This window comes from Acomys minous, assembly GCF_964271855.1.
Source record: "Acomys minous genome assembly, chromosome: 13".
Lineage (NCBI taxonomy): Eukaryota > Metazoa > Chordata > Mammalia > Rodentia > Muridae > Acomys > Acomys minous.
The window spans coordinates 106,076,489-106,219,409 of NC_140495.1; the positions used below are offsets into that span (position 1 = coordinate 106,076,489).

General features: G+C 50.3%; 2 protein-coding genes across 3 annotated transcripts; both read right to left on the minus strand.

Moving 5' to 3' along the window:
• Positions 1-13,893: 13,893 nt before the first annotated feature.
• UMODL1 (uromodulin like 1) lies at positions 13,894-66,356 on the minus strand. The gene is made up of 22 exons (XM_084754450.1): positions 66,236-66,356; positions 62,473-62,715; positions 54,950-55,111; positions 53,238-53,356; positions 50,145-50,334; positions 48,614-48,754; positions 44,063-44,317; positions 42,373-42,485; positions 40,592-40,811; positions 39,938-40,075; positions 38,120-38,686; positions 37,072-37,329; positions 35,633-35,745; positions 32,403-32,616; positions 29,791-29,925; positions 28,252-28,571; positions 26,756-26,901; positions 26,037-26,273; positions 25,652-25,811; positions 22,156-22,234; positions 15,681-15,887; positions 13,894-14,821 (listed from the first exon to the last, which is right to left on the minus strand). The coding sequence occupies exons 1-21, from the start codon at positions 66,312-66,314 to the stop codon at positions 15,706-15,708; spliced, it is 4,071 nt and encodes a 1,356-aa protein (XP_084610576.1). The 5' UTR covers positions 66,315-66,356; the 3' UTR covers positions 13,894-14,821; positions 15,681-15,705.
• A 14,304-nt stretch (positions 66,357-80,660) lies between these two features.
• GLP1R (glucagon like peptide 1 receptor) lies at positions 80,661-121,151 on the minus strand. 2 transcript variants are annotated; one of them, XR_014773816.1, is made up of 14 exons: positions 120,867-121,151; positions 113,713-113,809; positions 112,347-112,454; positions 104,246-104,364; positions 103,778-103,884; positions 97,441-97,594; positions 96,516-96,675; positions 91,738-91,798; positions 91,172-91,241; positions 90,962-91,050; positions 90,490-90,628; positions 89,200-89,241; positions 85,156-85,377; positions 80,661-85,066 (listed from the first exon to the last, which is right to left on the minus strand). XR_014773816.1 is itself a non-coding variant. In XM_084754006.1 (13 exons), the coding sequence occupies exons 1-13, from the start codon at positions 120,942-120,944 to the stop codon at positions 85,210-85,212; spliced, it is 1,392 nt and encodes a 463-aa protein (XP_084610132.1). In that variant the 5' UTR covers positions 120,945-121,151; the 3' UTR covers positions 80,661-85,209. The 2 variants fall into 2 exon arrangements, 1 of the variants encoding a protein (XP_084610132.1); XM_084754006.1 differs by having other exon boundaries at positions 80,661-85,377.
• Between the last annotated feature and the right edge of the window lie 21,770 nt (positions 121,152-142,921).

Genomic DNA, 142,921 nt, shown 5'->3' on the forward strand with positions numbered 1-142,921 from the left:
TCTCCCACGCAGCAGCAGCCCTGTGTTTAAATGAAGACTCTATGATGCAGAAGTTGATAGCGGAACTGTGTGAACATGGGAAGGAAGAAAGATCTAGAACAAAATGGGTGGCCATGCTGTGTATACTGCCTTCTTGTTTGGGGCATGGAGCTACATGGGTCTTCTACCACAGCAATGGGAGACAAACCCCACCTCGTCCCAAATCACACACTTAGTAGACAAACGGGGTGGGGGGCGTGGGGGAGAGGAATGTACTTCATTTAATTTTACACATGAAAGTGCATCCCCTTTAAACAAGACTGTATACACACCTACACACCCCACTTTCAAATGGGTCCTCTTCTATAATAGATTGGAGAAGTGAAAAAATATTAGTTCTGGTTTTTAATTTATTTATGTAGAAATGTCCAATAAAGCACATTGTGAACATTTTTTTTTCAAGCTATCTCAACATTTCAAGGCTTAGAAAATGACAGAAAGGTCAGCCAAGCATGGCAAAAAAACAGCCATAATGCTGGAATTGTTCTGGATTCAGAATGCTAGAAGAGAAATATTTCCACATCCTTGTGTTTCAGAGGAGCTGAGAACACTGTTGCCTATTGTAAGCAGTCCTGTCCTTGTCCAGCCCAGAGCCTCCCAGTCACTTCACAGGGCCACCAGCACAGACCAGCTAAGCACCGACGCACGTCCTAAGGCGTGAATCCTAACCATCTCATTAAGCAGGGGGCATATCAGTTGAGTTCCAGAAAATTCTTTGTGCTGGATAAAGATGCTAAGCTGCCTCGATTTCCCCAACGAGATCAAGAGCAAGCACGAGGTTCTGAGTCACTTTCCAGGGCAGCTAGAAACGTGGGCCCTAAGCCCCGCCCACAGTCAAATCCATTCTAATGCAAACACACTCAAGGGCTCTGGACTCATTACCCACTGAAGTGTCTGGAAGGAGGCCAAGGTCAGGACTGCTGGAGGCCTCATTGCAGGTGAGGGACATTTTATAGTCAGCTTACTGGAGCCTACTGTGATGGCACCTGCTGGCCTCCCCCTTGCTGCATCTTGTTGAAAGGTTTGATGGTAAAGGGACAAGGGAGAAGACTTACCTAAGTATCATTATCTGGTCTGCCTGCTGGGACATGTCCAAACCTGCGCTCAGTGTTTGTGTTTCTGTGGTCTCATCCTTCTGGCACCCTGTACGCCAGTTGGCAGGCAGGAAATGAGCGATGGCCCAACATTTGCTGAACTCCTGCCCAATACCAGGCATTGTGCTGAGTTCCAGGACGAATAGACGCTGCTTTGTCCCTAAAGGACCTTATTGTCCAAGGCAGAAGAATGACAAACAAATAAAAACAACACTAAAACAATGTCACAATCAAAGTACAAATAGTGCGTCCCAGAAGCAAGAGAAGAAGCCGTTTATCCACTATGGCACTTCACTGCATGGCGACCATGACAGGGGCACTTACAAATAGTTGTCAATTCAGTTGTGATTTCAAAAGACCCGATCAAAACTGCACGTTGTGTAATTCCTAACGTGTGAAAGTGAAACAAACACAAACAATTACGTAAAAGAAGGACGAGGCCCACGGAGCAACAGGTGAGGGCGTTGTAAGCCTCTGAGCCTGTTCAGGTGTGGAGGTGGAAAGTCACCTGCAGGTGGCTGGTCACAAACTACCGATGCCATAGGGCATGGCACTGACAGTCAGCAGGGTAATGGCTGAGGAACAAAACAGAACCACCTGAGATCCTAGAGCAGAGGCTTTGTTTAAATTGTGTTCCTTATGTTTCACCTTAGTGAGAGAATTATTCACTTCTCAAACTGACGAAGATAAAGAGGGAAATAATAAGATTAAGAAAACAAATCATGAGACAGGCATGTCAATCTAGTCACACCCAAATTGATCTCTGGGTCACAGAAAATTCAAGTGCTGGATTTTTAAAGGTAGAGCATTAAAAGGACTAAAAAGGAGGGTCCACATTTACTGGGTCTACCTCAAAGGCCATGACAGGAAGAGGACACTGCAGAATGACCGGGGCAGAGTCACCACAATGCCATGTCAATCCCAAATACCCCCAAACAGAGCTTCAAACTGTGCATAAAGGAGTGGGTGAATATCTATCGACTCAGCACTCAGAAGGCAGAGGCAGATGGATCTCTGTGAGTTCAAGGCCAGCCTGCTCCACATAGCTGGTTCAAGGCTGGCGGTATCTGTATAGTGAGAGTCTGCCTTCCTTCCCCAACGCCAACAAGAAATGCACAAAGGATAAAGCTGGCAGATGTAAAAGGAGGTGCCAACGAGTGGGAAGCCAGAGGTAGAGACCTCAGTGTTGGAGAGGACGCAGTTGTGTGGTGTGATCTAGGCACGCACCGGGAACTGGTATTGAAGTATCTGTGACTTACATTGGACATTTTCGATCCATGACAGACTTGACTGCTAACAACTATATCCCAAGCTGGTGATATTATTTTGCAAGATTCTAGGAATTCCAGGAGGCGGGGTCCAGCTGGGAGGAGGTCACTAGCCGTGAGTCCTTCAGGCACCTGGTCCCTTCTCACTCCTCTCTCTGTTTCCTGTCTTCCCACAAGGCGAGCAGCAACTCCCTCCGAACTGTTGGAATATTTTTTAAAAACTTATGATTGATTATTTATTTATTTATATGTGTGTGTTTGCATCTCACAGTACATGTACTATGGTCAGAGGACAATTTGTGGGAGTTAGTTATCGCTTTCCAACCTGCAGATCCAAAAGTTTAAACTTGCTTGCCAAGCTTGGTGACCAGAAGAAAAATTTACACCCTGCGTTCTTGTCCCTGTGATGTCCTGCCCAAGTGTATTGATCCAAGAAATGACAGGATGAGCCATTTAAAACAGGGACCCAGATTAAACTCCTCCTCCCCCGACCCTGTTCTCTCAAGTATTTTGGTCATAGCTACACAGAAGTAACTGATACAGAACACAGATGCTCAGGAAATGACACTGGTGCTCTGGTCTGGGTGAGCTCAGCAGAGCACAGCAAACATGGCCACGGGTGTGAAAGGATCTTGGAAGCTAGGACATGCAGGGTCAAGAGGTCCCAGGGCATGAGCAAGGCAAAAGAGAACCTAGCAGGAACTCAGAAGCGCAGCCTGGATAGCCATGCTCTTAAGGTTTCAGGTAGAAACAGAGGCATCTGGGAGTAAAACTACTGACCATTTGTAGTCCAGTCTAGCAAAGACTTTGTCTCCATGTTGTCCATGTACTGAGACTTGGGGTAAGACCCCAAGTTTTAAAGTGATGGCCTGGGGTTCGAGAGATGGCCCAATGGCTGAGAGCACTACTAGCTGCTCTTCCAGAGGTCCTGAGTTCAATTCCCAACAACCACAGAATGGCTCACAACATCTATAATGAGATCTGAATTCTCCCCTTCTGGTCTGCAAGCAGAACAGAGCACTCATATACATAAAATAAACAAATTAATTAAAGTGATGGACTAACGAGTGGTGTCAGAAATGCCATGGGCCTTAGTGGCTGCTTTTAGCCAGGTTCACGGTGAGAACTGGCAAGGGCAGTTTAGTCAGAAAGATGCATGCCCTAAGTATACACAAAGAAGGGGTGTGCTGGTTAATCTCAATTATCAGTGTAATGAGATTAGGGATCACATGGAAACATATCTCTGGTTAGGTCTATGAGGCATTATCTAGATGAGGCTAATTGAGATGGAAAAATCCACCCTAGATGTGGGGAGTGCCGTTCCACGGGCAGTGGGGGTGAGCCTCAAAGGGAGAAGCCCACTGATCATAAGACTTAACATTCTGATTCCTGGCTGTGACTACAACATGACCTATTGTCTCAAGCCATCCCCTGCCATTAGGACTTTTCCCATCACGATGGACTATACCTTCAAACTCAAGAGGCCAAAGTGAACCCTTCCTTCCTTCCTTCCTTTTTTCCTTCCTTCCTTCCTTTTCATCACCTTTCCTGTCCCCACAGCAGCAAGACAAGCAATTAGTGCAGAAGATGTGACTGTTACAGATACTACTAGGTCTACTAAAAAGAAACCAGTATGGGCTGCTCTTCCAGAGGACCCAGGTTCAATTCCCAGCAACCACATGTCAGCTCACAACTGCCTGTAGCTCCAGTTCCAGAGGAACCACATGCATGTATGTCAAACAGCAAATGTACCTAAAAATAATTCTTAAAATGTTTAGAACGAAACCAGATGTTTTGTATCTGGACAAAGAGAAAGACGCCTTGACAGCTGGCCAGACCCCACTCCTGGTACCATTTTTCTATGCTAGTTCTATCACTGATATGACCAAGCATCTGACAGAAGCAGGTTCACGGAGGAAAGATTTATTTTGGCTCAAGATTTCAGAGGCTTCAGCCCACAGTACTTGCTTCTGTTGTTCTTAGCAAACGGTGAGGCAGAATGTCACAGGGGATTGAGTGTGGAGAAGGAGGCTGCTCAGCATATATTGTGTAGGAAGCATAAAGAGTGGAGAAAGGACTGAGGACCAGGGGACTCATTTCCCCCAGCTAGGTCCTACCTCCTATGGTTTATTGACTGTCCTAAAACAGCGCCAGTACCTGGAAGACAAAACATTCAACACCTAAGACTGTGAGGGACGTTTCCTATTCAAATGATACTGGTACAATTTTCAAAGTAAAAAAAAAAAATTAGAGGTGGGAATTTAAATATTCCTGTCTCAGTGATTGATAAACTAAGTAGAGAGAGAAGTTACTAAGAATTTCCTTTGTACTCAAGAGAAAAGTATTAGGCACTGTTGGCCAACCAGCTCACAATGGCTATTCCTCCTCACTATGCCGTTTCATCTACAGTGTTACAAACAATGGTCAAATCATAGTTGAATTGAAAATGCAAGAGTATGGCATACAAAAAATCCTTGCAATGGTGGAGTTTAATTGGCAACAGAACATTATGATAGAAGTGTCTATTTATTATTTATGAGCTCCACACATTCTGCTTAGCAGTAGATTGCGGGGTGGGGAGGCAGAAGAAATGGCTCAGAGGTCAAGATCACTTGCCGCTCTTCCAGAGGATCAGAGTTTAGATCCCAGCATCCATGATGGGCAAAAAACAACTACCTGTAACTCCTGCTCAGGTGATCTGATGCCCTCTTCTGGCCTCTACAGATCTTGCACTCATGTCAGACAGACAGACAGACAGACATGAAATAAGAAATAAACCTTTATGGGAGGTAGACCAGAATATTACACACACACACACACACACACACACACAGAGAGAGAGAGAGAGAGAGAGAGAGAGACAGACAGACAGACAGACAGACAGACAGACAGACAGACACAGACAGACAGACAGAGAGACAGAGACAGAGACAGAGAGACAGACAGAGAAAGAATTGGCAGGCAGGCAGGCAGGGTGTTTCTGTAGGGATCTAGTTGTTGACGTTTTCACACACCTCTGGCTTCCCAACCATCCCACCTTAGCTCTGCCTTCTGTGGCATTCGGTTGTCCCAGCACCCCATGCTTGTCCAGAGCAGCAGCAGTTGCAAGTGGAGTTGGAATGTTGCAGAGTGAAAGTTGTGGAGAAATACCAGGCAGCAGACCCTCGGCCTCCAGGAAGTACAGCCCTCTTTCCCTTGACCATGGCCCAGTGAGCCCCATGGAGTGCTCATCTTGGCAAGTTGAAGACAACTGTGTTTTACTTCCAGCCGCTGCCCTGAACTTGTGATCCTCGGCTGCAGCAACCCCCCCCTCCCCCACCATCCCATGCGGTTCCATTGCATGACAGGGCTCTGGGCTAACTTGAAGGCCTGGGCCAGCCCTGCTAACACTGACCTAGCAAGGCTCTGGGAGTAGGGACAGCAAAATGACCTCATCAGATGGTTGTAAAGATTAAATGGCACTGCAGGGAAACGGCTGCCATGGTCCTGATGTGGAGTCACAGAAGGCACAGGCACAAGGAGCCGAGTCCTCAGAACCAGTGTCTGGGAGGCTGAGGGCCACTTCCCAATGTAGTATCAGCAGACGAGTGTCCCCAGGATCTGTCACTGTGCATTGTTCCCAGAGGCAGCAGCCTGCCCCCTGCCTTCTCTAGCTCATGGCCCAGGGCCAGAAGGGCTGGTGTTTCTGTGTTCCCCTTTGTCCTCTAGTAATGAGCTGAAAGCCATCTTAGGGTGTGGCTGCCTCACAGAGTGGTCTCCAGGACCCCTTCCCTCCGCTGTGATGGGACTGTGGGTGCTGAGAACTCAGCAAAGCGGGCAGGATCGCATGAGCACCGCGCTCACTGCCTTTTATCCCTGACTTTGGCCTCACTGGCACCTGTACCTAAGAGTGGGTATGGATGGTGGAGAAGCCTCCACTGTCACCAGGGCCCAGAGGCTGGACACAGGTGGGGGCAGTTTGTCTTCGCAAAACAGCTGTGAGAGCAGGGAGGCTGAAAAACAGGGCCAGTGCAGCACCAGCGCACCCGCGCATCCACACACCCACACCCTGTCCCCTCCCATCTGGGCAGACTTCCTCCTTCCTCTTCTAGTTCCTGCCAAGGCAGTGACCCACAATCCTCTCTGGGTTAAAGGTATGAACTTCAATGTCCAGAAAAATCTATAGATTAAGCCTGTGGCTGGCAGGTGGACTAGGGAGAAAAGTTGGTTATGGGGAGATCGCGCCACAGGCGGCTCAGATTTCCCTTTTGTCCTTTCTCAAGGCAAATCTGGGGGCTGGGAGGGTGAATGCAGAGTCCTCTGGAGTGAGGGGCGGGGGCTGCCTCTGAGTGGAAATAGGTCAGGAGGCTAAGGCCCTGGGAAAGGGGGAAGATTTACCAGGAGTTTCTATCTGGACAGCGCATAACCGGGCTCATGCAAAGTTTCAGGATTCCTGTCATCTAGTTGAGGGCACAGAGGTTGGCTGCAAAGAGAAAGGTACCTCTTCCTCTGTGGGCACAGTGCTCTGGGGTCCTCGCAAGCAGCTTCTGAGAGAAACCTTAAGTCATCGTTGCACACACTGCAGGGGTGCCTGTAGGATATTATGGGTGTGCAGGCTCGGGGATCCACAGTGTCTGGGTCAGTGTGGACAACGGAAGGTCTGACCAACAGAGCTGCTACCGGCAGGACCTAGCCAGACCCCCAGATATGTCCACCCCAACTAGCCAACCCTGGATAAGCTCTGAGACCACAATGTAGACTTCTTTGCCACCCTCCGCCCCCAGAAATGCCTTCCCTCCCTGCCTCTCACAGCCCAGTTCCTACCGCTTCCGGCGGTTAGATCCAGACCCATGGGAAGGCTTCCTGTGCCCGGTGCTTCCTACACTGTACCAAATTCTTTGGGGGACAGGAATATGTGTTTTGTTCTTTATTTCCCCTATGATGACTATCTTTACAGTCTGGAAAAATTGTAGGAAGTACACAGATAGTGTTGGGGACAGTGGTGCCTTTCCACGGGGACTCATGTCTCACGGAGAACGATGGACATGGCCAAGCTGGCAAATATCCTTGTGTGAGGCTATGGTGGCCTCTGCACGGGCGTATGGAAGTGGCCTTCTCCTGTACTAGTTACTGTCAGGCGGCCCGGCAAAAAAGCCCTTTCTAGGAGTCTTCATAGGGTTGATACAAGTGACTCCACCTTGATTTTCACACCTTGACTTTCTTGCTCAACCTCCCACTAAGCTTTAGGCTCGGCCCACAGTGCCCTCTAGAGGCAAGTCCCTAAGAGCCGGCCGGCAGCATCCAGCTCTTGTCATTTGCAGCCCATACTGCAAAGATCCATTTTGCGTTTTGAAAACTGCAAAGAGGATTTAAGAGTCTTGCTCAGAATACCACAGAAGAGAAGTGACGGTCTTAACAAGTTCCTCCAGTACTTTAAGAATGTGGTTCCAGAGCCGGGCGTGGTGGCACATGCCTTTCATCCCAGCACTTGGGAGGCAGAGGCAGGCGGATCGCTGTGAGTTCAAAGCCAGCCTGGTCTACAAAGTGAGTTCAGGACAGCCAAGGCTAACACAGAGAAACATTGTCTCGAAAAAATTGAAAAAAACTAAAACTTAAAAAAAAAAAAAAAAAAGAACATGGGTCCATGCCCAAGCTATCTCTGGTTTATCAAACTAGAAACTCCCCCCCCTTCCATCTACACACACACACACACACACACACACACACACATACTGCATACCCCCCCCAAACACACACTTTTGATGGAGCATCATGGATTTCAGGTGTTTGGATTAGGGATGCTTGGGCTGCACCAACTCCAGCCCATAGGACCACAGAGATGGAAGCTCTAACTGTTGGCCATGCTCTGGAGGCTCAGGGTCTCTCACCACCAGCCTCTCTGAGGTTATCTGTGTCATGTAGCTTCTCTGTACCACTTAAGGCTCTTGCCAGAATCTCCCATCACAGGGCTAGGAAGGCCCTGACTCAGCTTTCCACCTGGATAAGATGTAGCTTGCAACCCAGCCGGCTTTTCTGAGCATCCCCTCATACCTGTTCTGCGGAAGACAAGGGCTCTGGGCACAGCCGATAAGTAGCTGCATGGATGCTGTTTAACTGTACCACGCAGATGCTGATTCTGATCTTGTGTGTATGTGTGTGTGTGTGTGTGTGTGTGTGTGTGTGTGTGTGTGTGTGTGTGTGTGCAGGACTGGAAACATTCTGCATAGGATTTTATCTCTTCCCCTCTGGACTCTACTGCCATTTGTGCCTGTTTCTGTCTCTCACATTGCAAGATCCAGGGAGAAGTCCTGGGTTCACCAGGCTCCACAATCCTTGGGATTAGCTTTGGCACGGGCCTGAAAATGCAGACACCCAAGCGCGGCATGGGCAAACTGGAAGGAGGAAACCTGGACGGCCCCATTCTCAGGAATCCTGGTCCATGCTAACTAAAAGCCCCTACCTGGAGCCCAGCCTGGACACTGGACACTACAATTTATTGTCATTGCGAGGGATCCAGGGCTTGTGAAATGGGGACAGACACCTCCCTAGAAGGGGACCAGGGATTCCAGTCCCAAAGACTGTAAAGGTTTACAGGCCTATCCAGTCACTGCAGCTCTGGCTTCCAGGTAGCACGCGGACTCCCCTGTTGTCCACCTGAGGCCTCAGCCCGGTGCTGAGTTACCATGGTTACCAACATGCTTGCTTTAGCTGGTGGGATGGCAATTTCTGCTACTCTATAAAGAATATTTATAAATGCTTTTTAGAGAAGTACAAAGTATAAGATGGATGGAATATGATCAAAAAAGGTCTCCTGCCACACAGCCCTGTCCTCTCTCACAGCCACTTATGGCTGGGAGACCCCGAGCTAAGATTGCCAGACATTTAGTTCAGTTCTGTATAGTCTAGGGTTGGGACAATGTTCTCACCCAGAGGGGAAAAGAGAGCTGGAGACAGGAAGAGTCTGGACCCCACAGTTAGGTCCTGTCCCCCTGGGAAGTTAGCCACATCCCTGAGTGCTGGGGTGGGGAGGATGGAGAGCCTTTGCTCCCTGCCCATCCTGAGCACTCTTGATGTAGCAAAAGTGACAGAAGAGTGGGGAGCACTCAGACCCTATTCACTTCAGACTGGTTCTCAGGGGTCCTGGGCACAAGGCATAAGCTCTTATTGTAGCTGTTCTAGCAAAACAGGAGAGAGAGCCATGCTGTCAAATTGTTTGAAACACTGGGTCTCAAAGAACCAAACTTTCCTGTCTTGCAGGGAAGAGATTTCACAGAGTCCCGACAACTTGCAGGAGAGACCAGGGGCCAAACAATGCTGCAACCATGGTGGGTGGGATTACTATTTAAACCTGAACCTCATGTGAGCACCCCTAAAGACAGACCTGGGCGGGGGGGGGGGTCACTGGTATGTGGTAAAAGATCAATAGATTCCAGAATGAAAATTTCTGCCTGTAGGGCCGAGAGCTCAGGGCTCAGTCGGGAAAGAGCCTGCCACACAACCTTGAGGATGTGCGTCTAATCCTGGTACTAATATAAAACAGCCGGGTGCAGAGTGCAGGGGAATGGCTGGCAACCACTGGACTTGGAGTTGGGACCAGGACATATAGTCCTACACAGGAGCCGCCAAGCTGGCAGCCCACACACAGACGTTCCCCCATAGGAACCATGGTGGGAGGAGCTTGGAGAGAATTCAGAGAGGCGGTACGGTCAGAAGCGAAATGGGCTTGTCTCTAAGAGAGGCCGGACTAAGAAGAAGAAAGGTGGACTGATCTGTAGGAGTCTGGACAGGGCCTGGGAGTTCGGCTCCTCTGTGGGATGTGCAGGCCCCAGACATGACAGCTCCTGGCTGGCTTGTTGGGAACATGGCTGTGTACCCTGAAAGATCACCGGCACCTCGGAAGGGAAGCCAGCCCTTGCTTGGGTGTGGCTATGGAGATAGAGATGCTCTTTGAACTTGAGAAACATCTGTTGGGGAGCCCAGGGACCCCAAGCCACATAACGGACTCTGTGTTTAAAGTGTCTGTGATGTCGGTGAGAGCCATGTGCAGCAGGGACCCCTCACGGCACCTCAGGCCCCTGCGTACCATGCATGGTGCATTCTGGTTTCTACTGTCCTCCTCACCGTGGCTTGGTTGTGCTGAGCCAAAAGCTACCAAGAGGAGCAAAGTAAACACTTAAACAGAATTTGGATGTGTCCTAGGGCTGGGGGGAGGGGAGGGCAACCTGTGCACAGAGAAATCATGGTCTTGGGCACTTGCCTGTCATTCAGAGGGCCCACAGGTTCCATCCCTAGACCTCACATTCACACTAACAAAACCAACACAAAACAGTACACTCATTAGCTTTCCACAGTCCTTCTGGACCCGGCTAGGGCAGCTGAGGCACTTCGCAAAACAAATGGAATAAATTAAATTTGTAAACTCAGTTTAGAGCGCCTGAGGGGGACTTAACAAGCAGAATTGTTGATGAGGTTTTCACGGACAGAGTTGGTCAAATATGAATCAAGGGCCTCTTCGAACATGATTTGAAAATTCCCACATGTGTACTAAATAAACAAATAAATAAATAAGAATTCTAAGTTGAATTTACTTAAGGAAAAGGAATCACCTTTGAAAATTAATCTCACCTGAATCTGTATTATATTTTGTCAGAGGAAGTTGGTTATCTTGTGTGTGTACGCACGTGTTCAAATGTGTGTGCTCAACAGCTTCCTGGGAGAAAATCTGTTTAATGGTGTAACAGTCAACACCAGGCAGGAGACCAGAGCCAGGAAACCAGGGAACCAAAGGCCAGGTAGAGCTGGGAGGGTGGCTTTGATCTTGCAAGCCCCTTCTTCCCAGGTCTCATCTCCTACACTCTGTACCAGCAAGGGTTAATTTAGCTACAGGCGTGAAGTGGGCTGGCACCTGGCAGCAAGGACCTGCAGGCTCGGAGGTATCACTGACCTTTGTTCCCTGCCCACACCTGCCTGAGAACCTTTCATAGAGGAACTAAAATCTCTGAGACAGCCACAGTACCCTGGTCCTGCTGCTCCAAGGAGGACCCATGTCATGTGGGTTGGCTTAACTCATCTGGGACACCCATCTGGTAAGTGAACATGTGTGACGGTGGGAAGGGACAGAGCAGGTGCAATGTACCTGCACAGAGGCGAGCTCAGGGCTGCTCTTGTAAAACTAAATTGGCTCCTTCCACTCTGGAGGAAGACAAATATGAGCCATTCCCCGGATTGGCTTCTACAATAGCCTAAACCAGCTCCTTTGGAAGCCTGGATGCCATTAGGCATAAGAGTCATCGACAAGAAATGCCATGGGCAGGCTGGAGAGATGGCTCAGAGGTTAAGAGAACTGACTGCTCTTCCAGAGGTCCTGAGTTCAATTCCCAGCAACTACATGGTGGCTCACAACCATTTATGATAAGATTTGGTGCCCTCTTGTGATGTACAGGCATACACGCAGGCAGAGTACTATATAAATAATAAATTAAATTAAAATTTTAAAAATGCCATGGGCAGCTGGGGGCGGAGAGGAGTGGCAAGGAATCACATGGTAGTTCAACACACACAAAGGGTGCAGAAAAGAAGAGAAGCCAGCAGGCACCTGTAAGGCTAACTCATATATGGGTACCCCGCGAAAGGCAAGCGGCCACTTCCTTCCCAGACTCAGCTCCAGAACTCAGCATGGGGACATCGCTAGCCAGAGGCCACTCCAGCCACTTGTGGTGGCGCCCTCACTCCGGTCTCCAGCACTGCCTCCTGCCCTGGCTGCCCTCCTGCCTGCCCAGGGTTCCCAGGGCAGCACCTGCAAGCCCGGGAGGTGGACCCCCGGCAGGGGTAGGCTCTAACCACCTGCTGATTTGCTGGGTGGGAGAGTCCAATGACCTGTCCCAGCCCCTGATTCAATGCCAGGTAGTTTCCATATCTTCTTTCCCTCCAGGCTTCTGGAAGGAAAGGGGGATGGGGAGAAAGGAAGGTTCCAGGGTAGCTGTGGGGGTCTTACCAGTACAGCCACTGTACTGAGCAGTCGTGATTTCACTTTGCAGATTAAGTGCATGGTGCCCAAGAGCCATTGTGGCCAGGGCTCAATTGGAGTCCCTTGGGTACACTTGACTAAAAGATGAGGAAATCCTAGCCATCTTTCCCAACCACATTTTTCTTCCTAGAAATGGACAGGGAAGGAAGAGAGGGACTGTTTTCCCTAAGAAATCTACTGAGTACTGAGTACACATGCTACCCTACACTTCCCATGCCCCTAACTCAGCGCGCTGGGAGAGAACCGCTGGGTCCTATTCTCAAAGACTAACATTACCAAACTTCAGATTCATCTTTGCTTACAGGCAGGCAGTTTAAACCCCTCAAATAAACAGACAGGAGACACTAGAGCCATCTTTACAGCAGAAACGCAGGGGTTTGCACAGCCCTGGGTGTGAACTTGGCTCAGGGCTCCATCTAGTGGTGGTAATGAAGAGCTGCAGCTTGGGCCAGGCCGTGAGTGGGCCAAAGCTCAGAGGTTCTCTACCTCCATTACACCCTCTTCCATCAATCCCACCACCTCCCATCAGAATTTACCCGCACCAGACCCCCCCCTTTGATCAGACCTTCATCTCCATCAGACCCTCCTCCATCAGACCCTCCTCCATCAGACCCTCCCTTCCTTCAGAACTTCACTTCCACCTGGCCTCCTCCATCAGACCCTCCTCCATCGGATCTTCTTCCTCCCACAGACGTCCTCCTGCAGCCCTTTCTCCACCACACCTTCTACTACAAACAGACCCTCTTCCATCAGACCTTGACCGCGGTCACATCTCTTTTGTGTGTTGTTTCCCATCTGGAATACTCTGTCAGGAAGATCAGGGTCAAGGTGAGGATTCCCGGGGACCCAGACAAAACTATAGAGGCGAAGGATGACCGCTCTGGGGGAGGCTCCATGACCATCTGGACTTTTCAGGTATATTCAGAAACCCACAAGGCCTTCCTTCCCTGTCCCCCAGGAGGCAAAGGGAGATGCAGACTTGACAGCAGATCAGTCAGCTCCAACAGATAGTGGCTGGTTTTGGTTCCAATTCTGTGTCCTCAGCACACTCTATAAAACTCAACTGATAGGTACATGTCCTCACCCCCCCACACCCCCGCCCCAGAGAGGCCCTGGTGAGCACTGAGTGAGCAAATGCCTGCCACCTCTTCCACCTAGAGTAGACCTGACTGCTCATCTGAGGACTGGAGTCTCCAGAACCCTGAAGTTTGGCCTCACAGCTGGCATGGCCTGTCCACTGAGACTGCGAGAAAAGCAAAAATGAAGTGTGACGGAAAATTTCAGACTCCAAAGAGCTGCCTCGTCCTGGGCTCAGCATCAGGTTTTTATGAGATTCTAACTCCTCCCCCCCCACCCCCCAAGAACAGTCAAGGAAGGTGCTGAGCTGATGTCAGAACTGATGGAGGAGACAGGGGAGTCCCAGCCACGTGAGCTGAGCCACACGGGGAAGCAACACAGCGAGACACGCTTCAGTGCCAGCAGAAATTTATTGCTCAAAGTCGGCTAGCCACAGATTCCTGGTTGGCATCCTCACCCCAAGAATATGCAATACATCAAGGCTCGTGCCCCCTCAAGTGTTCTGTGTAGGTGACAGTCACACTTAACAGAATTGAGCCTATTAAGGAAAAGCTAAGACCCTGTTGCAATTCTAAATTCATTAGGGGAAACACTATCGCTTTAGGCGGTAACTATGTAACTATGTAACCAACTCTGGCCTTTCAAAGTGAGGACCTGTTAGCATGGCACATGCCTCCCCTACCCCTTCCCTGCTTTCTTGTGGTGTGGTGGGTAAATCACACATTCCTCTTCATGGGATTACATGAAAAATGGCCATGGATGTGCTTGGAAACATGGAAGAACAGTGCATACACATCACATGACTGACACTTATTAGAAAGCGCCCCCCCCATTGGTCATGTAGGCTGTCTTGAGTCACTGCTGCCTAAGTGAAAGCGCGTGCTGATAAGCAGAGCAGGGTTAGTGCGTTTGTGTATGGACAACGACACAGCGCAGAGTTTATCAGACGGATTCATCCATCACAGGCACAGTCAAATGTCTGTGAAGGTGTAATGTGTTACATAATTGTCAGTGAGCAAGGGTCACGTGGGCAGTTTGAATGTCAAAGCTTGGGGAGGCTGTGCCAGTAGCTTGGGCAATGGAGGGGCCGTGTTTGTGCTGGGTCTGAGGGTGGGAGGCCACTCTGCCACTCTGCTCACATCTTCAGCAGGCCTGTCACTGGCCTGGTGGGCGGTGCTCTGCATCTTCAGCCTCTGGGGGGAGGGGGGACAGATAGAGGTTGGTGTCATTGTTGGAGGGGGAAGCTCATCACCAAGTGCTGATACAGCGCTGTCCAGAGTGGACTCCTGTCAATCAATGCTGGACGATTAACTACTGGACCTCACTTACAGTGTGACCTGTGTGAGGAAGGGGGTCACAGGGTCAGTCTACTGGAAGGAGAGGAGCAAATTCACAAGGGGCCCTCCATGTCCTCAGGCTCCACAGCCAAAGATCCACCAAACATGGGTCAAAGCCTTCTTTAAAAAAAAAAATGTGTTCCTGGTTCCAGTGAGGTAGTTCAGCAGGGAAAGGGACTTGGCACCAAGCCTGATGACCAGCTTCAATCCCTGGAACCCACATGGTAGAAGAAAACCAACTAGTACACACTACTCAAATAAATAAATTGATTTAAAAAAAATATTTAAATTGTCTGTTTCAAACAGGGACTGGCATTTCTGGCCGCTATTACTTAAACAACACAGTGTGATGACTCTGTAGCATTTCTACTGTGAGCTAGCTTAGTTCATCAAGAGGTGGTTAGAAGCATATAGGAGGGTGTGTGTGGACCACATGCAGATACTGCCCTCTGTGGGAACAAACTACCCTCCCCTCAAAACTAATGAGACTGACACCCTCACACCAGAAGGCCTTCAAGTTTAGCGTACCGGTGCTGGTGACGCAGTAGACCCAAGGGTACTTCTAGGATATGAACGCTGGCCTTGATGGATGAGGCTGGGAAGCATCTCTGGCTAAGATTTAGGGTGGGCACGGCGGGAGTGGGGTGGGGTCATGACACCATCTCTGACCGTGGTGTAAATGGCAGAACTCTTTGCTAATCTACAAACGGTCCGTGCTCCCTCCCCACCTGCTCTCACAGCTGCTTCTGGGAGTGAGAACTTTGCCAGTTACAGATCTATCTACCTCTGGGCACGCCCACTCGGGCATCTCCTGTAGGTGATAGAGGCAGGGTGTGGCGTCAGACATGCTCCCTCTTACCCATCTCCTGGTCAGGCTGGGTCTCCTACTGAGAGAACACCTGGTAGCCGAAGTCATCAGACTGGATTCTGAGATTGTACTTTCCCCTTATTCTCTGGTAACGCAAGATCAGAAGGCTTGCGGCCACTGCCACCACAGTAAGTGCAGCCACAGCAATGGCAATGATGTAGCCAGTCCCCAGGCCTGGCTTTGTACATTCAGGTATGCCTGTGGATGAGATAGGTGTAGGGTAAGAGAGGTGCCAATGTCAGGGGAAGCATGCTCCTGTAGCTGGACCCTGGCCCAGAAGCTATGAAACTGGCGAGAGGCAAAGGGTACCATTAGATTGCGGTGGAGGGTCGGGGGGTGGATCTGAGCCATGTGCTCTGAATTTGATTTGAGGCCCCTCAAGGCAAAGCCCCGTGTGCACCTGTGGAACAGCAAGAGAGGCAGGGGCCCTCATCCAATGGGAGCAACTCAGCCTGCAAGTGTGCAAAAAAGCTTCTGCCCGGAAGTAGGGCTGTGCAGAACCTCTGCCCCCCTGCCCCCCCCCCCCCCCCCGTCACAGCTGGAGAACCAGCCAGCTCCTCATAGGGAGACACAGGGCCCCTGTGTACCACCCGCATCAGAGGCCAGGGTCTGCCCCATGCCAGAGTAACAGCCAAAAGTCCAGGAGACTATTGACCCCAAAGAGTAGAGAGAAAGGGTCCTCTAATGGCTGCTTGTACACTATGTCCATAGCAGCGCTGTTCATAATGGGTGAAACGTGGACATAGCCCCAACATTCACCAGCATGTGAATGAATGGGCCAACTGTGACCAGTACTCACAATAAAGTTTCTTGTTTGTTTGATTTTGTTTTTTGTTTTTTCATTTTGTTTTGTTTTGTTTGTTTGTTTGTTTGCTTTTTTTTTTTTTTGCCTGTTTAGTTGGTTTTTTTTTTTTTTTTTTTTTTTTTTTGAGACATAGTCTTATACTATAGCACGAGCTGGCCTGGAATTCACTGTGTAACTCCAGTCTCAGAAATCCTCCTGCCTCAGTCTTCCATGTGGTAGGACGATGGGCAAGAGCCCCACTATGTCCAGTTTATAGAATGGATTTATTATCAAGCCACAAAAAGGAACAGAACTCTGATGTCACATGCCACCTAGGAGACAGTGTGTAAGGGAGTCACAAAGGACCATGGTTAGTGAGACCTATTCATAAGAACGCTCTAGAACAGGCAAACCAGAGACAGAAGACTGACAGTTGTGGGGTTTGGGGAAGAGGCTGGTGTGGGGCAGGGAGGATGCTGTTAGGGCCCAGACTTGTTTCGGGGTGTGGATGTTCGTTCACACCACAGAGATGAAGATGCGGGTCTCTCTGATCAAGGTGCCACATACCACTCAATTTTCTTCCATTGGGGCGGCCTGGTACACGGGTGAACTTGATCTCCGTCTTTAAAAATCCATGCTGTCAGGGCTGGGAGAGATGGCTCAAAAGATTTCAGGTTCCCAGAATCTGCGTAAAGGCTGCAGACCTGGAATCCTAGTGCTGTGGGGGTGGAGGCAGGAGAGTGCATGGGGCTGGCTGCCCTCATAGCTCTAGGAGCAGCGAGCGACCTTGCCTCAAGAGACTAAGGTGGAACATGATAGAGCAAGACACCAATGCCTTCCTCTGGAGAAGCGTGTGCGCGCACACACATATGCACATGCACACACACACACACACACACACTCACACTCACACAATCCCCACTGGCATGGGCCCATAGTGCTTTGTGCATGAGTGTGACACATTGTCAAGGGCATCAACAGCAGGGATCTCAGATGTGCCCCGGGCATGCTCATCTCCGATCCCTTCTACTTCTGCTATAATAGAAAGTTCTGGTTAGGGCACAGCCTGTGTAGTCTGAAGGACTCAAATCCCATTTCCCTTCCTCATGTCACTTTTGGGCCCCACAGAGGACATTGAGCTGTCCTCTAGGATGTGGCCCAGGGGGTGTTGCTGTCAGTTGCTGCTGTTGTCCCACAACAGTCCTGGGGTTCCCTCTGGACCACCTAGACAAAGAGCTTCAACCAGACAGCCTTGTTGTCTGAACATGCCAGGGTGGGGTGTCACCCCCTAGCTGCAACTGTGCAACTTAATTTCCCCAGGAGTGTGGGTCCCCATGCCTGGTCAGTCATCTTCCCAGGGACACAGAATAGCTGGTCCCAGAATCCAGTCAGCCTCCAGGAGCCTTCATTCAGAAAGACCCAGCACAGTCGGGGTACCTGAATTGAATTAGGCAGATGCAGGAGACTGGCCCTGTTGGCACTGTGGAACAGACCATGACAACCCAGACTGCCAGCCCCTGAGAACAACACACCCCTGTCCTGATGCTGCCTGTCCATTTGAATCCTTATCACCGCTGACAAGGTCACTAACTCAGCCCGGCTCAGAGTGGGGCCTGCAGGCCAGGTTGACTCCTGCTGCATCCACCTCGGGAGAGTCTGAAATGGAGAGCATGCTCTCAGAATTGCTTGTTCAGTTTGACACAGTGAGTGTGTCCCTTGGCAAGGGACCTCTCTCTGTCCACGTGAGGCTCCAAACATCACAGCGTGACCTGGGTGGGTCCTGCAGGCACACCCTCTCTGTCTATGAAGCAGGCAGAAGTTTTGTAAGGGCAGACATGGAGGATACAGAAAACCTAACTACAGAGTGGGAAGTGAAGACAGACAGACAGCCCCTGGTACACACATGACCAACCCATACTGGCCCTCTCACATGGCGCGTGTATAGTTCTCAAACAATAGAAACAAACCCCTCCCTACCACATGCACAGCCCCTGCACAGCAGAAGCGATCCATCCTGGCACACGCGTTACCCATGCCGGGTGGGTGCAAGCCCTCCTGGTACTGAGAACCCTAGTTCAGACACTCTGGAAGGGCTCAGCAGCCTCAATAACTGCCCTGGACATCTGCACATGCCCCAGCCATTTCATGCTACCCGAGTCTTTGTCCAGCAATGCAAAATCAGCAGGTTGAATAGGTGACTAGTGAAGCAACAGCCACAGGAGACTCCCAAACTGGGTTAAAAGCAGGCAGCACATATTCAAGAGGAAGGCAGTATTTCCCTACAATCATCAACACATGAAACTATAGGTGGAGGTTTGTCCCCTATGAGAAGATATGTTAAAGCCCAAATCCAAGAAATATAGGACCCATCCGAAACAGGGCCACTGTAAGGGGATAGGGAGGATGAAGCCACACTGAAGGAGCTGGACCCTCACATAGTAGGGCTAGCTTTTTGTTTGTTTGTTCGTTTGTTTTTTTGTTTTTTCTTTTTGGCTTTTGGAGACAGGGTTTCTCTATGTAGCCTTGGCTGTCCTGGATTGACTTTGTAGACCAGGTTGGCCTCGAACTCTCAGTGATCCGCCTGCCTCTGCCTCCCGAGGGCTGGGATTAAAGGCGTGCGCCACCACGCCTGGCTTTATTTTTCTTGTGAGTTGGTTGCAGTAAGATGTAGCTATGGGCTGGGGCACGAAAAGATGGGCCACAGCCCGAGGGACCTGGAAGAGGCTGGACAGGTGCTTGCCTGTGGATCTCAGAGGAAACAGGGCCTACCTGCTCCCACCCTCCCCCACCCACCCACTGTGAGAGAACAGAACTTTGTGGTCTATGGCACCCAGTCCATGGTGTTTTGTCATCTGCTCTGACCCTTGGGGACAAAGATAAGCAGAGGGTTATGAGCAGCCAGACTCTACCTCTGAGGCCCAGTTCACTGCAGTTCAGTTCCAGCCATAAGTGAACACACACACACACACACACACACACACACACACACACACGCACACACACTCCCAGATCTCAAGGTGACCCTTGGTGTCCCTGAAGTGGAAGTGATGATGACAGTGGGGACAGAGGCCAGACCCTGAAGGAACATGCCAGGGCCTGTTGACTTCCCCTTGTCCCCACAGACTCCCACAGTGCTTCTGCTAACACCATTCCTGCCACAGAGCAGTCCTCACCAACTGGAGGCGCCATGTGCTGAGAGTGGCTTTCCTGCCACATCTGTTTGAGAATGTTGTCAAAATAAAAGCCCCGAGACAGTAAGAAGGCATGGGGAACAGAAAGGAGGGTGATTGATAGAGCTTTGGGGACACATCGGTCACACCTTTGCTGCAATGCTGTCTGCACTGGCCTAGTGTAGACAGACCTCTGCTTGGTACAAATAGCAACAACCAACTCTTCTCCAGAAGCTCGGTTAGGTTGTCCTCTGTCTGAAGCAGGAAGTGATGTCCCCATTTCACAATTGGAAGATGAGGAACGAGAAGGCAGTGTGCCCAACATCCCAGAAGTATTACCATTAACCTGGTTTTCAATTCAAAGAGCCTCTCACATTAAGGACTTTCAGAGAGAGTGTCTGCCTATCTGACACATGGAGGATGGAGAAAGAGAAGTCTGTCTGTCTTGTCTGTCTGAGGAATAGGTGACTGGTTGGTGGGTGAATAGATGAATGTGTGAAATGAATGGATTAGTGAAGATTAAATCCGTGCACCAATGGCATATGGATGATACACTGATGAATGGCAAATGGATGATGGCTGGATGGGTCATTGGAAGGCAGATGATGAACAGAGAGAGGATACATGGATGGAGAGATGGTGATGGATAGAGCCAATAATATTACATAGACCACACAGCTTATGCCTCAGCCTATGATCAAACTCAGGTCTACCAACTCCAAGCCCAGTGCCTCTCACATTCCTGGCATTCCCGTGACGTCTATGAATGAATGAAAACATTCCATTTCTATTAATGAGAGCACATGATACATGCATACTCTTCCTTATTGGGGCCCAGGTTGACCAGTTCTCTACAGCATTTTTTTTCCTTTTTATCAAGACTGGGTGGTTTCTCTGTGTAGCCTTGGCTGTAGACTAGGCTAGCCTCAAACTCATGGAGATCTGCCTGCCTCTGCCTGAGTGCTAGGATTATAGGTGTGGGCCACAGTGCCCGGCTTCTCTACAGCAAGAGGATAATGACTGAAGAAAAGGCGCATGGTTCTAGAAGGTGGGCCAGCAGTTACCTGAGGACCCTCACCTGGGTCAGCAATCATTTGTGCTCCCCCCCCACCCCCTCCCCATGCCACCCAGGGTCTGGAACACTGTGGGTTAGTGGGCTGGGAATGTGTCCTGGAAAGTGTACCTAAAGCTTTATTTTTCCCACTGCTTGCATAAAAAGCAACAGCTGAGAAACACCAGCCAGGTCCTGCCTTGCTCTTACCTGAAACCCAGCTCCCATCCTGAGCCTGAATCTCAGCTCCCACCCTGAGCCTGAATCCCAAGAGCCATTATGCAAGAAAATACAGAGAGACACAAGATAATCCAGGCTAAGAGGAAAAAAAATAACAGAAAGGAAACAGCCAGGATTGAGCTGAGCAATGGGAAAAGCTTAAATTTCTTTCTGGCATAAAGATGAGAGGTCAGCCAGGCGTCGTGGCACACACTTTTAATCCCAGCACTTGGGAGGCAGAGGCAGGTGGATCGATGTGAGTTCAAGGTCAGTCTGGTCTACAAAGTGAGTCCAGGACAGCCAAGGCTACACAGAGAAACCCTGTCTCGGAAAAACAAAACAAAACAAAACAAAACAAAACAAAAAAAATGAGAAGTCATCAGGGGACAAGGAAGAAGGAAGTGGCCAGGGATGGCACTGGATGACCCTTGAGGAGGGTCCCCTTGACTTGTCAGAACTGACCTCCTCAGCCACACTCAGCTGCCCAGGAAGCTGGGAGCTGAGGCTTTTACACCAGGCAGCCACGTGTCAGCTAAAGTCTGAAAATTCACTTACTATAGAGAGGAGACAGAAACTTGGAGGCATCTAAAAACTTGTCATAGTACCCAAGGCATACAGATCCCTCATTTTTTCCAAATAATTAGATCATGAGGCAGAGGCATGTTTGGAAAATTGATCCTGAAAATACATGAATATATAATCATCTAGTAGGCGTTTACACTCAAGGGGAACTGAGGGCCTTTTTTGTTCATCTTTTGAATTAAACAGCTTTTCCATGTGGATGTGTAAGTACACGTGTGTACACGTGAGCACACTCATGTGCACGCACACACACACATGCACACACACACACACACACACACACACACACACGCTGCAGCTGTCTACTTACAGCTTGGCTCCTTCCTCTTTGTATCCATTTGACATTTTTCCTCAGGGTCAAAGCCCTTCTCAGCTTCCGAGGACTCAGGTCACAGTACCCGGGACCTCAGAAGCTGGTACTTGTCCTACAGCATGGCCACAGAACAAGATCTCGCTTCTCAGGGTGACCAAGAGGAACAAAGCTTGTCCTGCATGAGACGACCTTAGACCCCCTCCGCACAAGCATGTAGAATCTGGACTATTTTAGCCACTGCTGTGAGTCTTTTACGAGAAATCTTTAAAGCTCCAGATTTCAAACAGGCACTTTGCATGCTGGGAAGATGGGGTAGTTTCTTTGCCATTGAAACCCAGAGGACTCACCTTCAGACCGATGGAGGGGTCCCCAGGACATCTGGTGCTCGGCTTCAGTGCTTCTCAGCAACCGGAAGTCGCTGCAGCTCTGTTTCGAAAAGAGAAACCTCAAGTTTAGTCTCAAGGTGCTTACAAGACCTGAGCTCACAGTCTGAGTTTTCCCCATCTGACCGTGACTATTTGGCCTTCTAGAACAGGGCGTTGAACCATTATATGGGTGAGTGTGTGGGAGCTGGGGAGCCTCGCAGTCTGTTAAGAGAAGCCAAGAATGGGGGCAGGATCTGAAGCAGAGGCCACGGAGGAATGCTGCCCACTGGCGTGTTCCCCATGGCTTGCTCAGCCTGCTCTCTTAGACAACCCAGACCACATGCCCAGGGGTGGCACTGGCCCCAGTTGCCTGGGCCCTCCCCCAGCAATTGCTAATCAAGCAAATGCCCCACAGAGTTGCACACAAGCAATCAGATGGGGGCATTTTCTTCTTCTAAGTGACTCTAGCTTGTGTCAAGTTGACAAAAACAAACCAGAGAAGCACCCGAAGCGGTGGGTACACACGGAGGAACGGAGCACGAGAGGGATGCGGTGGGTACACACTGAGGAACGGAGCACGAGAGGGGTGCGGTGGGTACACACGGAGGAACGGAGCACGAGAGGGGTGCGGTGGGTACACACGGAGGAACGGAGCACGAGAGGGGTGCGGTGGGTACACACGGAGGAACGGAGCACGAGAGGGGTGCGGTGGGTACACACGGAGGAACGGAGCACGAGAGGGGTGCGGTGGGTACACACGGAGGAACGGAGCACGAGAGGGGTGCGGTGGGTACACACGGAGGAACGGAGCACGAGAGGGGTGCGGTGGGTACACACGGAGGAACGGAGCACGAGAGGGGTGCGGTGGGTACACACGGAGGAACGATGGAGAAAACACACAAACCTCTAATCCCTCCCCAGGACCATGCCTTAAACACACCGCCCAGATTTCCTTTTTGTGTCCTCCCCGGGCTCAGCCAGGCCTTCACTCCTCCAGATTCCTTTGTCCTTCAAAAATCACTGCCTGGCTCAGTGGTATGGAGCAACCTGCCCTCTGGATACTCATCACCCACCATGGTCTTCCAAGAAAATGTTGGCACCTTAACCCCAGTTTTCTAACTCTGATTGTCCTAGGGTCTCTATTGCTGTGATGAGATGCCATTGACCAAAGGCAGCTTGGGAAGGAAAAGGTTTACTTGGTTTACGTATCCAGAGTCACAGTCCACCGAGGGAAGGCAGAGCAGGAACACAAGCCAAACAGGAACCTGGAGGCAGAGCTGATGCAGAGGCCATGAAGGAGTGCTCGACATGACTTCCTCAGCCTGCTTCCTTACAGAGCCCAGGACCACCAACCTAGGGGTGGCACCACCCACAATGGGCTGGGCCCTCCCACATTGGTCACTAATTAAGAAAATGCCCTACAGGTCTGTCTACAGCCTGATCCCGTGGAGGCATTTTCTCAACTGTGGTTCCCTCCTCTTAAATGACTCTAGCCTGTGTCGAGTTCACACAAAACTGGCCAGATAACCATATTTGGTCAACTTATTTGGTCGAGATGAACTTTAACCCCAGGTGTTTCTTCTCTGGCAGCCTTGGGAACTAATGGAAAGAAAGCTACACTCTAAAGGAAATGGGGGGGGAGGGGCGGATAATCAGGGTCAGGTTGCAAACACCTGAGAGCGGGCCCCTGCAGAGACAACAGGTTACTATACCTGCTGGCCCTGTGCTTTAACTGCTGGCCCTGTACTTTAACTGCTTTCCCTGTGCTGTACCTGCTGGCCCTGTGCTGTACCTGCTGGCCCTGTACTTTAACTGCTTTCCCTGTGCTGTAACTGCTGGCCCTGTGCTGTACCTGCTGGGCCTGTGCTGTAACTGCTGGCCCTGTGCTGTAACTGCTGGCCCTATGCTTCTGAGGATTCTATGGTTCCAGGCACATACTGGAGCACGCCCCACAGTGAGCGTCATGGGAAGTCAACTGTGCCTGCAGGAAGACCTACTGTATGAGAAAGTTGGATGACTGAATTATCTGTCACTGTGTTGCTTAGCCACACACTGCTAAAGGCCAAAGGCTTGTCCCTTGGAAAAGCCCCAGATGTGTGTGGCACATCTGTGTCACCCTTAGAGATGAGTACAGTAGCAAAGGAGGAACACATATAGTCTGGGTAAATGAGAATGCAAGCTATCTGTAAACTCTGTATCTGTAAGCTCTATGTAAATGCCACACACCAGGAGAGAAAAGGCTGCTACGGAGCCTGAGAGCTGCGGATGCACCATTCATATCACTAAAGTGGTATTGGGTTAAGGTAATGTTTTACACCCAAGCTTCAATGTCATTGGAGGGGAATACTCCCTCAGCTGTTTGGGGAAGGGAGGGTTGAGGCGGGGTGGGTTGGGGAGGAGAGGGGTAGGAAGGGGAGGGGTGGAGAGGGGAGGAGTAGAGAGGGGTGGGGCAGAGTGGGGTGGGGTGGGGTGAGGTGGGGAGGGGTGTGGCAGGGTGGGGAGGGGTATGGTGGGGTCGGGAGGGGTGAGGTGACTGATTAGTTTTATTGTCAATCTGACACACCTGGGAAGAGAGACCCTCAACTGAAGACTAGCCTTGATTGGATCAGCCTGTGCGCACATCTGTTGGACAGTTTCCTCATTACTATTTGAAGTAGGAAGGCCTGGTCCACGGTGGGTGGTCGCCATTCCTAGGTCTCAGCAAGCCAGGGGAGCAAGCAGTGAGGAGCAATACTCCACCATTGTTATTTCTCTTAAAAATGGGCTAAAATAAGACATTTCCTCCTCAAGTTGCTGTTGGTCATGAATTTTATCGTAGCAATAGAAAGCAAACTAGGACAGAAAGCTCAGGAGAAGCTGAAGAAGATGAGAAAGGGCAATGTGTGTGTGTGTGCGTGTGTGTGTGTGTGTGTGTGTGTGTGTGTGTACCTTTATATATATGTGTGTGTGTGTATGTAGATATATGTGTGTGGTATGTCTGGGTGTATGTGTGTGCATCTATGTGTGTATGTATATACATATATGTGTGTATATACATATGCATGTATATGACATAGGTATGTGTGTAAGTGTATATGTATATATAGGTGTGTGTATGTATGTATATGTGTATATGGTATGGTATACATGGTATGTATGCATATATATGTGTGTGTGATGGGAGCAGAAACTTGGACCATGGGAGGAGGAAGTGGGAGAGATGGGCGTAAATAAGCAAGGCATGACAATAAATACATATGAAGATGTCACAATGGAATTCATTTCTTTGTATGCTAACCAAAAAATTTAATAAAAACCCAGGAAGAACAGATTTGGCCTGAATCAACATATGTCACATGTGCCACCCTGTCATGCACCCTCCCTCTAAGCTATATGCTTCTGGGCATTGTCCCCGTGTTCTCGTGCATGGGCCAGTACCTCCGCCAAGCAGGATAGCACCCCCCGCCCACAAGAAGCAGCAGAAGGAGCCAGCACTTACTATCCTGCACGTGTTCCTGGGGTCCTCCATGCACACTCTGAGCTTGCAGTGCAGGTAGACGATGGAATTGTTGACGAAGGAGAAGATCCTCAGCTTGAACTGGGCCTTGCTGGAGTTGCCGTTCTGGATCACACTGGTGTAGGTGTTGGGAACAGGGCAGCTGGGGGAAGGAACACGGCGCCTTAAGTCAGCTGCTCTTCCCGGCTGCTTCTCAGGCATGCCTCTTGCGAGCATCTGCCCTTCACAGGCATCCAATAGCCTCCATGGAAGTCTTAGAGGCCGCTACCTCATCTGGCCCCAAACCCAGGCTGCATCAGCTTTTGCCTGGAAATTCCAAGGGGTCCAAAAGTAGGCCCTGGGGGCCGGGCAAGGTGTGGTTTCTAACCTGTTGTTGATGAAGCCAAAGGTGACGGGGTCCCTGGCGTTGCTGGAGGGGGTGGCCCAGCACTCGGTGAGTACCACCTTAAGACTGCTCTTCTGTCTGTGAAGTCCCACTTCAATCTTGATCTCGTCGCTGGCGGACACAGTATAGTTCTGAGGTATGGGAGACTCGCCAATGAACAACTGCATTTCAGTGACAAAATTTCCAGTACCGTGGAGGTCTTCGATGACAGTGTAGACGCTGTTGGGGAGAGGCTCTCAGAAATTTACTCTATGCAGCCTTTTCTTTTACTACCTTCCCATAAAAGGTGATTCTGGGGGTAGCATAGAAGTCAAGAAGACCCCCCCCCCAGGTAAGAAGAGGTGCTGCATGCACAGCTGGCTGCCGCAAGGAGCTGGCTCCTCTCTGTGTGGGTGGGTGTGCCCCAGAAAGAGGGTGGCTGGCCATGGCAGAGGCTGTGACAGCTCTGAGGAGCTCGAGGCTGCTGTTTAGAAGCTTTTCCTTGTAGCTGATCAGCCACAGAGAGAGTATTTGGCCATCTCTAGTTATTCCTACAGAGGACTGGGGACAGAAACGGGGGAAGCTGGCAGTTAGCGCAGGTCTTGTTCACTTGTGTGGTCACTCAAGAAAGCCCTCGAAGGACTGACGCCCCAAAGAGCCTTCAGGCAAAGGCGCTAGAGGGAGCCCAAGCTGGGTGGAGGCAAGGACGGCCTCCCACTCACCCCCACTGTGGGGTGTAGCCCGAGGAAGTCAGAAGGTCATTGCGGAACACACACTGGATGGGACTGAGGATCTGCAGGTGGTGGATGACGCCCTCTGGGGACAGATCGTTCCTCAGTGTGGTCTTCACCACTGTGCTGGTCATGTTCTGAGCACAAAGAGATGGGGTGTAAGTGAGCTCCCTGGCCCCGAGGGTGCCCAGGCCCCAACTGCCGGCATATCCCAGGTACTGGAGAGTTATCCCCAGAAGTGTAACGATCCCAACAAGTGTCCCCTGATGTCACCAAAAGGAGACCAGCCTACCAATCATATGCATGCCATCATATGTGCGCAGCTGTGCCCTTGGGTCAGCCTGTATCTGACCGTGTCATACCCTATCCTATCAATGGTGTTCCCTTTTCTCTCTGCACTCCCCAAAACCAGTTAATCTGCACTGAACTGTCAATTAGATATTTGCCTCAGAGCACAGAGCTGACCCTAGCCCTCTGTCTGCTGGCTCCTGCATCCTGTCCCTGCCAAGAGGTGCTGCCTCACTGGAACAGCCTGGCCTGCAGAGGACACTTGAGCACGTGGTATGGCTACTGTTCTTACTGTGGCCTTCCTAGTGTGTGTTCTTAAGACACGGCAGCTCATGAGGGCCCCCCCCCCACATTTGTGGGCAACTAGGAGGCTTTAGAAAGTGGGGCCTAGATGGAGTAAGTTGGAACATGGGGTGGGGCGTTCAAAAGAGCTCTTGGATCTTAGCATATGCTGGTTCTCTCTCTCTGTCTCTGTCTCTCTCTCTCTGTCTCTCTCTCTGTCCCCCCCTCCCTCCCTCCTTCTTTCCCTTTTTCTCTCTCTACCCAATCTCTTTCTCTCCCCCCAACCCCTTCCCTCTCCCTCCTTTCTCTCCCTCCCTCCTCTTTCTCTCTTCTCTCCCTCTCTCCCCTCCCCCTTCCTTCCTCTCCCATTTCTGGCCACCATGAGGCGAGCAGCTTTGCTCCGTCATACTCTTTTGCCCAAAGCAATAGAGTCAGCCAGCCATGGACCGAAACTTCTGAGTGTGAGCTAAAATAACCCTTCCCCTCCCCTAACTTGACTTATCTCTGGTATTTTGTCACAGCAACAGAAATCTGACCAGCACACAACTATACCCATACAAATACATAAGTATATATACAGGTGGAGCCACACACACACACATGTTCCCATGTGACTCCTTGGCTTTCCTGTTTTTCCTTTCCATCCAGCCTGGGCAGAGAGGATTCCATAAACCCCGACTCTGGCCAACCCCAGGTTCTTTGTACCAGAAGAATTCTGCAACATGGAGCTTGCATTTACCTCAGGGTTCCAATATGGCAACTGTGACAATGTGGGACTGTCTGACATCCTCTTCTTGTGTCTCTCGCTTAGAAGTCAGAGGCCCAGGGGTGAAGAAGAGCCTGCCTGGCCTCCCTACCAGGTGCAAACCCTCCCCACAGGTCCCTCCAGGTGGCTCGCGGTGGCCACGTTCACTCACACTCTGCACGAGGGTCCCGCACTCGCCCCAGCCGGCTGCCAGGAACACATGTGTGCTGTTGCTCTTGCTCACGTTGCAGGAGGGCTCTCCCAGGTACAGGGAGGCCTCGGGTATGGCCTCCTGCTGCAGAAAGCGCTTCTGGATGGTGATGACCACTGTCTCAATCTCACAGGACACTCCAACCGCATCTGTCAAGGTCAGCCGCAGGGGCAGGTCCTGGGGCGTGGAGCTGGCAGCTGGCACACGGGCATCCCTAGTTCCTGTTAGGATAGGGGGCCACTCTCGGCCTGGGGTCCTGACCGGGTTCCCAGAAGAGCCACCTGAAGGTTCCAAGGAGACAAAGACTCAGGGTGAGTCTGTTTGGGGATTAGAGGGACAGGGTAGACTTCTAAGGCCTCACACTTTAAAGCAGACATAACCAGGAGCTTCCTGCTCCAGCCACAGTGTCCCCACACTTGCACTTGAGTGCCATGGATGTGCCAAGTGAGAATAGGCGAGTAACCTGCCCCAGACTCACTGAGGCCTGTCTCCAAGGAGAGTCCTAAGTCGTCCCCTCAAGAGCCTCTACTGTCCTGGCTTCCTTCTTGCCCCAAAGCTCACAACTTTGCAAGATAGGGGACTATAGAAAAGTCACCCACACTCCTGGGCAGCATGTTTCCCTTTTCATCCACTTTTGCAGGCTCCCAAGTTTCAGCCAGTCGCCTTTGCATGCTTGGACCCACACTGCCAGGTGTTGACTTAGCTGGCCCTGCTGGTCAGTTTCAACATAACTTGACCCCCTTTGTATTCCACCTTCCCCAGGCAGAGCAGGTCTCCTGCTCCACTGTCTACTCACACAGGTGGCTGTCTCCCCCCATTGGACATATATGAAAAAAAGAGGGAGGGCCAGGCACACACAGACAACCTACACTTGCACACACATATATCTTCCATATACACATATGCACAGTACACGCACACACACATACACACACATGCTACATGCACACACACATGCTACATGCACACACTTATACCTTCCACACACACATGCACATACCCTACATGCATACACACATAAATACCTTTGTATACACAAATACAAACATAATGCATATCCTACATGTATATGAATATACACCCTACATGCAAGGACATGCAAACACACACACACATACACACATACACACACACACACACACACACACACACACACACACACAACTTGCCCCGGTCATAAAAAACATGCTGATGTCATTTGGACAAAGGCCCTTTTTTCCTAGGAATGAGTGTCCTTAAGAGATGATGATATTAGCTGGGTGGTGGTGGCGCACACCTTTACTCCCAGCACTCGGGAGGCAGAGGCAGGCAGATCACTGTGAGTTCAAGGCCAGCCTGGTCTACAAAGAGAGTCCAGGACAGTCAAGGTTACACCGAGAAACCCTGTCTCAAAAAACCAAACCGAGAGAGAGAGAGAGAGAGAGAGAGAGAGAGAGAGAGAGAGAGAGAGAGAATGATGATGATGATATTGTCTTCCAGGAAAAGGCTTATGAGACTTACCATCACAGGATCTTCCAGAATATTCCACATGCGAGTCAGGTCTTTCCCCGTCACAGCTACATGTGAAAGACCCAAAGGTGTTTCTGCACATCCCAGGTGCACAGTCATCTTCCCTCATTTCACATTCATTGTAATCTGAAAAGCATTGAGGGGAGAACGGGAGCCATGACGGGCATGCAAGCGGCTCTGGTGTGGACAGTGTCATCAGCTGCATGCCCAGTCCTGCTGAGACAGTTCATCTCAGGAGGCAAGGTAAAAACATATGCAGATGGCAGGCTTAGGACAGTCTGTAAGGCTCTTCAGTGTTTGTGTGAGTTGCTGTGGGAATGGGGATCCAGGGAGATTCTGGAAGGATATAGCCCTGAGACAGGGAAGGGGGTTCCCCCAGAGCTGAACCCCCTCCAGCCTGCTGTTTCGACCAGGAGATACACAGAACTGGAGACCCGAGTGACGAGCACTGGGCCCAGCAGACGCTCCTTATGCCTTCCATCTTTCTGCCCATTCAGTCTGTCAGCCCTGCAGAACAGGGCTATGAACCAAAACGCAAAGCTAAGAGCACAGACCATGGCCCCAAAAGGTCATACTGTTTCCTTCTGGTCTTTACAAAGCAGACTGCAGGTTGTAGCTCAGTGGTAGCAAACTTACTGAGCATGTATGTGCATGCTCACATACACACTCTCATCATGTGCCCGCTCAGCACATTCACAAGCAAGTGTGTGTGTGTGTGTGTGTGTGTGTGTGTGTGTGTGTGTGTGTGTGTACACATGACACCTGCTATAACTCAGTGCATGCCCTTCCAGCATCTTCTGTCTCAACAAACCCCGTTCAGTGGTGACAACAGCCCACAGTATGGGAAGAACTCAGCATAGGCCAGTTTTAGCCCAGGCTATAGCTTGTTACAGTTTCTTTGCTTTTTAAGGCACTCTGACGATGGCTATCTTTGCATTAACTCTGGTCTGAGCTGAGATAATTTCTCCCAGGACAGAGTCCCAGAGTGAAATGCCAGGCCACTGGGGAAGATGCTGTGGACTACTGACACCCATCACTGCCTGGATTTTCAAAAAAGGTGAGAAAATCCTACTCCTCCAGCCCACTCTCCCATCTCCACTGCTTTCCATGTCTTATCAGGGTCCGTGCTGTTCTCAGAGAGAATCTGGGAGTCTTTTAAAAAAAATATTTATTTATTTTTATGTATATGAGTATTCTATCTGCATGTACACTTACATGCCAGAAGAGGGCACCAGATCACATTACAAATGTTTGTGAGCCACCATGTGGTTGCTGGGAATTGAACTCAGGACCTCTGGAAGAGCAGACAGTGCTCTTAACCTCTGAGCCATCTCTCCAGCCCCTGGAAGTCAGTTTTTGTTGTTGTTGTTGTTTTGTTTTGTTTTTCGAGACGGGGCTTTTCTGTGTAGCCTTGGCTGTCCTGGACTCATTTTGTAGACCAGGCTGGCCTCGAACTCACAGCGATCCACCTGCCTCTGCCTCCCGAATGCTGGGATTAAAGGTGTGCACCACCACGCTTGGCAAGTCAGTTTGATTTTTAACTTAGTTTTATTCATAGTACTTTTTTCCCTTTCCAATTTTGTGGACAAAAGGAGAGATGTCCTCGGTGATCACATCTCTGTTGGTGACTTGCATTTCTTTTGGGTTTTGTCTGTTAGCATCTTTTGGACACTGACCTATCAGGCTTACTATTTATCAACGCTGTGTGATCTCACTCTGCACATAAGCTGTTAACTCTTCTGGAAGTTTTCTTCTATCATTTCTACAGTGGTGACTTTATACTGCTTGACAAGAAGACTGATATTTTTAGGTAATCATGTACTGCAGTCCTTTCCTCTGAAAACCTGTATTTACTTAAGTAGTTCTTCTCAGTCTTCAAATAAAAAAAAAAAAGATATTCAATTTTAAAGTCTTCATTTAAAAAAAAAACCTATTTGGAGTCAGGCATGATGGCACTCACTTTTAACCCCAGCACAAAGGCAGGCAGATCTCTTTGAATGTGCGGCCAGCCAGATGTACAGAGTGAGTTCCAGGCCAACCAAGGCTACACAGTGAGACCCTGACTCAACAAAATAAAAGATCTATCTATGAGCCAATTGTCATTTTTCTTCAAGTCTGAGGAGGTAGAGTCCAAATTGCCTTCCCCATGCTGCTCTCTTCACTGGTACTTTTGCTAGGCTCTCCTCGGACTCTTTCTGGACAGTGGCTGCCCAGAATGACCCATCTGTTCTCAGCCCATTAAAGCACAGGTAGCAATAAGAAGGACAAAGAAGGGGCTGGAGAGATGGCTCAGAGGTTAAGAGCACGGACTGCTCCTCCAGAGGTCCTGAGTTCAATTCCCAGCAAATACATGGTGACTCACAAACCATCTATAATGTGATCTGATGCCCTCTTCTGGCCTGCAGGTGTACATGCAGACAGAGCACTGTATATATAAATAAATAAATAAATTTTAAGAAAATAAAAAAGAAGGAGGAGGAGGACAAGGAAGCCTCAATTACGCCATGCTTCAGAAAGCTCTTGGGAATGCCCACAAAGAGGTGCAGAGAGCCACAGATGACTTTGTGACTTGGGTAGAAGAGCAAGCCCAGCCCCGTGCATACCTTGTATGAAGGTTTTGTCTCTGACCACCTCCAGCAGCGATGTGTTCTGTAGGGCAGTGAGGAAGGAAGCAGACACCTCCCTGACGTCCACGTCTGCCATTATTAGCAAATTAAACTCCACCACGACGCTGCCGTTGGTGATGCTGATGATGTCCACGCGGATCCTGCCTGTGTCCATGTGCTGACGCAGCGTGGCTGGTAAAGAGTCCCGCACCTTCGAGAAACAGGCTGTGTGAGAAGAGCTGCCCGCTGAGGCTACCGGCCATTTGTCCTAAGCATAGATACTTCTGGTATTCTGCCTGGTGGCAGAACAGGCTGTGGCAAGAGGGTCCAAGCCTGAAATCTGTTACTGGCCCTTTCACCCCACTAAAATGCCAGCAGGTGCTGATGATGCCCAGGGGAGCCCTCCTCCCCTACAAGCAGCCCACAGCTTCAGAGAGATGCCTTTGGGTTGAGCAGGGGACAATGCCAACAGCAGGGACCTACCTATACAGGCCTGTAAAGCAGATGCTTTCAGGGGCAGTTAACAGTCGGCCGGGAGGCTGAGCAAGTGGTCCTGAGGAAGAAGACCACCTACTCCCTTTGTTTTTTTTCTAGAACTTACCTTTGCCTCTAATGCTTCAGGACATTTCCCCTCTCTTCCTCCCCTCCCCCACCTGTTGGCAGGCTACTTTTGAATGAGCGTCTCCCATATCCCTATCAGGACTCATAGCTCCTGCCTCTGAAGGGCTTGCATTTGTCCCCCACCTTTTAGTGCAGAGTCCTGTGTTATAGGCTGCACCATTCTAATCCAGCCCAACATAGTCAAAGGCACACGCTCTTATAATAAGCCTCAACAGTCCATGTGATTCAAATTTCCTTGGAAAGAGCACCTCCAGGGACTGTCAGAGATATGCACGAGGGCCAGTACCCCATGGCATGAGCTCCTGGCCCCTCTTTCCTTTTCTGGGACACCCAAGGTAGAGAACCCCAATTTCCCCCATCAGAGGCTAAGTATCTCCAAGCCCACCCCCCACTGGCTTTGTGTAGCTCAGTCAGACATCCGCTGTGCTTCTTACCCCCTCCCCTGTTTTTTTTTAAAGATTTATTTATTATGTATACAATATTCTGCCCACACGTGTGCCTGCCCACCACAAGAAGACACCAGATCTTATTACGGGTGGTTGTGAGCCACCATGTGCTTGCTGGGAATTGAACTCGGGACCTTTGGAAGAGCAGACGGTGCTCTTAACCTCTGAGCCATCTCTCCAGCCCCCTCCCCTGCTTTTTTTAGACAGATCCGCCAAAGCACCACATCCTCATTGAAATGTCACTATTTCAAAGTGATCTCCAGGCAAGGCTCTAGCCCCTGCTAGGAAATGATGAGCCATTAGCCCACCACTTCCAAAACTGGTCCTATCGGTATACATGGCCATACAACTGTTATAGCCTGAGAAACCAGACAAATAAAACAACGGTGTTCAAGAAAATGGGCCAAGGAAGAAATGGTTTTGAAAGGGAAGATTAATCTGGAAGCTTAGGGTGGAGCTGGGGCTGCTGTAGTTGGCCACCAGAGTGGGCAAGGGGCCCAACATCTGCTGCTTGATGCTATATGCAACCATTGTTTGCTAAAGGCAGGAGGCGATGCACGTCATCAGTTGCCCCACTGAGGACTCTTGGATCCAGGCACTGGGAGAGTTGGGAATTCCAGGATAAGGAAGGCAAGGGCTTCAGATCCTATGGAGCCAGACTGGGTCAGCTCCCAAGGTCCGCTCTGCTAGAGGCTAGCACTCATTGGCTTCTGGACATAACAGCATATTATCACAGCCAACACTAGGTGGCACTGTCCAACACTTCCCTGAAACTCAAACTCCCTGACTACAGAAAACTAAAAAGAAGGTTGACTTTCTATCGGGTAATAAAATCACTAGATTATAAGTGTATTGCCTATACTTTAAAAAGCAGTATAATTTAGGACTAGGGCCATAGCTCTAGAGTGTAGCCTAGCATATATGAAGCCCTGGGTTCCATCCCCAGCATCACTGGAAAACAGGCATGGTTGCGCTCAGCCATAATCCCAGCACTCAGAAGGTAGATGCAAGAGGATCAGGAGTTCACGCTTATCCTTGGCTATATAGAGATTTTTGAAGCCAACCTAGGGCCCATGAAACCCTGTCTGTGTAATAATAATTAATACCATAGCACCAGGACATGCTGAGATTGCTATCTGAGCTACACTGTAAGAATACACTGCCCCAGAGAGAACAGAAGGGACAGCAGAGAAGAAACAGACACAGCATCAGAGCAGCTTTGCTTTCAACAGACAAGGAGCAGCAGGATGCTGACTCTCCAACAACGAGAGCGTGGATAAATGAAAGGCACAGCGGAGCAGTGTCCACCCGTGAAAGGATGGGAGTGCAGAGGCACATGGCGATGTGGATGGACCTGGAACACGTTAAACAAGCGGCCGACGTAACGCATCACTTCTCCTGTCATCCCACGGTCACAAACACCCAGCTGGCAGATCCAAAGAGACCAAAGTAGTGGCCCGAGGGCTGGAGGAGGGGCAGAGGGGGAGTGGCATGGATGGGTAGAGAGCGTCACTGAGGGTGGTTAGACACTCTGGTATCAGGTGGTGGTAGAAGCTGCAGGTCTTTGCAAACAATAGAAATCACTTGATTTTACATTTAAGATTGTCATGCTATCTGTAATGGAGCTCAATTTTTAAATATCCGTTTATGTGTGTGTGTGTGTGTGCACGTGTGCACATGCACACATGTGTGCACATGCATGTCTCCGTGTGTTCAGTGCATAGATATCACAGGGGACTGAACCTAGGGCCTGGTGTACTCTAGGTAAACAGTGTAGCACACTTAGTTTTTTACTCTATAAATTTTGAAACAGGGTCACACTAAGTCATCCAGGCCGGCCTTTGGCTCTCTCTATAGCCCACACAGGCCTTGAATTTGCAATCCTCCTGCCTCAGCTTCCTAAATTGCTGGGATTATGAGCCTGCACCACCAAAGCCTTGCTCAAACACTTTGTTAAAGCAATTCAGGGAGCGTGAAGCAGGGCACACCAGAGTGGGGCAGGGGAGGTGGAGATATGGCTTCCGTCTCCAGGCAGGCCTCAGCCATGCAGTTCAGAATGCTCTGACCTGCCACAGCCGGAAGCATCTAGAAACCCTCCCCACCCCCCACCCCGCCTCCTTCCTTTCTTCCCAGGAAGTAGGCTTGACCGTGCCAACTCACTGTTCTGAAGAACAACTGTACGAAGTCTCGATGCTCCCGGCTGCTGGCATTTCGGAAGGATTCCAAATACCGGATGTTCGCTATCCGGACTTCACCAGTGAGTTTCTGGGCCACTGCAGGATATAGCGTGCACTAGGTCACACACTGTCATTTCAGTGTCCCTGCTCACCGCATGAGACTGACCAGGCTACAGAGAAGGTATAGTGTCTGCTGCCCACAGACATGCCCACCAGGCTCCAAGGGTGTGAGACACATGCAGCCAGCCTCCTTTGAGGCTTCTTTGCAAGTCAGGCAGCTGGCTACCAAACCAGGACAGTTTGAGACAGAGCAGGTTCTGAGAGACAACCAGGGCCACAGTGTAAGCCAGATGTACCCCCCCCCCCCCCCGCTCGGAGCCTATACCTCACTGGGGGCCCTGTTCAAGCAGCTCTTTTCTCACCTGGCAGTTGTACCCATCTGTGGTCTAAGGGCAGTCCCCTTGTCACCTAGGCTGGTCTCTGTGAGTCTTTGCCCTCTGGGGCTTCTAGAAACACATGGGACATGAGCATAGTCTGGAATATTCCCAGTCACATCCTGGCCTCTGACACATCAGTCTCTCATTCAGCCCCTTCCTAGATGTCTGTGGCATGCGTGCTCCATGTAAGGGGCCTGGGGCATCAAAGGAGAATGACAACATCTTCCCCCCTCCTCAGTGACATCAACACCCCTGCCCCCCCCCACTGAGAATCTCACTCAATCCCAAGCCAAACCATAAATCACCTTACTATGCATTCCTGATAAGCGTCAGACTCGGGGTCCTTGGGGACATTGCTATCACTGTACCCAAGGGCCAGAAGCAGGGCCAGTGGCATATGCAACTTGATGTATGAGGCACAGAGGCAGACAGGGGCATAGGCAGCAGCAGACGTGGGGATCGTCTTAAGGTGAAGGGCCACACACCCATGCACAGCCCCTTCCTTCCAGAGTGAGACATTCAGAGGTCTCCTGGCTTGGTTCGGGCTCAAGGGCTTTTCTGCCTCTGACCATCCAGACACCAACAAACTCCTTCTCCTTCATGGCCATGAGCTGTTCTTACTGCACCCCAAAAGGCCATCTTAGGCTCACCCAAGGAATGTACCCCCCCAACCTGAAAGACAGCACCCAGTGTGTGGGAAACTTCTTGAGATGTGAAGACCCCCCACTACCACCCCACTACAGTATCACACACATAGGTAAGTCATGTGCTGGGAGAACAGATGTCATGAAGGAATGAAGGAAAAAAAAAAAAGGATTTTATCTGACTATGTAGCTGTGGGAAGGATCGTCTCCCATGTAATGGGGTCCCTGGGTCAAGTGAGCCCTGCGCTTCTATGTGAGGAGGGAATGGACATCCTGTAGCCCGCATGCCAGCCTTTCTATGTTCAACCTGTCATGCTTGTCTGCCTGTCTAGAGTCCTTACCTGTCCGCACTTTCACCTGTGTTCTGGCACCTTCTTTCCCACACACCTTAGCCACGATCTCTACCAGGTGCAAGGCTCCGGGCTCCAAGCCTGACATTGTCACATTATTGTCCTGGGTCTCCATAGTCGTGGCTGGGCCCCGAGGAGAGACCAAAGTGAGGTAGAAGGTCGGGGAAAGGCTCATGTCTGCTGACCACTCCAGGGAGAAGCTGGTGCTGGTCACGTTGGAGACGGTGACCTTTCCGATGGGTCCAGGAACTGGGAAGTGGGACATACATGATAACACAAAAATCGATCCACGTGCATTGACGGACAGGAAAGAGCTTCCCAAAGCCGAAGGTCCAGTTCTTAACAACTAGAGGGGTGGTGATGCCAGCCAATGATGCAGACTGTCACGACCCCCTCACAGAGACAGTACCCCTGTGCACAGGGCCTTGTGGGGCCCTTAGCTTGGCTTCTTAGAGGAAGCCCTGTGTTGTGACAGCAAGAATTGGTCCCTGGGATATTTTGTTCCAGAGGATGGTTCATACTCATCTCTGGTGTCCTAGGCTGCCTCAAACCACTCTACCCTTTGCAGGTATGTCAGGGGCAGCCATTGGCATTGCAGGCCCAAGACAAGCTAAACAGATGGTTTAGCTTATAGCAGGGAGGGCTCAACAGGGTCAGTGGGAGAGCTGGGGTTCAGGAAGCTGGGAGTTAGGGGGACAGTGATGCTTAGGATTATGGGACTGTTGGGGTATCCAACCCGCAAGGGAATGCTCCACTGCTAGATGGGACACATAGCCTGTAAAGTCCCCTTTCTCTCCCTTGCTTATCTTCTGCCCCAGCTTCTGAAAGCCAAGGGTTCATAAGAAGAGGGTGAGGGATGCAAAGGGAGCCCTTTGTCTCTCTGACTAGGCCAAGCACCTGCCAGCAAGGACCATTGCTCTAAGCCCAGGTCCACATATGTTCAGGATGAAAGAGCACACCCTGCATTTCTGGCACACCTGACATCAGGGCTTACACAGGCTGAGGTTCCTACTGGGCTCCCAGTTCCCTGATGACTCACCACAGGCAGGGGGCTCCTGAGTCTCAGGGTTTGGGGCCGATGGCAGGCCTGGGAAGGAGGAAGGGCCAGGGTCTTCATTCTGTACTCTTGTGGAGTTCAGAGGTATCCCCAAAGCAGGACTGGGGTGCCACACAACATAGCCCGTGGGCGGAGCAGTCAAGAAGGGTTGGTCTGTTGTGAAATATTCTTGTGTCTTTCCAGTGGGGTGCAGTGCGACATCTTTGGTCCCCTGAGGGGAACCATGGGTTGGCCCTGGAGACTCGGGAAAGGGGCTTGTCACCCACTTGGTACTTCCATGGTTCATACCCAGGCTCAGGGCCATGCTGGCCACCTCCACATCTTGCCCTGTGCTAGTCCTATCCTGCCCGACTGTGCTGCCACCATCTCTCCTAGATGGAAGGCCTGTGGTCCAGGTTTGGCCTCTTGCTGGGGTGCTCCTTGGTGGCCTGGGACTTGGTGACAAGGTGAGGGTCTCTGGGCCACTGGCTGCCAATCCCCTGCTGGCAGCTGGGGACGTGGCCTTTGTCGTTACAAGCAGTTCATCTCCTGTGGGGGTCACCATATCACCTGCAAGATACATCCACTGTCAGATGCCTGAGGCAGCTAGCAAGGCCATCAGAGTCTCCCTACAAGCAAAAGCCCTCCCTAGAGAAAGAAGTACATTGCAGAAAGATGGCCCTGTCGTCCCACACCCACACCCACACATACACAGTGAGTGTGCAGAGATGACTTAGTACTTACGAACAGAACACTTGCTCCCCTTCCAGGCAATGCAAGTTCAGTTCTCTGATTCAATAGGCTGCTCACATCAACCTATAACTCATTTCTAGGGCACCTGATGCCCTCTTTTGACCTCTGCAGGCAACTGCACTAGTGCACACCCATCCACACAGACAAGCATGCTGACACATAATTAAATCTTTTTTTTTAAAGTAAATCTTTAAAAAAAAAATGCTGATCACAGTGGTGTGCACTTATAATCCCAGCTCTGAGGAAACAGAGGCAGGAGGATGCCCCGGAGCTTAGTAACCAGCCAGTCTAACGTCATCTGTGAGTTTCAGATCCTAGTGAGAGACCCTGTAGTGGTGTACACCTTTCATCCTAACACAAGGATTAATGTTTCTGAAAAATGACACCCAAGGTTGATACTCCAAATCACATACACTTACATGTGTAAATAATCCACCCCCCACCACATGCACATGAGAGGGGTGGGGTGGGGGTGAGGAAGGAGAAAAAAGACAACACCTCCTCTGCTCCAGCAGGCTCCCAAGGCAGACATGACTAATCACACACAGAGTCAGATATCTGCAAGTGGCTGCCTCCTGGTTCTTAGCTCAGCCCCCTTCCCCACTAGAAGACTTAGGAGTGGTAGAAATGTGGCAGGACTTAGACTCAGGAGGCCCACAGAAGGGCCCTTTTCTAGCAACCTGGTCTCTCCATCTTGAAGCCATCAAGACAGGACTCCCCCCTCCTGGGGATATAGGGCTTCCTTGGGGTTGGGGTACTTAGCTTATATGGACTCTTTTACCTCTTTATTTAAAAGACAAAACAAAAAACAAAAAAACCTACTCCAATTATATTTTACAGCTGTCTTGGGATAAAGAGCCACAGAACCCATGCTATATTTACCATCGCATCGATTCCTTCTGAATAACAAAACAAAACAAAACAAAACAAAAACCAACTAAACAATAACAAAACAAACAAACAACAACAACAAAACCCAGAAAGGCTACTGAGGCCCTTAGCACTATGCCTGGCCAAGCTGGCCCTCGCTTCCCAGATCTCAGAGCACTGCTGGGCACACACACACACCCTCACAGGCCCTGCCAGCCCTGGAGGGGTTAGCATCCCTGGATGTGAGACACTGGCACTTGTAGGAGCCTTCCAGGTTGATGCAGCGGGCGGCTGGGTGGCAGTCATGCTCTGAGCTGTGTGCACACTCGTCCCAATCTGTGAGGAGAGGAGGTAGAGTTGGTGAGAAAGGGGCCAGACTGGTCAGGAAACAAAAGGGCAGCACACGGAAGTCTTCCTGCCCTTCCTACAGAGAACTGTTGGGCACTGATGGGCTTCTCAAGGCCCAAGTTTGTTAAACACTCAATATATCAAGAAATTGAATTCATAACAGGGCTGATGAAACAGATCTATAGGTGAGCAGTTCACTGACAGGTATTGAGGTGCCGAGCCCTGGCCACCAGACCCAGGGATCCCCATTCCCTTCCCCTCCACTGACCCCTAATTCCTCACTCTGTGTTCTGGACCAGTGACTGCAAAAGGCACCATTCATAGAGAATGAGCCTACTTCAGGAGAAGCCTCTGGCCCTGGCCCTTGCTTCTCACAGAAGAGCCCAGGACACAGTTTACACTTTTATTTCATTCGCCATTCAGGTAAGGGGAAGATTGGCTCAAACTATTGCTTCCCTGGCTCTTGTGAACCTGAGGTATGCCCTGATGCCCTAAGAGACATACCTTGCACTAGCGTCCCCTGCTGGTCAACCTGGAACACGGTGCTCGCAGACAGAGCCTGCAGCATGGGCCTAAGTGTGGAGACACCCACTGGAAACTCAGGGTCTTGCAGAGTGAGTCTAAGTGTCACCACCAGGCTCCCTGCCTCCAGGGACACGATCTGCATCCTCAGCTTTCCTTGTTGGTACACATCAGAGATGACTTGGGGGAAGGATTTTTCCACCTACCAGGAAACACACATGGCTGGTAGTAGAGGTATCCTCCCAGCCATGGGGCCCACCCAGCTCTCCCAGGAACAGCTAGGGAAATCCCAAGCACCCTCTATAGCCCAGCCCCCAAGCTACATGCAGACAGCCCACCCAACTGTCCTGGAAGCGGGCGTTGAGGGAATGTGTGCATGTGGGTGAAATACAGAGCCTGGCAGCTTGACTGATGAACTGACTGACAGGGACAGACTACTTAGAAACAGCCCCATGACTTGTAGCTGTGCCCTCGTCACTGGGGAGACACAAGCCTCGCTGCCACTGTCCTGCCAGTCATCCCATGAACACTGCGATTAGCTTTGAGGGAACAAAACCAAAGATGACGACAGCAACAACAACAAAAACCCTAGCTGTGTAAGAGCCTTCGAGAGCTGCTCCTGGGATCTAGGCAGGGGATCACCTCTAATCCAAGGTCAGCCTGAACTACATAGTGAGTTCTAAGGCATCTTAGGATGCAAAATGAGACCCTGTCTTTAAAAAAAAAAAAAAAAAGATAGCTGGTGCCCCTAGAGGCAGCTCTCAGGAGCAGCCCCCAACAGTCTGGCATCTCTGCCCACGCTGCACACAGAATACCCTAGATCCTTTTGTTGTGGGCACTTTCCAGTGAGGTGGGGTACGCAGAGTAGCCTGGGGGCCCCCTTCTACCACCAGCCCAGGGAACATAACCTCCCCTTCTGGAACACGATTTAGGGTCTATAAGATCTGGGATCTCTAGGTCAGGGGTTGCTCAGCTGAGGCACGCCCCTCCATGGACACACAGGTCCCTGGACTGGATCATCCTGCATGCACACTTTCAGGGGGGGCAAGACGGGGAACCAGCCTTACATGACCTGTTGTGCTGTGACAGGCACTCTGCCTCTGACCCAGGGACCTTGTGTCTCCTGCCAACATCTGCGATGCTATTATCAAGCTAGCCTGTGGTTTTCCAAAGGGGTAAAACCCTGGATCCTGGACAGCTGGAGAAGTCAGAAGTCAGCTTCCTCCCCAACCCAGAACCTATGTTAGATAACAAATGGCTGGCTCTGTTCTCCAGGCTCAGTGCCAGTGTCTCCTGCCAACCACAGGGGGCAACAGATGCTAAGACTGGTGGCACAGCCTTGCTCAGGGAGCTACTATGAAGCCACACAAGATAACAGCATCCCAAGGCAGGGACTCACACAGTGAGTCCAGCCATGTGAGCAAGGTATTAATTTGATGGAGGATTATTACCCCATGAGGGGCTGTGGATTGCAGGCGTGACCTCCTCAGGCGGTTATAGAACATAACTTTGCCCAACCACAGGGAGGAGCCACATTGATGATGTGTATGTGTGCATGTGTATGGGCATATGTATATGCACACATGCATGGCTGTTCATGTATGAGCACATGTGAGCATGTGTATCAGGCACATCTACATGTGTACACATGTATGAGTGTGTATGTGAATGCATGCATGTACATGTGCATGTGTGCATATGCCTACATGTGTGTCCTTGTTGCAAGGACTTGAGGGTAGGACAATGGTCTGCTCTCCTGTTACCTCATGAAACAGCTGCCGAGAAAAGTTCCAGAATTCCACACTGCTGCAGTTGAGCATCTGCTCTGTCAGGTTCCGGTTCGTGATCCGTATCGTGACTTGGAAAACCTGGGCATCTGAGACAGAAGTGATACAAATTAGCCATAACCCTGAGAGAGGAAGTCACATGCTAGGGCTAAGGTATACCTAGGTGGCGGAATGCTGGCCTAGCATGCACACAGCTTTTTTAAAAAAAGAAAATAAACTGATACATCAATTTTAGACTGAGGTGGTTAAACTGGAGAGATTGATACAAGGAATGGTAGTTCTGACATTTGCACTGGAGCGAAAGAATGGAGCAGAGTCAGCTGGGACGGGACACTGAGTCACCACACCTGTAGGAGCTGGGTTTCAGGATGTACTTGTGGCATCCCAATGCTCCTACAGCTGTCATTTCCTCGGTTGGGAGAAGGTGCTGAGTACCGGGCCCAGCCAGGTCCTCATGTTCGATCACTCCCCGTGCCTCCCACATTAGAGTGACTGTGGTCACTTTTGCCAGCATTGAAAGTACCATCTCTTTGCACATAGCAAGCTGGTAGAGTTGGTCCCCTGCCACAAGGTTGCCTCTCCTCTAGATGCTGGGAACCTATGTCTCCTTCATGGGAGTACACCCACTGTGCACAGGCACTGGGGTGTCTCCACTACAGCCCCTGATGCTCCCTGACTGTTGACAGTGAGCCACAGACTAACTCCAACCTGGGATGGAGAGCCCTGGGCCCACAGACCACAGGGTCAATCCAACAGATCACAAGTGCACATCACACTGAAACCACAGAAATGTTGCCAAGGCAATAGGGAAGCTCTTGCTCTGGGGGAGGCGTTCCTCCTAGGGGAGACCTGGAACCAGCTCCTCACATGTTCTTTGTCCTGCACACCCTCTGGAATAAGCCTGAGTCACCATCAGAAGAGAAGATTCTGGAGTGACAATGAACCAGACCCCAGCCCTCATCAACCAGCTGTGCTAGAGGAGGGACAGACCTGAGAATTTAGGACTTCAAGGTAGCAGAGCACCCTCCTCTTTACACATCACCAGCCTCAGCACTAGGGGAGCTGTCTCATTGCATTGCTAAGACTGGTGAGGTCTGTATATTACCATGACCAGGCAGAGCCAGGTGGGCAACCTATAAATGACCAGAAGGCCACATCAGCTGCCACCTAGTGGGAGAGGTCCAAGCATATTTATGTGTCCTGTAGGTTTGGAAGAATCTGTCCCTACTGGCACAGGTAGGGTGAATGCTACAAGCCACAGGAAATAGGGTGTGCTCTAATTCCATCACAACAGCACTGAGCTGCCCAGCCCTGATGGCGAGAGGCTATGTAAACAGTCCTGTAGGAGTCTGTGTGGCTGAAGGTCTGTGGCGCACCATCTGTGGGTACCTCCTGTATCTGACAACACCCATGTATGTCAGACTATTAGAAGGTGGGTCTCCGTGGAGCCTGTAGGTCAACAAGCAAGGAGCCCACAGAAGTGCCAGGCAGCTCTCACTGCAGTGTGGGACATTCAGAGGGTAAGAGGACACACACAGTAGGGGCAGTCACCACTTCCCCCTGCTTGCATTCAGGAACAATTGTGAGGCATGTTAAGGTCCCAGAACTCTGGGGCAAAGAAAGCTCACTCAAGGAAGCACTCAAGGCTTTCAGACTAATGCCTTACCTGTCTTGACAACCAGCGAGGCAGAGACATTGGCCCCACACCCCTGGTAGCTGGTTGTCACTCTGTAAAGGACTCCTGCCTCCAACCCAGACACGGCCAGAATCCGGCTCCTTGCCCAGGTGCTTTTGAGTATCTCTCTGCCTTTGTACACTTGAACATTAAAAGTGTGGTTCTGAGTGGAATTCAAGCTCCAGGACACACGGAAACTGCTGCTGGTGACATCAAGCGCCACAAAGTCTTGGATTGGAGGGCAATCTGAGGGAGAAACATACATGGATCTCAGCGACGAGGCATCTCGGCCTCAGTTTCTCCTGTTTACCCAACCAGGTGACCGATGCGCAGAATGCCTCTGCCTCCTGAGTGCTGGGATTAAAGGCATGTACCACCATACCTGGCTCTCCTCTTTTTCTTGACTGCCAATTTTCCTGGAGTTGAGTGCAGTGCCTAGTCACAGTTCTCCAACACTACCCTCTTGTCTCGTCCTTTCAACCAGCATTTGCTGCCTTTTGTCACGCTAGCTCCCTGTGTGCTGGGCTTCCTGGTGGAGCACTCTCTCAGACCCACCTCCAGATAGTGGGCTTAAACTACCAGCAGCCCAAGCTCCCTGCTTGAGCCGGATGGGACTCTCAGATCTGTAGTTTCCTTGGAGTACTTCAGAAGTCTCAGCTATAGCAATAGACACGGGCCTAGTGACTCACTCGGTAGCATCTCTGGTTGGGTTTTGTCAGCTTGTACCAAGATGGAGTTATTTGGGAGGAGAAACGTTGGCTGAGAAAAGGCCTCCATCACATTGGCCTGTGGGCAACTCTATGGGTATTTACTTGATTAATGATTGATGTGGGAGAGCCCAGTTCACTGTGGCCATTGCTACCCTTGGGCTGCCCACCCGAGGTATAAGAAAGCAGGCTGAGCAAGCCACAGAGAGCAAGCCAGTAAGCAGCGCCCTCCATGGTCTCTGCCTCAATTCCTTCCCCATCTTCCTTTCGTTATGGACTGTGAGCTGTGAGCTGAAACAAACCCTTTCCTCCCCGAGTTGTTTTGGTCATGATGTTTATCACAGTAACAGAAACCTAAGACAATGACGTTGTCCTCAGTGGCAGGAAATGCAGAGCATGTGGGCAGCCGCAGTCCCGGCCTAACCATGGTTCCTATCCCCAGCTCTGGTTGGTCAGTCGGTCGATGGAATCCTGAGGTGCAAAGTTCCGCTCCAACCTTCTAGTCACTGCAAAGCTCAAAGTTTGCTGGCCTATGCTGGGAATGGATAACTCACAGAATGGCTGAGGGAGGGAAGGGGGAGGGAGAGAAGGGGGAGGGAGGGAGGAGGAGGAAGAGAAGAGGGAGGGGGAAGGGAGAACAGAGGGCTACACTCACCTTTCAGAAACTACACTGAAAGCTTTGTCTATGCTGTTCCTATAGTCCAGACTCTGCACTTTGACTGCCATGAAACCCTCCAGACAAAAATGTCTTTCTACGGCCTCACTTTATGGAAGGCCTAGAAAGGTCAAAGTGAAATAACACTTAAGGCTAAGCATTGCTGAGTCCAGAGGCACTCCCAGCTGCATGTGGTCTCAGCTGGTCCCAGAGGATGGAAGGCTTACTGCACAGGGCAGGGGAAGGGGGGCTACATCCATGCTGTCCACAGTCCTGTAAAACTCATGCCAGGCTTTGATGGAACCATCTCTTTGGTCTGTTGTTGGAGCCTTTTCTTAGTGGGTAGATATCGGCTCACACAGCAAAGTGCTACAGAAAGAAACCCTGGTTTTCTGAAATCTAGGCCAAAGACCTTGCTCTGTGGCTCTCCCCATCCTTTGGCTGGGGACAGAACCCCAAAACTTTGTGGTCCCTTTGGAGATGTCCATCAGTGTCACCAGAAGCGTAGGTCTGGCCTCTTGCTCCTTCCAGGTGGCCCTGACGCAGAGCTCCCTCAGATCAGGAGGAACACTAGGACACCAGCCTTCACGAGAGCTTCCTGTCACACTCTGGTCCCCTTTTCCTTCACAGCGAGCAGCTTGACCCCCACGCCTTGTGGAACGTGAAGCATTGAAGACAGATACAATCAAACATTCTCATTACTGAAATCAAACTTGAGTCGAAGCCACAAGCATTGCCTCAGGGAGCCAACCTTTCCACTTCACACCAGCCCTGCTCGCCTCTGCAGCTGGCACCCCTACCCACCGGGCCACAAATCTAGGTGACAGCTAAAGAGCTGGCAGGTGCCAGGTGAGCATGAAGATATTATGGGAAAGACTTGGGCCTTCCTCAGAGCAGGGCATGCTCCTAGGATAGCAAGGGCAAATCACACAAGGTTGCGTTTGGATGTTTTCCTGTGCAAAAACCCAGCTGCCCCGTGGACCATCAGCCGGGTGACTAATTTCTCAGGAACTGCATCTGAAATCTGTGCTGGATTATCCAGCGACTTGTATGGCTGAGCTAGCCCAACAGATTGCTCATTGGTATTAGCTTCTAAATTTAAAATGCAGTGGTTCTTATAGCAGTGTGCAGGCAAAACTGGCTCTGTTTCTCCAGTCTGGAAGCAGACACGTGCCTGTTTCACCTAGAGAAGTGTGACTAGGGATGGGCAGCCTTCCCGTGTCATGTCCTGCATCCTTCCGCAGTCTAGGAAGGCCACTAGAAGCTCATTGTACCTAGAGCATAGCCCAGTTTAACCGGCAGCATATCTAACTGCAGGGAGATCCCGGCATCTTATCAGGACCATTGACCGCAAAGTGGCAGTGTCACAGCTGCCTTCCCACTGCATGAACAAGGTTCTCGGCCTGGAGTCGGCAGACCAGGCAATCTCTGGCACATGGGGGCACACAGCAAGCTCCCTGGCCTGATGGCGTGTGAGTTGGCACTGCCATGCTACAGACCCTCAGGGTCACAGGCTCCCCAGGCAGAGGAAGGCTTTGCAAACAGAATGGAGCTGCCAGTTGCCCGCCGTCATTTTCAATACCAGAAAGCCCCGGGAGCAGAACCTTCAGGGTTCTTATATTTTAGAGATGTACAATTTGGCCTCCTATGTCTGGCACTTTCTCAAGAGATCTGTAACCTTTGAACACCGGGGCATGCTCCACTGCCTTTCTGTTATGAGGATTGAGGCACATGACCTGCTGTTGTCAGGGGAAGCATGAGGCAACTTTAGCAGAGCGTGGGCACACACAACCCCACAGGTTTCTTCCACTGAGGAGGGAGATGGTGGCATGCATGGGGTCTCTATCTAGGTCCCTAATCCTTTCCTACCCAGCACCAGGATGCATCCGAGAAAAGGAGTCCATGCCTGGATTTGAAAGATCAGGGAGAAAACACCAGGCGAGAAGATGACCACTCGGGGCCACAGGGGCCAAGAGATAGTGCTACATATCCTACCGGGAAAGGTGAGGGGCTGGGTGTACCCAAGACCCAGCCTGGGTATCTGTAGGAAGTAACACTGAGCCTCCATTATGCAATGAGCAGCAGGGGAACCCTGTGTAAGGGGCACAGCCAGAGGTGCCTTTGCTCTGGCTGTGAGGTCCACTCTGCTGTCTGTGTGTATATACACACCTGGGACCATTTTCTGAAGTGCTTTTAGCCTTACCAGGCACTAATGGGGTCCGGGGCCAACGAGAAGGGGAACCCCACTCCAAAGCTGAGGGCCCATCACAGGATTCCCAGGGAGATAGTCACAAAGTCCAGCCAACAGGGTGGCATGGGTCTCTAGGTCTCTAATCTGTCCCCACCCAGCACCAGGATGCACCTGAGATAACACACCTCCCAGACTGAGGGAGGCCAGGATGCCTATACCTGTGACGACAAGAGGCAGACGCAGAGGCAGAGAGGAAAATGACATAATTTAAAGTGAACAGCTGCAGAACTGTCAGAGATAAGTGGTGAACACAGCTGAAATACAAGTTCAGACTTAAAAGATGATAGTGAAGAGACTATCGCACCTCAGAGACTGGACACTGGATGTTACAATAGCAGGGTGTGTTATTTTGGATATGAGCATCTCTTAGCTCTTAAAGACACTGGCTACACTGAAATGGGTAGAAGGAGAGGGAGGTTTGCCAAGCTGGGACAGGATGGCCCAGGGAGGAGTGGCCCAGTTCTGTTGTGGATTTCTCCCTCTCTCTCTCTCCCTCTCCCGCCCCCTCCCTCTCTTTCTGTTTGTGTGTGTATGGTGTATGTGTTTTCAAAGCCCCCATAGCTTCCCTGCCCCCACCTCCGGCTTTGCCTTTATGTCACCCATACAAAGCCAGAGACAAACCGAGTTCATCCCTCGGGGATTGGTTTAAATATTCCTTGAGTCTCTTTCAGAACCTCAGTGTCCTATTCATGATCCTCCTGCCTCCGCCTCCTAAGGCAAATCCTACCAGTGTGTGCCACCACAACTGGCGAGCGTCCTATTCATGACTCCTTGAATTCTCTTCTACCTCCCAGCCTCCTGCACCCTTCCTTTGCTCCTGGCTTCCCTCAAGGGAAGATAAGGGGACGATCTGTCTGAGGTCTGTGGGCCATCTGCCCTAGACATGGCCTCTTTGCCACTCTCAAGCAATCTGACAACTCCAGAATTACCTTCCTTTGTGTGGTTCAGCTGCTGGGAAGGCGAGGTGGGCAGCTGCTGGGTAGAGACGCATTGGCAGGAGCCCTCCATGTTCAGACACTGCTGTCCCCTGGAGCATACATGGAGTTCACTGTGCAAGCATTCATTCACATCTGTGGAAAGGTGTGTGTATGGGGATGGGAGACAGGTGAGACAGCACCACAGTTGCCTTTTCATTCTCTACAATGCTCTACACGTGACCTCCCATAGATTCAGACAAGGGCCAAGCACACTCCCTGGCAGCTTGCTGACCCCAGGCAGCTGTTAGAGCCTGCGCACATGGCTGGCCCGAGTGTCAGTGGTCACAGCATGACGGGTCCAAGAATAAACCAAGGGAACCAGAAGTTTCCTGAGCTAAAAAGAATCTGGAACATTCCCCCAACATTTCCAGCTGGCCTGGCCCTCACTCTTGGGCCTGTCATCCTCCCTTCTGAGGCCTCACATAAAGCCACTCTTTCTAGGGCAAAGAGAGCAAAGATAGACTACTTCATTACCTAAATATATTTAAGCATTAATAGGAAAGCTCATGGTCATCCATAAAGTTCCAACCCCTTCTCTTGGGAGGAAAATAACTGTGTGATTATTAGTTATTTATCTTAGTTAGTTATTGATGCATTTCTACTTTCTATGAATGTGATTTAGGAAATTAATCAGTTATACCATGGCCTCATGTTATGACAGCCTCCCGTTAGAACCAAACCTAGTCAATGTAGGCTTCCCCGAACCTCACAAGGAAAGCCCACATTTGCGGCAGGTTCTGGCTTAGGATGCTCACTGGCCTCCAGGAACAGGCCTGTGACCAATGGCTGAGGGACATTTTCAGAAGGATAAGATGAATGCTTTGGCCATGGGATCCCCCTAACATGTTTGACACAAGAGACAGGGCTGCCCAGGAGCCTAGCTGTACCTACCCCCAGCTTTACCAGGAGGAGGTTATCAGTCCCAGCCCTTTGCTCATACATACCCCAGTGACTGCTACATGCCAGCAGCAGACCTAAGGAGCTGAAGCGAAAGAGCAAACGTTTTCAAAAGCATTTGCCAATCCCTGACGTAGATTTTTTTTTTTTTAAGCCATAGGTGCTATTATTTCTTTCATCTAGAGTTTGAGTTTTCCATCTGTGGTTTGCAGTTTAGTGTACCATGGACAGTTGATGAGCTTGCTAGGGAGGAAGGAAGAGAGTACAGGAGATGTGTGTGTGTGTGTGTGTGTGTGTGTGTGTGTGTGTGTGTGTGTGTGTGTGCCTGTGTGTGTCTCTGTGTGTGTGTTGCACACTGGGAGTAGGTGCTGATGGAGCAAAAAAAGAATTCCTCAAATTATCACATAGGAACTCGAGTTTATAATTGGTTTGGGTCAGAGTGAACAGAAGGTGAGCCAAACCACGCCCATGCTCTGCAGAGCAGTACACCCAAACCAAGCCATCTCCCACACTTGAGCTTAACCCCACTTTAATACCACATTCAGGACCAGATCGAGCCTCGGAGTCAGCTTGGTAGTGTGCCCACCTTGCACTTGGATGCTGATCACTTCATAGACACGATTCACCATGTCATCCAACATGGCTGAAACGTTGGCCACAGTCATGAGCCTCGGAAGGCCCAGCAGCAGCCACGACACTGTGGTGAATGTGTCCCTGCCACCAGTTGAGTTCAGGTAGTGTACAGCTGGGCTCAGAGGCTGCAAGGCACTGGTGACCTGGGAAGTAGAACCAGAGAGACTATCAATGGTAGAAGGGCACGCTGTGCTGGGGGAAGGAGCCAGATGCATGGGAAGCCGAAACAAGTTGTACACAAGCGTACGCACACACACGTATGCACCAGTCTACCCGACAGTAAAGGACTGTTATGGGGCTGGGGTTGTGATTCATTGGTCATGAAGCCTCAGGTCTGATCCTTGGTACCACGTAAACTGGGCGTAGCAGCATAGGCCTGTAATTCCAGCACTTGGAAGGTGGAGCCAGGAGAATTAATTTCAAGGTCATCTTTGGCTACCTGGTGAGTTCAAGGCTAGCCTGGGCTACACGAAATTGTTAAAAGGAGATGAAGAAGAAGAGGAGGAGGGAGAGGGGGAGGAAGAAGAAGCATAAGGCTGCTACAATATCTTTCACATCTGTGACCTTCACAGAAAACCAGAGTCGCCTCAGCTTCTGCAGGCCTCACCGTTGCTGGTAGATCCCGCCATATCCAAATTCAGGTAGGAAATGCTGACCTTCAGTGCCAGGTGTGGCCTTGGTTGGACACAGCTGTGACTGGCTAAGCTGAGGGCGGACCTTGATGCTGTCTCTACTAAAAGGGGAAATTTGAGCTGGGTGCGGTGGCATGTGCCCATATCCTAGCCATTTGAGGGCCTGAAGCTGAAAGATCACTCCGGGAGTCTGAGGCCGGCCTGAGCCACTTAGTGAGACCCCCATCTTGATTAGTCAGAAGGAGGAAGGCGGGCACACGGCTGGGCATGCTCAGAGTGAGGACAATGTGGATAGGCCTAAGGGACAGATGGCCATGCAAGCCAAAAGGGAGCAGCATCACTGCTGATACTTTGATGACAGATTTTCTAGCCCACGCTTCTGTAAAGAACTTTTTCTGCTAAGCCATCTATTATCAGCAGCTCTTTACTGGGGCAGCCCCAGGTTGCCTGCAAAGCTGTGGCTTGGGGACCTGAGCCCTCACCCCCCTGTAGGAACCTGGCCTCAAGAGCAAGGGACCTAGAGTTAAGGACCGGCTACTAGACGGTGAGGCCTCCTGTTGCCCTGTCTCATTACTTTTTTAGATGGACAGTTCTTTTGCTTTCTCCGTAGGATGCTTCCCAGTTAAACTGTATCTCAGCATCGCAACCCCAGGGAAACCAGGCAAGTTGGCACTGCACACCCGGACTGGTGTCTCCACAGCAGGTTTGTAAACAGACCTGACTCTGTGGGACCAGAGACCCAGAGCCCTTCCCGGGAGACAGAGTGTAACTAACTCAGGAGGTAAGCCAAGATCCACCCACCCCACCCCCACTGGAACCCTTCAGACTGGAGCCCAGGGCCAGCACCTGCCGCAGCTGGGAGCCTGCCTGGGCAAGCTGGCTCCCTCAGGAGGGAGGCAACTGCACGGCTACAGAAATAATGTGAGCAAGGACATAGTGTGCCAGGCGCTGCTGCAAACGCCTCACAGGCTGTGATGGTGAATGCTGTCAATGTGACAGGTTCTTGTCACCGAAGAGTCGAGTCTCTGAGTGTGCCAGGGAGGGCATCTCTCAGTTAACTGAGGTGGGAAGACCCACCCTAAATGTACACGGCACCATTCCATGCACTGTACCCTCAAACTGTGAGCCCAGATAAGCCTTCCTTCCTTGAGCTGCTCAGGCAGGTGTTCAGTCACAGATACTGTTCAAGCCACAGCTGCTATCTCGTGCAGAATTATGACCACCTGTATTTAACGAATGATTATCTGAGCACCAGAGAGGTGAAATAATTTATCTAAGGTCACACAGCAGGTGCCAGGCTGGGGTTTGTACCCTGGTGGCCTGGCGGCAGAGCTGTGCTCCTAGTGGCCAGTTGGGCAGGCCCTCAACAAACCAATAGCAAACAGGGTCCCCTCCAGCTGTGGGCCTCAAGGAGCTTTTTGGCGGAGGTGAGGGTGCAGACAACCCCTAGGGTAGCTGCATCACTTCACAGTGGCTAGGGCAGGGTACGCCTGGCTCCTCTATTCTAAGCTGCTTGTCTGGTAGGTGTAGTGACTGAGGAGGGATCCCATTATCATTCTTGCACCCATGGGGCATTATCTGTGGGGCCTAGAGGCGCAGAATGGAAACCTTCACCCCTTGCTGGATTCATTACATTGTGGTAAGCCAGCAGCGAACGGCAAACTCCTCTGGGCCCTCCATTGTGCACGGGCTCCTATCCACAGTTGGCTACAAGAGCAGGCTGCTGTTTAAAGGCACACTGGGGGAGGCAAAGCCTGCTATCCTAGGATCCCCAAGTCTGGGACAATGCTGGCTTAGAGAGACTGACTGGGAATAGCTGTGACATGTCTACAGTGTGGCTGCACTGCAGGCAGGGGTCTCTACCAAGATGGCTTTGACCCCAGGGGACACCAGGCACTGCCTGGAGATGTGTTTGGTTGTCACACTTAGGGGATGCTCCTAGCCTAAACAGGACAGACCAGAATTCCACAGAGGGAGAATGAGGACTCCAGGGTTTGGGGTCTGAAAGACCAAGGCCATACTGAGAAGTACACTCTTTTATCTGCTCAACTGAGCCTCTCAAGAAGGAGGCTTCTCCATCCCATACAGGTGTGCCTTCAGGTACACATGCCAGAACCCATGAAATCACACTCTGATCACAACCATTCCAGTGTGTCTCTCTGATTTTTTTTTTTTTTTGAGGCAGAGCCTCAAGTAGCCTAGGCTGACCTTGAACTTGCTATGTAGTCATGGATGACCTTGAACTCCTCATCTTCCTGTCTGTGTGCCCCCTGGGTTGGGGTTACAGGTGAGGCTGATTTACTTTTGTCATGAATTCAAGTTTGGCTCAGGGTCATTTACTCGGGGGCACTAGTGGGATGTCACTCCTTTCTATCTGCCCAGAGAGACATGACATTTGTAGCCATCACACTCACCAAAGAGTAGAGCAGGCGCGTGTGGTTCCGGAGCCCAGGGTCCTCTCGCTGCAGGTCCTCGAAGCCCATCTTCACCAGCACAGTCAAGTTGTACCAGCCCACCAGGTTCCTCTCTGCTCCTACAGGTCAGATGCCAACAAGTTACAATCCTGGGGACAGGGCACCGCCACCAGAGGGCATAGGTGGTCAGCAGGCTCTGGAAGGCAGGAGATCACCTTTCTGCATAAACCGCCTGAGGGGAGTTTCCTGCCATTTACCCTCACTCTTCTCTCTCCTGTGTGGCAAAGACCACTGGCTCCCACCTGTGAAGAGTCAGAGGCCTGGCTTGAGGCGCAGCTTGAATAGAGCCCCTTGGGACACGGTTCAGCCCACAGCCTTTGTTACAATGTAACATAAAATCAGTCCACTCCACCAATGTTTCCTTATCCTGACAGCAAACAGTATGCTGTGTGGTACTCTGTGTAACATTGTTTATGTTGGCTATCTCCTGCTGTCTAGGTGAATAGTGTAAGTGGCTGACATTAGAGTGTCATATATGACTACACGCTGGACAACTGCTGTCACTTGCAGCATGTGTATAACACTCATACTGAGTCTATGCAGTTGCCCTCAGCAACAGTAAACATGGCTTCCAAGACTCCAGGGGGTCACCAAAGTCTGCAGATGTTCAAGTTGCCTATGTAAACTGAACAAGTGGGGCTGCTGAGATGGCCCAGTGGTTAAGAGTTCTGGCTGTCCCTCTCGAAGACTTGAGTTCAGTTCCCAGCACCCACGTGATTGCTCCCAACCATCTGTAACTCCAGCCCCCAAGGGATCCAAGTGCAATTCTTCTGGCCTTTGTGGGTACTATACATGCAGGCAAAGCATTCATTCACATATAAATATAATTAAATAAAAATTTAAAAATAGTTAAAGTGGACAAGTGTTTGCATGTAGGAAAATGCCCTCCCAGACAATCTAATCATTTCTCGATTATAGACTTATAGTGCTACATGCTATGTAAATGCCTGTCACTCTCTGCATATGGATTGTTTAGGGAGTGGTAATTTTTAAAAATGTCCTTATAGGTCCAGTACCAACTCAGGTACTATATAGGACACATTGGCAACAAAATTATTTTTCAAATGTTTTTTAAATAATTTGGATACAGAATCCTTGGATATGGAGGGTCAGTTGCTGTTCAGGAGTATAATTGGCAAAGAGTTATAATATATTAATCCTTTTATTATATGTGCTAATTTTATGACTATATGTTAATAGGACAATATAATACATGTAGTATACATACATATTAATTTTTGATATTTCTTAAGTTATAAACATTGATCCAACTCAGAACGCAGTATAGCCCCTAAGCAGAGAGTATGTCCCAGAAGAGTGGGCACATGTGCCAGATTGCCAGCAGCTGCTCTGGGCTGTGAGCTATGAGCCGAACAACCAGGTCTGCGTTTCCTCGGGGGATATACAGCTCCAACAAGCTCACCTGCTGCTTCCAAGCTTTGCCCAGCCTGACAAGTGACCATGGCTCTGCCCAGCACAGCTGTCTTGTCACTGGTTTAACGCTGGAGGCTCTAGGGAGCAGCTGTGAAGTCAGGCAGACCCCCCTGCCCTGCCCCCAGCTCCGAGCTCCTCAGAGACCAGTGGCTGCCATGTCTTCTATGCCTCCCCCAGACCAATGTCTTCTTGAGACCCCCCCTTTAGTGTGGCCCTACCTGTGGGTGTGGGGGCCACACAGCGGCGACCCCCTGGCCAGGAGCAGCACTTTTGAAGTCCAGAACAGTCGATGTCCAAGCTGCACGGTGGGCTAGTTGACTCTGGCTCAGCTGCTGGGCAGACCCCGGGTCTGGATGCAAACTCTCCGGACCGGTTCAGAGCTGGCGGAATGAGACAGGTTAACCATATTTAGCATCAAAATTAGACTCAGCTGGCAGAGTGCTTGCCAACAGGAAGACCTGGGCTCAGTTCCCAGCACCTGTTAAGACAGGGTGTGGTGCCATGTGCCTGGAATCCCAGGGATCAGGGAGATCCGAGTTCAAGGCCATCCTCACCCTGTCTCAAATGCAACGGCAGGGGCTGGGGAGGCAGTTCAGTGGTTCAGAGTGCCTGCTGGTTTTGCAGAGGACCAACATTCAGTTCCTAGCACCCACATGATAACCCACAACCGTGGGCTCAGAGAAAGTAACCCTGTAGAAGGGGGTCACACCTGGGTCAAGGGAAGCTCATAATGGCCCTGCTGTCCTCAGCTGCTAGGTAAGGCCTGCTGGCTAAGGACCACGTAGAGCTGGTGCACCACTGTGAGTGGAGTGCAGACGGGGAGAGTTCCCACAGAGGCCCTTCCTGTGGGATGGGCCAGGAGGCTTGGAATCTTGGTGACGGAGACACTTTTGGTGCCCCCAGGCCTTCAGACACTTTACTGGCTTGTGCTCCCCTCTCTTGTCCTTCCTCCCGGCTACCACAGGCACTGGAGCTACTGGAGTCTCAGAAACTGGCTTCTCAGCTGGCCTCAATGCCATGACCTCAACATCTGCTCCCTTCCCTTTGCTGTCTTGCTTCCTGGGGACAAGGTTCACACATCTACCGACACTCCAGGTCCCTCAAGGGACAGGAATCTCTGACAATGCCGACCAATAGTTCTGTTCTGAAGATACCTGTCGTGATCTGAGTGAGAATGGTTTCCAATGGCTCAGGGACTTACATACGTGGGCCCCAGTTGGTGAAACTGTTTGGGAAGGATTAGGAGGCGTGGCCTTGTTGAGGAAGGTGTATCACTTTTGAGGTTTTCAAAGCCCTCAGCATTCCCAGTTAGCTCTCTCTGTCTCATGCTTGTGGACCAGGTGTGAACTCTCATCTGCCGCTCCAGTGCCATGCCTGTCTACCTGCCTCCTGCCATGCTTCCCACCATGATGTTCATGGTGGGCATGGATGCTAACCATTTGAAACAATAAGCCCAAATAAATTCTCTCTTTCATAAGTCTCCTTGGTCATGGTGTCATGGTGTTTGATCAAAGCAATAAAAAAAAAAAAGTAACTAAGACAACACCCCATGAGGACGGGAGGAAGGTTTGGCAGGGCCTCAGAGGGGTGGAAAGGCAGCCCAGAGATGCTGTAGTCTCAGAGACAATCCTCTTGGGTCTTACAGGGTCTCTGGAACTTTCTGTAGCTAATGAAGAGAACTGTGGCCTCACTTCTATTGGGAACAAGTCCCAAGGACAGGCACTCAGCTGAAGCAAATGTAGGGCTGCAGGCCAAGCAAACAAGAAGATAAGGGGGAGGTGTCCCAAGACAACAGAAAGAAGATGGAGGGGAGGTGAAGGCCGAACACAGCATGAGGTTTGCTATGAGCTTTGCTTCAGGTTCCTGGGCTGTAAAGCCTGTCCTAGGGAGGTAAGATGGTGACAGTGGAGCAGAGCAATCTGCAGGACCTAGGCATATCCTCTGTAGATCTAAGACAATTTTATTTATTTATTATTTATTTTTATTTTTAAATTTAATTTATTCATCTTACAGATCTAAGATAATTTTAAACTGAAAAAAAATAATTTAAAAAACATATACAGGCCACTTCATAAAAACTGGCTTGGGCTGGAGAGAGGGGTAATGTGTTTGCCACACAAGTGCCAGGATCTGAACTCGAGTCCTGGAACCCAGGTAAAAACAGCCTTGCACAGTGGTGCACACTTGTCGTCATCCAGCACTTGGGAGTCACAGACAGCCGGATCCCTAGGGCAAACTGACTAGTCAGCAGAGCTGGACTAGGGAGAGCTCCCAGCAGTGAGACCCTGTCTCAAAAAAAAGGGGGGGGGGATGGTACCCTAGGATGGGACCTGAGGTTGTTCTCTGGACAGACAGACAGACAGACAGACACACACACACACACATACCAAAAAGAAAAAGTTCTAATAATGGTTGCCTAGCAACAGCAGTGTTCTGGAACTCAAGTTCTTCATCTCAAGCTGACTGCTGCTGGGAATTCCCTTTCCCCTTGGGGGCAGTGACTAACCTATGTCTTAAAGGAATAGCCAGTCAACTTAGTACAGAGTCAAAAAAATAAAAATAAAAATAAATAAAAAACTCTCTTTTCTTAACTCAAGGCAAACAAGGAAACAGCACTGCTCAGTGCCCAGCAACCCAGTGAGTCCCAGTTCAGCCAGATGGCCCCAGAGATTCCTACGTGGACTACAACCTCCAAGGCTGCCCAGGGCTGAGTAATCACTAGCTGGTGGGCACAATCCTTCAGTGGTCCTCCTCCATCTGCTTCTTAGCCTGGGCAGCACGAGGGACCCCTGGACATCCGCATGGAGATGGGAGGTTGCAGATTCCTTGATCCAGCAGGTCCTGGGTGTTTACAAGGAGTGAGAGTTTGCCAGGTTGCTGGCAGGTGGAGAGGGGCCATTCCAAAACAGAGGGAGGGGGCTGAGGCACATGGCTCCACCTCCTGACATGTGCCCTGAGGATGGATCCAATGCTGACTCAGTGTGACGGGTTCCGTGTAATGTCCATTGCATGCAGCGTTATGGATAACTAAAAATTAGAAACAACTGAATGCCGAATAGCAAGATTGCTTAATAAGCATTTATACATCCATATGAGATAATTCCCCGAGGCCACTAAATCAAATGCTAGAGTAATATTTATTGATGTGGAAGACATTCTAAGTGATGGAAATATGCAACAGAAAGTTCCATCAGGGTGACCAGCCTCTTGTGCAGTGTTGGCTCTAGGGTATGAGTTAGGGGGAAACATCACCAGAGGTGACTGTTGAGTGGCGGCCCTTGCCGTGATCACCCTCCAATTTTTTTCCCTTTGCTTCTAAAATGTGTGCCTTGTGAGTTCAGGTTTACAACTATTTAAAAATTTTAATAAATGGAGCCGGGCAGTGGTGGCACATGCCTTTAATCCCAGCATTTGGGAGGCAGAGGTAGGCGGATCTCTGAGTTCAAGGCCAGCCTGGTCTACAAAGCAAGTCCAGGACAGCCAGGGCTGTTACACAGAGAAACCCTGTCTCGAAAAACTAAAATAAATAAATAAATAAATAATAAAAATAAAAGCAATTAATAAGTGGATATATAGCTTAGCATTGATTCCAGGTGTGGGATTCTTGGAGCTGGAAAGAGCTGGTGACACTGGAAGTCATGGCAAGTGTGTCTGTGAGTTGTCTTCCTGTATTGAACGGATGCTTACTGTGGGGGGGGAGGGGGAGGAAGAAAGGCAGCGTCTGGGGTTGCCCTGATGGCTGAGGCATGATGCCAATGCTCAGACACCAGGCTGTAGAGATAACTGCTGCCCATGCTTGGGCGAAGGTGAGTTTGTCTTGGGTTCTGTTTGTTCTTTCCAACCTGTGGGTCTAGTCTTGTCCTACACACACCTGGGCCATGGCTGCTGAGACTGTCACCTTGGGCTGGCGCAGGTAAGCCTGTGGTGAGCTGTCTGTGAATGAGCAATTATGAAACTTACGGATTTATGAATTTCATAAACTTGTGAATTTCAATTATGACACTCACCTCAAGTCAACAGCATGGAGAAAGCTATCTGCCCACGGCTGCAGTATCAATGCTACCTTACAGGTAGCTTCAAGCCACCAAGGGGATGTCCCTGAATGCACACAGCTGGGGACACTTAAGTGATCAACTCTCCAAGATGGGGCATGGGGGACACACTGCAGTGGCCCCATGAGGTATATCCAACACCAAGCCTTGACACCAGCAGGGACCTTCCTATGGGGGATCCCAGTGTCAGGACAGAAAGGATAAAAAGACAGAGACATTATGAAAGGAAGGCTGGGCGTGGTGGTGCACGCCTTTAATCCCAGCACTCGGGAGGATTACTGAGAGTTCAAAGCTAGCCTGGTCTACAAAGCAAGTCCAGGACAGCCAAAGCTAACACAGAGAGACTCTGTCTTAAAAAAGAAAAGAAAGAAAGAAAGAAAGAAAGGCAAAGGAAAAAAAAAAAGGAAGGAAGACTTTCCTCATGGGGTCAAGTTTGTCTTTTCCACCGATAAAGACAAAAGACCCCAGGCCCTACAGATGAGGCTCAAACTGCCCAACCCAGACAGCATGTCTTTTCCTACAGACATCTCCAAGGTGACCAAGAAACCATGCTTGCTTTATAACCTGTTGCCAACTCTGCAATACTGGCTCATCCTGGAACCTGCAACGAAGCCACAAATCCCAGTTTCTCCTGAACGGAGGTTTCAGAGCAGGAAGAGAGCCCTCCAAGCTCCTGAGAGTGACAGAGGAGCCTCTGTTTCCGTCATCACTGGTGTCCTCTGTGTCCTGAAATACCTCCTCTGCTTCCCTCTGTGGGACTACTAGCCTCAAATTTCAGATTCCTTTAAAGCGAGCTGTCCTGGGTGAACTGAAAAATGTCCTTGATGGGCAGCAGATAGGAGGCTCGGGCACTATTTTTATTGCATATTGTAGAAGGATTTTGCATACCATATTAACCCAACACAACACACACTTGATGGCTTGCTTGGTGTGAGTTAACTCCTACCCCATCCTGAACCTAGATGTCCTTGGACATATACAAGGTTGATGCGGGCAGCAAACACTAACTTGACTCAGTGTTAGTAATTAGTGGCTGGCGAGCTGGCAAGATGGCTCAGTGAGTTAAGGCGCTCGAGACAAAGCACCACCCTGAGGTTGATCTCTAGGACCAACATGGTGGAAGGAGAGAGAGCTGACTCCTGTAAATTGTCCTCTGACCCCGCCCCCACGCACGCACGCACGCACGCACACACGCATGCGCCCCCGTCATAAACTTTGTTTTTGTTTTTGTTTTTCTGAAGTTGAGGACCGAACCCAGGTAGGCAAGCACTCTAATGTTGAGCTAAATCCCCCAAAACTCTGAAGTCACTTAAAAAAGAAAAGAGTGTCAGCCCAAATGTCCACAGTGAAGGAGGGACGCCAGGGCTGATAAGGAGAGAGGCACCGACACCTGCATCTCAGGGACAAGGCCGACCTCCGGGCCAGAGACCAAGGCCCAGGATGACTGCCCTTCACCCATCCCTACAGAGTTTGCTGGCTGGAGATGAGAGGAAGGCAGCTTCTTAGGGTTGTAACCACCCTCCTTCCAGCCCGCTGGCTCTCTGAATACGGCACAATGTAGAGCTTCTATTCCTGTCTTTTGCCCTTGTGGTGAGGGACACAACTGTCCCAGTTACAATGTCACTGGGGCCGCTCAGCTCATGGCCTAGTCCCAGTCTGACCCCAGTTGCACTGCCTGTCAGGGCCACTCACTGGTCTTCCCTATACTGTGTCCCTGTGGGCAGACCCAGGGACCTCCTGTCCTCCTTAACCCGGGAAAACCTCTGTTAGAACACCATGGTCAATGCCAATGGCCTCCCCTCTTTAATTCTTTCTGGGATGCTCTATAGCGGCCCATCACCCTGCTATTTGCCTGGGTCTTCTAAGATCTAAGGGATTATGCACTGATTGACCCTACAGGACCACTCTTTCACCTCCAGCCATCCCATAACCACTAGCCCACCTGCCCTCCCCCTACCACTCCATCCCCTGCCTCTGCTGTCTTCCAGAGCAGGGCTTTACCCTTCTTCCTGCCCAAGCCTGGGGACCCTAACTAGGGTTCTAACTGGGGGGGGGGGTCAACAGGACCATCATCTCCCTAATTAAAGACAGTAACACTACAAAAGTGGGGCTCAAGCCCCACAACAGACGTTTCCTCAGAAACAGTTTACTGATAGGGAAAGGATAAGAGGGTGGGAGGGAGAAAACCCAGCATCACTTTCTGTTTAATGCAGCAGGTGAGGTGGGTGGGGACTGCTGTGGCTGGCACACCTCGGGGTGGGTGGGAGCAGCTAAGGCTTGGCTTCGCCCTCACAGCCTCCTCCCTGATCTTCAGCCGTGTGATCTTGTATAACTGTGAGACTAGCCAACAGCTAGGAGACGTCATGGCTGACACTGGACCAGGCCACAGCCGGCCTTTCACTGCCAGACTCTGCAGAGCCCACACGCTCTGAACCACAGCACCAGGGCTCCCAAGGCCTTTTCTAGCCCATGTTGATACCTAGTGGGAGCCACTGCCCAGCTTAGGAGCTGAAGGAGGGTCAAGAGATGTGTAGTTGATGCCCAGCAGCCTTGGAGTAGGACCAGGGGATGTGGGAGGGAAGCCTTAGGCTAGCACCTGGCAAGATGGCCTCTCCAGTGTCCCTGCAGGGAGGCGACGGGAATCTGAATGGCTGCCGGCCCTGACTGGTTCCTACTTGAGCCAGAGGCATCCTTTAGCCTCCTGATCAGCAGCAGATCAACTACATCCTGCCACACCTCGCCCAACCCTTGGAATAGGGCAAGGGAAGTGTCAGCCAATCTTCAAGACCTCTTTAGGGCATCACACTGTTGGGGCAAGTTGAGGCAAGATGGTCTCCCATAGGTTTTCAGGACATGAGTCTCTGAAGCCTGTAACCCCTGACTGGGGAAGGAGTCAGCCCTCCCCCGGTTGGGAGAGTCCTTATATAGTCTTACCCTGCTCGTGTCTCAGCCAAGGGCTGTAGGGATAGGTCACGTGACGGTCCCTTTGGGGCACTCAAACTTGTACTTCTTGCACTTTCAGGCAGCAGCCCTCATATCTCAGGGTGACTCCATCTGACACTCCATGACACTGCCCGCTGCTCCCCACATCCCATCTCTTTTGAGGGGGAGACATGACCTTCTGACTATACAGAAGCCCATTCCAATCTGATATTGACTCAGAACAAGCAAGCACTGCCTTTCCCGCCCCCCACTCCCCCTTGCTAGAAGACGTACTTGATGTATACCCTCCAAGTTAGGAGCTAGGTCCTGAACCCCCAAGCCATGCCTGGCTCCAGCTGTGACATGGGCAACCATTTGGATCACCTAGGTAACCAAGCACAACCCTGCACCAAGGAGGTGGAGGATATGGGACCTCTGGGTAGTGAGGCGGGAGGCCCAGCCCCTCCATCACTTTTTAGTGGAGTCCAGATTAGAATCTCAGTTCCACAGCAGCTGTGAAAAGAGAAGGCAGTCTCTACCATTGGAGAGGTTGAGTGCTGGGTGTCAAATGCCACTCCACATTATAAAAGCCACAGGTGCACCGGGCATGGTGGCGCATGCGTTTAATCCCAGCACTGGGGAGGCAGAGGCAGAACTTCAGAGAGCCCTCTCAAGCCTGCACACATAGTCCCAGCAGCCCCTCCCTCTGCGGGGGTGGGGGGAGAAGCTCATCCTCATCCGTATACCGCCCCTCGCCCTGGACTCACGCAGAACACAGTAGAGGCCAAGCTGCTCAAAGCCCGCACAGCAGTCGGTCACGTTCTTGGACTCAGAGACCTCCACAGCCAGGTACTGGGTCCGGTACATGGTCTTGGGGCACTTTCTCCACGGGATCCATCCTCCACAGTACACATAGGCTATATGGGAGGTCTGTACCGCTTGCAGCCTCTGGACATTCCGGGTCACGGGGTAACTGCACAGCTGGTAGCTTAGCAGCGAGAGGCCATTTTCTACAAAGGAGAAAAGACTTTAGCAAACCTGGGGCACCGGGTGAGATCACTGTGAAGTATGAGAGGTTGCTCCCAGCAACAGCAAGTGGACTGAGGTCTCTACTGTTGGATGGACCCTAGGACCAGCCCTCTAGTCCTAGCATGACCTTCACCTTTTCAAATGCCCAAACCACTGCTTTGTTTGCATAGACGCAAAGCCATCAGCATCAACCTGTGTGCTAAGAACGCTCTTGCTTGGTGCCAGGAGCCACCCAGATTGCACTTGAGTGTAATATTAGATTCAAGAGCATAGAGTTGGAGTCCAAGATCTGGGGACTGTGTCTCCATTGTCACTCTGGTTTTGGTCCCACTTGCTGCAGACTCCCCTATACAGCAGTTCCCCTAAATCTGAGTTTGGTCAATGGCCCACACAGACAGGCAAACATCACCCCAAAAAATGCATACTTTTTTTTTTAATGAAATGGCAGATGAACAATGGAACAGTGTGTGTGTGTGTGTGTGTGTGTGTGTGCGCATTTCAGGTTTTTTGTCACCATCATCATCACTGTAAAAGGACACAGTTGCCCTTGCTGAAGGCCAGCCCATCTTAGCTCATCCTCTCTGGCCTGGCCTGGACCTCCCTCTCTGAGCCTGGTCTTGGGGCTGAGATATCATCCTCTTTTATCAAAACCGTCATGGCTCCCCAGACTTTCACCCCCGTGGCACCTTCCAGTCCCTCACTTCTTCATGATAGGCTGTACCCCATGAAACCACTGTCATTTTATGTCACAGAAACACTAGGGGACAAGGCACGTCCTTCCAATCTATGTTAAACTCCCACTCAGTGGCCTTGTTGAGTAGGCCCTGTAGGACTGCTGTCACACACACACACACACACACACACACACACACACACACACACACAGAGAGAGAGAGAGAGAGAGAGAGAGAGAGAGAGAGAGAGAGAGAGAGAGAGAGAGAGAGAGAGAGAGAGCCAGAGCCATGTGAGGGAGAAGGCAAAGATCAGGGTGATTCTCTACAAGTTAAACAGTGCCAATGATTTCTAAAGACCTCCAAACCACAGGCTTGGAAAGGACTCAGCCCCCACCCCACCACCCCACCCCCGTGTCCCCAGAGGAAACCAGGCCAACACTTGGCTGTGGGAGAAGCCACCTGCTGCTTAAACTTCTTTACTCAGCAGTCTTGAAGCTCTCATGCAGGGCTCACAACAGCCCCTCAGCTGCTAGACCAGTCAGCACACCAGCATCTTAGAATACTCAACTTCAGAGCCCCCCCATCCCCCCACCCCACCACCAAGCTTCCTTAAATGGCAAGGTCTACAGACAGAGCCCAATGTCACAGCTCCCTCCCCTTCATGAGGATTAGTGACTGGGGAGGCTTGGAGACAGAAGATATCCTAGGGGTAGCGGGCCGTTTTTCATCTACTGGACCATGACGGCACTTCGGCAGATCCCTCCCTGGGCCCAACAGCAGCTCGTAGGAGTGGGTGGCGTGACGCAGTTCTGCATCATGGGGGTAGCTCTGTGTGTGTGTGTGTGTGTGTGTGTGTGTGTGTGTGTGTGTGTGTGTGCGCGCGCGCGCAGCACTTCAGCCTCATGAAAGGCAGACAGAGCACAGAGTCCCTTGCCCTGCAGCCACCTCAGGGGGCAGGGACAGCTATATCCCAGTCACCCCCATGGGGTCAGCCCAGCCTTCGGAAAACTTACTTCTCCTCTTCACCAAAAGTGGTCACAGAACATTCTATAGAGAAACCGAGGCTCTTAGCACACGAACGTGGCTGAAGGCCAAGATCTCAGAGGTGACACAGGTGAAGGGCGGCAGAGAGTTACAACGTGACTACACCAAACAAGACAAAGCCCAGGGTACCCTGCAAGAATCTCCTGGAGTTGATGGAGAGTCTTCCAACTTAACCTCAGCTGTGAAATGTCAGCCGTGTTAAGGAAGGACGCAGGCTCTAGGGAGCCACCTGCCTCTACCTGATCCCTTTAGGACCAACAGTTCCTCCTTCATCCTCCCTCTGCCCCCTCCATCTCCAGGAAAGCCTGGGAAATGTTTACCTGTTTTAGCTTTTTAATCTTCTGAGGCCACTCCAAGCCCGGGGACATGAAGAGCCGTGGTGGAAAACCCCTTATAAAATCTGTTGTGCAAAAATCTCTTTCAAGAGTCATCAAGACAGGAGGTGGATGAACCTGTTGCTCTAGCCCACTGGTTCCCACCCTTCCTAACGCCGCAGCCCTTTAAAACAGCTCAGTTTCATTACTACCTCATAAATGTAATTTTGCTGTGTTATGAATTATGTAAACATCTGTTTGCCTATGGTCTTAGATGACCCCCTGTCAAAGGACTAGTTGACCCCTCCCAAGAGGTCACAAGCTCAGCCACCTCAACCCTCACATATTGCTCCACAAATGCCCGCTTAGGTCATTAGGGCCCCCCTCCCCCATTGCTCCAGAGATTATACCCTGGCCAACCTCCCTCAGCTGACCTCACAGTCATGCCCGGGTGGAGCAGCCCCCAGGAATATGTTATATGTGTCAGTGTCCCAGCGCTGTCATTCATAAAATAACCTCTCTGCCCTGTAGTTGTGGGGCTACACAGTGATGAACCAGTGCAGGTTCCATGGCTTTACTGGGGAAGAAGGCTGCACTCTGTCCTGTGGCCTCACGTGAACAATGAAGAGTTTGAGAGCCCTATGAACTCCCTAATGACTAACTCCTCCTCTAACTAAGCTTTCAGGTTCATACAAAGAGCGCAAAGCACAGTCCCAAGTAAAGTAAAATCCTCCTCTAGATAGAAAACAACATGGACCTGGCACAAAGATGGAAGTGGCTTTAGAAACAGAATTGGTCTCTGAATTCCCAACCAAGCCAGACTGATTTTAAGAGGAAAAGGACTCACACGGGTTGCAATCACAATTCTACGAAGCCTGGGGTTTCAGGAATACGGAGGCTGGCTATGTTGGTTTGGTTTGAGCAGTTCTGGGGATAGAAGCCGGGGTTCATACATGCTGGGTACCCTGAGCTGCACCCCAATTCCACAATGTGGCTTTTAAACACATGGTTTGCAAACCATGAACTTCCCAATGTTTTGGCCAGCACCCTCACTGCACCCCTCGCTCTGTAATTCTGTACTTGAGAACATATACTTGGGGGCGAGTCTGAACCACCCTTCTGTCCTTCCCTGATCTGTAAGTGAGACCTTTATGCTGGGGACAAAAGAACTCATTGTCCACATCCATTCCTCCCTCAGAAATGTAGTGCTTCAGGCCCAAACCCAACCTCAGAATCTGCTTCTCAGCCCCTGGAATCCTGGGCATCCTTCCCACTGGGGAAGACCTCTTTCTGAAAGGTACCCAGTGCTCCACTGTAGCCTGCTGCTATTGGTGCAGACAGTGTGGCAAGCCAGGACAAGATGCCCCTATCAGAGAAGATGCTTATTAGCCTGCCAGGGTCCCAGCAGGCACTGTGCTCTTAAGATCCACTTGAATCCCCTTCTCCAGACTCACCCCTAGATCCCTCACCTGTGAAGCCACTGGCCCGGATCAGGTCCACAGCACAGGCCAAAGCCAGCAGGGCCAGCCTCAGGGTCCTGGACATCATCCCGTGCTGACGGTGGTGGTGCAGGCAGGGCTCAGGACCTCTCTTTACTGCAATGGCCTGAGTCCTGAGCCGGGCTCAGAGGAGCCTGAGATGTCTCAGTCCAGAGAAAAGGCCTTTCTGTCCCCGGTGCTGCTGCTAGTGGCAGTGACTTCAGAGGAGCGTTCACTGGGAGTGGTCCCTTATGGCTGCTCATTAACGCCAGCCACTGCCACGGCTGTTTCCCTGGGGGGGCCCTGCATGTCAGAGCCTATTCTTGCTCTGAGCAGATGGCATCTTTTAGGAAAGGTGAGCAGTTAGCAGCCTCAGCCACATCACTGAATCTCATCTTGTTTGTACGTAGAGAAAGCATTTCAGACCCAAATCTGACTCCCCACATCGGACACAAAGTATTCCATTACCCTGCTGTTCCCAGCTGGCAGAAGAAGACAGGCCCACATCAAAGTGTCACATCGGCTCCAGAAAAGAGCCTTCATAGCGCTCGACAATAGAGTTCAGAGGCCACAGCCACGTTCGTCAGCTCCATGAAGTTTTAACTGGGGACTGGAGACCCTGTGCTCACACAGACATTCTATGGCCAAAACTGAAGGTTTGAAGTAACCAGCTGGAGGAGAGTGGGCAAGTCAGTGACCTGAGGGCATCTACGTGCCATGTCACTTGGTTAGTAAAATCTTCACCCAAAGTCATTTTAGCACCAGTTAACGAGATTCAGCTGAAGGAGGCCAGGACAAAACCTCCTACAATTCCCCCCGCACAAAGATGCCACTGTGGGGCTATATGGACACAAACACATCCGGGCACGGCAGAAGAGAACCGTGTCGAGGGTTGATAGAAACGCTGATGGTGCAGTTTGTATTTCATTAGTTATCATGCTACGCAGCAAAGGGACTTTTGAGGTTTCTGTCTGGTCTGGAGGACAAGGCTCAGGTGGTAGAATGCTCACCTGGGTTCAACCCCCCAGTAGTGCATAAACCAGGTTGGGAGCGCATTGCTGATACCCCAGGACTTAGGAGGTAGGAGAAGGAGGGTCATAGGCGCCAATCATTCTGTGATAATAGAGAGTTTGAGAGTAGCCTGTGTTACATGAGAAACAATCAGAGGCACACTCACAGAAATATACACATGTACACACACATAAATATACACATGAACATTCAAATGTAAACATAAAGAAACATGCACATGTATATAAAAATATATACATGTACACACTTACACACACATAAATATATACATGAGCATTCACATAAATATACATGTGTACACATGTAAATACACACATACACAATAAATATAAACATACATGCACATAAATATAAACATGTACACACATACATACACATGTTGGGGGGTCTCTGTGATCAGCATGACTAATAGCCAGTATTGGATCAAACTTCAGGAGTCTGACCCCAGGTGGTTTATTTTAGGCATGTCTAAGCACAGCACAACTTGGTGGAAACATTCCTGATGATAATCAACTTAGTGCTTTGTCCACAATAAAACACAAAGTAAGCTAAATAAAGTTCAGACGTGACGACATCGAGACTCTTTGTAAAGTATGTGTGATATATTCCACAAAGGTGGGTTCTGTAGATTGACTGAGAAAAACCAAGTTTATGATAAGAGTCTAAGAGGCTCCAGCGTGGTCTTAGCCATACAGAAAGTTCAAAGGTCACCAGGTTATTGGTCCCATCCACTCCCAGCCTTCTGGGTGGATAACAGGCTATGCATCCCTTCCTTTGAAGGAACAACCCTGTTTGCTTAACATTACAGGTTTGCCCAGTGCTCTCTGGCCAATGTTGTATGCATTGCCTGCAAGGCTAGTCTAACTAACATAGGCAAACATAACATAATTATAAGAATTTCAAACAAAGGACCAAGGAGAGGGGAAAGCCATGCTAACCTTGACGGGCATCCAAAGGTCGATTGGGAGATTTTGTTTATCTTTGTGCGGATCACTGATTTGACCATTGATTGTATGAGAGAAATCTGACACATTAAACCACATATACCAGGAAATTGCTGACCAAGATTATGCTTGAGCCGCAGATAATCTATAGTAGCTCTATTTTTTAAATGGCAGTTCTCAATTTGCCCACCTCTAGGTTGATTTCTGACAGCATTTTTTTGCTACAATATTAGTAGTTTTACTAATCATCTTTGAGACCTGTCTGTAGTCCAGTAATCATTTCTGGGACTTGTAATTTTTTTTCAAAAGCATAAAAACAATCTTAACATGGGAAAGCAGCATCATGCAGTCTCCTAGGAAGGGCGTGCCTTTTATCCCTTCTGACAAAAGGCATTCGGATTCTGCACTGACAAGCTAAGAGTCAACATCTGGTCAGTACACGTAACAGCATCATTCCTGGGTCAGAGTGTTCTTGCTGCCTCCCCAAGTCACTGTCTTATTCTTTCTCTTGGGACGTGTCCTTTCCATGGGCTTGCTGTCTATCTTCAGACGCTTCCTTTGTCCGGTGGCCTCTGGGACGCTGTCCTGGTTGGACTCAACAGGTTGGGAGCCATCCGGGACTTCGCTCATTTTCTGGGAAGACATAAGTATGTCTTCGCCCCAGTGTTAGGGGAACATCTGGCCCTTCCCATCTATCCGTTTCTAGATCTTTCCATTTAACATATACTATAGGTTGGGTCTTCTTTAGGGTAAAACATTTGGGGGCAGCAGTGAAAAAAAATGTAAAGTTAGCATAGCTAAATGTGTCATGGTATGCGGGGATTTAGGTGGATGTATATACACCTAATATATGCACATATGTTCCTATATGTTACATATACTGTACATATAATTTTAAATACTACAACATATTAATAATAAATACTATGTATTATTAAAGACTGTATTTTTAAAGTTGCCATTTAAGTACTTGATGGCATTACTCTACAATAGTTCAACCTTGTGGGTTGTAAAGGATTCCAGTAATATGATTAATATTGGCATAATTTGCTGAAGTCCTTGAAGCGTTTGCTAGTATAAGCGGGGTCACTATCAGTTTGTAGTTGTAGTGGGAGACCTAGAAAGGAGAAGGTATACAGTAAATGATTTATGGCATTTGAGGTTTTCTCACGCCCGTGAGAAGAAGCAAAAATGACATCGGAAAAAGCATCAACCACTACATGAACATATTTTAAACGTCCAAATTCTGAGGTTATGTGTACGAGTGGTATTACATTTTAGCCTGCGAGGATTAATTCTGCCGGTAGAGGGCAGTGCTGTAAAAGAAGAAGGAGGTTGAAATCATTCCTATGATTTTTAATTTTTATTATTCTATCTATCTATCTATCTATCTATCTATTTTTTCTATCTATTTATTTTTTTTTAGCAGCCTGAAAAGGAAGTATTAGGAGTCAGCACACTGGCTTGAGCATTAGTGGAAGTTAAGGGACCTGGCAAATCAGAATCAGCAGGAGATATGGGTTATGAGAAAAGGCTGAGCGCACTGTGCTATAGACTGCTCACGGGAGAGAAATAATTGTGAAGTAACATCAGCTGCGGCCTTGGGTTTCAGTCTTGCAGTTTCTAAAAGAGAAACAGTACTAGCACAATATGCAGAGTCCGTTAAAATGCTCAGCGATTGAGAAACGCCTGAAGAAAGCTAATTGATCACCACAAGTTCAGACTGTTGAGCTGTATACGCAAGGGGTGAGTGCGATCTTTTCTGTGGAGCATGTGGAATCTGTATATAAGACATAAGCTCTTTGTCCTTTTGTGGGGGGGGGTTGTTTTGTTTTGTTTTGTTTTTGTTTTGTTTAGTTTTTGAGACAGGGTCTCTCTGTGTAGCCTTGGCTGTCCCGGACTCACTCTGTAGACCAGGCTGGCCTCGAACTCACAGAGATCCACCTGCCTCTGCCTCCCAAGTGCTGGGATTAACGGCGTGCGCCACCACCACCCAGCCAGCTCCTTGTCCTTTTGAAGGGCCACCTGTGAAAGCATTGAGAGCAATCTCTGTGGGACTTTAAGGTGTAATTTTAGGTCGTACCCGTGGGGGTATCTTTTTAAAAACATCTCGAAAGAGGATCTTTAGGATAATGACTATCTGTAAATGCTGAGTAACATGCTAGTGCTATCTGCCAGTTATGATCAGTGTGGACCAAATAACCAGCCTGCATTTTATTTAGTGGTGCAGTGGTGTCTATAGCCTCTTCACCAGTGAGTGGCTCAAGATGTGCCCCTTCCAGCATTATTAAGTCTGTAATTTCTTGTAAATAAGGAGGTACAGATTGCTGCATGCAGCTCTATAATACCACTGCCTGTTGATATGTAATTCCAGCCGCTGAGGAGGAGGAAGGAAGGATAAACAGCCGGTAAGGAAGTAAGGGTCACTTCCGTGAGCTGCCACTTCAGCAGCAGCCGCACTGTTTAGTTAGTAATAACCCGCCCTGCTTGAAGCGTTGTGATTCTTATAGAGTTTAACCAGGAGCCTCCAGAGAACAACTTTTAAAAGGCTTTTAGAAAAGCCAAGTCCTTAATGGTGATTGGCAGGCAAGGACACACTCAATTGGCATGGCCCCAAAGTTCTTGCAAGGAATGGAAGGCACATGTTTGGGACGTTTTAAATGGAGAGGATGATGGTGAATTTGAAATCTGGTGAAAACTTTCCAGTAATAATTAATTCAATCCCGTGTGGACAACAAAGCTTATATAAATCCCCTTGAGGAACAAAGTAAGCTAAATAAAGACTGGGCATGACTACATCGAAACTGTAAAGTCCATGTGACACGTTCCATAAACATGGGCTCTATAGATTGACGAAGAAAAGCATGGCATAAGGATCTGAGGAGGCTCTATCTGGTAAGGCCGCTCACACAGTCAGCGGAAAGGTCACCAGGCTACAATTCCCCTGCGCACAGCCTTCTGAAAGATGAATAGGAGGTGATGCATCCCTTCCTTTAAAGGAACAACCTTGTGTTTAACATTCCAGGCTGCCTTAGCACTTCTCTGTGAGCACAAGGACCTCCATGCCTCCTACAAATACATACTTGTACATGACATAAATATTTACATGTACACACACATAAATACACACATTACACACATACATAAACATACACATATACATGCACATAAATACAGACATGCACACACATAAATATACACACATACACACATAAATGAACAGATGTTCTCAGACATACACATATACAAACATAAACACACTCATGCACATATTAAATATACACGTGTACATATATAAATACACACATGTATTTACACATAAAACATTATTACTACATGAGCCTGCAGTTGGGTAATGCTGGAAAAAACCTTTAGGAAACACTGGCTCATGTGGTTTTAGTCTCTGAGTGACAGACACTCTCATTTCACCTCAATTGTCTCGGCCAGAGGTCATGGAGACGCCCTGCATTCACAGTTCAAACTTTCCCTTTCTGGCGACATCCTCCCGCCTCCTGGCCAGCCTTCAGCACCTCAGTCCTTCACAGTGCTCTTTACCCCAGTCAGTCTGCTCTCTGCTCTCCTAACCTACTGATCTAGTCAGCTGAGGCTGCATGGCACATCACCTTAGAAAAACCCTTAGCCAATGACCTTATTGTCTTTCATGTCCATTTGGCCAAGCTCGCATGTGCACAGAGCCAGCCAACTTGCTGTTTCCACTTAACCCTGCTGGAGAAAGTCACATGACCACCCGAATGCGTACTTACTACCTAACTAGCCTCTATATTCCCACATTCATCCTACTTCCCGAATGACTATTTCAAATATTTCTCCTTTCTGAATTCTGCCTCGTGCCATGCTGCCCTAGCACGTTAGTACTGTGTCTGAGCTCCCACTCCTATGAGTCGGCTGTGTCTGTCCCCCTCCTCCCCTTCTGTGCCTGGGACCGACGGTGGGGACGTCTCTCCCTAAGGATGGCTTCGCTCAGACTTGGACTCCGCATCCTCCCAGTTTCCCAGGGAGCCTCTTCCTGACTATACCTCTGCTTTCCCATGTGAACACCGTCTTACTCTCTTTGGTGTTTGGTTTTGGAGCCAGAATCTCACTGTGTAGCCTAGACTGGCCAGGCTTGCTTTAAGCACATGATTATTCTGCCTTAGTGTCCCATGGACTGGGATTACAGGCATGTATCATCACATATGTCTAGTTCGCTCTAACTGGTCTCCTCATCGGCCATCGGCACTTTGACATGCTTAGGTCTTCCCATTATAAAAACGGAGGGAAGGAGGGAGGGAGGGAGGGAGGGAGGGAGAGAGGGAGAGAGGGAGGGAGGACTGAAGGAGAGAAGAGGCTCTTCCCTGTCACTTCATAAATTCCACTTCATAAATTCCTTCCTCTTCATAGCCCACATGCCTACTGTCTGCATTTACTAAGCCCCTTCGCACTCCTTTACTTCTTTCTATCTAAGAAGGGGAAAACTCACAGAGATGCAACTTATATATAAAGCACGCTGATCCCAAATGCACAGTTCAGTGAAGGCTGACGCTTTTATGTACCCTAAAGCAGCCACTTACCCTGATCAAGACACGCAGCATTTGCAGGAATATGATGTACTCAGGGCTCTCTAACTCTGTATTTCCACTTGATAACATTCCTGGCAGACAATTCCATAGCAGTGGGTAGTGAGAGTTTTGGTTTCTTTAAAAACTCAGTTATGTGAATATGGTTCTGCTTTGATCCTAGGTGTGGTATATGGGGCTGCATCAGACTGTCCAGAGATGCTAACTATTATTTGACTTGTGCTCTAGCAGGGGCATGATTTTTGCCAACATAATATACATTTGGAATCCTGGTGGCTCTTGAGAGGGTATAAATGCAAGAGCCCTGGGAAGGCCTGTGGCAGCTGCTGTTCCCCTTGCTGCTGCTGGTCCCTCCTGCTGCTTCTGGTTCCTGCTTCTGGTTCCTGCTGCTGCTTTTACTATTGGTGGATTGCTGGTTGCTGTTTTCCTGGCTTGCTGGTATTCTGACAGTGAAGATTAGACTTGCCCCCGAGGAACTTGAAGCCACTAACCAGCAGGAAGTAGTCTACAGAGGTCTATGCCCCCTCTCCCCTCCAACCTTCTTTGTCACCTACCTAGTGTTAGGGGGTTGGAAGGGATTGGGGTGAAGAGGGGTAGTAGATATAGAAACCCAAAATAGTAGCCAAAAGTGCTGCTGCAGCAGTGGGGTTTTTTAAAAAGATTTATTTTATTATTTATTTTAATTAAGTGTGTCTTCTGTGAGTATGTGCCATGTGAGTACAGGAGCCTACAGAATCTAGAATCTAGGAGAATGTGTGTTTGGTACATACTCTCTCATTTTCTTTTGTACTGGGAATGGAACCTAGACCCTCACCCATGCTGGACACGCACACAGTATGTATTGCTGAGCTACAGCCTCAGCTCAGATTCCTAAAAGTGGCCAAAGATTAAACGTATTTGTCATGTGTGTGTGTGCTGTCTGGCTGCTCCTGAGAGACCATGCCTTTCTTAATATTTTTGAAGCTTCATTGGAATGTAATTGACATGCCATGATATATTGTCACAAGTTGAAGAATTTTGCTCTATGCACATAATCCTGAAATTATCATGTACAATCACAGAGATACATCTATCTAGCCCCAAAGTGTCCCGTGCCTCTTTGTAATCTATCCTTCCCTTCACACCCCATCCTCAAGCATGTCAGTTCTCAAAGCCTTTACTTCTTCTGCACCCTTGCCCCAAGGTTTCAGGAAATACCTATTATAATGGAGGAAAAGCAAAGAATAGAAAAGGAAAAAGGCAGGGGGAGGGGATACTCTCAGTGTGACAGTGAGGAGATATCCCAGCCACTGGCCTGCTGCAAGCTAGGCTGATGGCCTCAGCTTGCAGAGCGAGGCTGAAATCAGCTGTGATTAATTCTCAAAAGTTCTGACTGGAGGGCGGGAGATGCGGCTCAGTGACTGAGAGCATAAGCTGCTCTTCCATAGGACCTGGGTTCGATTCCCTGCATCTGCCTCATGCGGCTCACAACTGTCCCAGCTCCAACAGATCCAATATCCATTTCTGGGCCTCTGCTACAGGCACTCACGTGTACACACAAACACACAGCTACCTATATAGTTAAAAATAAATGAAATTGAGAAACGAAAGATAGCGGCAGATATCTCAGAGCTCCAAGGAGTCTGAGAGACTGGCGAAGGGCGATGCGGTGGCAAAAAAGGAGTCTTCAGGGCCCACAATAGCTCCAAAAGGACAGGAGAGAGGGGGAGAGGGAGAGAAAGTGAGTGAGTGAGTGTCTTATGGGAAGGTGCTTTTAAAATGTGGACTCAAGAACCAGGCTGTGGTGGCACACGCCTTTAATCCCAGCACTTAGGAGGCAGAGGCAGGCAGATCGCTGTGAGTTCAAGGCCAGCCTGGTCTACAAAGTGAGTCCAGAACAGCCAATGCTACACAGAGAAACCCTGTCTCAAAAAAAAAAAAAAGTGGACTCACCAAATTGTATGGAAAGATGGCGGAACAGAGCCCCGGTAGAAAAGGATGACTCTATATCCTTTGTTACCATGTCTCAGCCAGCAGGCTGCAAGCAGAAAAATCATTCCTGGTGACTCTTGGGTTGGCCAGCACTGACAACAAGGAGATGGGAGGCTCCCTGGATCTCCGGCAGAAGCAGGTCATAACTGGTAGCTTCCGACTTGAGCCACTGTGGCTGTGGCCTGTGCTGCCTGCCCTGTTGGGAGACGGAAAGCAGAAACTCTGTGGTGGCAGCAGCACTGCCTGCAGCCTACAGCACAGCACTCACGAGGGTGGCTAGCACTGAGGACAGGGTTGTGTGCAGCAGCCTGGAGTTCCCTTGGAAACATGTCATAATTGAAAAGGACTGGTCCTAGGCCCGTCAGGTGGCACAGAGCATGGAGTCCCTGCAGCTGTGGCCTGTGCTGCTTGCCCTGAGAGAGTGTGGGGCAGCTGCCTCCAGCCTCCAAGCACAAAGGTGGAGTCTGGTGAGCCTCCCAGCTGCAAGGCGTGCAATAGTCCGGGGGAGCTCACACAGAACCTGCACCCAGATGCTGTGCCTAGTTGCAACGTCACCCTGACTCGCCAAAACAGTGAGATATTTAAATTGAGTCTCAACAATTGTTCAGTATTTATGGTGCTTCAGAAACCAGAAAACTTGACGCAGACCACGGACTGATTGCAATGAATATTTGCATGTGAAGCTATAGACACACACACACACACACACACACACACACACACACACACACACACTGCAGTTTTCAATGCCACTACGAAGAGCAAATACATGCTGATATCCTGGGCTGGGCTGGGCTACAGCCTGCATCATATTGCTGTTTCCGGGTCATGCTGTTGCTGGGGAGCCATATTGATTTGAGTGGCCTGCACTGCTGCCTGAGGCAGGTCATGGTGATGTCAGGTCTGTACTGCTGCCAAGGGCTGTGTCTGGGTCCAGGTCTTACTGCAGCCAGAGTCTGTGTTGATGTCTGTGGCCATTCGGACATCCGTGGTCTGTGCTGCCACCGAGGGCTGTGATGGTGTTTGGGGCCCGTGCAGTGGCAGAGGGCCGTGTTGATGTCCGTGGTCTGTGCTGCCACTGAAACCACACAGAGGTCTGTGGTGCATGCTGATGCTAGAGACCATGGGGATGCCTGTGGTCCATGCTGTTGCCAGAAACCACGTGAAAGTCCTTGATTTGTGTTCCCGCTGACTATTAAAGGGCAAGGAAGCTATTTCTGTGTGGTACTGATGACTGCAGACTCACAGTTGAGAAAGGGGGCCATATAAGGCTTCTGTGACAACTTCCAACCCTCATCCCCATCCCAAAGTAATAGCCTAGGCCAAAAGCCATTGAAAAGAATTCTTAAAAATTGTGATAAGGATGCTGAAGTGCGGATCTCCACAACTGATGGCTTCTGACACGGGTGCCGTGGGGAAGGAAGGTCTCGGTTTTCTTTAAGGATGGCGGGCAGACCTGGCATGACTGAGTGTGCTCAGGGTTCATGATGTGCAAATCCCAAATAATCAATAAAAGCATTATGAAAAAAATTTAAAAATAAAATAAATCTTTAAACAACAGTGAAGTTTTGACTGGAAATTTAGAAACCTTGGGAGACATCTAATGACTGAAAACCAAGGGAGTAGCCTAAACAGAAAACTAGTAAAGAAAGAAAGCAGAGTCAGACACGGTGGCGCACGCCTGTAATCCCAGCACTCTGGGAGGTAGAGGCAGGCGGATCTCTGTGAGTTCGAGGCCAGCCTGGTCTACAAAGAAAGTTCCAGGACAGCCAAGGCTACACAGAGAAACCCTGTCTTGGAAAAATTAAAAATTAAAAAAAAACTTAAAAAGAATAAATGATGATAATACAACAGATGTTTCAGCTGCAAATCACGTTCATGTTGTTGCTGTAAATATTTAAAGTGGTGCAGACAAAATTTCTCAGAAGAGTGGCAGGGTAGGAGGGCAGCGCATGAGGTAGAGATGAAGGTGGCTAATTTTTGTTTTGGTTTTTATCCTGATATTAGGGAGTAAAACTAGCATCTCCTACATGGGAGGCAAGCCCGTCAAGCGCGTGACCAGCTACAGTATCTCGTCAGCCCTCTCTTACCCTTTCTGTGAGACAAAGTCTTACTAAGTTGCCTGGGGTGGCTCTGAATTTCATTCTCTAGCTCACTTACGCCTTGACCCCACTGTGAGCTGCTTGTCTTGGCCTCCTGAGTAGCTGGGGTCACCAGCCTATACCTCCAGGTTCTTTCTCTTTCTTTCTTTTTCCTGTGTGTGTGTGTGTGTGTGTGTGTGTGTGTGTGTGTGTGTGTGTGTGTGTGTGTGTCTGCCTGTACACCTGCAGGCCAGAAGAGGCCATTAGATCACATTACAGATGGTTGTGAGCCACCATGTGGTTGCTGGGCATTGAACTCAGGACCTCTGGAAGATCAGACAGAGGCTCTTAACCACTGAGCTATCTCTCCAGCCCCCTACCTCCAGATTCTTATCTTCTATAAGGCAAGCTGAAGGACCACATGGCTGGAGCACCAAGGAGGAGCCAAGGAAGCAGATCCTTCCTTGATTCTTCCGTGGCCAGGACATACTGACTTGAACAACAGACCTCTTCCCAGACTGCCTGTGACTGTGCTGGGCTCAGCTTTGAAACCGTGGGACATAGCCCCAAATGAGTCATATAAATGTGAAAAATTTGGAAGCAGTGAGCATCTCAGAACGTGCCCGGTGCTATGAAGGTGCCTCCTAGACCTGCCTTCATTATGTCCCGTAAGTTTGGGTATGTTGTGTTTTTGTTTTCATTCAATTCTAGAAGGTTTTTAAAATTTTATTCTTGATTCCTGTCTTGACCCATTTTTCATTCTGTAGTGAGTTTTTCACTTGTTTTGTTTTCCGAGACAGGGTTTCTCTGTGTAGCCTTGGCTGTCCTGGACTCGTTTTGTAGACCAGGCTGGCCTCGAATTCACAGAGATCTGCTTGCCTTTGCCTCCCAAGTGCTGGGATTAAAGCTGTATGCCAGCACCTCTTTAATAAAAAGCTTGTAAGATTTTTATTGTTTCTGTTTTGATTAATATCCAGCTTTAATCTATGGTGGTCAGATAGGATATAGGGTATTTATTTAAATTTTCTTGTTATCTGTTGGGACTTTTGTTTTATCCAAGTATGTGGTCGATTTGGGGGAAAGTTCCATGAGATACAGAGAAGAAGAATTATTCTTTGGTGTTGGATCAAATGCTCTGTAAATATATGTTAGGTCCATTTGGTTTATGACATCAGTTAGCCACAGTATTTCTCTGTTTAGTTTTTGTCTGGATGACCTGTCTATTGGTGAGAGTCGGGTATTGAGGGCCAACATGTGACTTAAGCTGCAGTAGTGTGTGTGTGTGTGTGTGTGTGTGTGTGTGTGTGTGTGTGTGTGAATTTGAGTGCCCTTGTACTTGGTACATAAATTATAAGAATTGTAATATCCTCTTGGTGGATTTTTTTTTCCCTCTGATGAGTATGAAGTGTTCCTCTTTATCCCTCTGAACTAGTTTTGGTTTGAAGTCTGTTCTGTCAGATATTAAATTGGCTACACTGGCTTGCTTCTTAGGTCCGTTCACTTATAATATCTCTTTCCATCCTTTTGTCCTGAGGGGGATGTCTATCCTGGATGTTGAGATGTATTTCCTAGATGCAGCGGAAGGATGGATCCTATTTTGGTATCCCCTCTGTTAGTCTGTGCCTTTCTATTGGGGGAACTGAGACCATTGATGCTGAGAGACACCAGTGAGCAGTGTCTGTTTATTTTCACTGTGTTGTTGTAGTACGGGTCCCCCCCCTTTGATTTGCTGGTCTGATGTTATTTATTCTTTGTGTTTATTTTTATTTTTTTGTGGTTGACACCTTCAGGTTGAAGTTTTCCTTCTAGCACCTTCTGTAGGGCTGGATTTGTAGATAGATACTGCCTGAATTTGGTTTTATCATGGAGTGTCTTTATCTATCCTGATTATAAGTTTTGCTGAGTAGAGTGATCTGGGCTGGCACCTGTGGTCCCTTTAGACTTTATAGACCATCCATCCAGGCCCTTATGGCTTTTAGAGTCTCCACTGGGAAGTCGGGTGTTCTTCTAATAGGTCTGACTTTATATGTTATTTGTTTGGTCTTTTTCCCTTGCTGCTTTTAATATTTGCTCTTTGTTCTGTACATTTAGGGCTTTGATCACTATGTGCCATGGGGGATTTCTTTTTGTATTCCAGTCTATTTGGTGTTCTGTGTGCTTCTTGTACCTTGCAAGGCACCTCCTTCTTTAGATTAGGGACATTTTCTTCTATGCTTTTGTTGAAAATATTTTCTGTGCCTTTGACCTGGGTCTCTTCACCTTCCTCTCTTCCTATTAGTCATAGATTTGGTCTTTTCACAGTGTCCTAGATTTCCTGGATGTTTTGTGCCTGGATCATTTTTTTTTTTTTAAGATTTAACATTTTCTTTGACCGAGGTATTTCTTCTATCATGTCTTCAATGCCCGAAATTCACTTTTCCATCTCTTGTTTTCTGATGGTGAGGCTTGCCTGTGACATTTCTGTTTGTAAAGACTTATTTTGAAGTCCTTGCCTTATGCTGCAGCTACATTGCATTTCTCAGGGCCCACAGTAGTAGAGTTTCTGGGCTGTAGAGGAGACATATTGCCCTGGCTATTATTGACTCTTTTTATGCTGGCATCTAGGCATCTCAGTTTGGGATTGTAATTCAAGTTGCTGGCATCTGGTCCCGTCTTTGTTGGGCGGGTGCCCCATTCATTGGTGTCTGTTACCCTCTCTGGTTCTTAGGAGATTATGGGGCTGTGGGTTGTCTGGTAAAGAATGCTTCCGAGATCCTGCAAGGTGTGGCCTCCGGGGTTCCAGGCAGAACGTGTTTCTGGGTACTGGGAGCTGACACTTAGGGCTGGGCAAGAAGGGGGGCTAGAGTGGATGGGATCTATGAAAGGATGCACCCCCAGGATCTGACTAGTCATCTGAGACTGGAGGCTGATGGGAAGAGGAGGCGGCCTGTTTCAGAGGCAGGGATGGGACTGGGAATTGGATGTTAAGAAGAAAAGGGGCTGTGAGGATCACCTACCTGCTTCCCTGGGCAGCGTGGCCAGCAGGTTCCCAGGAAACCTCACGGTCTGTCTTCCTGTCTAAAAGAATGGGATCGGCACGCCATCAGGTGTCCGAGGAATTTCGATATCTCTTTCAACCCAGTGGACTTTGGTTTGCTGAGACCAGGTCTCGCCCTAGTCCACACTAGGCAACTCTCTTCCCTTAGCCTCCCAGATGCCTGCTTTACAGATGCCAGTCACATCCCTGCTATCCTGCTTTGTTTCTCTCTGTGTGTCTTTTTTTTTTCTTCTTTAGACTTATTTATTTTACTTTATTAATGTTTTTGCCTGCCTGTATGTGTATGTGCCACATGCAGGCCAGTTGGATCGCCTGGAACTCTCGTTATGGATGGCTGCAAGCCACCACGCCAGTGCCTGGGAATCAGAGCCCGACTCTGCTGGAAGAGCAACAGGTGCTCTTAGCTGCTGAGCCATCTCACCAGCGCAGCCTCTCCTTTTTCTATTTTATGTACTTCTTCCTATTTACATCCAACAGATTTTTTTCAAGTCCTCCCAATTTTACTTTGTAAATACTGTCCTTTCTGTGTTTGTTTGTTTTACCTTCAGACGGGGAAGTTCTAGGCCAGCCTGTACTACATAGTGAGGTCCTTAACGACGAGGCAAAGGCTGAGGCATTTTTGTGGTTTCTAACAAGGCGTCTTATTTACTGTTCTAATTTATGATTAGCCCCATCTGCTTCCTGCCAACCGTCCTGTCAGCAGAGCGGAAATAATCATGGCGACTCTAGACACACCATGGCACCAAGGAAAGCTCTCGAAGTTACAGTGCTTACCCATGCTTCTTTATTAGAGAAAATATTTTCCAAAGCAATGTGTTGGTTGCCATTCTTTAAAAAAAAATTTTTTTAATTACACTTATTTATTTGTTATGTGGGTATGTGTATATGGGGGCAGGGGGGCATGCACATCACTTCATGCATGTGGAGGTCAGAAGATAACTTTGGGAGTCAATTCCCCCCTGCCCCCCCCTGCTATGTGGGACCCAGGATCAAACCCGGTCACCTGGCCTGGAGGCAAGTGACTTTACCTGCTGGTCCCAAACAGTGCTTCTTGATATGGTCCCCCCCAGGGCCAGGGAAAGGGTTCCAGCTGCAGACAACGGCACAGGTGCATGGCAATGTTGGTAGAAGTCTCTCAAAGTGGACTCCTTTCTTCCCCCCACCAAGGAAACACTTGAGCCATGAAAAAAGGTTGAGGTGGGGGACCCACCTCACTGTATTAGAATGGATGCTAATTTACTTTCCGTTGAATATTTAACATGCCATTTACATAGCTGTCTTAGCAGAATCAATCCCTGTGTTTTATTATTTGAGGACTAAAAAAAAAAAAAAAAAAAAAAAATAGTTTGCCTCCTAGGAGTCGGAAGTCGAGTCAGCCCTGTAGATTAGAATCAATTCTGCAGATGGAAAATAAAGCTTTGAAACATATTCTTGCCTTCCCTGAGCACGTTGCAGGCATTAGCGATAATGGGACCAAACCACAGCCAGTCCCACTCTGAGTTGTGCAAGCCCGTGACCTTCCTGGTGGCGGAAAGCTGAATCTGGCCCCCAGCATCTCCTCAGCGTGGGCTGGAAGGCACAGGACAATCACAGGCACACACAATGCTCTTTCCCTTGAGTTGCTGAAACACAGCCAGGGCAGGCATGAAGGGCGGGCTGACTCTCCTCATGTCCTTCAGAACACTGTACCACATCTACTGGTCCAGTTTGTTAGATCGCTCCAAAATTCACAGGGAGCACTAGAGAGGGAGGGATGAAGTCCAGGGTCATCATTTAGTTTCCTTCAGTCACTTCACGTGCCTATCAGCACATCTCAAACAAAGAGATGAATCTGAAGAAATGTAAGACAGTAAGGTTCCTGTGACTGAAGACTATGCGCTCCATTTTATAGTATTATAGGGGTTGTGGGTGGGCAGACTATAACTCTGCTGAGGGTTGAGGAACGTCTGCCCCGGGGATGTGATAGTTGAGCTGGGGATGTTATCTACTAGGGGCCTGGCACTGTTTTGGACCTTGATGTTGTAGTGATAAATAAAACAAAGTTAATAGCAAAAAAAAAAAAAAAAAAAAAAAAAAAATCCCATGACTGCTCGCTCAAATATCACCAGTCTTGTTCCTATGCAAACCTGCACTCAAGTGTATTTCATCTCTTAATTTGTTTTTGTAGATTTTATTTTATGTATATGTGTATGTGTGTGTTTGTGCAAGTTGTATGCATGCCACATGTGTGCAGGTTCCAGTGGAGGCTAATAGACAGTGTCAACTTCACCCTGGAGTGGAAGTTACAGCGGGCTGTGAGCCTTCTGATGTGGGCGCTAGGAACTGAGCATAGGTCCTCTCCAAGAGCAGTTTACATTAACCACTGAACCATCTCTCTAGCGCCCCCTCTTAATTTTAAGAACGGGGGGGGGGGTACTAGAGCAGACTGTAAGACACACCTTGCTTCTTCTCACAACATCTTTACCATGTGATGGGTCCATCCACCTTTGCCTGCTGTTCCATTTCTTCTTCAATATAAATTCTAGGTCACATGAGGACTTGTAGTTGGTGCATCTTGAGTGACCACTTATGCTTTCACCTGGCCTGCCCAGAGGCCCAGCTGCTCTGGACAGGCTAGTGCTGTGGCCCCCAGCAAGCCTCTGCAGATCGAAGTCGGGAGGAATTGTCAGGATCTTTCCTGCTCACAGAGTGCCTCAGAACCCCATTAATGTTGTCTTCAGTGTGAGGCATGCTGGGGCGATTGTAATCGTGTCTGCCATGAACAAAGTCACTTGAAAGAGAAGGCAGTCTCGCAGGGTAAGCAGTCTGTAAAGTTCAGCGTGTTAGCTGTTGAAAGACTGATGTGTAATAGAAGAGCCTTTTGAGGAGACTTCAGTTCAGCCCCTACCCTGTTCCCAGGAGCTGGCCAGAGTGCTGAAGCCAGCAACCATTGACAACCACCAGGTGAGCCTTGCTGGCTGCATAGCTCCAATAAAGCCACCAATTTATACCCTACAGGCCAGGATCGTAGCCCTGGGACAGGGTGGGGCGGCCAGAGAGTTCTCAGCAAGTGCCAGGCTTAGACTTATGGCCTGAGGCATGTAAACAGCCAGTGGAATTTCAGGGTACATAACATCGGACGGTTCCCAGACCTGGGGGAGCTATATTTAGCTTAGGCAAGTTTAGAAAGAGCTCAGAGGGAGTGCGGTGGCATTCAAACAAATGTGAATAGTATGGGGCCTTGGAGGAAGGCAAAAACTTCTTCAGCGTCAGGAATCTGGGAAGGAAAACCTGCATTATAGATCTTGGGACGTGGGCTGTGGCGAGCCTGGGAAGCCAGAGTTCCAGGGGGGGCAAGCACTCCCCACAAAAGCTCCTACTGAGTTGCCCAGGCTCTTTCAACATCTCTCCCCTGGAAAATTTATTTCAGGCAGATTATATCTGTCTGTTCCTTTCACTTGTGTAATTAATTATTCTCAAAACTTCCCAATTTATCCCACACTTATCTTTCCACTGTTCCCTGAGTCAAAACAACAAAGAGGTGCCCACTGGGAAAACTGTTCTTTTCTTAGGGAGCAGAGGACCCTGGGCCCACTTCTCCCACTGAACCCCTTTGTTTCGGTCAAGGAGGCAGCCGGGCTGCACGGCAAGCTTCTCTCGCCTGAGGTTCCTCTTCCCTATTAACATAGACACAACACTCGGTTGAGGCTGAAGGGTAAGACATTTTCTGCTTGGTATGTTTTATGGCCCATTATTATCTGCCATACATGCCTCATGCCTCTCCAAGGGGCACAGGAGAATGTGCCTAGTGTAAGCATTGGAGAGGGTCTCCCACTTTTGACAGGGCGAGGGAGAGATCAGCCTCATGAGAGAACCCATTTGAAGCCACCCACCCCAATTTCAAAGGCGATCCGGACTCCTAGGAGTCTCTCTAACTCTGGACCCTTCCTTGGGTCTGCAAACGCATTGCCTACACCCCCAGGGAGGCAGTCCTTGGGTTTGGGTCTCTGTAATGCTGTCCCCTGTCAGCTTTCTCACAGCAGCCATGGGGCAGGAGTGATATTTCTTCCCCCACCTGTTCTGTCTGCTGCTCATTATGTGTGGGAGGAGCCTGGAGGTGGGACAGACATTACTTACCAACAACAGTATGTGTGTGTGTGTGGGGGGGGTAGGGAATCAAATCAATCACTTCCCCCACTGCCCTCAAACATAACAACAGCCATGATCTAGTTCTTCCACTGGTTGGGAGAAATCAGAATTAGATGTTTGAATACACACAGCAGCCATGGCAATAGAGGAAATATATATATGCTCCAAGTGGGAGGATTGCCAAGGTAGGAGGAGCCAGCCACCGTGGCAATACCAGGAACAGCTGGTTTCAATGGAAGAGTCTCTTCTGAAGCCAGAGGACGTACCCCAATTCTCACCTAAGATATAGAATCTAGTCACAGATGACGTGGGGGTGTGGAGGGGGCAATTGATCCCTTGTCCCTCTAGACTCACGTCATCAGCACCCCAAGGAGGACATTCCTTAATGTCCCTAGAGGAACCCCAGAGGGTATCTGAGCATCTTCACAACAGAACTGAGGGGGTCACCCGCCACATCTGGGCTCCTCACTTGCGGTACTTGCCCTAGTACCGCAGGCGCAGCAGAAGCTGAGAGCAAAGCGGCTTAAAAGGCGGGGTGAGAAGTGGACACCATCAAAGGCGACCCCTGGGCATCTCCTCAATGCTTATCCTCAACGCCACTCACAGCCACTTGTTGCCCCGGCAAAGACAGGATGGTGAGGTGAACGGGCAGACGAAAGAACGCCAGCAGCACAGAGAAAACCTCTCTTTTCATGAGGAAGGCTGGTGCAGGTGGCAACCCCAGCCATGCACGAAGCACAGACTGGCCTCACCTTGCCGCGCTCCGTGCTGGCTGAGGGACGGATGGCAGGGTCTCTTGTGGAACTGCCTCATCTCACAAGCCCCAGTTCCACTAATCAGCAATTGCCCTTGAGTGTGAGCCTGGGGTTGATTTGCTGTTCTGTCTGAGGGAACCTCAAGGGCCTTGTGGCTTTAACAGGAAGAAGTCCTCCTCATTTTCATTTTAGCAGCAATCGTTTGTTCCTCTCTTCCTGCCATGGTGATTAAATTAGCAGGCTGTCCGTGGAGAACATATGCCGATGGTCCCGGGGAGGCGCTGCGCACTTGCCTGTCTGATGGGTTTGGAGAAGGAAAGCAAGGGGCGTGTGTGGTGTGCCTGTGTCCCTCCCCTTCCCTGTCTGTCCCTGGGAGGGTCTCCCACCTGGGATGGCCACCCAGCCAGCATCAAGGACCACAGGAAGGGTGGCACGGAGGCTTAGCTGCAGGAAGTCTGGCAGGTGGCTGCATACACACTGCTGCCCACTGTGGCCCCACTGCTCACACTGCTGGTGGGACACTTGAGGGGCTTCATGCTGTTGTCACTCTGGATGTTCAGATGCTCCAGCCTCCAGCGTTCCCAGCTCTTCCGAAACTCCATCTGGACCTTCCGTAGGGAAGGAGAAGGGAAAAAAAAAAAAAAAAAAAAAGGAGGGAAGCAAAAGCCATCAGGCAAACCAACTGCCCACAAAATGGCCCTGTTATTACATTAGCAGAGAAGGGAAAAAATCCACTGGATTATATTAAGAGACACAAGCCAAGGTCTTCAGGCGCCTAAATTAATATCCCAATAAAATTGTTTATTGTTGTCTCCTATTTTCTGCCTCTCCTCTGGAGAGAGATGGGCTTGATGACCTAATTGGCCTTACCCATCTCTAAATTCAGTGGTTCAGCTAAGTACCTTTTACAATCCATCACAGTATTATTTAACGGAAGAGAATGAGAGTGAGGGAGAAAGGCTGGGAGGGAGTGAGGGAGGGACAGAGAGAGAGAGAGAGAGAGAGAGAGAGAGAGAGAGAGAGAGAGAGAGAGAGAGAGAGAGAGAACTGGAGAAGATGGAGTCTCACTTTATAAAGCGCTCTCACAGTGTGGCTTTGACAATTGAACGGGGAAGGCACATCCACGCCTAGCTCTAGTGATGCCCTCGGCAGTCTAAATTCCCTCAGGAGCTTTTGCTTTGTTTTTATTTGGGTCTGGGTTTGGTGTTGTTTGTTTCTTTCTGAAAGAATACATCTCACTTATATAGCCCAGGATGGTTTCGGACCCTTCACCTTCCTAACTCAGCCCATTGAATGCTAGGAATTACAAGCCCCGTTTCCCTTCAGGTTTTCACTCAGTCCTTGAACATCCCAGGCCAGAGAAGGGGTGAAGAAAGCAAGGATCATGACATAAGACCCAGGACTTTCGTTCCCGGCTTTGAACCCATCCCATTCAGAAACACTGAAGAGAGCTTGGCTGGACAGTCTGCCTAGGTGAGCTCGGCCAACCTGCTTCCTCGTTGTGCTGCGCTCAGCCTTCCCAAGGGGAAGAGACTCCTCAGCAGGGAACGTGCTGGAAGTCAGACTGCTGGGGCAGACAGTTACACAGAACACAGGGCCCTCTGATCCCTCCGGGCTGTGGCTCCATCACGGCCCTGTGACTGGGGTTCCAGAGAGGCCTGTTACAAGCTGTTCAGCACATGCTGAGGGCTGGAGCACTCTTCTGCAGAGGTAATCTCCTTGTCTGCTCTTCTATCCTTGCCACCGGCCTTCCCAATCTAGAACTGTCTGGACTGTGTTCCTTTCAGACCCGAGCCCTCAGGAGGGCCAGAAGCCAGCAGTTGGCTATGTGCAACGGGCTCCTTGCCAATACTTGTACCTGCCCCTAGGCGAACACTCCTCCTGTACCCTTCCCATGTCATCCACCAAGCCTTAAGCCCAGACAGACGCCCTGTGCGGCCACAAGACATCCCTTACAAGAACTCCTGTGTTGTGTAGAGCTAAGATCACCCAGCACCTGCCTGTCTGGGCATCGTGGAGCCCAGGCCTAGAGGGCGAGAGAGGGACATGGAGCAGGCATTACTTATGGCTGTCCTGCAGGGCTGGGCTTGTGTAGTGCACACAGCTGGGATACAGCCCCTGAGCTCAAAGATGGCTCCCTTCTGCTCAGCTGCAGAAAAGCAACTCTCTCAGTCTTCCACTTGGAGGAGGGGAAAGAAAACTAGTACATTGAGGCCCAGCCAAACCAACAGGACTTAGAACACAAGGCTTCTCTTGATCCTGCCTCTCTTGGCACTTTTTCTGAGCCCCCATGGCGGGCCCCAGTCAACACGGTTGTTCTTAAGAACCACTGGCTGCGGGGGATGGCCCAGTCAATGAATTACCTGCTTCAGAAACATGAGGACCTGAGTACTGGCTGCTTTTCCAGAGGACCCAGGTTCGATTCCCAGCAACCACACATGGCTCATGACCATTGACCATCTATAACTCCATTTCCAGGGGATCTAATGCCTTCCACTGGCCTCCATGGGCACCAGGAATGCATGTGGTGCCCAGACACGCACATTTATGTTTTTCCAAGACAGGGCTTCCCTGTGTAGCCTTGGCTGTCTTGGACTTGCTTTGTAGACCAGGTTGGCCTCGAACTCAAAATGGTCTGCCTGCCTCTGCCTCCCAAGTGCGGGGATTAAAGGTGTGTGCCACCATACTCCATACTGGCTCAAAAATAAAATGTAAAAACAAGTTAAGCATGCTGGCTCAAATGTGTAAGTCCAGCACCAGACGGGTATATGTTTGTGTTGGGGGTGGAGGGGACCAGCTGGATGCCCGGAGATCTAACTAATTGATGAACTCCAGATGTTAGCAAGAATCACTGTCTCAAAACAAGGTGAAGAGTATTTGAGGAAGACACTTGGCACAGGTGCCTGGCCTCCACATGTGTGTGCACACAAGTGTATACGCACTCACATCCAAAAAGAAACAGATCTTAGTAAATACCGGGGACCAGCCATCATTACTCAAAGAAAGATGAGGAAGCAGAGGACATATAAATGTTTCCCAGGGCTCGGCCAGGATGAGAGCCCAGGTCTGACTCCAGCGTCTGGCACCAAACCACTGGCTTCCTGCCTGTCACTGCTCTAGCTGGTCTCTGGCCATGTCTCCTCCCCACTTAGCAGAGAGCACTTGAGAGGCAATGACTACACCTGCCTCCCCTGAGTACCCAGGCTCCAAACACAGCGCTCGGCACACAGCAGGCACTCGCTGCAGGTTCCTGCAGTGACTCAAACGAACGGCCACTCAACGCATGGGCCTCTGACTTGATGTCCTCCCGCTGATCGGTGAGAGAAACAAAACAAAGAATGATCCCGGCGGGGCTGGTGGGATGGCTCAGTGGGTGAAGGCATTTGCCACCAGGCCTGTGGACCTGAGTTGGATCACCAGAGCCTACACGGAAGAGGGAGAGAATCACCCAAGTTGTCTTCTGACCTTCATCTATGGTCTATGGTACATACACGCTGCTAATATTCCAATGAATGAATGATTGGATGAATAATCAGATGAATGAATGAATGAATGAATGATCCTGCCTGGCATCTGTCCATCTAATGTTAACCTTTTCTACACTGAAGCCCAGCATCATATCCTAAGCGCCCTCTCTGACTGGGCTTAGGGTTTGGTAAAGGTTTCTCACCTCCACTGACAAAAGATGACAAGGTGGCTAGCCTGAAGTCACACGGCTTGGCAGTGCAGAGCAGGACGAGCACTCACGGCTCCTGAGCTACTTCATGTTGGCCCTCCGACACGGGCCACAGTAAATCCATCGGCAGCCCTCCCCTCCCCTAGTCCCACGCCCCACCGACCAGCAGCTGGTGCAAGCCTTGACAATCACATGAGACCAATGGATGTTAGAGCCATCTTCTCAGGTCACAAGTACCTGGCATTGCCATGGTAACCCCGGGTCTGGAGAACAGCTCTTGTGGGCAGAGGCCACATGAGTGGCTTGGGCCCATGTGTGTTGTATCACTGCAATAAATCAGGTGTGACCAACCTGTAACCTAATAGACGCATGCATATTAGGATAGCGACAGATTTGGCCCGAAACGTTTGTGGATGACAATGACATATGGCCAGGTCAAAAGGTTGGACACCCCTGCTTGAAATAGTCAACATTAACCATTTAACGTGAGGCTGGGTCATCCTAAGCTCTTTTTTTCATTTGTGTGTGGTTGGGGCGGGGGTGGGGGCGGGGGGGGGGGAGGAAGAGAGTGTAGGGAGTGTTTTGAGGGGGAAGCACAGAACAGAATATGTCACTTCGATTTTCAGCCATGGTGAGGGGACTGGAGGTGTTTCAAGGAGAAAGACTGCAGGGAGACCCCACGGCATAGCCCCATAGCAACCAGTGGCAGCACCCCCAGAAGGGCCCCCAACATTCATCCCTCCTCAGACCTTACCTCATTGTTGACAAAGCAGTATAAGATAGCCACCATCAGGCCCTGGAAACAAGAGGCACGTTAGCAGGAAGGGAGCCCAAAGGAGGCAACTGGGCGACCATCCCCTGGGTCCCTCTTCTCAAATCAGACAGCCCAGGCAGACTTTGGAATACACGAGAGTGCTTTTCTTTTTAATTATGCAAAATAAGTTGTATGAGTGTGAGAGAGTGTGTGTGTGTGTGTGTGTGTGTGTGTGTGTCTCCGTGTGTGTCTGTGTGCAACATGTCTGGTGCCTCCAGAAGCCAGGTCCTCTAGCACTGGAGTTACAGGTAGTTGTGAGCCACCACGTGGGTGCTGGGAGCTGAACTCAGGTCCTCTGCCAGAACAGCTCTTAACCACTGAGCCATCTCTCCAGCAACGGTTTCTTATATTTTTCACCCATGCCACATCATCTAAGGCTAATGAAGAGGACGGATTCCTTTCTTTGAACATCTCTGACCTCTACGTTGTACAGCTAATTCTTCTGACTTAAGATATTCCTTCCTTGAAGGGGGGGAGGAAACTCGTAAGGCTCAGGAAGGTCATGGAATTTATAAGACTCAGGGAGTTCAGAAAGGTACAGGTCCTTCCATAGGGTTATATGAGCAGTCAGCAGTTGCTGGGGGAAAAGGAGACACTCCTCCATGGAGTTGCCTGCAAATTGTGCAAGGAGCTTCAGGTATGCAACTTTTGTGAGTCACCACCCATACTGGGTGGGATATTCAATAACGCAGCTGCCTCTGAGTCACTTGTGCTCCTGTAACCAACCCCAATAAGCTCATTGGTTCACCAACTAGACTTCAGTGGGATCATCTCTTTGGTTGGCTGTCAGTACTCTCTGTGGGGTGAATAGATGTATATTCACGTGCCCCTAGGAAAAGTCACACAACACCCTATATATAGATCTTGTTTTAACATCTCCAGGCCTCGGTTTCCAGTTATGTCAAGTAGGGGCAATCTCTCAACTGTGAGTCCTGGGTAGACTGAAAGAATAAATTATCTGGCGTGATGCTGGTGGATGGCAGTGCCTTTCCCTAGATGCCCAGATGCCCAGGTCCACATCTGGGAAAGGTTTCTTGTTCAGAGAAGACTGCCATATATGCCCAATTACCTGGGGATACCAGCTCTGGCTCTGCTTCAACCTTGTGACCTGGCGTGGGGGGCAGGATTGTTCTCCCAGGCCCCAGCCTATCCATCTGTATGATGCAGGCTGGTACCCACCCCTCCCTCCCTTTGGGATATCCCAGGCAAGTGGCCCCAGCACTGAGTCACCTGGAAGGAAGTGAAAGAGAGCTCTGTGAACAGCTTGATGAAGCGTAGGGTTCCTCGGGCATGCTCATCCATCACAAAGGCAAAGATGACTTCATGTGTCCCCAGAAGGGGGATGAGTGTCAAAGTGGACTTGGCAAGTCTGGAGAGAGGGCGAGACCGCTTGTGTCATTCTGGGCTTGTGTCCAGACTACTCTTTCCTCTCCATGCCCATCCCCTGCCCCTTTCTGCTACCTGATTTATGGATCAGTTTCACTGAAAAAATACCCTGGACAGGCTAGGCTGTCTGGGTGTGAGGGATGGGGGTAGAGGTCAGAGGTCAAGACTTCAGGATGAAGGGGGAAGCTTAGGGGTTGCAAACCAGGCCTAGATTGGAAAAGAGCACTACATGGGGCTCCAAACAGAGTCCCCCAAGATTCTCTCTCTGATGGAAGGGAAGGCTGAGGACACCCCTGCAGCCAGCTTGGTTAAGCACCTGCATTTGATGTCAGTCTTGCACATGAGATTAGCCTTCAGTTTGGATACCACGATGCAGATGACCCGGATGAAAATGAGAAAGTTGACCTGCAGAGGACACGGACAGGAGGCTGGGACCTTTCATTCTTCCCCAGGTCATTCGCCTGGTCCCACCCAGCTCAGGCCCACCAGCTTCCACCCCAACCCCCCCCTCAATCCTGTCTCTCACCCCAATAGCAAAGAGAATGGGCAGCCGGATGATGAGCCAGTAGTTCATGTTGGAGTTCCTGGTCCAGCAGCTGGGGAGGAGGAGAGAGGTATACAAGGCATCCAGGGGACTCACAGAGGCCCCGGTGGCTAGTGCAAGACAAAGCCACAAGTGTACGAGGCCAAGCAAAGGGCTACACCCAGCCACAGACCCATGAAGAGCCCTGCAAGTACATCCCATACCCCAACCCCAAGTCCTCAACACGCGGTCACACAAAGAGTTACCCATGCCCCTCCCCCATCTTCACAGACCTCTGCAAACTGTGACATGCACACCCAGCATTACACACAAAACAACAGGCGATTCACTCCGATGCCCATAAAAGCCACCAGGAAGGCACCATGGACTGCAAAAGCCAGCGGTATTGATCACCATACCAGGCCAGGCAAGTTCGGGAAGAGGAGATTAGGGACTAAATTAATATGCTAAACTCCTGCTGACCCCAGAGTCCTCCCCCAGCAGGTAATAAACTCGTGCTCCAGGGTTCAAGACCCCAGCACATCACTCCCCTGCAGCAGGATACTCACCCCTCATCCTCATAGAGGTACTTGACAACGCCCCAGGGGATAACAAACAGCAGAGGGACACCTAGGAGAGGGAAGGAAAGACATGAGAGAGAAGAGCTGGCAGGACAGAGCTGCTGACACAGTGGCCAGGTCTTCTCCACACCCCAGACTCCTCACACCCCCTTCCTGGCCCTAAAACAGGCTGGTCTGGGTGCTTGGGAGGATGAAGGTGCAGGGTTTACACTCATGCGCCACATTCGTCCTTACAGAGTTCTTCATGGTCCAGCCCCTCCCATGTGCCAGGCACACTATCACAATTTGCCTTCAGAGTCTTGGCTGTTAGACACTCAGTAGCATAGGTTCAGTACAACATGACGGGTAGGACATGCTTGACGAGGAAGGGGCCAGGGAAACTCTATGATGCTCCGTCCTCCCTTTCTCCAGCCCATATGTCCAGCTCAGGCCACCCCTTGAGGGGACAGAAGCCCCTTCAGATACATGCTCCCTCCCCCACGCACCTGTCAGATGGCTAGAAAATAGACACACTCCTATCCCAGCTGCACAGAAGCCTACACAATCAACAGGGCAGCAGTAAGACTTCCCAGTGAGCGCTTAGGATTTAGGTAAGCATCAATGTGTTGTTAGTAGGTGGGGTAGTCTTGAGAAGACAGGGTCTGTTGGGCAGTCCTTCCCAAAGGAGATTTTTGGGATCCCAGACTGTCAGGTCTCTCATTTTTGCTTCCTCGAATGGGGTGGGCTATTTACTACTCTATATGCACCCCACCACTGCAATATGGCACCCCCACAAGAGGGCCAAAGCTATGGATCTGCCTAATCTTTGACTTAAACCTGCAGAACAGCGATCTTATTTCTAAACATTTTCTCTTTATGATAACCATGTTGCAGGTGTTTTGTTATGGCAACGCAAAGCTGACTAACACAGCTTATAGACAGCCATTTAGATGGTCCCAGGTATTACTAGTTCTTGGTATTCCTGTTATTGTTGTTGTTGAGACAAGGTCTAAAGTAGTCCAAACTTGCCTAAAACTTTCTATAAGGTCAAACTTCTAATCTTCCATCTACTTCCTAAGTGCTAGGATTACAGACTTGTGGTTTCTCTCCACTTAGCTGGGGGAAGGGCGTCGTCGCGCCAAGAGTTCTATCTGACTCCTGCCTACAGCCCTGTGAGTGAGCTTGGGGATAGATTTCCCCTAGTCAGGCCCTGGATGACAGCAGCTCTGACAAACAGACAGACAGACAGAGACAAAGCCAGCTGGAGATTCCGCGTCAGGGATGGACAGCCATGTTGAACTCAAGTCTTTTGAGCAGGGGAACTGTGAGGCAGTAGTTTGATGCTGTAAGTGGCAAGGGTCAGAGGTCATTGTTAAACAGAAATGGACACATGGTCCAGCTGGTGTCTAAGGTCTACAGGGTAGAGCCAGGAGCCTTGCTCATCCCCAGAGCGCAGTCTGTGCTGGTTAACTGGCAGGCACGCTGTTCATCCTTTTATGGCAGATGAAGTAGACCAGAAGGAAAAAACCCAGGTAGGAGCAGATCTGGGGGTGCAACCCCGACACCCACTCCAGCCACCCTCAGTGGCTTCTGCACCAGTGTTCTCATTGTGTGCCTCCTACCTGTGCCTTTCTCAAGTTGGCCATGCACATGTATGAAGTAGGACAGAGGGTACATATGAAGGTGTGTGGACACAGGTTTCATGTGTGTGTGTAGGGTCCATGCACGTGCATATGTGGATTTAGGACATCTCTCCCAGGTGTATACTCCCGAGGCAGAATTACTTTGTAACCTTTCCAAACACCATCATCAGTGTCTTTAAGTCACTGGGGCTCACACAGTCATAGGTGTCGATCAACTTGTGTGTCTGGATCTCTGCACTGGCCCATGATTCAGAGAGGGGAGGGGGACCCAACAGTGTACACCTGGCCAGTGTTCATCAGATCCCCCCTGCTGGTCCATTTACTTATTTTACTATTACTATTGTTTAAAAGTTTTATTACATTCATTTAGTGTGTGTGTGTGTGTGTGTGTGTGTGTGTCCCTGTCTATATTTGAGGGTGTGTGTGTGTGTGTAAAAGTCTACATACTCAAACAGGTGATAGCCAGAGGACAAACTCAGGCATCATTCCTAAGGCTCTGTCTATTTGCTTTTTGAGTTAGGGTCTCTCACTAGGAACCTGAAGTTTGCCTGTTAGGTTAAACTGGTTGGCCACTAAGTCTTGAGCATCTTTCTGTTTCTGCCTCTCTAGCACTGGAATTACAAGGCCGTGTCATCACTTCTTTGTGTGAGTTCTGGGGAATCGAACTCCAGTCCTTATAATGGTGCAGTAAGCAGTTCCATCGAGCGAGCTATCTCTCTCTCTCCCTACCCTGTTTGTTTTCACACAGATCAGCCATTCCAACATCCATGATGTTTTATAAACAGGCTTTCATTGGACTGAACAAATAATGGGGTGACCTAGGAGGGGCCTCGGGCATAGCACACACTCTGCCCCATAGAATATGCCCAATAGGGGAGAATAAATATTATCAGTGAGTAAAGGGACACCCCTCTAGATAAGAACATGCAATTTCTGGGGTCACATATTGTACAGGAACTTCCAATGTGTGTCCTCCATCAGCTATGGTTCTTTCTGAGACCGCACTCCAGTATGAGAGAGCTTGCTCGTGTCACCAGCCAGCTCCGACAAGCTTTGTTCATTCCTTAACACCTGGTGAACAAGGCCCTCATAACAAAACAGTAGCACAGCCCTGCCACCTGCCGAGGTGAGACACTCCTTGCAGGCTCTAAGACGCTAGGACAAGCTAGGGGAAGAAGGGCAGCCAGATTTGCAGAACAGGTCCTGGGAAGTCACGTCTTCCCACTATGGCATAGCTCCCTTCAGAGGGTGGCCAGTTGCTCACGGATGACAGCACAGGTTGTATACCTTCCAGGGCGTTCCCACAGTCGCATCGGTCTTACTTCTGGATCAGCTGCACAGGAAGTCACAAGTTGCTCCCCAGCATCCTTACTTGGCCTAGGCTTCCTGACAGGGCTATAGAGCCTGTACGTCTCTATTACTCTTTCTTTCTCTCTGATCTCTTCTCTCCTCCACCTCAGTTTCTCAAGAAAAGGTGTTCTGACTGGGGAAGATGTCCCCAAGAGGAGCCCTGAGGTAGGCTAGGCAAGATAGACCTGTCACCCTTCTCCCATCTCCTTCTTAGAGACCTCCAGAACACCATATGTCTCCACTGACCCCTACCGCTCCCTTCTTTTCTGCACACATCCCTTTGATTGGCCCTACCCTTGGGTTGCTATGGAGACAGATACAAACAGCGCTGATGTTATTTCCCAGAAATGGACAGACACTATCCGTCCCCCACACAAAGGAAGTCCTTTCCTGAGTTCTCCTTAATGGTCTGTCCCTGCACCCCCTTAGGGAGCATCAGTATTCTCAATGGGACTGCCTGGCAGGATAGAGAGGCCTAGGAAGGAAGGAAAGATCTAGTAGGATGGGCTGGGTCTTGGAGGAGGAAGGAGAAAAAGGACCATCAGGGATTTCTGTGCTCATTTTTATCTGTATAAAGACCTAATCCTGCTCAGCAGAACCAACAGGGGATCAAGGGGAAAGCGGATGCCAAGACTGGTGTTTGGCAAAGAGATAACAAGGCCCAGAGCCAGGAGGCTAGGAGCCTCTTGTGACCCAGTGCCTGCTCTGTTGCTCTCCGGGTCTTAGAGGCCTTAATACTTGGGCCACACTAAACCCCATTAGAGTTCCTCGGCACTGAGGTGGCTTAGCAGCCCCAGAAGAAATAAGCAGGGTGCAAGGAGAGTGTGGAGGGAGCTGAGAGGGCCAGAGAGCAGCCACAGAGGGCCTGAGGCAACATCCTGGAACCTTGCATGAGGAGGATGCTCCCAGCATCAAGCAGCATTTTGGAAGGGCTGCAGCAGGACCGGGATGAGAAAGCACAGTCCTCGTGACTAAGCTGAGAAGTCTCAGGAAGCTAAGGCTGGAGGGACCAGAATAGCTCCAGGGATTGAAGTATGGCACAAGGAAGAAAGCTCAAGGGCAGATCAAGGAGGACTAAGCACAGGTCTGTCCTCTGATCTGTCCCAAGTAGAGGTATCCAGTGCTCCCTCTAGGAGGCGCTGTCCCCATCTGTCTCCCTGCTACCGTAGGATTCCAACCCTCCCAGCCCTGTTCCAATCAAACTGCAACACCCCCATCCCCTTACGGCGCCCTCCAGGAGACTCCCATGTGGAGAGAGGTAGAAACACAACCAGAAATGTTCCAGAAAAAAAAAAAAGGCACAATGATACTCAGTAGACATTTTTGGCTAGAACATTTCCAGCTGGGCTCCGCACACATCCGCAGTCCACCCCTTTCATCGGCTGGTCTCCTCTCCCAGCTTGGCTCTCTCCTGAGCCCTTCCCTTCACCAGCACAACAGCATCCTTATGCTAGCCCGTGCCCTGTTCACTTGCCTACCCCTTGCCTGCCGTGAGGCCCAGGATGTAACATCTCCCACTGGACCTCGAGTTGCCCTGCACTGGGTATGAAACGCTCTCCCACAGGACTTCAGCAGAAGAGGTACTTGAAGACAGTGTCTTGACTTCTAGTGGTGTGATGGCAAGGCTAAGGGTTGCCAGTGAGGGCATAGGGCTGATACGTGGGCGTATGAGAGTGGAAGCATCTACTAAGAAAGGAGATTTATTTTTAAAAAAGGGGGGGGGGTAGGGTAAGGTCTTCCACCCTTGCTGTAGGTCCCCATGGAGGTGGTGAGGTGAACGACGGTTGGCCTTACCCCAGCCTACACTCAGGTACAGCATGAAGAGGCGCTGCTCCGAGAACACCGAGAAGGCCAGCAGCGTGTACAGGTACACGCCCTCCACCAGCAGCCAGTAGTAGTTGGCCGCCACACAGTACTGCATGAGCAGGAACACCAGTCGGCAGCCTAGAGAGTCCTAGGGGCGAAGAAGAGTCCCGTGGGACCAGCAGCCCTGCCTCCTGCCCCCTCCTGTCCCTCCTGCCACTCCTCACTGGCCTGGCCTGGCCACTGTCCTACTATGGTTAACTTAACGCAGCATGACGGAGCTTTCATTTGGCCGGGGCTACTGCTGGGAACTCTCTCTGCTTTGGTTCACTGAAGAAAGCACCTGCTATTGCCCTCATGCTGGGAGGAGACCTGAGCCCTGGAGAAGTTGTGTGACGGGGTCTCGGTTTGTGCATTAACTAGTATGTGGTAGAGCTGGGATTCAAACGCAGGTCTGTATGCAAAGAACTCCGTGTGTCGGACTGAACCTGCCATGGCAGAATCTCTTACCTGCCCCAGGTGGACTGCCTCCTCCATCAGACTAGGGGTTCCATGTGTTGAACAGCCTCGCCCATCACACTAGGGACTCCCCATGGTGGAATGAATGTCTCTTCTATCAGACTTTCCTCACACTACGCCTCCCAGCGTAGGTTACCTCTCACATCAGACTAGGGGTTTCCCATAATGAACTGACTTCTCCCATCAGACTAGGAACTCGCCAAATTGGACTGCTTCTCTCATCACACTAGGGGCTCCCTGTCGTGTAGTGTCTCTCCCATCAGACTAGGAGTTTCCCGTGGTAGATTCCCATAACATAGGGATGCCCCAAGGCTAAGTCTGAGCCACTCTTGCTTATGCAGTGGACTCCGTCACCAATGCCCTCCCCTCCCCAGGCTCCCCGGGACACACCACACACCTGATAGGAGAGGAGCCCATCCCACTGGTGCTGCTGGGCAGCCGTGCTATACATCCATTTGAGGGCAGCATCCTTGATGAAGACGGACAGTGCGCGGAGGATGAAGGATGCAAACAGGTTCAGGTGGATGTAGTTCCGGGTGCAGTGCAAGTGTCTAAGGGAGAAAACAGGGCCCTTCCCTGGCAAGGTGGCCAGCACCAGTTCTCTGGCCAGCACCGGGCCCTCTGGCCAGCACCGGGCCTCCAACCAGCCCACAAACACATCAGGCATGTGCCCATCTCTGGATTACATTCACATCTTCACATCTTCCTTCCTCTGAGAATGCCCTTCTTCTTCATAACCTTGAAAATCCCCGATGCCTTGCCTGTGTAAGAGGCCCTCAACTAAGCAATTATGTGTCAGGATCAGTTTTCCCAATGGGAGTTTTGATTCTTTAGGCCAGGACGTTTCTGGACTGCAGAGTGGGTCTGAGGCACCCGGTGGAAATTCAAAAGGAACTGAGTAGAGTGTCAGTAGACTTTCCAGTAAAAAACAAAAACGAAAACAAAAACAAAAAACACGTAGCAGGGCTGAGGGGATGGCTCAGTGGGGAAGAGTGTGATACACGCGTGAGGACCTCAGTTCAGATCCCCAGCGCTAGGTGAAAAGCCAAGTGTGCAGTCCTGCGGTGGGGGAGTAGGGCATAGAGACCAGGAGATTGCTACAGTTTGCTGGCTGCCACCCTAGCTCAAGCAAATAAGATCAGAATGACGGAACAGGACACACAATATTTTTCTCTGGCTTCCGCATGCTTGGTATACAATCTACATGCAGAGCATACACATATATACTTACACACACAGACACACACACACAGGACATCTAAGGGCACTTCATTTGATAAAGGCCATCTCCCAACAAAAGCCAAAATCATCCTTTCTTTCCTGAGACAGGGTTTCTCTGTTTAGGTTTTTTTTTTTTTTTTTTTTGAGACAGGGTCTCTCTGTGTAGCCTTTGGCTGCCCTGGACTCACTTTGTAGACCAGGCTGGCCTCGAACTCACAGCGATCCACTTGCCTCTGCCTCTCTGAGCACTTAATGGAGAAACTTGGCAGCTATTTCCTTTAAAATCAGCAGCTGTGTCTCTAATGGCTGTTCTACAGATCTGACCACCGCAACAGGGCCACGGAAGAGGTGAACCAGAGCTGCTTACGGCTTAGAGAGGGTGTCTTCAGTGAGACCCCCAGAACAATGCACAGATAAACTGTAGCAACTAAAGAGTCCAGCAACGGCTTCCCCGACACATTCTAGCAATGAGCAATAAAAGGAAATTGAAGACTCATTCATAAGATTCTATCTGGTTTCCCAAAACTATCTCTAACAAGAGAGTGGGTAAGATCATTACAGGCAACATTGGCTTAAAATTACTAGAGATGTTTTTAAATGAGTGGGAAATACATAGTCACACTGTACTTATGAATAGAAATGCCACTGTCACTGTCCCATGTTAAGTAATGGATTCAAAGCAGCTGTAATAAAATGACAACTTTTTTCATTTAAAATTTAAATGAAATTTAATTTAAAAAATTTAAAAAATTTACAAAGCATAGCTAAAGGTCAGGAATAGTGTAAATGGCCAAGAGGCGCTTTCCTATAACCCCAGCACGTGGAAGGCTGAGGCAGGGTGACTAGGAGTTCAAAGCCAGCCTCAGCTACATAGCAAGTTCAAAGCTAGCCTGGATTCCATGAGATTCTGTCTCAAAACAATCAACACACGAAAAGCAATCACGACACAGGAGTCTTTGCTGTGAGAGAGTTAGCATTTCCTCTGTGTGTATGTATGTATGATGCCTGTACATATGTGTGCATGTTCATATGTGTGAGTGTGAGTGCACGTGCCAAGGTCAGAGGATAACCTCAGGTGCTGATCCTCCCTTCCCACCTTGTCTGAGACACTCTTGTTCCCCACTCCCCACAGCAGGCTGACTGGCCCCTGAGCTTGGGTATTCCTGTCTCTGCCTTCTGTGCCTGCAGGAGCACCAGGTCACAAACACATGCCACTGACCACATCTGGCTTCCCGTGGGTTCTGGGCATGCAAACTCGGGTTCTCACACTGCGTAGTGTGTGTGTTTAACCCCCTAGGCTATCTCCATGGCCAGAGAGCTATGACTTATTTTTATTTTCCCTTAAAAAAAAAAGCATTACTACAGCTGGGCATGGTGGTGCACACCTATAATCCCACTCGGGTAGGCAGAGGCAAATGGATCTCTGTGAGTTCAAGGCCAGCCTGGTCTACAAATAGAGTCCAGGACAGCCAAGGCTACACAGAGAAAACCGGTCTTGAAAAAAAAAAACCCACATTATTACATTAATTAATTTATTTTATGAATATATAGTATATATGTATATGTTTGAGCCCACACATGCCTGAACACTTGTGTGGCGGCCAGAGGGTTGGGAATGAATTTGGAGGAGTCAGTTCTTTCCTTTCACTGTGGATTCCAAGGATCAAACTCAGGGTAGCGGGCTTGGCAGCAGGAATTTTCACTAGCTGAGCCAACTTGCTGGCCCGAGACCTTAAATTTCTAATAAATCTTCAGGAGACAAGGTGCTGTGGTTTGGGAATAGGGCAGATGAACAGACCAGCAGAGAAAGATGTAAACAACAAAAACCAAATTCCAGGGACCCTTGTGTCAAACCAAGGCTTTTGGCAAAGGGACAGTACAATGGTGTGTAAGTGTATGAGTGTGTGTGTAAGTGTGTATGTGTGTGTGTGCTCGAGTGTGTGTGTGCATGCATACGTGTGCCTGCATGTGTGTGTGTGTGTGTGTGTGTGTGTGTATGTGAAATCCCTGTTTTTCACCTCATTGACATAAACTTAGTTCCAGGTGGACTAAAGAACCAAAGGGTAGAGCAAGACTGTGGCTTCTCGAAGGAACGGATGTGAATGGCTTTGTAACCATAAGAGAAGAAAAGCCTGCCTACAGGAGAGCAAAAAGAAATCTCATCTTCAGTGACAAAAATAAGTATCAATTGACGAGATTAACTTTTGCTAATCAATAGTTATTATTGATGTATTTTACTCATCAATAAAACTTGATAGTTGACCAATTTCACTTCATGTAAATGCACAACTCCTGGGTATAAAAGGCACCATAGAATAATAAAATAAACACAGAGTAAGTATGTCTCAGGCTAATATCCAGATAATGAATCCCTAAAACAAGCCAGAAAAGCCAAATAAACTAATTAAAAAAAAAAAAAGCAACGAACAAGCAATCCATAGACTAAAATATGAAAAAAAAAACCATAATCCACTTCATCTCTCTAGGGGTGAAAGATAAGCAAATTAGAATCATAAGAATGTCTTTTACAAGCTTTATAGAGTAGCAGTGCTTAATTCTGAAAATATTAAATGTGGAGGGCGAGGGAGCACAGGGCACCCTCTTCATTGGTTCCTGAGTACAAACTGGCAGTGGCCACCAGGCAAGCAACCTAACAGCAGCTAACAAGACACTCAAACCAGGCAGGTGGTCATTGTCGACAATTCTGAGGGTGTGCCCTAAGGAAACACGGGGGGAGGGGGGGAATCCCAGGAGGACTCTATTGTAAGGTTTGTGATTCAGAAGGAAAAACCAGCAAAACACTTCAAATATCCATAAACAAAGGAATAAGGCGGGAGGGGGGTTGGGGGGGTTGGGGGGTCAGGGAAGCAGAGTGTGGACAGCGCAAATTAATGACATAGGACTACCTGCGTCTGGAGTCCCACCACTGGAAACTGTGGCAGGATATGGACATTTAAAAATACCCACAAACCTTGTCGTCGTAGTGTGTGGTTATAGACACTTAGCAAAGGAGGGCAAGGTAAGGAGAAAGAATGCAAATTTAGTCTTTACAAGCAAGGGACAGCTCTTCTTTGAGGGTGGACATGGGAGCCTGGTGGTGTGCTTTGCTTTGTTTTGTAGCTCAGGCTAGCCTGGATCTCACTATGTGACCCAGACTAGCCTTGAACTTGTGGCAATCCTCCTGCCTTGACCTAAGCACTGGGATTACAGCGTTTACCACTATGTCTGACTTGTACTACTTTGCTTTTTGTTTTTGTTTTTTCCCATGTTTGTGTATGCATGTTTTCATGTGGACATCTGTGCACATGTGTGCATGTATGTAGGGAGGCCTGAGAATGATGTCAGGCATTGCTCACCACTGCTCTTTCAATTTACTCATCGACCCAAGGGCTCTCAATCAAACTCTGAGCTCACTGATATGGTAGCCTGGCTAGCAAGCTTGCTTTGGAGATCCTGTCTTGGACTTCCAACGCTGGAATTACAGGTGAGCCACCATGCCCACCTGACATTTATGTGGTTTTCTTTGGATCTGAACTCTGGTCCTCACATTTATGTGGCAATTGCACAGCTTAAACTGCTGTGCCATCTCCCCAGCTCACAATGCCTTAGTTCTAAGCATTGATTTCTATATGCATTTTCACTATTTTTTTTGAATCTCTGAAATGGTTCAAAATAAAAGAATATTTGATGACTTGAATATGAAATATCTTTGGGATGTGTAGATTTGGATGGTGGCAGTATTTCAGGAGTGACGATCGCTTAGCGGGTGGAGCCTAATTGGAGGAAGTAAGTCAGGAGGGGGTATCTCTGAAGGATATACTTAGCCTGCCTCCTGTCCACCAGGACATGAACAGCTCCCTGTGACTCACACTCTCATGGCCATAATTTTCTACCCGATCCCATGAGGACCAAGTAGTCCAAGGCTGAAGCCTTCAAAATCATGAGCTAAAACAAACCCTTCCACAACGAAACTGCTCTTGCATGTATCTCTCCGGGTACATAAAAGCAGCTGACACAACAATCATCCAATGAAGGTGCTTACTGAACACTGGCTGTGTCTCAGCGGTCTACTGCCGTAAAGAGACACCATGACCAAGGCAACTCTTATGAAGGAAAACATTTAACTGGGGTTGGCTTACAGCCTGAGATTGTTTAGTCCACTATCAGCATGGTGGGACGCATGGCAGTGTGCAGGCAGACATGGAGCTAGAGAAGCTGAGAGATCTACAGGCAGCAAAAAGATACTGTGTCTCGTACACACACACACACACACATACACATATAAAATCTCATACATTCATGTATATACACATATACATATATACACACACATACACACATGCACACACACACACACACACACACACACACACACACACACATATATATATAATTTGAGAATATATTACCTCAAACTTCCCCCAACAAGGCCACGCCGCCTAACAGTGCTACTCCCTATGGGCCAAGCATTCAAATACATGAGTCTATAGGGGTCATTCTTACTCAAACCACCACACACTATACGCTCAGTATTCAACCACCACAGACTGTACGCTCAGTATTCAACCACCACACACTGTACGCTCAGTATTCAACCACCACACACTGTACGCTCAGTATTCAACCACCACACACTGTACGCTCAGTATTCAACCACCACATACTATACACTCAGTATTCAACCACCACACACTATCCGCTCAGTATTCAACCACCACAGACTATATGCTCAGTATTCAACCGGGGGCTTCGGAGACAAGAGGAGGGGAACCACATCCCCTGTTTATGTTAAGTATTTATTTTTATTATTTTTTAACTACGTGTATGTGTGTTGGGGTATGAGCATATGACGAGTTCAGGCCCCATAGAGACCAAAAGAGGGTGCATTGGATCCCTAGAGCCGGAATCACGGGTGGTGCTGGGAACTGAGCCAGGGTCCTCTGTAAGGGCAGCACGTGCTCTTAACCACTGGATCATCTCTCCAGTCCCACCTCTCTGATTCTTGATGATCAATATACGGAGGTTTCTGCCCTCATAATTCTCCTGACCCTAAACTCAGTTCCCCACGCTTACCCCAGAGAGATTAAGGAAGTTGCTTCCCATCAGCTGGGTTAGACCCAAGAAAGAACTCTCCTCTGGGGTTAGCAAGCCCCAAGATGGCGGAATCCATAGCCACTGATGCTTCCCAAGTCAATACTCACTGATTATTATCTGCTTGATAAATGAGACTTGTTGGAATTTCCCATCACCTTACCATCCACTGTCACATTTCATACATGTGCTTGCATGCGTGCATGTGTGTGTGTGTGCATGCATGTGCATGTGTGAGTGTGTGTGTGTGTAATTTGGAGCACACACGCACAGTTACATAGTGGAGATTAGACTGAACATGCAGTGTTGCAACCTACATTTTCAACCTCATGTTTTCCAGAAAGATTTAGAAAGTTCCTCTACAGGGGAACTGGGCATAGGACAGTGCCCTTCCCTCCCGGTCTTGAACCCTGCCATCTTACCTGAAGCCAACCAGGATGGCTGAGGCGATGACCAAGGCGGAGAAGGAAAGCGCGTACCCCACGGTGTAGATAATGTACAGTGACAGGAGCTGTTCCTCAGGGGAGTTCTGTGTACACAGAGGGACATGAGGATGTGTGCCCATCCGGTGGCCTCCTTTTCCCATATCCTTCATTCCAGGGTCCGAGGACTGAAGTGACCTGGGGCCCCACTTGGAATTCCAGATTCAAGAAGGAAAATGACTTTGGAAGTGGTCCAGGCACATTTATGACCTCGTCCGAGGTGAGCACACATCACCTTTGGCCAGAGAGCAGATGGTCAGAGTCACCAGAAGCAGGGGTGGGGGGTGGGGGTCGGGGGGAGACAGATGACATGACAACAGCCAGCCCCACCCAAAGCCTAGGGCCTCTGCTCCCATGAAGCAGAGACCTAGCTGCCCCTTTCCCGAGGCTCAGAACCCTCCAGCTCACTCTCTCCCCTCGCTTGGACTCTTCGCACTCCGACAGGTCCCTCCACGGCAGGCTGGAGTTGTCCTTATGTAGCCAGAGGCCCTCCGCTGTGCAGAACCGGTACACGTGGCCCTGAAGCACTGAGCAGGGACACACGGTGGCTGAGGCTCAGCCTAGCAATGAGCAGACCACCCAGTGTTGCCTTCTCCCTTCCTCTCCTGGGGACACCCTGCTCCATTGGAGCTGACTCTTCTGAGTTAGTAACAGGACACACTCGTGCGCACGCGCACACACACATGCACACACATACACGCACACACACACATGCACACGCACACACACATGCACACACATACACGCACACACACACAGACACCCCATAATGGACCAGGTACATGACAAGAGGACACCAAGGTTCTCAAGAGTCACCCAGCCACTCCCAGCTGCTCCTCCTAGCCACCCAAAGACACAGCTGAGTGAGTCCCCCGCTTTTAGGCAAGACAAATAGGCACAATGTCCTATTCCCCAGCCTGGAACCATACTATTGACAAGGTCTGGTGCTGAGCAGAAGGGGCCCTGCCAATCAGTCACCCTCAATGATTTCTGATCTTCCTGACTCAGTCCTTTGCCCTCCCGCGTTCTCTGGGGGATAGACAGCTTTAAGACCAAAGCTGGTACCAAACTCCTGAGAATGGAAGTAAAGCAACCTACCTACGGAACCCTAACCTGAGGAGGCATGGCCTGCCCTGGGAGGCCCAGTCTGAGGAGATTCAGACTTCCTTTCAAAGACCTCTAAAAGGAACAGAGTCTTAGCTGTTGCTTAGGGAACTTTCCCCTTCAAATAGGGAGACAAAGCTTGCTCCTGCAAGTAACCACTAGTCCTATGCTCAAGAAGGAAGCTGCTCTTTGAGAGACCTGCTTCTCTGCAAGAAGGTGGCAATTTGGGCCCTAACCTCATGCAGCTCCCAGAAAAGAACAGTGCCAAGGGAAATCCACAGGGACCCAACACCGTCTCCACAGAGCTGGGTGTGTGCTGTCACCTGTGTTCTTCGCATCCACTTGAATATCGGGGTGCTGGAGCAGTGCCCAGCATGCCCTACTGTCTAGGAGATGAGGGACAGGAGTGATTTTTGGCCCCAGACTCCACATGAGACCGGCAGAGTGTTCACTGGATCTAGAAAACGCCTCCCCCATCGCCTCTCTATGGGAGAACTTAAATCTTTCACCAGGGCCAAGGAGCAGGGGTGGGGGTCGGAGGACAAAGTGGTTAAAGGAATGGGAAATTAACACAGGACAGTGAGGAAGGCAGCCAAAGTCAGGGCCTGACCGTCGAAGATTTAAATTCTACAGACTAAACTCAAATCAGTGAGATGGACCAGCAGGTAGAGTTGTCTGCTACGAAGCCTGGTGTCCCGAGTTCAGTCTCTGGGACCCTGTGATAAGAAGAAAAGAACCAACATCTACAAAGCTGCCCTCTGACCTCCACGTGAGTGCTGTCACACGTGCCTCCCCTAAATAAGCAAATTAATGTAATACAAATATTTTAAAGACCAAACGACTTGAAGAGCCACCTATGGGCTGTGGGTGGCAGGCACTGTGGGTGGAAAGGCACAGGGAGAATACAGAAGTCACCAGGAGCCCTTGGTGGCCATGGCTGGTCAGTGTTAGAGGGGTGTCAGTAAGAATTAGTTAATATATGTACACAGCAGAGTGGCAGCTGCACCCTTGGGTGGCATGCCCAAGGAACTCCCACCTCCAGGGGGGCCTCTCAGTACAGAAATCCAATTTCCCAGCTGCTGAGACCATTGTTGTGTGCCAGGGAACCTTACTGTCCTGTGACAGCCCTCTTCCAGTGCAGTCATGTACCTGTCAATCAAGCCTTATTCTCAACAGCAGCAACCCTGCCACCCAGTTGCCCAGTGCGGGCAGCCTCACACCTTACCTCTTCTTTCTCTCTTCCCTTCATGAATAGGCACTAAAGCAGGGGTCCCATGTGAGGTGAAAGAAGTTATCAAAGTAAACCAGCTTTATAGTACCACTATGATTGTTAGAAGAGCCTCATGTGTGTGTGTATGTGTGTGTGTGTGTGTCTGTCTGTCTGTCTGTCTGAGTGTGTGTGTCTGTGTGTGTGTGCCTGTCTCTGTGTGCCTGTGTGTGTGTGTGTGTCTGTCTATGTGTCTATGTGTGTGTGTCTGTGGGTGTGTATGTCTGTGTGTCTGTGTGTCTGTCTCTGTGTGTATGTGTCTGTCTCTGTGTGTTGTATACATGCATGCATGTCCCTGAGACACATACATGTGAACATAAGTGCATATGTGCACGGAGGCCAGAAATTGATGGTGGATGTCAGGTGTCTCCCCAACAACCACCTTACATTTTGGACAGGATCTTTCACTGAACCCGGAGCTCCCTGACTGGGCTAGACTAGCTGACTGGCCAGCCCCGCCCCTGTGCAGGCACACCCCACCAGCCCAGCTTTTTGCACGCCCCTGGGGATCTAAACTCCTTTTGTTCATGCAGCAAGCCTTTGCCAACTAAGCCAGGTCCTCGGCCTGGAACCTGCACTTTTGGAGACTCTAACAAACCCCTAAGAGTCTGACGGCAGCACGTCCAGCAGCAAGGAGTGAGCTGAGCACAGGAACATCTCTAAGGAGTTTAAGAATGGCTGGGTACACGTAAAGGCAGCAGAGGGCACGCACACGGCCTCATTTTAGCATCTTGAAGGACCACCCTTGGGCCCCCAATTGCTTCTGTTATCTGGTGTATGGAAACTTAAATTTCTTTCTGGGAGTACAGGCTCCTGGTAGATAGCACACCTGTCTTTGGGCTGTAGATGCACCCCCAAGAATGGTGATGGGGACCTGAGCCAATTTTGTGGGAATGACACTGGTATCAGCCTGCTCCATAGGCTGTCTGTGTGGGAGGAAGTGGGGAGGGAGGGAGGGAGGGAGGGAGGGAGGGAAAAGGAAGCTTGGGAATGAGAAGAAGGGAGAAAACACAGCAGTAGACTCTTCCCAGAGCTGGCACAAACCCCAGCACACAGTAGGCACCATAACCTACAAGCACTGTGCACACAGTAGGCATTATGCCTTATATGTACCATGCACATAGTAGGCACTGTACCCTACATGCACTATGCATACAGTAGACACCATAACCTACATTCATTGTGCACACAGTAGGCACCATACCCTACATGCACTGGGAACACGGAAGCACTGTACCCTACATACACCGTACACACAGGAGACACAGGGCATGCACCATGCACACAGTAGGCACTGTACTCTACATGCACCTGGCACACAGGAAGAATTGTACCCTGCATACACTGTAAACATAGGAGACAAAAGACATGCACCAGGCACACAGTAGGCACCGTACCCTACCTGCACCAGGCACACAGGAAGCACCATACCCTATGTACATTGTGCACACAGGAGACACAGGACGTGCATACAATAGGTGCCGTACCCTACGTGCACAGCACACACTGGAGGCACCGTACTATTGGAGGCTTCTTTCCTACATGCATTGCACCTGTGGTCTCTGAGGACTATTTACCCACAGAATCAAGTTTTGAACACCATAGCAGCCTCACCAAGGAGGCATGGCTAACCCCATTTTACAGATGAAAACACTGAGCCTCTGAGAAGCCAAGAAGCTCAGGATCATGCAGATAGGAAGCAGGATTCTAGCTCCTTCTAAGATAGACAGGATTCAAACTCCCAGCTCTCTGCCTCTAGGATCTAAGCATTAGCAGCCAGAGTTGTGCCAAGAGTCAATTGTGGCCAGGTGCCATTTTCCTCTGTTCTTCCCCTGGGTTTGGATTCCCACACAGACCACGGTGGCCCCCAGACAGCCTGCATAGCTCTGGGCTCTGCTCGGGGCCAGCTTGGGGTTGGGGAGGCGATGTGTGCAAGGATGTGTGCCTTCCTGGCTTAGAGTCAAGAGATCACTGTGTCCCAGCGAAGCCCAGGCAGCAAGTTAATCTGTCAGTTAGCCCTCATTAACATCAAATATTAAAAGCCACATCTGGGTCCTGGCTGAGCCCATGGTCCCCAAATGCCCTTCTTGGCCGGAGGTGGGTGGTCTGGGCAAAGCCCTGCTTATCAGTTCAGCTTTATCTGGCCTGTGAGGAGCTGGCCAATCACAGCCATAGGCTTGGCTTGGTCTAGTCAATAGAAGGAGACAACCAGGCGGCCGCATGCCAGGAGGCCCAGGGATATTTCATTAAGTCAGACCCTGGTGCTGGAAATAAAACCCCCAATTAAACACTTCGCCTCCCGGAAGCTGCCACGGCGTCTGTAATCAAGCTAACAGCCGCCCTTCCACGTGGATGGCGGGCACTCAACGCTGTGGAGAGCTGCTAGCTCCTGCACCCTGGCAACAGAGATGGCTGGCAAGGACCAGAGGGGCCCCATTTCACAGATGGAGATGCAGAGGCTCAGAGAGCCTGGCACCTCTCCCCGTATGTGACAGGATGGGGTAGGGTAGCAATGAGGGGGTCAGCTCCGGGTGGGGGCGCTGAGAAGCTTGGAGCATCAGGACTTAGGAAGAAGCCGGGTTATGAAGTCCAGATTCAAGTGTGAATCCTGGTGCCACTCTAGGTCAGCCATGGCACTTGGGGGTGGGGTGGGGCGGGGTGGTACATCACTTCCCCGGCTCCCAGAGTCCCTCACCTATAAAATGGAAGCCATTCTGAGAAGCATGTTTAGGAACTGTCTGGCACACACACAGTCCCAGTGGGGGCCTCACTACCCCCCCCAGCTTTACAAGGCGAGAACTCCTGTCTCCCCTTGGTAACCCCGGCCCGCTCTAAAAGCTCCCAGGCAGGCTCCACATTGCACAGGGGAGGCGACCTGTCAGAGGCTCTAAGAATTGCGAGTGATAGGCTATTTTAAAAGCATTTTATGGCCCCCATATAATTAGAGTTAAGCTAACAAACAGGTAGGAACCTGGAGAGGGCCGGCTAATGAGCCTGGGATGATGTAAAGCAGCGGATCCCTGCTGGAGAGTAAATGGGGCTGCCATAAGGCCCGGAGACAGCCGACACACAGACCGCATCGTCTTGTCTCTCGTGGACCAGACTCTTCCTCCCTACGCCGTTATCTTGGTACTCATCCGGTCTTTCGACACTACCTGGAGTCCCAAGTCCATGACGGAAAAAGGATCAGACTGCAAGGTTTTCCTGGGACACTGTGCAGCACCTCTGAGGCCTGAGGTCTTGGCCCTGTGTCTGAGGTGCCCCCTAAGCACTCACCTTCCTCCTCTCGTGCCTATGCCCGTCCTCCCTGCCTGGCCCCAATGTCACCTGTCCTGATGTCTCTGACTTCCCCCACCTGCCTCTGCTTGGACCATAAAGTTGACCCCCTCCCCCCTCCAGCTCCATGCAGCTCCCCTGCGTATGTCACACAAACATGCTCCTAGCTCCTGACGAGGACTTAGCTCAGCCACGGCCATTGGTTTGAATTTGGTTCTACGTGAGGCCACCCGCCCCTCTGTCTTGCTCTGAACCCCAGAAGGCTCACTCCTTCTATGTGGTACCGCACAACTCTTGCCCCTTTCCATTACTGGGTTTGGTCAACAGGCGACAACCGGCACAGGACACTAGGATGGGAAAGAACCCGGGCATCACTCTCTCACCTCTACCCTGCTGGAGTCTGGGGCTCTGGCTACAACGTTGCCCCTTCTTGGCCTCTGAAGCCTAACTCCAGCCATCTTGGGCACCTCTGGCCCCAAGCCTACTCCCTTCTTCTACTCAAGCCTTTCGGGGTGCTGAGCTCTGTCCATTATATTCCTTTCATATCCCCCACTGGGCATGTTTTCTAGAGGACCCCCCCCTTGCCAAGACAAGGCCCCACCTGCCATCTCCTTGTCCCCAGCACATGCTGTGAGGCCTCTCCACTAGCTGCTCCCTGTCGCAGACTAAGAATGCTCCAGAGACGTCCCTTTCCTCATCCCTCACAGCGCTGGGCGAGGTTAGGGAGCCCCTCTGGTACAGTGACAGCATCATGTGAGTCCAGTGGGTGCCTCTGTGGGTCTCCAAGTCAAGAGAGGGAGGCAGGGTTGGTGATCTGGGTGTCAAAGAAGGTGGGAGGAGTAAATTAGCCTGGTGAGACGGGAGGGAAGGTGGCTGGCAGGGGGCCTGTGCAGAGGCCGTTATCTTCATGGAGAAAGCAATAAAACCGTGTTCGCTCATAAACGGGCACCACCAGGACCTATTTCCTGCTCAAATAAAATTAAAGGTGATGGATGGAGCAGCAAGCGCGGGCAGAGCTGGGGGCGCTTGGTGCTGAGTGATAGGCTCTGTCCCACGCCTGGCTCCCTGGGGTCTAGGGGCTCAGCCTGCCCGAGCAGAGGTCCCAAATCTTTGAGGCAGCGAACGTGTGTGCCACGCGGGAAGGTGCCAAGGCACGTAGGGCAAGTGGGAACAAAATGAATGGAGACTTGTTTTTCCCCCTGAGGATCTCCAATCCCCTCCCAACGGCATCACTGGGTTTTATCCCAGCCCCTGAGTGCGCATACAAACCGGAGCACAGAGAGGTCTAGGAACCACTCCCGACCACACAGCCACCCGGGCCATCAACAAGCAGAGCCACGGGACTGCATGGCTCAGAGGGGAAGGGCAGGATCCCACTGCCCTTAACGTGTGTCCAGCCAGTCAGTGGAGGTCATTCAGACCACTCACCTGTCCCCAGACCCAGTGCCACATGCAGGCAGGCATGCACACGCACCGGCTCCCCAGGAAGCCTGGCTCAGCAATTAAACAGTGAAGTGCAGAGACTAACCCAGCCTTCTGGACTGATGCCCAGGTCTGCCAAGCCAGCTAACTGTGTGCCTTGGAAAAGCCATGTCATATCTCTGTACGTCAGCGTCCTCATCAATAGAGAGAATAGGAGTAATTGCTTCAGAGAGCTATAGGCAGCGCCGAATGAGTGCCTTGCCTGTCAACAGGCAAAGGGTGCGGAGGAATTCTGAGTGACAGGGCCACCGAGCCACTCGGAGCCTGCCTCTTTTAGGCTCCGGATAGCTCTGAATAGCTCAGGAGAGATGGGTAGGGCCTGGCTAGAAGACCTGCCTAGGTCTCGTCAGACCATACTTCATCCTGAAGAGAAGTCTGTGTCTGGTCTGCCAGCCCATGTCCTCCAAGAAGCATGTGCTGGGGACACTTGAGAATGGCAGATCCCTAGGGTGTGCTGACAAGGCAGTCTAGTCAGGGTGGACGTTCTCTGAGACCCACCCAAGGCCCACCTTTTCTACAAGGAGGGCCATACTTGTGGATGCAAATAAAATTGTACATAAAATTGTACCTGCACATATGTGAAAACACACACACACACACACACACACACACACACACACACACACACACACCTTTCCTCCCCTTGTGGACACTGGGATTCCTTGCAGCAAGAATGCTTGTCTCTGTTAACCCCTATGGAGCCTCAGCAAGGAGACTAGGATGGAGCAATAGCCATGGAAATTACCACTGCAGTCATGAGCACCCTGGCCCTTTGCGGGGCTCTGTGGGGAGTGACTCTCCTACCCACCCAATCATACCTTTCCCAGTGTAGAGTGTCCCCTGCAGGCTGGACCAGGACTGAGGGACCAGCCCACCATGCCCTGGAGCATAGTTCTCTGTGATCCTTTAAAAGACTCTCTCTCTCTTTCTCTTTCTCTCTCTCTCCTCTCTCTCTCCTCTCTCTCTCTCTCTCTCTCTCTCTCTCTCTCTCTCTCTCTCTCTCTCTCTCTCTCTCTCTTACACACACACACACACACACTCACATGCATTCACACACCAGGCAGAGGCACCCTCTAGGTCCCTTCTTCCTGTCCCCGCCCCATGGTCCGTTCCTCCCTCCTGCCCCTTTGCTGACCAGGAGGGTCTCATTCCTGCTTTAAGTCATATTCCACCTCTGCCTGCACACCCCTCAGACTCAGGACACCTCGGGCAGTTCTGACTCCTGTCATTGCTAGCTATCCAACCCCAAGACCAAAAGCAGGTGGGCTACCCTCCAGGAGGCCTGAGGACACTTTCAGTACAGGATCTGGGTCCCAAAGGAAGGGAGGTCATGTCCCATTCTCCTCCAGAGTCCTGGGGACAGAGAAGGGACACACTCACCACTGCTGGCCCAGGGCAGGTACCAGGGGCAGCTGACATTCACGAAGGAACCTGGGGGCCCATCTGGCCAGCAGGCATAGTCATCAAAGGTTCGGTTGCAGAAGAGGCCTGTAGAAACAGCAGAGCCATCTCTGAGTCCCAAGCTGTCATTTATCCTTCTTTCCTACCTCCTCCCCAACCACTGGAAGCTGCACCCCCCAAACCTCAGTTGAGTGTTCACTGCATGCTGAGCACTCTCCCCATGAGGCTCACTGCATGCTGAGCACTCTCCCTCATTGGGCTCACTGCATGCTGAGCTCTCTCCCTCATTGGGCTCACTGCATGCTGAGCACTCTCCCCATGGGGCTCACTGCATGCTGAGCACTCTCCCCATGGGGCTCACTGCATGCTGAGCACTCTCCCTCTCCCCATGGTGTTCACTGGTTGCTGAGCACTCTCCTCATGGGCTCATTGGATGATGAGCACTCTCCCCTCAGAGCAGGGACCAAGGAAAGACACCTTATGCATGCATCAGGGGCAGGACCTTTAAGCAGATTCCTTCACAACTCTATGCTGTCCTCTGTGGAATGGAGGTATGCCCTGGTCCACGGAACTTTGCTATAGCATATGCTATATAGAAGAAGCTATATAGTAAGGGCTCAACAGATCGCTCCTATAAGGCATTTTTGAGCTGTTCTTCACAGATGGGAGGGAAACGTTGGCCCATGAGGCTGAGGAGACCTTCCCCAGGTCACTGATATGTCAGAGATAGGATTTGAACCCAAGCCTAACTGGCTCCAATGCTGTGATCTGTAAACCATCTTATAACCCTCCCCCAAAGATTGACTCCCATTGGTTCAGTTGGTGGAATGCTTGTCTAGCATGCATAAGGCCCTACATTCAGCCCCCAGCACTGCATAAGCCAGGCGTGATGGTATATAGGCACATAACACCAATGCTTGGAAGGTAGAGGCAGGGTGACCAGAAGTTCAAAATCGTCCATGGCTACATAGCGAGATGGAAGCTAGCCTGGGCTACGTGAGCTCTTGTCTCAAAAAATAAAGATTGATTTGTATAAATGTCTATGTTGGGCCCTCAGTCTATGCACAATTAAGGAGGAGCTGAGGAGAACACTAAACGGACAGTGGGGTACCTGCCCTGGGGGTAAAGACAGCAATAAAGCATTCTCACAAAGCTTCCTGAGAGAAGACAGGTGGGAAGGGGGCTGGAAAGCGCTTCAGGGAAGATGTAACGTGGTCCCTGGGACAGAGCCCCAGGCAGCTAGCATTCCAGAGAGACAAGCAACACCAGCTCTGGACTTGGGGTGAGGAGAGCCTCCCCTGGAGCTGCGCGGGGCGTACAGGCGTGAGGGCTCATCCGGACTCACCTGTGGCCAGAAGCGGTGTTTCCGTGAGGAAATGCTGGCACTGGCGTCGGTATTCTCGCCATTTCTGCACCGTCTCCGAGAGGGACACCGTGGCACCCTACAAGGGAAAACAGAAATGGAGACCCTGTGGTTCTAGCAGCCCCTTCCACTCCCCCATCCTCCTGGTCTCTTAATCTCTAGTGGAACAAAGCCCACTGGGAACTTCTGGAAGGGAAGAGAGAAGTGACTGTCACTTTGGGGGATCCAGGCAGGGCCTTTTGTGTCTTTATTCCGCCCAGGGGACTGTGCAAGGCCAACATGTACGAAGTACCCAGCAAGTGTCTAACAGATTAATGCCTGAGGAGGTGGGGTGAAGGAGAGTGCAGAGGGAGAATATGTGACTCATTCATGGTCCCATCTGCCCTTCATCTACCCTCAGCAAGGAGAGACTTCCTGAGGGACAGGGCTGCATCACAGCCTGGGGCTCCTCCCCTCCTGATGTCTGGCCATGCAGACTGCCTGGAGATGTCTTGCTTCCAACTGTTCTAGAAGAGTCAAGAGAAGACTCCATCAAAGGCACAGGACATCTTGGGAAGCAGAGCCAAGGCCAGTAGGCAGATCCACCTAGTTCAGTGGCTAACCTCCAGCACCCGAGGACACAGGATGTGGTCTCACTGAGGGCTTAATATCACCCACTCCTCCTGCAAGACTCGGTCGCTGCCCTAGGAATGGAAGACCCTCCCTCCCCACAGCCTCTTCCAGTACAACACAGATCTGATATTCAGCCTGCTTCTATATCCCAGGGGATGCTGAGGGCAGGGCGAAGACAGAAAATTTCCAGAACACTTGAGTTTACCTGCACTGGGAGATGGCCTCCTACCTGTGAGGGAAGGCTGGGAGCCTAAGTAAGTATAACAGCCCTGGCCTTTGAGAGTGTGCCACTAACAAATCCACTGAGCACATCCCCTCTGCATATTTCTGAGTGTTTCCTTTGAGCTGTAATGCTTTTTAATTTGTCCCACAAACATCCTTAAAGATTAAAAATATTACCCACTTAGAAGTGATAGATGTCAAAATGATCAGAGAGCCCCTTGTTGGGATTTATACACAAGGAAATTCTCACATGAGTGTGCATATGTGCATGTGTGCACAGGAGAGAGAGACGGGGGTGGGGGGACAGAGACAGAGAGAGACAGAGAGAGACAGAGAGAGAGAGAGAGAGAGAGAGAGAGAGAGAGAGAGGTGCCACAGCGTGCAGAGTGTATGTGGAGGTCAGGTGGCAGCCAGTGGAAGTCAGTTCTCTCATTCAATCATGTGGGATCCTGAGGATTGAACTCATATTGTCAGACGTGGCAGCAAGCACCCTGAGAGCCATTTCTTTAGCCTAGAAGTTTATTTTTCTGAAACCACAAGTTACACACAGGTGATGAAATGAAAAGTCTAATTTCCAAATGCCTTGGGCCCCTGAGTCCTAGTCACGCCCCCACCCTGACACACATACACACACACACACACACACACACACACACACACACACACCAGATCTGATTTCTGGGTGAGCCTGCCCTGGTTTAAGCAGAGTCCTAGTTCACATGACATCACCACAGAACAACGCACAGTGACATGTGCTTGTTCCTAGTGACATGGAAAGTTCCAGAAGCAAGGGGGGGTGGTGTCAAGCTTGCTCTGAATGCCACCAACATCTCTGGAGTGAGTGTGCTGGTGAGGCTGCCCTGAAGGACAGGTTCTTCTGAGAGCAAAGGTCAGCAGTATTTGCTTGGAGAATAAAGAAAAGGAAATCAAATGTGCCAGCAGCCAAGGTGGATTGTGCTTGGAGCCATTCCTGCGGGGTGGCAGATTCATCGGACTAAGTCAGGGAGGATTGGTGCCACCTCCCTCCCTTCCTTTTCTGCTTCCCTCCTCCTCTCTTCTCACTGTCCTGAAGGCAGTGGGGCAGGTGAGGGCGGGCAGCAGCAAGGCAAGGAATCCCCCACAATGTCCGTTCTGAGTGGAACAAGTAGCAGAAGGCAAGGTCACTGCTGGGAACTGAGGCAGCAGGTGCGTCTAGCCAGGGAGTGAGGAGGGCCGAGAATACAGCAGCTGGGGAGGGGCTGGTGGCCAGAGACAGGACCTTGATGGCCAGCCACCATGGGGAGCATCATCAAAGATACGTTGACAGTGACTAAGAGCGGAGGGAAGACATGAAACTTAACTTCCCATCTGGGGTTCTGTTGGGACTTGGCCTTGTCTCCCCCTAAAGCCATAGAGTGCCAAGGTTAGACAGGAGAGGAGACAGGAGAGATTTGGAGACTACGCTGAGAGTCTTCAGGCTGTATGAGGTTGGGTAGACTGTTCTGCAGGACAAATGACGTAAGGAGGCAGTGGGGGTAAGAGCTCAGGAAGTGGTCGGGGCAGGTCTCAGTGTTGATCTGAAGAGTCATCTGGGGCCTGAGAGGTACAGGAAGGGAAAATGGAGGCTGGCCTAGCAAGGAAGATGGGCATTTCAACAGGAAGGCACAGTAGGGACAAAAACATAGAGCCGGATGGAAAATGGCTCTGTCCATATGGTGTGCTCTGCAAACCCATGGAAGTCTAAATCCTCACACCCAGAGCCCAGGTGAAAAGCTGGTGGCACATGCTTTTAATCTCAGAGCTGGGAAGGTGGGGGGGGGGGGGGAAGGGGACAGGAGGATCTCTGAGGCCCCGCTGGTTAACATGATAACCAAGCCCCAGGTCCCAGAGGCAGAAAACCCACCTCAGAAGCAAAGCCAAATAAACCAAAAGGCATAATACATATGGTTCTTGAGGATCAACACTCAGGTTTGACCCATGTCCCCCACATGCATGCACACATGTATGAATGCACGTATGCCCACAACACATATACCACACATATGTACATACATGCTCATCCACAGAGACGCCCAAGACAATTTCTGGGGCAAAAAGAATGCTGGGAGTGACAGATAGGAAGCTCTGATCTGAGACAAGCCTTGTTGAAGTCGGGGCCACTGAGTGCCACAGACCCTGGGACCCAGGTGGCAAAGCAGTGAATGGCCCTCGTTTGGGGGTTAGATCTGCACTTGATCCCGCAGCTTTCCCCTAAGTTGGGCCTGTGACCTTGTGCAAGCCTTCACTTCTAACCTCAGCTTGCCTGTGTGACAAAAGGGACCAACAAGAGTCCATGCCTGGAAGACTGTGCCGACTAAGCTACAGCTTACAGTGACCCCTGGCAGGTGGGAGAGGCTGTCAGAGCCTTGGTTCGGAGGATTTCCTCTGTTTAGAAGACAGACTGGTACCCCGAGGCTGGCTTCCTGGATTTAGGGAGAGTCTTCCTTCTAAATTCAATAAACTGCCAGGAGGGAGAAATTAGCATGGCTGTCCCAGGGTGGTGACAATGGTTAGAACAGGTTAGAAGCCGCAGGGGGCAGAAGGACAGCCTAGCATTTCCTAGGACCAGCAGCTCCAGGGTATTGGGGCAGGGAGGAGGTAAGTGAGGACAATGCCCAGGTCGAGGGGACAGTAAGGAGGGGACACCCCCAGGAGAAGAGGCAAGAGCTGGAGAATAGACCACTAAGGGGTTTGCAGCCTGCACGGTGCTCCCATCTGCTCGGTGCACAATCTGCACCGCAGCACAGGCCGTCCTCCACGGGCTCCACATAAGCGTGTGCACCAGGGTTGTTTCTTTTCTGGAAATCATTTGGGTTGAGGGGTAGGAGAAAAAGGAGGCCAGTCTCTTCTTACTACTGGGGAAGGGAGGAGGAAGGTGCGGCCCCTCAGAAGGATCAAACAGGGCTTCGAAGACAGTTTCTAGAAGCCCCAACCAGGTACAGCTCTGCAGATTCCCTGCCATTTCCTCCTGGAACACCGCACTTTTCTTCTCTCTGGTCCCCTCTCTGAGCCTGGATCACACTTCCCGTTGCTGAGTCCTATGGTTTTGTGTCCCTGTTTTGTTTTCTTAAGATCATTCCTGAGATAGCTGACCAGCCAGGGCAAGGCAAGGTACAGGCAACTTCTCTCAGACTCAGGTAACCGCTCAGAGGCACACTGTCACACACAGTCCCCCCTCACACCGTCAGGGATGTTTCCAGCACTGAGACCCTGACCTTGAGTCCCCTGTCCCCCACACCATCACACACAGACCATCGGGCACACAGGCACATGCTGAAACACTTACCAATACACACACACACACACACACACACACACACACACAATCACACATATAAACACTGTAAGAAGCTCAGCACCTCTCCCCTACATGGGCACATACAAGCAGATCCCCATCCACTTGCCAGGCTGTAACATACAACCCCATACCCTCCCCCCCAAAACACAGTATAACAGGCAGGATACCAGCACGCACACAAAACACTACACCACACCGCACACTTGGACACGTTATTACATGTTGATAGGTTGTTGCTCATACGTGGAGACTCCCATCCAGACTGTCACACAAACAGTCCCCAAGAAACACATAGTGAAACAGGGGTTCGTACACCTTGTACACCTATCTCCCAATCTATCTCTGTCTCCTCATATGCATCTCTGTAATATACCACACACACACACACACACACACACACACACACACACACACACACACACACACAGGAATTTGCCAAAGGACAGGTGCAGTAAATGAAGGACCTGTTTTTCCTCAGCGCCAGGCACTGGGGGCCAGGATGTGGTTTCTTGGCTGCTCCTGGACAGCCCTGTGCTGGGTCTCCGTGTCTGGAAGGAAGCCCAGCTAGGGACAAAGTCCACCCAGACCAAGCTGTGGCCTCAGCCTCCATCGCCCTTTGCTGGAGTGCAGAGGCCGGGGGGCTTCCAACAATCCTGCTCCAGGCTCTACTCTGCAGCCTAGGGCAACACACCAGGTTCCAAAGGACAGCTCCCCCAGGGCCTCGAGCTTTGGTGTCCCCTTGGTGTCCCCCTCCACCCATTCATGTCAGATGCTGCAATCTCTGTTTCACCCTTAGGGAAACTGGGGGTTTGGGACCCTGGAGGGTCCTGCTGAAGAGTTCCAGAGAAGCTCAGACCTGACCTCAGAACCCAGCTGCATCTGGTTGGCAGGTCAAATGTCAAGGGCCTGCTTGCCTCTCAGGAGCCCAGCTCCATGGGGAGAAAGAAAGCAGAAAGAGGAGTAGTCCCTTGCACCCTGGAGTAGGAGGTCTGCAAAAGTCAGTCCAGCCATCCCCCCATCCTGCAAGGAAGAAACTTCTGGCCTCACCAGACCTGCTCCCTCAGCCTTCATGGCCTCCAAAAGGAAGCAGTAAGCCAAGAACTGGGCTTCCTTCACTCTTGCCTTCCCTGTGCCTGAGCTGCTGGATCGCATTGCCTAGGGAACCCTGTTTCTAAGCACTTACCCCACCGCCAGAGCCATGAAGGGGGACGTTGTAATCTCGCTGACCTCACAGACAGAAACTAAAACACGAAATTTATTTTTGGGTCTTCTGAGTGTCCATGAGGTTGTGTCGTAATTACTGCACTCTAACCTCGAAGCGGCCTGGTCACACACACACCTCTGTGGCTGCTGGAGATTGTCAGTACCCCCCCCCTATAACAAGGGCACCCCATCAAAAGCTCCACTGTGTCTCTTCAGTGCCTGCATTTTCTGCCACCCGGGTGCTGTTACGCACCAGGGCTGGAGTGAGATGACGTGGAGGAGGTCCAAGGAGCCTGCCACTGGGGAAGGGGGATTTGCAGGAGAAGACAGGCAGGCCCCAAGTTTGACTCTTCCCTCAATCCCAACCTGATCTGCAAATGTGGCCTGCAGCAGCCTTGAGCCAGGAGGTTCACCCGCCTTCCCCCCCCACCTTCCCGGCTCACAGAACTCAGCAGTGGATCTGCGGTGGTGGCTCTGGAAAGAACCCAATGTCACCAGGAAAGCCATGGCCTACGGGGAGGGGGGGGGGCGCGGGCGGCAGGGGGGGAGAAACAGTGATGAAGGTGCCAGGGATTTGGGGAAGGTGTCTCTTGGGGTCGGCTGGCCCTGGAGAACAGGGAGAGGAGTAGCCTGGGATTTGGGAGCGCTAACAATGCTGCCACCTTCCTTGGGAGACACCTCTGCCCACAACTGGGTTCTCAGCCAGAGGTACGGTCTGCACACCCCCGCCCCAGTTCAGACCAAGTCAAGCGTGTGTAGGCCCGCTCCCTAAAGGTTTCAGTCCTTTAGGTCTGCCTGTGGACACAGGAGATGATGGGACAAAGTGTTCTCTTATATAGGACACTGCCCAAGCCTGGGGCCTCTTCTACTCAGGGGTGTCCTGGCACGTTTGAACAACTGCCTTCCCAACAAGGAGCTGACCATCATGGCCAGGGCAGGAGTCTGGGGCAGGGCACACAGGCAGGTCAGTGAGAGCCTGAGAAGAATCCACCCAAGTCCAACTGCAACCTATCCTTTGGTGACACCAAGGAGGTAGGATGTTCCTGAGGGTCCCAGTGTGCTTTCTGGTGGGTTACTGATCAGCGGGGGACCAGACTGGATGTTAGCAGACTGTGTGAGAGGGCTTATCTGATTGGGAAGGGTCGAGGGAACCTGCTGCATGCTTGCTGCAGAGGCTGGGGTGGGGGGTGGTAAGCCAGTGCCACCTGGGAGGTCATCAGGAAGGACAACAAGCTGTCACCGGCAGGGTCCCTTGGGCTATGAGTCAAAGACTGTGATGAGGGGCCAATGACGGGGGAGAAGGAGCTAGGTTTCCAGGCCCTCTCAGCCTTCTAGAGCGTCCTGAGTAATGCACCCCCCGACACACACACACACACACACACACACACACACACACACACACACACACACACACACACACACAAGACCTGAGTACAGGGGGAAGCGCCAAGAGCCAATGGGTTTGGCAAAAGGAGTTGGGAAAGTGGTAGAAGGACAAAGATGCTTAGCGGAAGTCAGAGCAGGGCAAGGCAAATGCGGGGCAGCTGGTGCCCTGGCAGTGGAGCTGTGGCCCAAAAGTGGGGTGCCTCCTCACGATGAGGGTAGTCACCCGGTGTCCAACCCCAGCTGAGCTCCCCAACTCCTTTCTCCCCTGAGCCTTGCACTTCCCCTGTCTGGGGTCCCAGAGTTTCGCTCAAGTCCAAGGGCCCTTCCGCTAGCTCCTGCGCCCGCAGAACACCGCAGCGTCCCCCTCCCATTTGTCTCCGGGGTCCCCGGGGCTCACCTGGGGGCGGGGGCCGGCCCTGCCCACCGCCCCGAACAGCAGGAGCGCCAGGCGCAGCAGGCTAGGGGTGCTAGCCATGGCGGGGCGCTCAGGACTGGGTCATAGCTGCCACCTGCGGAACCGCGCACCGCGACTGATCCCTGCCGGGCTGCGGGGGAGGAGCCGGTGTGGGACCGCCCCGCCCGCCCGCAGGAGGGATCGGGCGGGGTCCCTGTCGTCTTCCGCCGGTGTCTCGGGAGGCTGGGGGGGTCAGACAAGCAGCCTGCGTCCCGGGCCAGCGGGTGCTCCGCGCTGCGCTTCTCACAGGCGCCACTCAGGTTTAAGAACCGCAGGAGTGGAGCCACCAGCTCTGAGCGCCCGCGGTGCGTGCGCCTGGCCAGCTCGCTGCGACCAGTGGGGCCCGCCTCCCACCCCCGCACCCCAATCTCCTTCAGGCTCCCCCTCAACTAGGAAAAGCCACGCCCCCACCGAGTCAGTGCTTTAAAAAGGAAACTGAGGCCTGAGAGGTGTAGGGTTGGACAAGGTCACAGTGTTTATCAGACTTCTCCTAGGAAGTGTATCCTACACGTTGCCAGTGACTAGGGAAGAAAGATCCATCTAACCGGGGCTATCTACTTGCCCAGTCCCATCCTGATGCCAAGCCTAGCTTCTGGGCTGGCCTGGAAGTCAAGGTTGCAGGGACTCCAGGGAGCATCCTCAAGTTCCCTTCTATCTGGAAACTTTGGTGGAAAGGCTTGAGGCTGGAGGTCTGTCTTTCTAGAACTTTCCAAATGTTCCCTGCCCACCTTTTGCAGCCTGCGGGGGCTTGCTACTTACTATAGCCACTGTGTAAGTGTGATTATGTGCTCTCTGACCGGCATCCCTGTGCACTTCAGTCTGTCTTCCTACTTTGTGGAGACTCTTAGCTTTTTCATTTTTATTCCCCCCTGTCTTTGCCCTTGCATCCAGTTCAGGTCTCAGGGAGCTCCAGTCTCCCATCTGTTCAGCAAGTCAGTAAATGGGACAGACAAGCAGAGAGATACAACTAACCCTCTTGAGGGAGGCAAGAGGATGCCAGGACCCAAGAACTGGTGTAAGGAAAGTTGGGTGTGGCCCTACTCAGCCCTGGACCCAATCATGACATCAAAAGTCCTGCAGGGAAGAACCAGTGACTACCACCAGGGACATATCCTGAAGTTACCAACCATCCATTCCCCACTTATTGGTCAGAATTTATTCCCACTGTCACCCCCAGTTCTGGAAGGTACCTTTTATTGCAGGCTGTCACGGGTGCAGTTAAGTGGTGTCCCTTTTATTACTGTCTGCTTTCTGCTGCTAATAATGTCATACCACAGACTGAGTGCTTTGTGTCTTGTTTTAGACAAGTTCTCTCTATGTAGCCCTGGCTGTCCTAGAACTTGCTCTGTAAACCAGGCTGGCCTCGAACTCACAGAGATCTACCTATCTCTGCCTCTCAAATGCTGGGATTAAAGGCATGTGCCACCACTGCCCAGCTAGGCTAAGTACATTTTGAAGAAAATTTTCTTTGGGCTCCCGATTCTGGTGTAAGGGTGAAGAACCTACCATTGGTGGCACCCACCATCAGAATTCTGGAGTGGTGAAGGGTATCCCACAATGACCCTCAGGGAGTTCCCAATATACCTAGCCACAGTAGCTTTGAGAACACAAGGGCTAGTCTTGGTTGTCAGTTTCTGAGTCGAATCAATGCTCCCCAAGGGGCTTTCTTGGTCAGATTATTTAAGGTGGAAAACCCTACCCTATATGTTGGTGGCACCCTTGATGAACGGGTATGGCAGAAGGAAGTCTTGGCTTTTAGCCTACCTGTCTTCACTCTTGCTGGCAAGCTCATCTACCCGATTGTTGCTACTGCTACATTCCTTTGCTGATATTAGAATAAGCTTCTTGAAGCTTTCAACACACACTAGAAGCTCTCCGAGAATCCTCCAGGCCTTTGGGGAGAAATTAGGATGGCTGAGACACCCAGCCGCATATCCATTCGGCAGCTACCAGATTCTCAGCCTCTCTGGTGTGAGTCAGTCATTGTCAGGTATCCTGGACCATGCATGTAAACTAATCTAACCAATCCTTCTCAGCACTACATAATTAATTGTTTTAATTTTATGTATATGTGTGGATGCCTACATATATGTTTGTGTACCATGTGTGTTCAGTGCCCCTGGAGGCCATAAGAGGGCATCAGATCACCTGGAACTCAAGTCGCAGGCACTTGTGAACTGCCACGTAGGTACTGGGAACTGAACACAGGTCCTCGGCAAGAGCATCCATTGGGCCATCTCGCCAGCCTTCATGTCACCTTTTAATAGATATTCATTCTCTAAGTTCTGTTCTTCTAGAGAACACTAATACAGAGAGCAAACCCACCTGGGAAGCAACCCACTAACCCATGCATCCCTGTGTGTTAGTTATTACTTCCCTCATTGTGACCAAGTTCCCGACAAGAAGCAACTTAAGGGAGAGAGGCTTTGTTTGGCTCATAGACTAAGGTGATTACAGTCCATCCCAGGCAGGGAAGGTATGGCTACAGAAGCAGCAGGTGGTTGGTTATATTGTATCCTAGTCAGCAGAAAGAGACTGGTGATTTGAATAAGAATGGTCCCCATTGGCTCATCGATTTGAATATTTAGTCATCAGGGAGTGGCACTACTTGAGAAGAATTGGGAGGTGTGGTCTTGTTAGAGGAAGTGTGTCACTGGGGGTGGGCTTTGAGGTTTCCAAAGCCCAAGCCAGGCCCAGTGACTCTCTCTGCCTCCTGTCTGAGGATCCAGCTGTAGAACTCTCAGCTGCTTCTCCAGCACCACGTCATGATGGACTAAGCCACTGAAACTGCAAGCAAGCCCCAATTAAATGCTTTCTTTTCTAAGAGTTGCTGTGGTTCACAGGCCTTTGAACGGGACAGCTTTGGGGTGGCACTGCCCTCCCTCAAGGGTCCCCAGATTCCCACAGTAAGCTGCCTGCACTATCATGTGCCCGTTGCTAATTTTCTTTCTCCTCCTGGTTCATCTTCTAACAGTGTGGGTCAGGGGCAAGGACTTCTTGGGATTCACTTCCCAAATTTAAAATAAAGCATTTGTGCTTGTGCCCTCATACCAGCATCTGTGCGTGAGGTGCCAGTTTCCCTGGGTATGTGTGGGTGGAGTGCACGGTTTCTTCTTTAAAAATCTGAGCATCCAGAAATCTCTGTGTGTGCTGTGGTGCTACCTCTCATCTTGGCATGCATCATCCTGGGACTCAGCAATAACACCTTCTCTTTAGACCAGCTTACTTCTGTCCCTAACCTGGTTCCCTCTGGTTTCTGTCTCATGGGATGATGAGTGGGTGAGAGCTGGTCCTCCGCCCTTTTGCAGCCATGAGTGTTTCTTTCAGCAGTCCATGGGACGTTTTGGAGGACCCATCTCTGTAGCTCCTAAGGTGTGAGACCCCTTGTACATAGCAATCTACTTGTTGCGATTTGTCAATGCAGCTGGCTTTAGAATCACCTAGAAATAATTTCACATGTCTGTGAGGCATAGTGTTATAAAGACGTGTGTGTGTGTGTGTGTGTGTGTGTGTGTGTGTGTGTGTGTGTGTGTGTGTGTTTGGACACTTGCTGGAACAAGAGTTACAGGCAGGTGTGAGCTGACTACCATGGGTGCTGGGAACGGAACTCCTGTCCTCTGGAAGAAAAGCCAAGCGCACCTAACCACTGAGCCATCCCTCTGGCCTCTCCAGAAGGGTCTCACTGAGATGAGGAGACTCAGTCTCAATGTGAGGGGACACCATTTCGTGATCAAAGGCCTGGGTTACCTTAAAAGGCAAGGTGAGCTAATCACCAGCGTTTCATCTCTGTCCGCTTCCTGACCATGGACATTCATGTCCCTGCCGCCACAGCTAGAGTGCTCTTTCCACTTAGAGGAACCTCAGCCTCACACTGTGAGCCAAAATAAGCCCTCCATCCTTAAGCTACTTTTGTCAGTGATTTTTGTCACATGCATGGGAAAAGCACCAGGCAGATGCTGGCCTCCCTCTTCATCCAGGGTCCTTACCTGATTTGTCCCTAAGGCCATTCATTGGGCTGTCCATTTCCCCATAGCTTGGGAGCAAGTCCTCCAAACTCATTAACTCCAAGGAGGAAGCTGGAACCTGCCCCGCCTCCCTCCCCTCTGCAACCTCTCATGCCTCTTCTGGTCATGCTCCTGCAAGCGCAACCGCCTCTGATGTTCCCTTATTCCTGTCTCCTAACTGAATTCCAGACCACGCGCTCAAATTCCATCTCAGATAGGTCCCTTCCCAGAAGTCCGTTCTCCACCCTGTCCCTCGGTGTCCTTTCAGTCAATATAGACGCTTACTCCAAATGGCAGCTCTGGCTGCAGGAGGCTGCCCTAGACACACATCTCCTTAAAGACCCTGGACTCCCGCCTAGCCTCAGAGCCTCCGTGGAGGGCTCATCCTTATCTCCGAGATGTATCAGTCCTCATTTCCCAGGGCTCATGGCCCCTCATGTTACTACCACTGCCAGGGCACTATGGAACAGTAAAGTGATAGAAGTAGCGGGTCACGTCCCCTATGCTGCCTAGTTTGTTCCCCTAGGAACACTGTGCCTCTTAGTGACCGAGCTTCATCTAGACCAGTGGTTCTCAACCTTCCTAACTCTGCGACCCTTTGATACAGTTCCTCACATTGCAACTTTGTAGCTGTAAGTTCCCTGCTGTTATGAATCACACTGTAAAGGTCTGTGCTTTCTGATGGTCTTAGGCGACCCCTGTGAAAGGGTCAGCTGACTTCCAAAGGGGTTGTGACCCACAGGTTGAGAACCATTGCTCTATACCTACAACATCCAGCCTGGGAGTACTGTCCCTATCCATGTGACTTTCCCAGGAAACTGAAAGCTCTTTGAGTGAATACAGGTCCCCTCAGTCATCCCCAAGTACCTGTATCAGCACTGGCCCTGGTCCATGGTAGGCGCTTGTTGCAAATGGCACGTGGGGATCCAAATGTTCTGTAGCTGTGTGGTATACAGAAGGTTAGAAGGTTCTGAGACCTTTTTTAGAATGGATGGGCTGGGAGAGGGGGCAGAGTATGCTCGAGGAACGCACACTCCTTTCCTTACAATGCTTGCGAGCCATCCTAGAGCAGGAGGAAGGATGACTCTCTAAGGATGGAGATCTGAATGGATGAAATAGTGTCTGCTAATTAGCAAGAGTTATGAGGGGATGGGGCCATGACTCAGTTGGTAAAGTACTTGCCTTGCAAGAAGGGGGATCTGAGTTCAATCCTCAGACCCCATAGAAAAAGTCAGGTGCAATGGCGTGCCCTGTCAGACAAGTCGGTTTCTGGGGCTCACTGGCCAGTCAGCCTCACCTACTTGGTGAACTCCAGGCCAGTAAGAGACTTTATTTTTTAAGACTGTAGATAGGCTTTGTGGTTAAGAGCATGTGGTGCTCTTGCAGAAGACCTGAGTTCTTTCCCGGCACCCGTATCAGACGGTGTACTATCTGCCTATCACTCCAGCTTCAGGGTATGTGATGCCCTCTTCTGGCTTCCATGGACAGCTATACTCACATGCACATATACACATATGTAATAGAAAATAAATCATAAAAAGGATAAATGGCATCTAAGGAACTGCACCAAAGTCTTCTGGTACACACACACACAAACACGAGAGAGAGAGAGAGAGAGAGAGAGAGAGAGAGAGAGACAGACAGACAGACAGACAGACAGACAGACAGACAGAGACAGAGAGAGAAGACAGAGACAGAGACACACACAGAGAGAAGACAGAGACAGAGAGAAAGAGACAGAAAGACAGAGACACAGATAGAGAGACAGAGAGATACATACAGAGACAGAGAGAAGACAGAGACCGAGAAAAAGAGATAGAGACACAGACAGAGAAAAGAGACAGAGACACAGATAGAGAGACAAAGATGAGACAGAGAGACAGAGAGATAAATGAAAGAAGCCACCACCTATTGGGTGCTCTCTGGGGGCCCTGACCTCAGAAAGCATCATGAACTGGCATTGCCATACCCTTTTATAGACGGGAAGCCCAAAACTCAGGGATAGAAAACACACTGTTCATGAGAGGAGAACTGCAGCCGCCATCAACCCCCAAAGCTGCTGTGCCAGGCAGCTTGATGCCTAGCAGCTTGGAGGATTCAGGCTCCCACCTCAGCAGCTGAGCTGGTGAGCCCCTCCCGGGGGTGGGGGGGGGGGCTGGGGAGCTTCTCCTTCCATAGCCCAGAGTGAAAACACCTGCTCCTCACCCTGGTGCCCACATGCCCAAGGCTTCTCCTGGGGCCTTTGGAGGTGTCTCGCCTTCCGTGAAGAGTGAAGACAGCCTCACTCTCAGATTGTCCTCAGAAATGTGAATGAAAGTGACCAGTCAGTGTCCCTGAGGAAAAGATGCTGGCACCACCCTTCAGAGGATGCAGGCTAAGAGCCCGGGCCACCCACCCTCCCTGTCCCTACCCAGGAAAGCCCCACCCTCTGCAAGAAGAGCAGGCATTGGGGAGAATCTTTCTGCATGAGAGAAGGTTGGAGAGAAAAGAGCAAGAGGACAGGAGAGGAAAGCAAAGCTAGGGGTGTTGTCCCAAGCTACTTCTCGAAGAAACCTACTTCTCCCAAGTTCAAGATCACATTCTGCTCCTGACTGGGGAGGCTGGAGCTGTTGTCTTTTGGCCTGCTATCAGCCACAAACATACAGATCTTAAGCCAGGTGTGGTGGCTCACGCTTTTTATCCCAGAACCCGGGAGGTAGAGGCAGGCAGATTGCTGTGAGTTCGAGGCCAGCCTGGTCTCCAAAGCGAGTCCAGGATGGCCAAGATAACATAGAGAAACCCTGTCTTGAAAAAAAAAAAGGAAAGAAAGAAAGAAAGAAAGAAAGAAAGAAAGAAAGAACAGATCTTAGAGGCTGAAAGTCATGAGTTCAAATCCAGACCGCCTCACTTCCTGTGCAGCTGTCATCGCTAATTCTGGCCTGCTGTCTAGGAAGTGTGGGTATGGTGAATAAAGCCAGCGCTTGCTGAGCATTTGCTGGCTTCAGGCTTACACCAGTGTCCCTGCCCTGCTTGCCACCAGGATCCTGAAGATCTGCCCCCTAGAGGACACAGAGACGACAGAATCCCAAATCCACCTTCTGCCAGGGAAGCCTGCTAGCTGCAGGTCCTGCATACAGAATCTTGTCACAGAGGATGATGCCCCTGCAGGTGAGGGCTTTGCTCTTCCATCTCCTTTGAGTAAGCCCCTGCCCTCGGCACCCCCGCCCCACCCCACCCTATCCCCTGCTCAGAGCAACACTGGCTTATAACCAGTTACTTTTATTACAGTTTTACAAATGAGTAAGCGTGTAAGAAGGGATGTCACACGACTTGAGCTAGCCCAAGAGAGGTTCGATGCAAACCCACACAGCCTGCACCCCACAGACCCCCCTAAACCACACTGATCACCCTGCAGGTATGTTTTACAGTCAGAATCGGCCCCTCCCCAACACCTGGCACCAATTAAGTCTTCAGTCAACAGCAGCTTTAGCTCGGCAGTTATACCCAGCCCCTCCATCTCCCCTGCTGTCAGTGCCCCAGCTGTGTGGGGCTCAGCCAGGCAGCAGGTGTGGCTGCTGAGACCCAAGGGCCTTAGCACGGAGCTCTATCCGCCCAGGTGGCTGCTGCCGGGACCACCAGCTCTAGCAGACAAGGAGGCTTGACCTACCTAAGGGCCCTTTCCCCCACGCTATCCCAGTGCATGGCCGCCCTCATTGCTCCGCACTCACTGAGTCAGCCAAGCTTACCAGGTACTGGGCCCTGTCCAGCTCCGGGCAGTCAGCAGAGAAGATTTACCACCTCTTGAGCTACAGTGATTATTGTTCTCTTGAGGGGCTGCGGCAAGCTGTATTTTCAAAGTGTCAGAGCGTCGGTTTGCAAAGGGACTCCTCTGTTGAGAGAAGTCAGTGAGATCAGATCGCAAACCCGTTTACTGGGGGAGACTCGGGAGTTCTACAAGCCTGGGCAATTGCCTGGGGTCACTTAGGAAAATGCAGGCAGAGTTCTTGAAACTCTGGACCAAAAGAGAGGAGTCAGGAGGTGAGGGCAGAGTAGCTCCTGTGCCTTTTCCACATGGATGCACTAGACAGAAATGGTTCAGGCCTTCGCCTGCTCCCAGAGCGCAAAGAAAGTGACAGAAAGCCCAGGGGACAAATGGAGCCTGGTTGATGAGCCAGAAAACATCCCCTGGGGAGATAGTAAAGTGCCTTAAGGAAGACCCGTTTCTTCCTTTGGACAAAAAGAAACTCTGCCAGAGCTGGCTGGATGCTCCCCAGATCTGGACAAGGCACGGTGTGTTTCTGCTTCCTGTGGCAGCCATAGCAAGGCAGCCCACAGTGTGTGGCTTAACTTCAGGCATTTCATCTCAGAATTTGAGAGGCCAAGAGACTGGGATCATGTGTGGGTCCTTCTGAGAACTTAGAAGAGTCCACTCCAGGTCTCAATGGTTTCTCACAGCCTCAGGTACCCCGCTCATTGTGGTTATGGCCTTCTGTGTCTTTGCATGTGTGGCATGTGGTCTTTCCTAGGTGTGTGTCTGTGTCCAGATATCCTTAATGTAAGAATGCTGGCTTGTGAGCACAGCGTAGTGGTAGGGCATTTGCCTGGCATGTGCAAGGGGCTGGGTTCCATCTCTAGTGCCTGGAGGGGGGGGGGGGGAAAGTTGGCTTACCCAGGTATGATGGTGCACACCTGTAATCCCAGCACTTGCAAAGTCGAGGCAGGAGGGTCAGAAGTTCAAAGTCATCCTCAGCTTATATAACAAATTTGAGTTCAGTAGCCTGTGTGAGACCCTGTCCCAAGAGAAAGGATGAGGAACAGGAGGAAGAAGGGGAGGATTCAGCTCCCTTAGTTTCCAGGCGAATCTATGAGGATCTGACTCTCATATCACTGTAAAGACTCTATTTCCAAATTAAGCCACACTCCAGGATACCAGGGGTTAAGGGCTTCAAGACAGCTTCTTAGAGAGAGACCATTTGGTCCATAAAGCTCTGAGACACTGCTCCCCACCACCTCCCTCAGTGTTTTCCTGTGGACCATGGAACAGGGAAGAAAGCGATATAGCCGCCCACAGTCCCGGCCCACAAGATGGCTTGCTCTCAACCCTCCGGTCCTTCCTCTTCCGCTTTGTGCAGTATGGGTGATCATCAAAGGGCCTGGGTCTCTGACTGCCTACATGGAGCAGAGCCTCCTGCCAGACCTGATTTGGATGGTATCATGGTAACCTCTGGGACTTGGAAGGTAGACAGCCTGGCAAGTGCCCTTAGATACAGGCCAATGTTAGTTAGTCTGAGCTGAGGGCCCTTCTGAAGATCTCATCAGAGTAGCTGCAATTATGTAGAGAGGGCCCCTCACCCCAAGTTATCTCCTCCTCTGCTCCTCTCACTTATGTTTCAGGAAGACAGACATCAGGGGATTCTGGGTCTGTGTCAGTGTGGCACCTGGCCCTCCTGTGTAGCTCGCCTCCAGTGTTCCTCACACGTCTGCCTTTTTCTTTAGAACCAGAGTATTGGGGAAGGCGGGTATGACAGAGCCCATGGCTTCCTCGTCCCTAAATTAAAGCTCTTATGGGAAAAGAGAAAACACCACATTTCACACACTCAGAAGCCAAAGGAAAAAGAGGACCACGAGGGGCCTTCTCGTGGCTGAGAAACCCACCGTGACCAAAATAAGAAGTGAAACCAAGGTCAATGTGAGTGAAAAACAAGGGGTGTCCCCAGACCTGTGTGCACTCTGGTCCCCTGGGAAGCCCTTTGCAGAGACCCTGACGTGTTCCCTCTTCAGAGCGTCCCTCTGGAGCGGAGAGGAAATAGGAGCTGGTGGTGCCTCAGAGTTTTCAGCTCTGGCACCACCAGTGTGGAGGTGCGGGGATCTGGGGCTGGACTTCAGGCAGCGAGGTTATTAGAAGGCTGAGAAAGGTCATCCCAGAATTTCACCTGGGTCTCCCAGGTTCAGGAAGGAGGAACTCTGGGGGCAGACAGGACCCCGACACTAGTAGGCATTCATCCTGGAGCCTTCTGAGTCACCTCACTCTTGGATCTGCGTGTTCACATCAGGGTGAGTGGACATGTGGGTACATACACGTGTGTACATGTTCGTGGAAGTCAGAAGACAACCCTGAGCGCGGGCATTCTTCTTTTTATTGTGTCGTCGTTTCATTTTGGGAGATGGGGGTGTCTCTGTGTGTGTAACCCGGGCTGGCCTGGAAGTAGATATGCACATCTTGGGATCACATAGACTCATCTGCCTCTGCCCCTGAGTGCTGGGACCAAAGGTGTGCTCTACCATGCCTGGATCTTTTTTTTTTTAAATAAAAGGGGTGTGTGTGTGCGCACGCGCACACTTGCATGTGTACACTTAGATGTGCGTGCCCATGCGCACTTACCTGTGTGCACCCGTGGATAGGAGAAGATGGCATTGGATGCCCCGGAGATGAAGTTACAGGCAGTTGTGAGCCACCAGATGTGGGTGCTGGGACCTGAACTCAGATCCTCTTTAAGAGCAGCAAGCGCTCTTGACCACTGAGCCACCTCTGCAGTCACCACCTTGTCTTGGGAAGCAGGGTCTCTCCTTGGCCTGAGGCTAGGTTAGCTGATAAGCCCCAGATATCCGTCTGTGTCTGCTGCCGCCTTCCGAGCACTTCGCTCCCCCCCTGCCCCCCCTGTCCCCCCCCCCCCTGGCTCCTGGGGATCATACTCAGGTCTCTTTTGCTTTGGTAGCAAGTACTTTGCTGACTGAGCCAGCTCTCCTGTACCGGTCTCCTCGCTTTTACTAACCACACACAGGCTGGATATAACTGCCTCCTCCCCAGCTTCTGCATGACGGGCCTTTGATGATCTTTATTCTTTTCCCCTTGATAAAACAAATACAGGACAGCTACTCCTGGAGTTTCCATGCCTGCTCCTCTCAGCAGCTGGAAACCACCCCCCCTACACACACACACACACACACACACACACACACACACACCCCTTGGTTTTTAGTGTAGATTCAGTATTGTGGTGCCCAGACTCCAACAGAAAGCGAAGTGCCACCACTACTCAAGACTGACCCCAAAGTTGTCTTCATGCCCAGGAGTACAGCCCAGACACTCCCATCCCTGCCTCTGATTACTTCTCCTGATCAAATCTGGCTTGGGCCATGGCAACGAGTCAGAAGCCCATGCTGGCCTGTGACTACAAAAACTCTAAGTCTCTCGCTGCTACTCGGGTCAGACCACCGGACGTAGCTTAAGTGGGCCTGTCCTCTCCAAGCACCTTCATTCCTTCCCCTCACAAGGCCAGAGCCAGAGTCGCTTTTTCCCCTCTCTTCTAAAAGTCCCCTCCCCACCCCCACCTCAACCTGATGCAGATGCCTTGGTTTCTGGCTCATTTGCCAAAAGGGATGACAAACAGAGTTGATGAGCCCCTGTAGCATCTAATGAACGGCTTCGGTGTCCCTCCCTCCCCCACCCCTCCACGCCCAGCTGCTCTCAGAAGGTGGTGGTAGCTCTTCTGAGGGTAGAACCAACCGCAGCATTAATTTTAAACAGGCAGTCTCCTGATGGGAAAAGGTTGACAGTGTCAGTATTGAGGAAGAGATGCTGGAGAGGAGACTTCCAGATTGGTGTGGCTTGGATTTGGACTGGGGTCCAATCCCAGGGCTAAGGCCTCATATCTTGTGGGACAAGCCTAAGGAAAAGAATGCAAGTCTCAATGGCATGGCAAGCCCCATTCAGTCAAGGACGCGGAGACCTGTTTGCTTTTTGTTTGTTTGTTTGTTTGTTTGTTTTTTGTTTTTTGGTATTAGTTAGCTTTCTTATCAGTGTGACAAAATGGCAGACAGGAATTTTATTTTGGCTCACGGTTGTAGAGGGCTCAGTCCTTTGCTGCTTGGCTCCAGAAGCTTGGGCAGAACAGCACGGTGACAGAAGTGCGTGCCAAAGTGGGCATCCATTTCATGGATAACCAGAAAGGGGAAGGAGAGGAAGAGAGAAGAGGAAGGCAAGAAAAAGACATGGGACCAGACGCAACCCTCGAATTCGTGCCTCTGGGCACCAGTGAGGCTCCATCTATCTCTCAAGGTTTTCAAAACCTCCTAAGATAATACAACCAGCAGCTGGGAAATGATATTCAAAACCCGGGTCTATGGAGTATATGTGGTGTGTGTGTGTGTGTGTGTGTGTGTGTGTGTCTGTGTGTGTGTGCGCGCATGTATGTATGTACTCAAGTAGATTTTGTATTCAAACCTCAGCACTTCTCCCTGCTTATCAAGGGATTCTCAATCTGTTTCTCAGAGGTACCCCTCAAAGTCAAGAGTACCCCTCAGAGTCAAGCTTCTAAAGGAAGTGCCACAGACAAGGCACTATCTTGGTCAGTATCAGGAAGGACTGTGGTAATGCCAGAGGTTTGAGTGGCCCAAGGAGATAGCCACTGCCTGTCAAACTCTCGACAAAGTGGGGAACGAGATTTGCAAGCTGCACTCCATGTCTTGCATTGGCAACACTGGTTCTGTTCTGTACTCACACACCTCAGGACCCCAGGATGCTGTGCACGTGTGCCCCTGAGTGACAGTTAGAGGACACCACGCAGGAGTTGGTTCTCGCCTTCCATCTTGAGGTCCTGGGGATTGAACTCAGGTCATCAAGCTTGGTGGCAGGTGCCTTCACCTGCTAACCCTTTCTTGCCTGCACAGCCCCAGTGCTGGCATTATTGGTGTGTACCTGGGTACCCAGCTTAATGCCCTAATCATTGACAGTCTTAATGATGTCTACACATCTACCCCGTTAGCCAGAACCTCATCTGATGACACACCCACGACCCTATACCTCTGACCTCTAGGAAAAGCCCATTCTCCATGTTTCCATATCAGGAACACTCTGACATACCTGAATATCCACTAGGGCCTTTACACAAGGAGAGGCCGTGAGTTAAATCCTACCAACGCATTCAACCAAAGATGCTCAAAACCACCGTTACTAAGGACGGGAAGTCTCTTACAGGCTTCCTGCTCACACTGATGTTTAGGGGCAGGGTCCTACTTAAGATGTTGGAAGCTGCAGCACAGTGGTGGGGATATGAACATGTAATCCCACCCCTAGCTATTAGCTGTTTGATGGCTGCTGGGAGAGGAAGCTTGGGAATGCTTTTTATTTGTGTTTTTGTTTTAATGGTGTACCTCCTGGTAGGCTGACCACACTTGAGAACAGGCTCATATCTCAAGACTAGCTGGGCAAGTGATGCTGGACTTGACAGGAAAAGAAGAAAAATAAACAGGTAACAGAAGAAATGTCTACCTCTGTTTATTCTGTTTCCCCTTCTGAGTGAGATGTGAGCATCCTCCCTTGCGTCCTCCTTGTTACTTACCTTGTTTGGCTCTGTGCATTGTAGTGTGGTTATCCTCTTCTAAGTGGCCGGAAGCCACTCATAAGTGAGTACATACCATGTGTGTCTTTCTGGGTCTGGGTCACCTCACTCAGTTGAAGAGAAGGAACAAGGTAGGAGAAAGAGCGCAGAGAGAAACAAGGATGGAGATCAGGCCTGGGGAGAGCAGGAACAGGAGGACCGAAGGCCTGCAGAGAAACTGTGGGTAGGGGCATCTCTGTGACAAGCTGGAGACCTAAGTCAGAATAGGCCTCTGGAAGGATCTGAGGGGAACTCTGGCTGAGACTCCTAGTAGCAGGGGCCATGGAGACTGATGAGGGCACCCTTTGACTAGACAGGACTCCTCGTGGAGGCAGGAGAACACCAACCTACCTGCAAAAACTTTGATCCCAAACTTACCCAGCCTACAAGACGTGCAGGGATAAGGATGTTATAAGGTAGAGCAGAGATGGAGGGACTGTCCAACCAATGCCTGGCCCAACCCAACGCCCACCCCATGGCAGAGAGCCAACCCCTGTGACGCTGTTGCCGATACTCTGCTCTGCTTGCAGACAGGAGCCTAACAGACTTGTCCTCTGAGAGGCCCCACCCAGCAGCGGTTCTAAATAGATGCTGAAACTCACAGCCAAACATTAGGCGAAGCATGGGAGTCTAGTGGAAAAGTGGAGGGAGGATAAAAGGACCTAGAGGAGACAAGAGCTCCACAAGAAGACTGACAGAGCCAACCAACCACGACCCAGAGGGGCCTGTGGAGTCTGAGGTACCAACCAAGGGCCATGTAGGGACCTGACCTAGGCCCTCTGCATAGATGTTGCCAATGGGCAGCTCAGGCATCATGTGAGTCCCCCAGTAAGGGGAGCAGGGGCTGTCTCTGACCCGGACTCCATTGCCTGCTTTTTCACTCACTTCCCCTTAATGGGACTGCCTTGTCAGGCCACGGAGGAAGAGGACGAACTCAGTCCTTATGTGACTTGATGAGCTGGGGTGGGTGGGTAGGGGGGCTCCCCTTTTCTGAGGCATAGGGGAGGGGTCAGGGGGGGTGGGGGAGGGAGGATGCAGAGGAGGGAGGGCGCTACGCCCGAGATGTATAAAGTGAATAAATAAATTTATTAAACAAAAAAAGAGAAATCTCAAAGTTGGATAGGAAGGGCCGGGTGTTGAGAGGGCAGTATGGGGCAGAGTTGAGGAGGGTGAGTATGTTTAAAATACACTGTATGAAATTCTCAAGGAATTAGTTTTGTTTTGTTTTGTTTTGTTTTTTTTAGTGTTGGAAGAACTGAGTCTTCAATCCCATGCTTCCGCTACTCTTTGTCCTAGAGGCAGATCACGCACGCAGATCTCCCTTCTACAGACAGCACCCCCAAATCCTGTCTTCCCAAAGAAAAGTCAGGTTTCCGTCCCATCTTTGTTACTATAGCTCATCATCCCTGGACCGGTGACCACGTCCTGGTTTACGTACTGCCTTGTGGGCACGGTTGGTGCCTTCTGCTCTGATAAGTGTCTGAGATCTGTTCTTTGACTTGGTCACCTCTGCATTTCTCCTAGGGGTTGGCACAGAGTCCAGAGTCTGCAAAAGCCACACAAGAGCCTGGGGCTTGGTTTCGGAGAATTGGAGTGGACCTCGAGAAGTGATCAATGTCTTCTGAGCCCGCAGGCGGGAAGATGAGTGGCCGGGCTCCAGAGATCAGGCCCATAAACATCTTTTTGACAGAATAGGCTAACTTCAAAGCCTAGCAATTTTAGATTATATTTGCATCTGAGGCTTTTAAAGTAGCAAAACTTTAGATTTATGCCTTTGTGAACAGATGTGGAAGGGAAAATCAATTCCTCGTAGGATTGGCTTATTTGTTTTTTATCTCAGTACTAAATATTATGCAGCAAGTGACAAATTAATACATAAATTGACCCGGAGACATCTACATACTGGATGGACGGGGATCAGAATGGAGCGAGTGGCGTGAGGAACTCAAGAGCCGGCCGGGCAGCATGGATGCTTGCCCGTTACCTGACAATCAAATGCTTCCTGTGAAGACAGCTTCCATCAAGTGCTAAAGGAGAGAAGAAAGGGCTCACAGGCTTCAAGGGGGACAGTGGCATGCAGGCAGGCAGTGTCACCTTACAACACTGGCACCGGAGCTGTGATCCAAACACGACCCACCGGAGGAGGACCGGCAGCATCCTGTTTGCTCCGCACCTGTGTCCTTCCCTTCTCCAGGATCCTGGTGACAGAGTGATGGCTGACACAGGTGGCCTGTGGGGGCTCTGCTGGCAGGGTTCCAGGAGTGAGTAATGTGCGCTAACAGAGGATAGGGTGACCATACTCCCTGGAGTCAATCCTCACCTCCCATAGCCTCAGGGCAGAGCAGGAAGGTGGACAGGAGAAGCAGGAGTCAGGCTCAGATAAAACACAGCTGCTGGTGCGCCCTGGGCCTGATGCTCCCTGGTGCTCCGCTGCCCAGGAGTCTCTGTGCACTGAAGGGACCCAAGAGGAGCATGGGATTTGAGAGCCTCCAGGGAACGTCACGGCTCCTGCTGGCACTCGGGACCAGCTTTCTGAGAAAGCAGAGGAAGCAGAAAGAACAAGTCAGTTCTCTAGAAGAAGGAAAAAAATTCCATAAAATGTGGAAAAAAACCAAAAGTGACTGCTTTTCCCAGGAGAGAGGATGACACATCGAAGACGAAGCTTTTGATACAGTCTAGCTAAATGCCAAACAGCCAGTCCGGCTCTGGAGAGAAAGAAAAAGAGAGGAGAGATAAAGGGATGGATGGGAGGGTGTGTGACGGAGTATTTTCTATTTGTCTGGCAGCCTCTTTTTGGGTTTTATCGTGACAGGACACGGGTGTCCTTTAGGGCTCACAATAGAAGAGGGACAATAGGGAAGAGGCAGTTTGCATAATCAGGAAGGCACTCGGAGAAGCCAGAAACACAGCTGGATGTCCTTATCCTCCAGACAGCGAGTGACATCCCCCCAGTCACATTCCTGGTGACAGAATTACTCGGGTATTGATCAGCATGGGGAACAACAACAATAAAAAAAGCCCCCAACACACTCATAAACACCATCCTGAAGAAGCCGAGGAGGTGTCAGGGAATTGGAGCCGCGAGCGCAAAGTGTCTGGACCCGGTCAAATAAAGATTTCTGTCTGGAAACAGAGAGGAGGTGATTTGATTACTCTGTCCCACCTTGAGCGAGGACGGCAGGTGGGAGCTGCCGGCACCATATTCGTGTGCCGGGTCGTAGAGGCAGGTATGTGCCGCCCAAGGACACCTGTTCAATTAAGACTGTTTATAATGGAACACCTGTAGCACTGTCACTTTCCTGCACCTGCACCCCATAATTCCAAAAAAAGGTGATCAAGCTTTAGGGGCATGGGGGTGGGTGCAGTGACACCTGTAAGGCCCTCAGGCTCATTCTGGGGTGAATAGAAGGGGTTAGGGTAATCTTTCCACCTGCGGCTCCTATGAGGCGTCTGTATTGATTCAGGGTAGGTAGGCAGAGACTATTTTGACGTCTTGAGTTTTACCCCCAGAGTATTTATATTCATCTCGGACCCTTGCATGCAAATCAAGACTCGAGTGTTCAAAGACTACACTCTCTTTTGCAGTCAGTGCCAGATGCAACGGACCCGGCCAACTTTTCCCCGTGTGCTCAAGGTACAAAAGTAAATTTTCAAAGGCAAAAATACAGCTAGCTCCTTCAAAACTTCTTAGGGAATTTATGGTCCCCCCAAACCAAACCAAACCAAAACAAAAAAACCCCAACACAAACAGCAATTAAGAACAGAGGCTTTCAAATTATAGCTGTTTTTGTGTCAAGGGGGCATCTTTTCAAAACCCGCCCTGGGTCATCCCTCAAGAAGGGATGTCTCTTCACCCGGTCCCTCACAGGTTAGAGTCCCTGCAGGTGTGTCACTCAAGGTATTGAATTCAGTTGTTCAGGTGGCTGAAGACAGTAAAGAGAAGACGGGACACAAAACAGCCTCGTGATGAGATTTACAACCAAAGCAGTTTGGGAAGGCGTGTGTGCATGTGTGCTTGTGTGTGGCTGGGGAGGTGTGCTAGGTGCCCTTAGCTGGCTAATCCTACTCAGGCCCCAAGCTGTTTTCTAGTCTGCTGGGCTTATTGCTGCTGCTACTGCTGGCTGTCTGCCTGATGCCCGGCCACGTGTGGAACAGCCTGAAAGGCCGTCTTTTGCCTGGCAGCCCAACTTCTCCCTTGTTCCCTTGGTCTGTCTCCTCCAACCACACCACAGGAGCTGTGTGCCCCAGAGCTCTTTCTAGGGGCTCCAACCTCTTGGTTTCTGGAGAAGCCAAACTAAAACAGAGAAAAAGAGAAGGAAGCTTTTGGGATTTTTTGTTTTTTTGTTTTTGTTTTTGTTGGATTTGTTTGTCTGTTTTCTCTCAATGTATATTTACATATATATGTACATACATATATACATATGCATATATGATTAGTTGAGGGGGGGTGTGGGTCTGTGAGTACAGGCATATGTGTACCACACCACAAATAGGGAGGTCAGAGAACAAACTCAGGTATTGGTCCTCACCTTCTGCTTCGAGACAGGGTCTTGAGGGATCTGGTTGTCTCTGTGTCTCCCATCTCATTATTACTGGGGTAGCAAACACACACTACAGTGGCCAGCTTCATGTGTGGGTCCTGGGGATCCGAACCTAGGTCTTCATGCCTGTGTGGCAGGTGCTTTGTGGACTGAGCCACCTCCCCAGCCCTCTCTTAGATTTTAAGAATGAAAGAAACAAACATCCAGTCAGACTCTATAGACTGTAAACAGCTGTATTTTCAACAGTTTGTATGTGGAGTATGTGTGCTATGTGTGTTGCGGTGTGTGTGGGATATATGTGTGATGTTTGTATGTATGTATTGTGTAGGGTATGTGTGTTGTGTGTGGTACATATGTTGCATTTGTGTGTGTCATGGGGTGGTTTTGTGTGGGTATGTGTGTGTGCATCTGTATGTGGTCCTATAAGCATGCTAGGCAAGCACTACCATTCAGTGGCAGCCTTCTTCAGACTCCTCCTGCTGTTCCTTCTCAACTCAGCTTGCTGAGACTCTGAATCCTCCCTTCTCCGCATCTTTCAGAAGCTCTGCTCTAGTCTTTTCTAATTGTCATCTCTCTGGTTCCAACCTACAACAATGGCTCCTCCAACCATCCCGCCCACCTCCAACCTAGCATGATCCTCTGGAACTCTCGCCCCTCAGACCTGTCTCTCACGGATGGTCCTGCCCTCCTCCTCATCACTTGAACTCAAGCTGGGTTGCCTTCTGTTTGCTGATTCTTTCGTTTTGACAGTACTTTTTTTGGGGTGGCTAATAGGCTGTACTTTGCAGAGGCTTGCTGGGGCCGGGGCGGGGGTAGGGGGTGCCACTTGAGTGACAGGTTGGACAACAAAGCTGAAGTTTCGGCTAGCTCACGAGGCCTTTGGTATTTGGAGTGTGAAGTCCTAGTGATGGCAGTCTCTGTCTCTGGACACTTCCTGCCTTCTTCTCTTCTCTTCTGTAGTCCACAGGCTCCTGTCTTGGGACAGCGGGTCTTCAGTTGGTGCCGTTAGCTGCCTTGGAGGGCTGCAGGTCCATCAGGAGGTGGAGCCTCGCTGAAGGAAATGAGTCACCGGAGGTGGTGGTCCCTGAGGTTGATAGCCTGGCCCTGTTTCCTGTCCAGTCTCTGCTTCCTGACCTACCCACCTCTGAGCCAGTGGTCTCACGTTCCAGCTATCACTGTAGCCGTGAGCCACTCCCATCACTGTGATGAACTATGCCCGCCCCCAAACCGTGACGGGGCGGGGGGGGGGGGGAGGGAAAAAAACCTTTCTTATATACAACTGCTACTTGCCTGGCATTTGGCTACATCAATGAGATGACTACTTTATCTCCCTGACACTAGGCCCCTTCCTTGATGACATCCATAAAAGTTGAGGATCTAGCTCCAGAGTTGCCACGTTTTTCACCTCCATCCCTCAGTCCTGAATATCCTCAACCACACCTGTGACCTTGAGCCATGGCCCTGTGTCACACTGCATCCCCTGTTGAGTCCAGGCCCCTACCCATCTGGAGCCTCTGAGAGCGGAGGGTGGCTAATTCACACATCACCGCCCACAAGACGGATCTCTTTCTCTCTCTTTTTTTAGGCTCTATCTTTGGATGCTTTCCTTTTGCCTTTATTTTTATGTAAAGTCCAAAGTAAAATAACATTTTAAATCAACGAAGATATAAATCTCGTGGCTCATTTTGCCGAGACCAAAATGAAAAAACGTGGACCGATTCCAAGGAGGGAAAACAGAAAACAAAACAAAACAAAAAAAACCCCACCACTACCTCTGCCCCAGCTTCAGTTGGCTTAACCAGCTCGTCCTCTCTGCTCTTTTATGCTCACCAGGTCTCCCTCACTCAAGTGTGGCAAATTATGTAATTAGTGAAAGAGCAACAATTTTGCTGAGAAAATGGTTATGTGTTTATGGAAGTTCAATGGTGCAAAAAGTCTAAGGAAAGCCATTTGCTAAGCCAGAGAAAGACAGCGGAACTGGGTCCCCAGCCAGCTCCCGGCAGAACCCAGGCGGCAGTTCAGAGGCGCCAATCGTCAACAAAACCATTTGGAGGCACTGCCCAGGGGCCAGGTGCCCATCTTGGCCAGGCCCCGGTCCCCATTTCTTTCTCTTCACTGTCGACTCGGAGCAAAATAACCAGGCACAGAAGTGTTCCCAGAAGATGGTTCTTGTGTACCATTAACCAGTCTTATGGGTGACCTTTGCCGGGGTTACAGCTTTCTACCTGGCTCCCTGCCCCGCCCCGCCCCACCCCGCCCCGTTTTCTCCAAGCCATTCAAATCATTAGACAACACTGAACCTAATTATGATTCTCTAAGTATCTGCTCAGATATCCAGGGGTTTAGATTTTACATTTGCCTTTGTTTCATCACTTGACACGTGTGTTGTTTCAGAATCCGTCGGCTGGCTTGCTACAGTCAGAGACCTGCACGGCTCTCCTGGGTCCGCCCAGGCTGGCAGGCTGGTGCTTCCACACTCTGGCTTCATCTCAAGAGGGCGCTTCACCGGGGGACTGCTACCTTTGCTTTAGTGTATGGCCCGGTCATGGAAGGTTCAGAGACACTTGGACTACGGGCTTGGCTGCTGTTCTAGTTAGCATTCACTGTCCGTTTGACACAACACAGAGTCACCCAAACCAAAGGAAAATACATGTTACTGTCTTTATAAAGGCCACCTGCGGACATTTCTGTGTCGTCTGCCTTGATTGATGCGGGGAGGGCCCAGCCCACTGTGGGCGGTGCCATCCCTAGGCAGGTGGTGCTGAGCTGTGTGGGGAAACTAGTGCGAGTAAGCAGGGGCCTATGAAGAGTGAGCCAGCAAGCAACCCTCACCCGTGGTCTGCAACTCAATTTCCTGCCGGGACTTCCCTCAGGGATGGACTGTGGCCTGGAAATTTAACCCTAATGAAGCCTTTCCTCTCCCAGGTTGCTTTTGGTCAGGGTTTTTTTTTTTTTTTTTTTTTTTTTTTTTTTTTTTTAAATCACAGCAACAGAAAAGAAACAAGAGGCTTTAGGGACATATCAGAAGTTACCACTCTATTCTACTTCCGGGGGCTACACCAGACAGGAGGCACAACAGGGCTTCCTCTGAGGTCAATCCCGGAGACCTTACCCTGGTTACCACTGGGCCATCTCACTTGATCTGCCATTACCATCTCTGATCAGGGTAATGAGGGACAACAGAGGAATGACTCCTCCTCCAGAAGAGAGAGGGTGAAGTTGGTGGGAGCAGCCGGGCGGCAGGCAAGAAGATTCCAGATGAGATGACAAGCAGAGACACACTTATTCACTGTCCCGGAGCTACACGGGCATTTCATCCGAGGACCCCATCTGTTTTGTTAAATTGACAATTTCCTTCTGCAGGAAATCAAGGTTCATACCGAGTCTCAGACTAACTACTGAGTAAGAAATAGCTTCACTTTCTAAAGACTCTGCTTTTTAAGACGTTCAGCATGTAACCTAATTTCATTTGATGGAGTTTGTTTTGCTTTCTCCATTTGCTACCTAGATATGTGTTTCATTATTTCCCACAGAATTGGGCTTGGGTGGGAGAGCCGGGGAGACAGAGTTCACTGAGCCTCAAAGGCACTACAAAAGGAGGAGAAAATAATATTAAATAAAATTACAGCAAGTTACAGGATCAACTGTCCCTGTGGGTTTTCTGCCCCCCTAATATGAACACACACATATACATGCTCACGCACATATCCACATTCACATATACACTCACACACATATGCACACACACACACACACACACACACACACACACACACACACACACTCATGAGAGAGAGAGAGAGAGGAGAGAGGGAGAGAGAGAAATACAAAAGGGTAATATGTGAACAAACCTAGACATGGGAAGATTTTCTTTTTTATTTTATTTATTTGATATAGTTAATATATTTATTTGTATATTTTAATTACATTTATTTGTGCGTGTGCACGTGCATGTGCTTGCACACACACATGTGCATAAGCATGCTCCACAGTGCACATATATAGATCAGAGTGCAACTTGTGGTAATTGGCTTTCTCCTTCTACCATGTGGATCCCAGGACACTCAACTCATGTTGTTGGCCTTTACCAACTG

Coding starts and splice junctions, on each gene's coding strand:
- UMODL1 (XM_084754450.1), bottom strand. CDS start 66,314: ATGATGTCCAGGACCCTGAGGCTGGCCCTGCTGGCTTTGGCCTGTGCT. Junction 32,617..35,632: donor TACAGTTGTTCTTCAGAACA/GTGAGTTGGCAC, acceptor TGTTTCTCGAAG/GTGCGGGACTCTTTACCAGC. Junction 26,902..28,251: donor GCGGGACCCTCGTGCAGAGT/GTGAGTGAACGT, acceptor CTTTGTGCTCAG/AACATGACCAGCACAGTGGT.
- GLP1R (XM_084754006.1), bottom strand. CDS start 120,944: ATGGCTAGCACCCCTAGCCTGCTGCGCCTGGCGCTCCTGCTGTTCGGG. Junction 96,676..97,440: donor ATGGGCTCCTCTCCTATCAG/GTGTGTGGTGTG, acceptor CTTCGCCCCTAG/GACTCTCTAGGCTGCCGACT. Junction 91,051..91,171: donor CCATTCTCTTTGCTATTGGG/GTGAGAGACAGG, acceptor TGTCCTCTGCAG/GTCAACTTTCTCATTTTCAT.